The following is a 121,545-nucleotide window of genomic DNA, read 5'->3' as shown; positions in this document are numbered from 1 at the left end:
GGGAATAAATGCAGACGTGCTCTTCTGAGACTGTTTTGGATGGATGTTCACCAAGTAAGTCACCCTGTGCAGCTGAAGTAATAAGAGAGATTTTGTGGCATTGAGCAACACATGCATCACAATAAAAGGGCAAAGAGTTGTTTTGGAGCTTTTGGGCTCTTTTTCTTGGCTGTTTGTCTCTGCCCAGTTATAGCTCAAATACAAAATCCTTTTGTATTGCAGCACAATTTATGAGGTAAAACTGAGGAAATCCAACCATTTCCAGTTTCTTCAGCTGAAAATAACGAATTGTAAAGGATGCAGAAATTGGTGGAATATATATCTGTATATTTCCATTCATAAGTAATTGTTGCCCTTACCCTAAAATCCTTGCCAAAAAATTCTTCCTGTAAAACAAAATGAGTAATGGAATTCAGGCATTGCTTCTTTCACTAATGAAATAACTGTTTCTTTGGTTTTTTTCCCCAGTGCTACCTTGTCAAGACTAAGTCTTGGCTAGTGACATTTTTTGCTGGCAAGTTCTAAAAAACCTGTTGTTTTCTCATGGTGTTTTTCACCAAGGTTTCAGTTCTAGATACTACTCTGTCCTAGAAATCTTTTCCCAGCCTTATTCCTGGCTGGTTTTTGCACACGACTCTTTGTGCCAGTATTGTTTTCACTAGCAGCAGTGAAGGCCAAGCAATTCTCCAAGCAAAAAACATGAGCAATTTCATCAGTTTTCATCAGTGTTGTCTAGAATTAGAGAAAACCAAGATGTCACATTACACAACATAAATTTTCCCAACAGTTTTGTGCCTTAAATTATTATCTTTTAGTATAGCTGGTTTCATATAAGCCTTTGCTGTAAAGGAGCTCATGGAACCTCACTGGACAGTAGCTCAGCTTCTGAGAAGCCTCTGATCTCTGGTTTAGACACCTCTGATCTGTAGATTAGACCGTCCCTGTGGGCCAGCCTGCCGAGGTCACTTACCAGCTTGGGAGCTCAAAGTCCTGATTGCTCAAAGTCCTTGTAATTAATACACGTTGGATAAAGCAGTAACCTCTCTGCTTGCTTTTTAATTTCTTGTAGTGTTGGTCATTCCGGGTAATTACCGCGCTTCCATTCTCAACCCTCCCTGCACAGAGGTGTCTGTTGTAGTGACCTGAAATGTTTTTCCACTGGCAGTAAGGCCGTCACAAAACTCATTTTACCCACGAGTGAGACGCGATGGTTTTGTTCTCCCAGCCGCTAATGCACACCCCAGCAATGGCCATGGTGAATCCCAAAGGCCGGGCAGGCAGCGGGGCTGAGGTGGAGTAAGCGGGGCTGCGGCCGCCCGGGGCTGAGCCCGCCCCGCCGCGGCTCCGCTGCCGGGGCGGCTCCCGGGGCGGGGCAGGGCTGGCCCGGGCCCGGGGTGCGCTGGCAGAGGCGGTGCGGGGCAGCCATGCCGTTCGTGGAGCTGGAAACCAGCCTGCCGGCCGAGCGGCTGCCGCCGGGGCTGACGCTGAGCCTGTGCGCCACCGCCGCGGACATCCTGGACAAACCGGTGAAGGTGAGCGGGGCCGGGGCGGCGGGGCCGGGGCGGCGGGGCCGGGGCGGCGGGGCCGGGGCGGCGGGGCCGGGGCGGCGGGGGCTGACGGTGCCTGTCCCGGCAGCGGGTGAACGTGACGGTGCGGAGCGGACTGGCCATGGTGCTGTCGGGCTCGACCGAGCCCTGCGCCCAGCTGATCGTCTCCTCCATCGGCGTGGTGGGCACGGCGGAGCAGAACAAGGAGCACAGCGCCCGCTTCTTCGACTTCCTGACGGCGCAGCTGGGCCTCAGCCCCGAGCGGTGAGTGCGGGCTCAGCCCGGGGGCACCGTGATCACCCCAAGGGCAGCGAGGGCGTCCTCCCATCGGGCCTGCAGCTCCGTGCGGGCCGTGGATATGGAATACGACAAATACCGAGGGGATGTTCAGAGCAGTGGAGATAGTGGCAGTTCCCATGTTCGCCAGGAGACTAAGTTTTAATACAGGTTCAGGACGAGATTGTAGACACTAAGTGCTCGTGGATACTGAATTCCAGGCATGTGGTTTGGAACTAGATGAAACCACAGACTGTATGCATTTGTTGAACAGTCTGGGCATTACTGTTCTCTGAAGACCAGCAGGTACAGTCGGTGAAATTAGTGTGAAACCCAACCAGAATGGGTAGAGCTTCTCAGAGCTTCACCCTGGCAAATGCTGGAACAAGGCTGTTCCTGAAGGTCAGCCATGTCCATCTCTGCTTGTCCTACCCGTCTTCCCAAAGAAGAGTGATAGTAGTACTTCCCTGCCTCTTGGATACTGTCAGGATAAATCCCTGGCAAGATTATGCACTATGTGCTTCCTTCTCAAATGAACAAGTATCACATTTAAAGTGTTGAAATGCAGAGTGCTTTTGTTTGTGTGGGAGAAGTCTGTTTCTCCCTGACCATACACAGCTTATGCTTCCTTCTGTTAAATGAACCCCCTGAAGTGTAAGACAGTGAGACCCTAGTGTAGATTTTCTGTTACGTTGCAAACTGGGCAGCAATAATGTTTAATTGTAAAATAATGTTTCCTGACCACGTTTTTGCTCTTATACCCAAAAGGATTGTCATCCGCTTTTTCCCACTGGAGCCCTGGCAGATTGGTAAGAACAAGACAGTCATGACATTCCTGTGATCCTTTGAGCGGCTGGCCAGAACAAAGCAGCAATGAAGACAACCCGGAGATGATCAGCTCTATCTGCTTGTTTCCTCTTGTGATCAAATCTGTGTAACTTGATTCACTTTTGTCTTTGCATCCTGTACACACAAAGCTCAAGAGTGAGGCAATCAACTGTACTGATTTTACTGAAATAGTTCAAAGTCTTTGTCTCAAGCTCAGGCCTAGACAAAGCTACTTGTAGCAGTAAAAAGTTTAATTCTAGAACATTTGGCTTTACTGAGGACCAGAGAGGTTCTGAGGTTTATCTAGTTTTTCTCATAGTTTGCAAGGCAGAAAAATTCCTTGTTTTTCTGTTTCTCTATGTCAGCAAAATTGTCTCAGGCCAGCAAAGATGACCTGGAAGTCAAATTCTTTTTTTTTTCAGGCTCCTCTAAAGCCCTTTCTGGAAAGAGAGGTGATTGCTTGGAGAGAAGTTTAGGCATTGAAGGCTCATGTCAGATCTTGTGCTCTCTGCCCTGCCGCTGCCACCTCCTGTGACTGCTCCTACAAAGTGTTACTACTCACAAGGTTTTCAGGGCTCAATGTCTGTCTGCTGATGGCAGTGTCTGGAGGACAGGTCACTTCTGAAGACCTGCACTGTTCCACCAGAAAATATTTTGAAGTTTCTGCTACTGCCAGTTTTAATTCCTATTATTCACTGTTTGTTCAGAGTCCTTTTCCTCACTGTTATAGGGAGTTTTGGGATGATTCAGCATCTCACTGTGATCTGTGTCTGATGTTTCTGGCTCAGTGTCCCTGCAGAGAAGCGTTTTGGGTTTTTAGGACCCATGTACTCCCTCACTTTATAACTAGAATACAAAGGGCATTTTATTGAAACAAAAGCAGAGTACTTTTGTGTACAATGTTGCCTCTGCTTTCTCCTGCTAATAAAAACATTTATCAGTTCCCTTCCACTTTGTGACTTGGTCAGGTGGAGGTCAGGGAGCTCAGCAGAGCTGAGAGCACATCCCTGGGACATGGGGTCCATGAGAACACAAGGCTGTCCTCCACTCTAAATGGAGTTTTATTTGTTTATGGCTTGAGGTATCTTCTAATTACCATTTAAAATTTATAATTACCATTTAAAAGTTGTTTGTTCCCTATACACCATAAATAACTTCTGTTTGACAAATCTGACAGGAATATAATACCAAACACAAATTTGTGTATCAGGCTGTTCTGGTTAATAAACTGTAGCAAAGATTGTTTTGGTAAGTGTCAGTCTACTGGCTCACAGCATTGGGGCTTTGTAGGTCTTAGTGCTTGGAGACAGACATTGTGGCTGCCCAAGGTCTCTCCACTTTGTCAGGTCTTTTCAATCAAAAGTTTTTGAAACTCAGGCAGCTGACAGGTAGGTGAACTGAGTCTGAGAACACTGACTCAGCAGGACTGTGTTGCAGAGAAGGGGGTGGATGGCCCTGGCTTTGCACCAGCTTGAGGTGAATATTCTGAAATGCAGAAAATAATCTGACTTTAATGCTGATCTGCAGATGGTTCATTTCCTGGAGGTCTTTCTGCCTCCTGAAGTAACAACCACAAACTCTTGCCAAAGCCTTTGTTTCCTTCAGAGAAAACTTGCTCAGCCCTGGGCCCCAGCTCTCTTGGTTTTGGGCCATGTTGGCCACCTGGGGACTTGTGCAGGCTCTGTGCTTTCCTCACCCTTGGCTGCTTCCAGTGTGTGCTTGTGCCTTGGAACAACTTCCCCACTATTGCAGAGCTGAGCAAGAAGATGTAAGAAAGTTCATGTTGATCTGAAGAAATGGCCAATTTTTTACTTCACTGAGCTAAAGTTGGAGTAGGTTTGACAGTATTTTGGGACTTGAGAAGGATAACCTGCAAAGGGATTGTGCAGGTCCCTGGAACACTCTCCCAGAACACATCAACCAACAGAAGCAGGGAATGTTTTTCACACCTCAGGTTGGAAGAAATCAGGAAATCAGGTACACCACCCTTATCTATGGCTCAGCAATGACATTATAAAATCCCTTTCCCTTGAATGCTACATGCAGATGGTCCCTGTTCCATGGGCTGGAGCCTGCCTGACATCTGGAGTTTGTATCTCCCAGCTGTGGTTGATCTTTTTACTGTTGTAACTTCCCAGGCTCAACCTCCTCAGGTTAACAAATATTTCTGCTCCCCAAAGTGCTGCTGTTGTTTGAGAATGCTGTATAGGCATATGTTCAGATTGAGAGGCAACGCCCTGTTTTTGAACACTGAGTAACCATTTCCTAGCCTCAAACCTTTGGACTTTGGACAATCTTTCTGTGTATTTACTCCAGAGAGGAGCAGAGAGGCCCTCAGGATGATGCTGGGCACCACTGACAGAAAAGTACTGCAGGGTTTTGATAGCTTTGTAAGTTACCCTCCAAACACAGCAGAGTGTGATGCTGCTGCTCACAGCAGCCCTGTGCTTGGTGTGTCATGGTGGAAAGAAGGGCATTAACACAAATGGTAGATTTGAGATGAAGAGGGCTCTTCCTCACAGTGCCAAGTGGTGATTCAGTGCAGTGCTTGAGCACAAGCTTACCTTCATCAGTGTGACACGACGTGTTGTAGCAACAGGAGTATTTAAAGGTGAGGTTCTGTGCTAGTCCGGCACGTTCTTGGGCTGTGCTGAGGTCCCTGTGGGGCTGCAGAAGGCACATCTGCTCTCTGACATTCGCTGCTGTATGACCACCTTACACTTTAATAAAGTCATTTACACACAGAGCTGTCTCAGCAGTGCTGGGCTTCACTTCCCCCTGATCCCAGGGCACAGAAGTGTGTTCCCATCTCCAGCTAGCCCCATGGCAAGGTTGAGGGAAACTCAGTGGCCTTGGGCTGACTTCCAGAGATCCACACACATTCAGGGTTTTGCCCACACACCCCACACAAGCTGCATCTGAAGCTCCTGGGGCAGAACATCTGATCTTCACTCACCTGTTGAATATAAGCTGTCTTTAGACCTACTAATTTCTGACGCTGGAATCCAAATTTTGCGGATGGGCTGCAAAAAGAGGAAGACAGTGCCTTTACTTTGTGAAGGAGAACAGCTCTGCCCAGCACTGTTTGTGCAGGTGTTAGGGTGTTTGAGGGTTGAGAAGGCAAGGAACTGCTTTCTGCCCTTGCACCGTTTTTCTGTGAGAAATCCCCAGACATATTCAATTTGGAAGATGAGCTCCACATTTTGGAGCTGGGCTGATGGAAGATGACAGTACGTTTCCTTGGGAAGGAATGCTCATGTTCCCAGTGTCAATGGGTCAGACAAGACTGCCCAGAAGTGCAGGAAACACCTTTCTGTCCTGACAGCTTCTGAGCGGGATCAATCCTTGGATGTATTAATTCTTGGAGGTGGTACCCAAATTTCTGTGGTGGATCCCTGAAAGGGAACGGTGACGCTTTTCCATAGGAAGGAAAACACCTGGACCCAGTGTTTCAGGTGCAGATACCAGGCTGCCCAGGGGAGGTAAAGGCCAGCATGACTTTGCTGTCCTGGTACTTTTGTTGTTGGAGCAATCAGAGTCTTAAGCTGCGCCAGGGGAAGTTTAGACTGGATACTGGGAGGACTTTCCCCTCAGAAAAACTGATTAAGACATTAGACCGTCCTGCTCAGGGGAGTGGTGGAGTGGCCGCCCCTGGAAGCGTTTAAAGAAAGACTGGACGTGGTCAGGTCGATGCGGTGGTGCTGGGTCCCCGCTGTGCCGCTGCCCCCGGAGCTCCTTTCCCCCGATCCGCTCCCGGTGCTCCGTGACCTGCGAGCGCCCTCAGCGCCGCGCCCCCCACCTCCCAGTGCCCAGCGCTCCCATTGGCTGCCTGCGGGAGGGCGGCTCGGCCAATGAGGCGCGGCCTTGTTGGCGCCGTGGCTCCGGAGGCGGTTGCGGTGGAAACCGCCGGTGCGCGGCTCCCGGGGGAGCGGCGGGAGCCTGAGGGACCCGCGCCGGGAGCCCGTGGGACCGCCCCGGGAACCCTCCCGGGAACCTCCCCGGGAGCAGCGCCGGCATGCCGGGGGCGGCCCCGCGAGGTGAGTGTCCCGTCCGCCCGGCCCCGCGGAGGGGCAGCCGGCGTTTGGGCCCTGCCCGGTGAGGGGAGCGAGAGCCCGGCCTGGGCGGCCTCGGCCGCGCCCCTCCCTCCGCGGAGCCGCGGTCGGAGGCGAACGTGGACGCCTGCCTCCTCCCGGCCGTGTGTGCCGCCCTCCGGGCGAGCGGCGTGTGTCCCTGCCCCTCCGTGCAGAAAGGGATCGTGTTTCGGTAAAAACGGCTTGTGCTGAAGAGAGGCGGATCTTTGCAATGTTCAAAAAAAAAAAAAAATCCAAAACAAAAACCAAGTTGTTTTTTTTTTTTTAAACGTGTATCTGCAATGTATGGATCCCAACAAGAGCTGGGAAAGCCCAAGTCACTTCCTTTGTTTCTTACTTAGAAGTTGAGAACACAAGCTCTGGGACCAAGAACTGACATTGGGAATATTTACTTAAACTTTGAACTACTAAGGTAAAAAGAGAGAATGTTTTGAAGGCAGAAGGCTTGTTGCCTTTCAGGATGTGCACACCTGTTGTAGCTGCAGATTTATAACTGTGCCAGTCTTGTATCTGAAAGAATACAAACTGGTTTGTAATAGTTAATATGATAGAGTAATTATTTTTTGCCTGCTTATCTCATGTAGGTGTGTTCCTTTGGAAGTGCTTGTAGTGACATACTCAGTTCCTAAATGCTGTGGCACTGGTGTAACTCCCTCCACAGTCAGGGGAGTTTTCAGCCATGTACAGTGCCTGGTTTAAACAAAAATGGAATAACACCCGCGCAAAAGCTGTGTAGGGGCAGCACCCTGCCCTTCTTTTCTAGCAGCATCTCACAGTCCTGTTAACTTCTGTGCTTTCAACCTGTGAACAGCAGGCAGGAGAGATGCTAAATGGTTGTTATTAAGTTCCTGTGTGTTACAAGTTTCCAGTATAAATAATTAGTAGAACTGAAATTGATTTCCCACATTTTCTGTGGTTGCAGTTTCCCCAAGGGTCTAACCTCGGAAGTAAAGTCTTGACTTTAATCTCTGCTGTTGACTTCCTCTGCCACCTTGAGCAAGATTATTTGGATTCAGCAAAGGACTTGGGCATATTACTGCATTTTTGTAAGTGAACTTAAACCCCATCAACTTAAATGTGTAATTGATTTGGGACCATACAGACTGTCCTAAGCATCTACACCCTGTCCAAATGTGAAACATTCAGTCTATCTGAAAGAGGTAACCATTATTCTCCGTGCATGTATTTTCTTCATGTGAAAAGTAGACAAGGAATCTGTCCTGAAGGAGATTTGAGGTTTTATTAATGTTTATCTGGTGACTTTAAAGAGAAAAATGCTTTATTGCTGTGCAGTTGTCAGTTTGATTTAACTACAAGCGAGTAGAGCCAGTGGTGCACGGGCAAGCAAATGCTCATTGCTGAATGAGTGAAATTCCTGGCAAGGCATTATTTTCTCTACATGCAGAACTAATCATGATGATGTATGAGTTAATTCAGCTTATAGTTCAAAACTCCCACTGCTTCCTGCTGTGGTTAATTCTGGACTTACTCTTCTATTAATGTAGTCTCCCATATTAAAGACTGTTTTTAGCCTGTCTTGCATATGTCATCTTCTTGTTTGAGTTGATGGGAAGGTTTTATCATACAGCAGTGAAGGTTTTCTATAAAAGCAGCACAGAGCTCTTTCATATATTTTTGCCTTCACTAACACGGTGTTTCAAGCTGTTAATTGAATATAAATTATGGGCTTAGGAGGAAAAATTACTTACAGGTTATAAAGGTGTATTTACCCCTTCAAACTTTTCATCAGTGGTAAAAAGGACTGGAAATATGAGTATCCTTTTTCAGAATGAAGAAATGCTAGTTAATAAAAGTTCAATTTCTTCTATTTGGATTCATCTAGTAGATCTAAGTAGCTATAGCAGTAGCTATAACTTGTTTTTGCATGAAGGCTGTCTGTAGAGGTTGGTCAGTATACTCAGAACAATTGTGGTACAAACAGCGTTCTGTTCTAGCAGGGATGGCAGTAATGGGAATTATTCCCCAGTGGAACTATTGTTCCTCAGTGGTTGGGCTGTCTATCTCTTGGCATGGGGTGGTGGTTAATTGGTTATTAAAGTATGCTTGTAAAGTATTCCCAGCTTGTCTTTTTCTTCTGAATGTTTTCTTTGTGAACAGAATAAACATTCTAGTCCTGTTTGCTTTCCAGACCTGTTTGTGATAGACTCTTCCTTCTATTCCTGGAGAAAGACATTGTGAATTGTTGTAAACATGGTAAGGGCTTTTTGAGAAGGCTTTTGAGGTGTTTTGGTAGAAATAAAATTGAGAATTTTCTCTTTCCCTGGGACTAAGAAGAAATTGCCATAATGAGAACATTGTTTTTGGAGTGATTGTAGTAATTGGTAAATTTAAGAATTTGGAAAAATACCACTGTAATGCACATGTATATTCTAGGAAAGCTCTTGCTTGCAAGACACTTGAAATATGCTTTGTTCAGCTGATTTTAGGTGGGAAATGGTTTTGATAGTTGCTTATTTGCATTTAGGGATGATTAAATGAATTACAGCTCTTGTAACTTTATGTAGAGATCTCTCAGTATTGTTTGTGTACCCATTAATTTAAAAAAAGAGAAAAATCCAGTTTTCAAAGGAAACTGGGAGATCTGTGGATGTAGATTTCTTGTCACACCTCAATTGTCATTCCAGATTCGAATTGCAGCACTGAATGCGAGCTCCACAGTTGAGGATGACTATGAAGGTACCTTTAAAAGTCATAAGACACAGACCAAGGAAGCTCAGGTAGGTAATTCCACAATTTTCTTAATGAAGTTTTGTCTTGATGGGAGTTTTGTCCTCTAGTTGCAGGGATTTGTTCAACCACGATATTTTGTTTTTATGAAAGTTTAGTTACTCTATCTCTTGAACTCTCCTTTAGCAAACTAAAACTTCACCCCAATGAATTATTTAGGACAGTAATACAAATGTTCTCCTATATAGCAGAAAGTATTTAAAGTGTGAAACCACTGAAATGCATAACAAATATATTTAATTAAGTTGTCTTAATAAATACATTCTAATTATTTAAATCACAGGAAGCAGAAGCTTTTGCTTTGTACCATAAAGCTTTGGACCTTCAGAAACATGACAGATTTGAAGAGTCTGCTAAAGCTTATCATGAGCTACTTGAGATTCGTCTTCTGCGAGAGGTCAGTGACCTTGAGAGAATGACACTCTAGAAACTGTTTGCTATATTTTGTCTTACTTCCTTTCTAACTAGCTAACTAGAAATGTCAGTGTTATCTATTAGCAAGTTGTGTGCTCTTCTTGTTACTTGCCTGATTCCTAATGCCCACGTTGCATTTATTTTATAATTTCTAGGCAGTTCTTTCTGGTGATGAGAAGGAAGGGCTGAAACACCCGGGTTTGATGTTGAAATATTCCACCTATAAAAACCTGGCACAACTGGCAGCACAGCGGGATGACTTAGAGACAGCCATGGAATTCTATCTGGAGGTACAGTGCAGCTGAAATTAGACACTGGAGCCATAATTTTTGTAAAAGCTTTCTAGAATACAGACATACACATGCAACATACATCATGTCAGTGTATAGTTGAATACTGTATTCATTCTGATGCTATATGGGATAAAATTGGTCCACCATTCAGTCCCCAAAGCAGCTGTGATCCTGCTGAAAACTAAAGCAGTGTCAATCCCTGCAGCAAAGTGGGGTATGCATGTCTGAAATGTGGATAATATTGTTTGTTGTGCTTTCTAGGCTGTAATGCTGGACTCCACTGATGTCAATCTCTGGTATAAAATTGGTCGTGTGGCAATAAAACTGATCCGCCTACCCTTGGCTCGTCATGCTTTTGAAGAAGGGCTCAGGTGTAATCCTGATCACTGGCCTTGTTTAGATAACCTTATCACAATTTTATATACACTCAGTGACTACACAAGTGAGTACAATGCATGAAAAACATCTTAATATGTGTGTAATTTTACATACCAAGAAAAAATTGTAACAATGAAATCCTAGGTTGAAGTGTATCTTGCGTAAGCAGTGCAGCAGGGTTTGATAGAGGCTGCTACTTCATGATAGAGATTTTCCTCAATTTTAAAGCAGGATGGTTTAAATAAGTTTTGGTTACCCTGAAAAGAAATGTCTGTGGTCTCACAGATCAAGAGCCTCTGTGGGAAGTTTCCCTGAACACTGTTCCTTTGCCTTTCCATGTATGTGTGTTTTGGCATTCTAATAATTTCCTGCTGCATAGCTCTAGGATTTGGGTATAAGTCTAGAGTTTCATTTATAGCCTGGTAGGATTAATTGTAGTTACAGCAGTGGATACACTGCTTGCCTCACTAATGGAATCTGCAGTTAAGACATTTGATAACATAAAAGTGGTGAATAATTGTGTTTCTGTTTTATGGTTCTAATTTCGTCTGTGCTAGAACAGACTTGAAAGTAAGTGAATGATGTACTGCAAACATTGTTTAAACAAAATTAATTGCATTCTTCTTTCAGATATAATACCTAGGAAGACACAATAGGCTATTTTAACTGTATGCATGTAATTATTTGACACCTTACAAAGCAATTGGACTAATTCATGTAAATGTCACATTTGGGTGGAATTCAGTGGTGTATGTGAGGCCTGGAAGTGGGAGCTTTGAATGAACCAGAGCAGCCATTGACCATTCAATTTCTATTTCTCCGTCAGCATGTTTGTACTTTATCTGCAAAGCTCTGGAAAAAGACTGTCTGTATAGCAAAGGATTGGTTCTGAAGGAGAAGATCTTTGAGGAGCAGCCTAGCCTCCGGAAAGATTCCTTAAGGATGTTCCTCAAATGGTGAATGTTGTCTCAGAGTATATACTGCCTTTGGAGTGTAAATTCTGGGTTTGAGGTTGCTCAAAAAAACTGCTGAGATCTTGTGCTTTAAGTGATAGGAATACCTTGCCGACCTGCCTTCTGAATAATAATAATGTTACATGTTGCTGCTGCTGACAGAACCTTGTTCAGGAATTCCTTTCAGAGGGAGGTAGAAAGAGGAAAAGAATCCATTTGTTGCTGCTCATTTATTTTCATAGCTAATCTCTTGTAATCATTTGCCTTTGTTTTACTTATTAGTCCCTGATCCCTACAGCGTTCACTTCAGTTTTCCTAATTAAACAAACCAATAACATCCAAAACAAACCCTCCTCAAGAAAACCTCACCAAAAATTCTCCACAAGCTCCTGCTTTTCTTTCTGTATGGATTTTATAGTATCAGTGGGTAGAGGAAAGTGGGAAAATAGAGGCACATAAAATTTACAGGATCTGTCTAAGTTAACTGATCATTCAGAACAAAGATTTCTAATGGTTGACACTTCTATACGTATGCCATAAAGTTGGTAATGTAATATTATGTGAATGCTTCTTTTAACTCTGTTTTTGTTATGTTATATGAGGGTATTAAATGTATCCCCTCTAGGCTTTAATGAAAGAAAAAACCCAGAAAACAAAAACTTTAACTTATTTCCATTTTTCACTATTTCTTAGTGACATGTCTATCCATAATGTGAATGTGAGTGCAGCTGAAACAGGAAGAATCATAAATGAAGCACTGGAGCTACGTAAGAAAAGACAAGCGTTGCTGGTGCGTGAGAGAGAGCCAGACCTCAGACTGGTGCAGCCAATTCCCTTTTTCACGTACGTCTTTATATTTTCTCTTTTCAAAAAGATCCCCTCATGCATGTGTTTGACAGCTGTGTTGTGTTTCAGATTTCTTCAAAACACTTTTCTTTTTCCCTTGTAAAAACAAACCAACCTCTACCCCCCATTGTTTTCTTATTAGCCGATAGGTTGGTTTGGTGTGCTTATGGTCTTAGCATAAACCCCATAGCTATTAGTTTTCAACTTTCGATTTTAAACCAGTGATATAAAAAACAAACATGGTATCTGAGAACAATTTAGCAGCTATTCCAACGTAGTACTGGATTTTTCATACATGACTGGTTTGTATGTGAATTTCAAAGCAAGTTTAGCTTTTAAAAATTGCTTTTGCTATTGGGATAGTGAAAACTAGGGGAAAAAAATTGCAGTTCATTTGCAGGAAGATATAAGGATATTAATAAGTTGTTATATATGTCTTTATTAAGGCATAAAGGATTTGGTTTATTTTTTGTATTGCATATGTTTTTCTGGAATATTAATGGACTCTGCATGTAGTTCATATTGCAGAGAAGTTGTTTCTACTTGTGAATAGACATGAGTTCTTTTCATGTTGTTGATTGAATGCAGAACCTGAAAATTTTCTTTGACACTGACTTTTTTAGCTTTTGGCACAGAGTAATTTCCTCAACAGCTACTGCATTTTCTTTTGAGTGATGGGACAGGTTTTTGACACTCAGATGTGTATTGCTGTCCTACTGAGAAGCTGCTCTTGCTATCTCTAAGCTGTTGGAGAAAAACAATGTTGAATGCTGTTAGGTTTGTAAATATAGAAATATAGAGCTGAAGACGTTGTCATGCTGTTGTGTCTCCACTTGCAGGTGGAAGTGTTTGGGAGAAGCCTTACTTGCCATGTATCAGCACCTCACCACATGTGATCCTCCTCGACCCAGTCTGGGAAAGAGAATTGATCTCTCAGAGTACAGAGACCCAGTTCAACATCTGATGCTTTCTCCCACCTCTACTCCTGTCAGTGTTATTCAGCCTACTCCTGTCAGCACTAATCCAGTGGTGACAATGCCAGATCCTGTATTACCTTATACTCCAACCACACCCAACTTCCCAAGTCACAGTCAGAGTTCATTGGAACCAGGAGCTACTGTAGGTGAGCAAGGTACTTCAGTCTAAGATTCAAGATATCTTTCCTTCTTAGCTGGGTGTAAAAAAGACTTGTGAATTCTTTGGGACATGCTGTCTTTTAACTGCATGTTGGTGGAATCAGAACCTTTTCAGCAAATGTATAACATCTGATAAAGTGAAGGAGTATCTGACCTTTTCTCTGACCTTTTTTGTGCTGTTGCCTCATGCTTGAGATTTTCAGTCTTTAAGATGAAAAAAATTGTGACTCCATTCCAGCAGTGATGCATATCAAACTTCTAATGCTGGGAGGGTCCTTGAGCTCCTTAGAATGAATGAACCATTTTACAAAAACGTGACTGTGTTACTTTTCTGCTCATGTGTCACTCTAAGAAGCTGAGAAGACCAAGCTGCCAGCTATATTTATTTGAAATCTGTACAAGATTTTTTTGGCACTGTCTTCAGAAGGAAACCAATGATTCTCAAGTGTTGCTGTGTAATTATTTTTTTAAAAATAAAAAAGATTACTCACTTTTTATTTGTCAATTTAACCAGTCATATTTTGGGTTTTTTTGTTACGTTTTTAGGGGATATATCTGCAGGTGATAAATCTAAGAAAGGAGTGAAGCGAAGAAGAATTACAGAAGATAGTGGTGAAACAGCCAAAAGGAGATCTGCTAGAGTTCGGAACACCAAGTGTAAAAAAGAGGAGAAGGTTGATTTTCAAGAGCTGTTGGTGAAGTTCCTTCCTTCCAGGTACTGGACAGCAATAAATTTCATTATGAGATAATCCTAGAGAGGAAGCTGTTTGGGATTTTGTTTGATTGATATCCCTCCCCCCCAACCTTAAAAATACCAGTCCCATGTTATTTCTTGAAGCAGATGTGGTGCATTATCTCCTGATAAATTTAATAAGATTGCTTTTAGTAAAAATTGCTGAATAAAAATTGAAAAATAGAAAAGGCTTTGCTACGGTTGAAGTAAATTAGTGGACAATGCACATATCAAAATGGGTAAGCTAAAGTAATCTTGATTTGGATGAATGGAACTGGATACAAATATCTTGAATTTGTTTCAGTAATATATTTTCACTGTTAAAATTTGCACAATGTTTCATATTTAGGTTTCACCTAGTAGTGAAAGGAAGAATGAGGACTTTGTTAATATTGTGGATTTTACCCCCCTTTCACACAGGTTAAGGAAATTAGATCCTGAGGAGGAGGAGGACCCTTTCAATAACTATGAGGTGCAGTCAGAGATCAAAGAGGAGAATTTCCAGCATGTTGGACCACACAGAATGTCATTTGATTCTACAACATTTATGGAATCTGGTAAGGATTTCATTATAACCACTCTTCTTTCTTTGTTATTTACGCCATATTGTATGCTTTATTCTCTGTATTTTCCTGTCATGCCCAGAAGATACAGAAATATATGCTATTTTCAAAAGTATAATTTTGTGGTATAGAAGGATCTCAGTTGGTACCAGGTGCAATTTTTTAAGTCTTGGGGGATTAATCACTGTGTGCAAGAGCTCTCTTGGGTGGAATTTCCCATTTAAACAGATTGGAATGCAGTAACTGAACTCTGCACATGTGCAGCACAGAAGAACTGCTGTGAGATAAGTGCATGAAACACTGTTGAAACTTAATTGTTTCAAGTTATGATCCGCCTCAACCTTACACATGTAGGCCTTTGTGTTTATCTGCTCTCTAGAAAAACAGGATGTTCATGAATTCCTGCTGGATAACCTGAACAACGGTGGGATGTTGGAGCTGATGATGAGATATCTAAAAGTCATCAGCCAAAAGTTCCTGGTGAAGTGGCCTCCTGGCTTGTGTGAGGTGGTGCTCAGTATCTATAACAGCTGGAGAAAGCACAGCAGTAGCCTTCCCAACCCACTCCTGAGGGACTCAAGTAACCAACACATCAGGGTAATGCAGCACCTTTCCTTATTCTGTATTTGCTGTTGTTTCGTGTCAGTGTGCCAGAAGCACCCAGCTGAAATCCAGCAGGCACAGCTTTGGCTTAGCTCTGTCTGGAGCTGCTTGTCCCAGCTGTAGTAACTGTCCTAACCTTGGTGCACTGCAGCTCCTGGAGCTGTTCCTGAGCTGAACAGACCTGGCTGATGCTACATGCAGCTCTAACCTGTATATAAGGTGTGTTCATGCACACACACCCCCATACAGATGGAATAGACACAGATATATTTTACCCCTTTATTCTGTTGTTGCTCTTTCTTTTTTTTCCCCCCCTCCCTTTTCTTCTGATATGACACAGTTTTGTTTTGTTATCAGGTCAGTACAGAGGCTGCTCTGTTCTCACTGATTGAGGGTCAGCATTGCTGCTTTAAATAGAGTAAATACAGTGTAGTTTTAAGATAACCTGAATTTTACAGTAAAAAACCCAAACAACAAAACAAACCAAAACCACCTCATCAGCATCACCATTTTATTACTTTTTCTATTTACTTTCAGGAAATTCCAGATTTATAGACAATAGTAAGTTCTTTACATTAATGCTAAACCAGCTTAATGATAGAAGATGATATTTCTTGAATTACAAAACCAGTTCTGATACTTCCTGACCACTGAGCCAGCCTATGCTGTCTTTTTAATGTTAGCAGTCTGTATTCATTTGGAAAGTTACTTGCCTTTGGTATGACTTCAGTTTAAATATTTTTTCAGTTGAAGTGGTTTTACTTCTTTGCAAATTAAATATTAATTATGAAAATTGCTGTGTTCCATTGATGTCATTTACAAAACAAACAAAAGAGCCTCTATGTAAAGATGTTAAATTTTTATACGTCCTGTGACTTATTTATGTACATTTTTCACATATACATGCCCTTTTTAAAACAAATGTAAATATATTTATAAATGTATTCCCTTGGTTCTCATTATTACTGCATAACTGCTTACTTGTATGTAAATTTTGTCTTATTTTTCAAATGTCAGTGCTACTGCTATATTCTGGAATTGTGCTTTTAGCATGATTTGGTACTTTAGTTGTATTTCAGCTAGATAAAAAAGTAAGGGTGACAATTTTTTCTAACATCAGGCAATGCTGTTCTGAGCTTCTTTCATGAGCTGAGATTTTTTTTTTTTAATGCTTCTAAGTATTGTTTGGTTTTGTACCTGTTGATTTGTAAATGGTGTTATACACCTTTTAGGCAGAAGAAGTAGTTATAACTTGGGAACAGAAATCCCAAGAGCACAACATGAAGGCTTTCTTTGAAGTAAATTGCAAATTTAGTGATTTTTTAAATTTATGCTTCTTTTAATGTATTTCTTTCTGTGAATACTGTTTTGATATCTCCTTTCTTTTTCTGAAGGATATGATGTTAATGAGCCTTTCTTGCATGGAACTGCAATTAGATCAGTGGCTACTGACAAAAGGGAAGAGTTCTACAGGTGAGACCTTGGTGTCACTTTCTTCAGACTCTGAAAACACTGAACATATATATATGAACAAATGTTTCCAGGAATTCACTGGATTTTGGAGCTCTTTTTTCTTAATATCTTCCAGATTTATGTTTTATTGGTCGCTCAATTGTTTGCCTTTAGGTAGATCAATACCTTTGAAAATCTGGCAAGTGGGACTCTTTCCCTGGGGTGCCAGTAACTTCATGATAAAATGTAATTAATTGACTTGCAGTTTCTCCACGAAATTGTCCTGCTGCCTCTGTGAATGGAAAGTTTGGTCCTGACTTCCCAGGAACTCATTTTTTGGGAGACCTTTTGCAGCTGTCGTTTGCGTCTTCGCAGCGAGATTTGTTTGAGGAAGGCTGGATGGAGTTTGTCACTCGGGTGTATTGGCTGAAGGCTCGCTTTCTAGCACTGCAGGTTTGGTTTACTTTTGGTTTAACAAACACAGCTTTTCCCAAATTAAAGTCAGTATTGTTCAGATGCAGCTGATTTGGGAATCTGAACTCTTTTATGCATGTGGATAAAATCAGCTTAAAACATAGCAATTTCACTTTATTAACTTTCCCTGAGGCTTGAGGTGGAAATGAAGTAGGTCTTACATGCTCAGCAAATACCAAGATATGTTTAATATATGTCTTTGTTTAAATTAACTCATGCTCAGCTTAAAAAATAAATGATTTGTACTAAAGTTACTTGGAATACTGTTGTGGAGCTGCAGAACATAAGATTTTTGGGGGCCTGGACTCGTGGACACTGTCAAAGTCTCAGGAAGTCCAAAATGCAGATTTTAACTGAAGCAGACTGTTTTATTGCTCTTCCCTCTGCTTTTTCAAGGTGACATGGTTTTGCTTTTGAAGACTTTTAATTTAATATGGAAATTTTTGAAGCAGAGCATTTTAAACCTATCACTAAGGGAATAATTTGAAAGAAATGTTATTTGATCCCAGTCTTTTTTTTCCCCTCTAAGTGTTGCTTCCCCAGGACATCAAAGAGAGGTTTTTTAATGCTTAAATCAATTGTCAACTAGCTATGTGAGTCAGTTTCATAAGTGTGAAGTAACTTGTTCCTTCCCCTTTTTTTTTTTCCCCCCACATCTAAGGATTCCTTTCTAATAAAGTTATTTAGGAAAAATGAGAGTTCCTATACAACTACTGGCATTTTTATCCTTGTGGTAGGCAGAGTTGTATTTTGCTTGTGCATTCCTTCCTGACCTCTCTTCAATAACTATTTTGCACAGAGCAAGGAGAATTCATTCACTTTGCAGAATATATGAATGTTTCTTGGCTCAGTGTTTTAATTTGCACAAATGGAAGAGTTATTTCTGCTGGTTTACTCTTCTGCCTTTTTAAAGGAAAGGGGTTTTAGCACTCCAGACCAAGCTTAAAAATTTATGCAGGCTGAATTTCTGTTTTTTTCTGATTTGCTTTATCTGTTATTGAAATAATAAAAATATATTTTTGCTTTTATTTGAGCTATTGAGTTGAATTTGTTTTTCAATTTTTGAAGACGTGCAGTAATCACACTGACAGTGCCTGCATTAAATTTAAACATTTTCTACAAGTTTTGGAGGCCCTTTCTGCAGTGAGAACCATAGGATTTTTGGTTGATTGTTTTCCTCTGTACTGTTTCTATAGGGAGACATGGAACAGGCACTTGAAAACTATGATATCTGCACTGAAATGCTGCAGAACTCCACCAGCACACAAGCTAAAGCTGGCAATGAGTGTAGCATTGTGATACGGCTGCCTAATCTGCATGTTGATTCTGTGGTGTCTTTAGAAGAGGTAAGAATTCATTTGCAGGTGTGTGTTCCCTGCTCCATCCCTCACACTCCATCTCTCCCAGTTTCAAATGTCACCTATGAATTACTTCTTTTGTGATGGAAGTTTACTGTATCTCAGAGTGAGGGTTTTGTAGTTTGAAGATTATGTCAAGCTCTATTTTTTAAAAACTGCAGTTTTTGTATCTGTTGGTTCTGTACATCTTTAGATTGCTTTTATGCAAAATAAAAATATCAAAGCAGCTGCTTGTACAGCAGTAGATTATTGAATCAGTGTTTTTCTTTTCTGAAACATCAAGAGCTAAACAGCTGGGAGAAGTGTCAGTAGTCAAATATACGTGAAAACAAAAGTTAAGATTATATCATCTGTGATGTTTGCAGATTGAAAAGAACCTGAAATCTCTGGAGAGATGCCAGTCTTTGGAAGAGATCCAGCGACTGTACGAGGCAGGGGATTATAATGCAGTGGTGCATCTGCTCCGGCCAACCTTGTGCTTTAATGGTTATGGCAGAGCCAAACATCTGGAGTTTGTCACATCCATACCAGAGAGACCAGCACAGCTGCTGCTCCTCCAGGTTTGCTTGCTTTCTTAAAAAAGTCTGTTTTAGTAAGGAATTAAGACTTATTCCTGAAAACAGGATGGAAGGATTTCTGGAGTGGGTGTTAACAGCTATGAGTCCTATTTACAAAGCAAAACATGGAACCAAATCTGTAAATGCTCTGAAGAGCACAGCTTTATCGACTTCATTAGCAATGTGCCAACTTTTGCTGACTGGGAATGTGGCTAAAGATACAAGATGCTGAGGCCTCCATGAAATGAACAGAAATTTGAATCATTTCCTGAGTTATTTTATGGATAGTTTCATGCTGCTGTTGACTATATGGTGACTTGGAACCATTCTGAAACTTGGTTATCTAGCATTGGAATGATTTTTATGCTGTAAACACACTCTCCTGAGAAACTTGATACATGCAGTATTATTGCTGTAGAGTTAGTCCATTTGACACTGTAAAAATAAGTGTATAAATGAGCTCAGCTGGGAGTATATTAGGTTATTTGGGGGGGGAAAAAATTTACACTAAAAAAGACTGATGGTCTTTTAACTGGGCTGAACCAAATCCTACAGTTTGCATGCTATCTGGTGACCCAGTCTCTTCAGAGTACAAAGAATGAGGAGAATGTTGCTATTACATTTGCCTTAGAGATGCTACTTTGTTATTTATGAAGTAATAAAATGGTAGCGCAAAATCATAAAGATCCAAACCCTGTTTCTTGTAAGGGCTCTATTCAGCTATAGATCATTAGAATTACAGACCTATATCCATCCCTTTCCTTGCTGCTCTTATTAAAGCAGAAAGATGTGATGATTTTTTTGTATTTAGATCCTGCTTGTGTGTTTGTCATCCAGGATCCGTGCACCTCCTGTTGTCCTTTTAATGTTGTGTTTAAAGGTGTTCTGTTTCGTTTCATTGAAGTAATCACATTAACTGAGTATAGTGTTTGCTTTTCCCCGCTGTGCATTCATGTTTAAAATAAACTTTTCATTGTTATAATAGATCTTTTTCATATTTACATTCCCTAGGACTCCCTGCTCAAACTGAAAGACTACAAGCAATGCTTTGAATGCTCAGATGTTGCCTTGAATGAAGCAATTCAGCAGATGATTAATATGACAGCAGCCTCTGCTAAAGAGGAGTGGGTTGCTACGGTAACACAGCTGCTCACAGGAATAGATACTTCATTATCATCAGTTAACAGCATCTTAAAAGACTCCTCTGTCACACCCAGCCTCGTTCGCTTAACAAACAACCTGATCCAGGTAACCCATGCCCTGGCACCTGCAGACAAGTCTTGTGTGCTGCAGACCTCCAGGCATGATACAGTTGCTGTGTGAATTCCCACCCACTCCTAGTGATGGTTTTGGTTACATTTCTGTTACATTTTTGGGAAGATGGCTATTGCCACATTGTGTGAGCGTTGTCATAGTCTGCAGTGTGATAGACCTGCATGAGCACACACCTGTGCTGGAACCAGTACCAGCAGGTACCTTTAGACACCAAGCTGCCTAAAACAATCAAAATATGGAGGTATTAGACTATTTGACATGGTGATAATGTGAAGATTGATTGAGCTGCCTGGGTGTAGCTTGTAAGTTATGGCTCTGATCTTGCCTGTATGTGCTTGGGGCAAGGTCCCATAAGCCTTACAGACATGGTAGAATTGCTTGCAAGTGCTGGCCAAAGTGTTTTTCTAGTAAAAACAGAAGGTGATCTGAACAGAGTAACAGGGGAAAAGTGAAATGTGAACTGCTTCTAGAACAATGAATACAGCTAATTTTAGCTTTTTACAGAGGGTACTTTCAAACCTCAAAAATGAATGCGCATTTTCAGTCCAGGTAACAAATGGCAGACTTACAAATGGCAGTTTTATTAAGAAGTAGGTCTAGTTAATGTCAAAATTCAATGTGCTTGCAGTTCTCAAATCTCCATTTACTTCAGTAAAAGCCAAGGATCCTTCCCTACTTACAAAATTGTACTCTCATTGTGCAAAGTTGTGTATATTATGGAATGGAATTCTGGAGAACAGAGTGTTAGGTGTGTCATTTATCTAGCATCTTTGATGGTTCTAGTTGGTCTTTAACAGTTGTTGTAAGACCTGTTCTAGAATTCAGGATTTTTTTTTAAGTTTCTCTTCATCTGGGTTCTAGAGAAATTTCTTGTTCAGTAATGAGGCCTAGTAATGCAAAGAATTGATGCTGTGTATTTGCTTACTGTGAATTGCTTGTATAGCATATTAACAGAGACACATCTTGGTGGAAAAAGAGGGTGCAAGAGGAATGTCAGAGTAAGACAAATAATCTACTACCCTCCCCCTACTGAGTGATCTATCTCTAGCAGTTTTACAGCCTCTTGTGAGGAGCTGAGACTCAACTTTAGAATATTTCCTTGGGGTAAAATGTGTTACCAACTTTGGGTTGTTTGGAAAGGATTCACACCCAACCTTTGTCTTGCATCACTTTGTCTGTATAATTTTCTTTATTAGATCATAGACTGCAGCATGGCTGTCCAGGAAGAACCAAAAGAGCCATATGTGTCCTCGGTGCTTCCGTGGATTATCCTGCACAGGATCATCCAGCATGAGGAAGATGCTTTTCGATCCCTTTGCTGCCAGCAGCAGCAGAACCAGGGAGAAGAAGGTGGATTATTTCTTCACTTTTACATATTGGACCTGAGCTCTTTACTATCTAGCTCAGGAATATAAGTAATAAAATAGTTGTTTGTTGTCCTGCCTTACTGTCTGAAGGGAGTAGAGGGCTATGCAAGCATCACTTTCCACCAGAGAGGAACCTTTTGCCAGTTGAGGCATTGACTCAGATTTAACTCAGTTCTGTGCTACTTTAATATCTACCAATTTCTTTCTTCCAGCGAGTCCTGATACCCCTATGTTGCCTTCTTCACTTATGCTGCTGAACACAGCTCATGAGTATTTGGGAAGGAGATCCTGGTGTTGCAATTCTGACGGTGCTCTGCTCAAGTTTTATGTAAGTATTGGCATCGTGGAATAACTGAGATTGATTCTGATTGATCTCTGAAAGTCATCTAGCCCAGACACATCTTAAAGTTAGATTGTTTTTTGCCTTGTCTTCAGGTTCAATATACACTTTTAAATCCGCTTTCTATCTTCTCCCAGACAAACACATGGAAGTTTGTCAGTTTAATCTGAATAGCAAAGGTTTGTTATTCCAGACCCTTTTCTATTGGTCTACTTCCATCATACTTCCCTTTGTTCTCTGGACTTACCTCACAAGAGGTAATTATTCACAAGAATAGTTGTTTGCTTCTGTTTTTTCTCCTTTGTTTTGCTTCTTGGACTAGTATTTTATTTTGTTCATGGGATCTGAAAGGGAAGTATAACCAAGCAGCCTGATAGTACATCATTCAGAACCTAAAAAAACCTGCAGTGTTACATCTTTAAAATTGCTGCTAAAATAATGCAGTGGGATTTCATATTCATCTTGTCTCAGTGATTCTAAATAAGTTGCTCACTTCACAGAGCTGAGTTTGTCAAGTGTTAGGTAGGGTTTGCACATTTTCAGTGTTTGTAAATACTGTTTATCATGTAAAAAGAATGTATTTAAACTTTCAGCCAAGAAAATTCAGTTTTGAACAGCTTGGTTGTTTGTTTGTTCCAAAACATAAGAGTAAAAATTTGCAGGCCATCATCTGTCCTGTTACACAACTGGAATGTTCCTGATTGCTCCCACATCCTGTGGTGTTACCTGGATTTGCTCTGAAGCTGTGCTGCATTTAATTGTGCTGTGGTTGATAAATTTGTCTTGTTTGATTATGTCTACCTTGATTTTATACCACAGTCTGAAAAAAAAAAAATAGCAATTCTATTGTTTAATATTATTTAAAATATACATGCCAAGTTCATCTGTTGAACAGTGATGAGAATGAGGAATTACTTTAACTCTCCATTTTCTTGTGTCTTAAGGCTATTCTTTGCTCTGTTGTTCAGATGGGTGTGTTAGATCTCATAGACTCCAGGAATGGGTGTCTGGGCAGTGAATGCTGTAGCATTATTAGATGAAAGGACTTACCTATTGATGGTTGACCTTTTTAAGATTATTCCTTGAAGTCTCCTTGTTACACCAGAAAAGACATTTCCCATGGTTAAGTAGAATATTTTTATGTGCTTGCTCATTTTATCTTAATTCAGAAACCCAAGTGTTTCCCTGAGCAGAGCACTGGCAGCCTGGGACAGCCTGGCTGCTGGCAAATCCCAGATAATGTGGTGCCCTGGGCTCTGCTCTACAGGGACATTTCAGTGGCACTTCACAGATTCAGCTTGACTTCACTGAGGTTTATTACCTTCAGCCAGGAGGAAAGCATGATTAGTTCTGCATAGAGCTACTCAGGAATCTCTTAATTTCCCTTCTCAGCACTCCCTGGAGCTTATTAGCCACAGCTCAGTGCCAGACCCCATCTACCTCTGCATTTGAGCAGTGGCATGTCCAGGACAGTAATTTAGACAGCTGGGAAGGAGGGCACAGAGAGCCTGAGGGGTTCTTCAGGAGTCAGCTCACCCTGGTAGGGATGGAGTGAATGAGCAGTGTTTGAACTGAGGCTGATGCAGGGTAGAACTATCAGATTATCTCTATGTCCTGCTCTCCTCAGCCTCCCTGGTGTTAGGAGCATAATTCTGATACACCAGAGCTGCCCCTGCAGGGACTCCAGAGGGCTTATTAGCTCAGGCCCTGTGCTTCATGAAAATAGATGGGCTGTTGCCAGGCTCCAGCTTGCCCACGGTGCTCCCAAGTGATGAGTCTGAATTGTGCCTGTACCCAGAGCCTGGGAACTCACAGAGTATGGGCTGTGAACCTGGGGAAAGTACAGATGACTGAGAGCTGGCTGTGTATTTGCAGTGAGATCTTTGCAAATGTCATCAGGTACTTTAAACAAAAATGTTCCATTTTCACTTATAGAATTGCCCGCTTCTTAAACTAAAATATAAGATAGTATTGTTAAACACAAGAATTTAGTTTTCAGATATGAGAGGGTGTTGGAAGGATAGGGAAAGACAAAGATAAAATGGGATGAATTATTTGAAGAGAAAGGCAGCTTCAAGAATGTGAAAAGTGTGTTTCACAGATTAGTATTAAATGATCAGTTCTGTAGGTGAACTGTCTGCTCAAGGACCATATATTGCTTATGGATGAATGTGCTGTGCAATAGAAGGTGTTCATATTAATTAAGGCCATTAGCAATAGCCTGAATTATTAGGAACAATTCTGGATTTCTGCCAAGAACTTAAAAATTGAATAAGAACAGAGGAGATTGTTCTGAACCTGTTCAAATGAGAATTCTGCTGTTAGATGTGCTTTTGTTTGTAGCAGTAGGAATATAAGGCTGTTGTTACAGTATCCTCTGATGCTCACTGTTTTTCTTCAGCTTATTTAGCTACACTTTCTATAAATTTCAAATGTTCACAAATTCATATAGGGAAAGTGCTGGAAATAAGGTGTCTGCTGGGACTCAGTGTGAATTAATCTGCTGTGGCTCCAGATGTCATTGAAATGCTTTCTAAGAATTGTCTTTGATTTTATTTTTCAGGAGTTTGGCTCTTAATAAAACAGTACCTTGATCTTAGCACAGATATTTTAATCAGAAGAGAATCAGCATCTCATATTTAATTCCAGCTCTTGCAAATGAGCTTCTTACATGTAGAATGTCAGACTTTTGCCTTGTAATGCTGTGTTTGTATTGACAGGAAAGCCCATCATGACGAGAAGCTTCTTGTAGGGTCAAGCATAAATAACTGAGTTTGCAATCCTAGATGTTGAAAAATGCTAAATGGTCACAAATAAATATTTCATTTTAAAATTTGAAATTCCATAGTTGAACACATTGAAATTGAATCTTAAACCTCAGTGGCTGTGTGGGTTTTGTTTTGGTTACAAAATAAATATCCAGAATCCCCCTACACAGATTATTCTTGGTGAGCATATTTTTATTGACCTTGAAATGTCTTCTTGGAATGTGTTCCTTTTTGGTTTGTTTTTTATGGAAGCTTAGTGAGAATTTTCAAAGAGTTACCTTTCTTCTTTTGGCATTCAGCTGCAGTTTTTATAATGAATGTCTTAAAGTATCAGCATCTTCCAAAATATTCTAGTGATGGGGACTTTCTCTTGTAGTGCTGAAGGTAAAGATAGCAACTTGCTGCAGTGTTTAGTAATTTGGGATCAATCCAGCCACTTTCCTTGGTGTGTAGCCATCTGTGTAATACTGTTCATACTGTTCAATTCTATAGTCCTTTTAGCCAGATTTTCATTAACTCTCTCTCTTCTTTTGCTGCAAAGTCTCCTCCATCCTGCTTTTTTCATGCAGAGGAAATTGCTAGTTGTGAGTTAGGGCAGAAATTCTTCTGTACCTTTTCTTTATTCACAGCATTGATGAACTGTAGTGTTTATATTCACAGAAGCAGCTTGGTGTGTAGGGGAGAACTTTGAATGATTTCTGAAACATGAAGCTGATGTATAATAACCTCATTGATTAAAGATAAGTGTTTGTGAATTAACACAGGAAGAGAAATAAAAGCACTTCAGTGCTGCTGCAGTGCCATTGGAATGACTTGTGTGAGGCCAGTTTGCAGAAGTACACCAGTAATATTTGGTGATGTTTGGGGAAAAAAATCCATGTAGTTCCTAAAAGTTGTTTTTAATCATCTGCCTTCAGACAGCTCATTGTGATCTGCAGGTGACCTTGTCCTTGATGCTTGGTTTGTAGGTTCAGGTTCTACAGAAAGAACTTGCAGCTTCCACTTCTGAAGATACTCATCCATACAAAGAAGAGCTGGAAACAGCCTTGGAACAATGTTTTTATTGCTTATATGGTTTCCCTAGCAAAAAAAGCAAAGCAAGGTACTTAGAAGAACATTCAGTACAGCAGGTAAGATGTGTGTTATCCAATGTCAGTGGAATATCCTCAAGTGATACAAGATGCACTCTTGTTTTGTTCTAATGCACTTTGATATATTTTGGAGAAAGATTACTTTTATTTCCTTGTAAATGTATTTTACACATTGTAGAGAATAAACTAAAAGTTTTCATAATGTATTTTACGCATTGTAGAGAATAAACTAAAAGTTTTCATATTTTTTTAAATTATAATGAGTTGAATATTTTAAATTAAATGCTAGTCTTATCCACAGTAGTCTGCCATCCTGAAAGTATTGAGAAGTTGATTTTATTAAGCTATCACTTTCCTGTTTTCAGCTGAGAAGAAGTTCAAGGTTGAGGAAAATTTAGAGAGGAAAAGTCAGCTTGAGAGAAGAAAACTTTAGCAGCCAGCCTTGCAGTTTATGAAAGTGAAAAATGTCACTGTTAAAAGTTTGCAAGTACATTATATTATCACTTATTTTGACATCTTTGATGGTAAATACCTGGTAGCTGTCTATGAGAAATGTGAAATTCAGTTGAATTTGGGAGGAGGGCAACTACAATGTTACCCCTCTGGAAGAGGGTTGTAATATTAAGGGAGGAAGAGAAAAACACAGGGCAGCAATACAATTCCCTGCCTTGAGAAACACCACTGGTTTTATTCAAAAACCCCAGACTATTTTGCACTTACCAAATGTAAGCGATCATATAATTATCAATCAAAACTGTTTTCATACAAGTAAAATAATTGTCTGGCTCTGTTGAACAAACCTTTTAAAATGCACAAATACTCTTATACTGTTCATTGAATATTTGGAAATTTTGTATGTTATATGTACATCTTAGAGAGTGAAGATAATGTGAGAAAGGGGATAAGAAAAAGGGAAATATAAGGAGATTACCCTCTGCAACTGTTTTTCAATGCAGAGCAAAATTTACTGTAATGGTAAAGTGAACAATAGAAGGAGAAAAACTTAGTCAAGCAGAAGAGAACTGTAAATTATTTTGAGTACTTTTATTGCTTTCAAGAAAGAAAAGTAAAGAGAAAATGAGGAGTAAATTCTGGAAGTAACTTTCTACAGAGTGTTTGGAGATTTTTGAGGCTCAGAATTTTGTCTGATTCCCATTTCATTAACTCTTCTTACTTGGCTCTGAAATGGAAGGGGCAGAGTTCTTCTCCATCTCTTACCCCTGATCTTAATGTCACTCAGAATGTTTACAATTGATCCTTGCTTATAAACAACTTTTCTGAGCAAGTCTTGTACACAAGTAGAATGAATTTATTTTTATTTTGACTTTAGTGACATACACTAAGTTACAGCAATATCTTTGTCTGTTAAATGAGTGAGAAGTATATTGTATTTGTGAGCAGCATAAATGAATAGCACCTTTAACTCTATTCTTGGGAGGTTACATTTGGCTTCTGCTAGAGTAATATGTACACTCTTATGAACTAGAAAGGATATAGAAAACCATCATTAATAGACTTGAATTTTGAAATTTGAAGTATTTTTTTCCCCTCTCATCTACCTCCCTCTTCAGGTTGATCTGACATGGGAAGATGCTTTGTTCATGTTTGAGTATTTTAAGCCTAAAACTCTCCCAGAATTTGATAGTTACAAAACCAGTACTGTGTCTGCTGATTTGGCCAACCTTCTGAAGAAAACTGCCACAATTGTTCCTCGAACTGACAAGCCTATGCTGAGCCTGGAGACTGTATCTGCCTATATTGAAGGAACATCCAGCAAGGTATGATTAATTGGTTTTTTTAAAAATTACATTGAAGGGAGTAAAAATTGGTGTTGCTGTTTTTATGTAGACTTTTTGATTATTAGTGGAATGATTTATTCCATGATGTTTGGCTTCATTGGGTAATTGCATTTAAATAAAATAAGAATGATCCCATCAAAGCTTGTAGTCTTTGAATGGTAAAATATAGTCAGCATGAGATGTTCATTAATGTTTGTAAGTGCTCTGTGTATCTGTGAAATGCATTCAATGTCTTCTTATTCAAAACCTTCATATTGTGTGATGAAAAGGCTACTTCCTCTACAAGGAAGAAGCAAATGTGCAGCTCATTTAATGTGAACCTTTGCCTTTTGGGTGTGCAGGCACCATCTCTCCCCGAGGGTGCAGACTATTCTCCACCAGTGGTGACTGAGCTGTATTATCTCCTGGCAGACTATCATTTCAAGAACAAAGAACAGTCCAAGGCCATTAAATTTTACATGCACGACATTTGTATTTGTCCAAACAGGTCAGTATTTTTGATTCCTGCTGCACATCCTTCATTCTTCTCACTTCTTTCAGAACTGAAAAGAAGAGAACTGGTTTCAGGAATGAAAAAAACCAACCCCAAACAACCAAAACCCCCACCTGAAATCCATTATCACAGGTCCATTGTATAATTAAGGGCATCTCTTAAACAACCCAACAGAGAAAACAAAGCCAAAATGTAGGGTTAAATATTTAATTGCTTTGAAATTAAAACCAAAAAATGAAAGAAAGGGGGAAGCTAATTTGAAATAAAGAATAACTGAAGAATGAGCTGTTTGCACCTTTTGTTCTTTGCTTTGGCATGTTCATGCATGATAAGGAGTGAAAAATGTCATCATTTGAGAGTGTAGCTATAGCACAAATGGCATCCTTTAGTGGATTAATTGTTTAGGCTGACCTCTTCCTAAAAGTGTTGATTCTGCTGCTAGAGAATTACACAGAGAATACAAGTAAAGTATTTAAGTGATATTTAAACAAAACCACCTTGTTTCTTGATAATTTACAACTCACTGAAATACCATCAAGATTAAGCTCTCTCATCTTAAAAATAAAGCATGTTCTGAATATCAGTCCTCTAAATTAAATTAAATAACCTTTAAATTTACTGATTGAATATAGAGTTTGCATATTAGGTGTTATCATTTTAATTCTCCTTGAAGTTGATAGATCAGGGTCAGTGACAAAAACCCTAATTTGATAGATTTGAGACAAGGAAATTGTTTCTAAATCCAGTCACGTAACGGAGACAAAAGGGAAGGTGAAGGCACAGAGCAATTTTAGATGTGAAATCTTCAGAGGAAATAGCTGTAGTTTAATGTTATTGCATTTTCTAGTCTGGGACTTGTGACTAGCAAATGGCTAAAACTTTTGTTTAAAGGCACATAAAGAAATTACCAATACCACCCCCACCCATTTTTCTGTAGTTTTGGTGTTGTGAATCTTAAATTAAAAAAAAAAATGAATGGAATTAATTTTTACTTAAATGTGTGGCATTTTTTTGCTCAGAAGATGCCTTATGAGGTAGCATAGTATTTTTGCCCCAGTCAAAATAGTCAGTACTTGTCTGTCCTGCAGTTCCTGTTCCATTCCCCTCAGGAATCTGACTATTGAGGTCACTTGACCTAGAAATGAGTTTTTAGTTGGAATCAGAAGAAATTGCAGGCAAAAATATGAGAACCTTATGGTTATTGCCTTGATGTTAAAGTCGTGGTAAAATTGAAAAGCCCCAGAGCAGCTGAACCCAGGTGTTCAAGTGAGGATTTGGCCTATGGAAAGCACCCTTCAGGTTGTATTGTCAATAAACACAGGGCTGGACCCTCAGCAGTCCCTCAGGCAGAAATTGCACTTCTGGTTCATCAGAATTTTCCTACTTGAATACAATTTTGGCTTTATGATTTTTATGCTGGGAAGTGATTATGATTATTCACAGTTGAGTCCAACAGTAGAAGGTGTCTGCTGGCCTGCAGGGTGACAACATTTTGACAGGGCTGTGTGGTTACTGAGAAAAAAACAAACAGTGGGAGTGCTGCCATTAGAAATACAGATATACTGGCTTTCTATGGCAAATAAACCTGTTTTTTTCATGTTTTCCAAGTGTGACAGTTCCTGGGGGCAGTGCTTTGTTAGGAAACTACTTTAAGAAAATGATTTAGGCTGTACAGCTTGTGTTTCAGTCTGAGGAGAGGAGGAAGTGCAGAAATCTGTTTTGTGTGATGAAAGGAGGAAAAGGTTGCAGATACAAGGAGACAAAGCTTGTCTGTGCCCTGAGTGTGATGTTCAGGGGGCAGTTTGCTCATGGGCTGTGTTCTTGCCTGCCCAGGTTTGACTCCTGGGCTGGGATGGCTCTGGCTCGGGCGAGCCGGATTCAGGACAAGTTGAACTCCAACGAGTTGAAGAGCGATGGCCCCATCTGGAAGCACTCAACCCCTGTCCTGAACTGCTTCAAGAGAGCCCTGGAGATCGACAGCTCCAACCTCTCCTTGTGGATCGAGTACGGCACCATTTCCTATGCCCTGCATTCCTTTGCATCCCGGCAGCTTAAGCAGTGGAAAATGGAACTTCCCCCTGAAGTTGTGCAGCAGGTGGGATCTAACAGAGAGAGTATAAAATTTTAAATGTTTAAAATTGGGTTTTCTAACGTAGTAATTTTTTTAATTCAGTATTTACATGCTATATTTCACATATGAGACCGTATGGTTACTTAGTAACGTAGGAAATTCCAATATTCATGTAATCTGGTGGTGTCAAGCAGCATTTGAAGGTGGGTTTTTCTTTTCCTTTTTTCTGTGTAAAATCAATTTGAGCCTAATCTTTGAATTATCTTTTGAAGGTGACACAAAATTACTGTAACCTTCTGGAAAGGGGAATTTTATTTATCTCTCCTTTCTTTAAATGTCAGGTAATGTTTCCAGGAAAAGGTGAAATATATACATATTGAAATAGTGAAGAGATCAGAAATTACTCTGATATCTGTGTCCACATGTCATCTCTTATATCAAAAGAATTCTCCCCTTTTTCTATGGTTTTGGACAATTAACCTAAACAAAAGATCAAAGTGAGAAGATTGGTAGAATTTCCACTGAAAACATTGTTATAAATTCATTATCTCTTTCTGCATAAGGCAGGTGAAAAAAATTATTAAGAGGTTTATTGCTAAACGAAAATGAGCAATTCTAAATACATTCTGACAGTGATAACAGTTGCTTGGGAAAATGTTGTGTCTTTTTGGACCAGTGAACTCTGTTTCTGATTTAGCTTTTCTGACTTCCAAATGTTACGTAGTCTGCAGCTGGAACACACTGAAAAAAAGGAAGTGCTGCTCCTCTGCTGTGATTTGTAAAACTCTCAGTGTTTGAACTACAGAGATCAGTGCTGGGAACACCCTTTGCTTCTGGAGAAGTGTTTAGAGGAGGTGGTGGGTCTCACATCTGAGCTGCCTCCAGCACTGGGTTAACACTGCGCTTCCCACAGGCGCTTTCTTGCCTGAGAACAAAGATGATGTCAGCCTGCGTGTTAAAAGGGAACAAATTGTTTATTAAAGAGTATGTTTGAAATGACAATAGAGTTTTCTTCTGGAGGGTTATTGCATCCAACAGCCCTAAAACTAACTCCTCAGAAAGTGAAGCTAGTACATTTTATGTCTTTGCCCTATCAGAAGTTTGGTCTTACAGTCTTGCAGGCTCTTGGTCATGGGGGATTTGTTGAAGAATTCCAGGGACAGTGCTGGAGATATTTTATATTATCAGCTAAAATGAGCAATACAGAGCAGTCATCTGAAGATGAGGATTAAATGAGAATGTTTATTTAGGACTACTTAAGTCTTCAGTTTTTGCAAGTGAATATATTAAAAATGCATAATTTAGTAAGAAAAGCTCTATTACAATAAAAGATAAATTGAAACAATTTCATCTCACTTCCACAGATATATCTCTTCAGGAATGTGTTTCTCATACATAAAAATCTTACAATTCTCTTCTTCTTACAAAATGTTTAGGAAAGGAAATGTTATGTTTCAGTTCTTGGTTATAGCCACACAGCTTAAATTTATAAACTTCATTTTCAAAGAGAGAAAATTACATTAATGCATCTTTTGACCTAGTTTTTTTTAACGTGATTTTATTGGCATTTAACTTTAATTTATGCTGCTGGTTTAAATTTTCTTTTGACGGGGTGGGGTGGGGAGAATATTCATCTCAAAATTAGATACATTGCAAGCAAGATGAAATACTTTTCTTCACAAATGAGAGTGGTCCATAGTGGCTTTAGCAGACTTCAGTTGCAGAACAAAGCAAATAATCTTTTTCTTTGAAGAGTTAAGATAATTACAGCTGCAAAAAAGTGGTAGAATTTCTGTAGACATGAATACTGGGTTATTGTTATTTTTCAGATTTATATTCATATAAACATAATTATTTCTTCTGTCTTACTGTTTTGTTCTGGTTGTTTGTGCCAGCAGTTACTAGAGTGAACAAAATCCTATCTATAATCACATTTTGTGAGCTGTTGGGGTGTGTTTGACCACTTGGAATATATTTGATCACTTCTATGTCTTTGTTACGGTTTAGGGCAAATTTGGGAGGAAACTTCCAAAGGGCTCCCTCTAGAAAGCAGATTCAAGCAGGCCCTCTCCCTTCTGGTTCAGGAAAAGATTTCCTTGGAGAAAAATGGAAAAAAAATGTTTATTTAACAAGCAAAGTATTCACTAGGATAAAAAAATAATAACATTTAACAATAAACTTCTCCCTGTTTGATGAGATGGCAAATACAGCAAGTCCTTGTCATGGGGTGTAGCTGGGCTCACTCAGTCTCTTATTGCCTCTGGCACTGAAAAATGCCGTGTCCACGGCTCCAGTGAGCCACAGGTGTGAAATCCTGGTGTTCTTCTGGATTTTCAGTCCCCAGAGCAGGCTGACCAGTCCCAGGAAAAAGAAAAGCCACAGTCTGGGGAACTTCTCTGCCTCAGCTAGCTAAAACAACTAAAATTACTAAATTAATAATTATTAAAATAAAAGCAAAGGAGAGCTCTTTCCCATTGTCCATCCAGTGAGCAACACGGTCCGTGAGAGAGAAAAGCTGAAAGCCCTTTGTGTTCTGAATACAGCCACCTCACAAATTCCACTGCTTCTCCTTCTCCCCCCTTCACTCTCAGATCTGGTTTTAAAGGTGCAAAACTTAATTCTGGGCTAAACAGACGAATGGGGATACAATTCAGCATGACAAAGTCACCCCAGGAGAGTCCTTGAGGTTGAAAGTGTTTAAGAATTGGTGTGTCCTGTTGTCCCCTTGGCTGGTGGCAGATGGAGGAGCGCAGGGACAGCATGCTGGAGACAGCCAAGCTGTGCTTCACGTCGGCGGCGCGCTGCGAGGGCGACGGCGACGAGGAGGAGTGGCTCATCCACTACATGCTGGGCAAGATCGCCGAGAAGCAGAAGCAGCCTCCTGTCGTGTACCTGCTGCACTACAAACAGGCAGGGCACTACCTGCACGAGGAGGCTGCTCGCTACCCAAAGAAGATTCACTACCACAACCCACCAGAGCTTGCCATGGAAGCGTTGGAGGTAAAAGGAAATTAGATGTGTAGGCTCGAAGCCTCGTTCTCTGCAGATGTTAGGGGTGTGGAGATGGTGCTCTGCATTGGGGAATAGATTCCAGAAAGACTTGGAGAGTAAAATGGAGCCTGGTGTTCAGGCTGATTTCATTTCAAAGGCAGTTTGGACAGGTGGGGAGCAATTCCACTTGTGAATTTTGCTGCACACAGTTCATTAGTTTTTATAAAAATCAAATATTTATAGGATTCACAAGCATCCTGTACCTATGGAAGCACAAACTGATGCATGAGGTGGGACCTTTGCTTTCTCTGTGTTGTCTGGTAAAAGCAGTGGCTCTAGAAGGTACCCAGTGGTGACTTGCTTGCAACGAGGCCAGTTCTGCTGCCTTTTTTGTGTTCCATAGGTTGTGTTATAAAATTTGTACAGTATTCCCATTCTGTAATTTAAAAACAGCTTTCAAAGGCAGGGAAAGTTCAATTCTGGTAAGTTTAGGTGACAGGTAGCTGTCTTAACTCCTGCAGATTCCATAGAGAAAAGACTATTTGTAATAGATTACAGAGCTACAAATTCTTTACTGACCAAATGGACTTTGGTGTTTTTTAGGTATATTTTCGACTTCATGCTTCTATTTTGAAACTTGTGGGGAAACCAGACTCTGGAGTAGATGCAGAGGTACTGGTTAGTTTCATGAAAGAGGCTTCTGAGGGACCCTTTGCCAGGGGTGAGGAGAAGAACACCCCAAAAGTTGCAGAAAAGTGAGTGCATTAGTTCCCAGCAGTATCCTCTGAATGAATGCTAATAAACTGCTGTACAATAAACTATTAAAATGAAGCTGACTAAAATATAAACAAAGTGAATAAAATTTATGCTAATGTTTGCAGTTTTCAGGTACCATGAATAAGATTACATGCTACTCTGAGATCTCAATAATTGGCACAGGGGAAAAGGGAAGAAAATAGAACAATTCTGATCTTGTGATCCATTTTGAAGCCACTGTTTCTATTTCTTCATAAATTTGATTTTTAAAATCAACTGTTAGAATATGCAAACACAGATTGCCTTCACTTACAGGATGAGAGATTTTAGTCCTTACAATTTCTCATTAAGAACTCCAAAATAAAGAAGAGTTTACTACTGACCAGTGACAAAGAAGGAAAATAACTTGTACTAAAAGTCCTTTGTTTAGAGTTTGTTAGTGAGATTTAATTGCTCTGTTGGAAATGCTGTAAGAACACACAGTCTCCTTTTGTTCTTTGTATATAAACACTTCACCTTTCTTCTCGCCCTCCCAGAGAAAAACCTTGCATGATAGATGAAGACTCTCACTCCTCAGCTGGAACAGTGCCAGGCCCTGGGACTTCCCTCCCCTCCTCCTCGGGTCCAGGTCTGACATCCCCACCTTACACAGCCACTCCAGTTGACCACGATTACGTCAAATGTAAAAAACCCCGTCAGCAGGCAACGCCGGACGGTACAGTCCCTGTTCTCAATACTGCCATGGGGGGTTTGGCCAGCACTGGTCAAACTGCTCAAGGAGGGTGAGGGGTCTGTGGTAACACGGGCAATATTGAAGCTCATTATCTTTTTCTATAGAATCAATGTACAGTCAGAGCTTTAAATACGAATCTCAGAGTTGTCACCTGCCACCGCTGGTACCTGTCAGTCAAAACAGTTGTGTTGGTAGGTGGAGTATGAGCTCACTGAAATTTTCAGTGGGTTCTTTTCTTCAGAGCTCGTTGGGAAAGATGTGCATTCAATCTTTAGAAGACTGGACACTGTTTGGACCTATGTGAAAGGACCAGGTGAAAATTTCAACTGGTTCAAACAAGACAAATTGGTAAAAAGACAACACAAGCCAGTATTACAATTTTTTGAAGGAGGCAGGTGGCAACTATTTTGAATATATTGTGATTCAGCACGAAGTGATTTGCATGACAGTCCAGTAGATTTCATCTTTTAATTTTTCTTTATCATTTACAATGACTGGTTAGCAGCTCATCTTTTTAGAATATAAAGTGATAGAATAAATAATTGGCTTATAAATGTAAGAAGAAGGGGGGTGGTGTCATAGAGTTAATGAAGAGTCTGCAATCGCATATATAGTAGAAATTAAGTTACAATTTAAGTAACCTGAATTTAATATTTGGCTAGGAATTTGATTCTGATTCTACTCTTCCAGCCATTTGTTTATCCATCTGGATCTATGAGTATCAGCACTCAAGGAGGAAAATATCCACAGTGTTTAGCTTGGTGTTGGTAGAATGTGCCAGGCCCCACAGAAATGCTCTGCTTGATATGAATTTATTTCTGGAGGGTGGGCTGCTTCCTATTGTCATTTTCTGAAGAATGGAAATTCGTAAATAACTTTGTTGACACAGTTTTGAAACAAATGTTCCTATGCCTGAAATTTTTGCAGGGTGCATTTATTCCTTTTCCTCAACAATTCTTGGTGCAACTGACAGAAGCTCTTTTATTTCTTTCATTTTATTGAACAGAGAAATGTTCATTTTGTTATTGCTTGCATTTCACTTGGGAGTAATTCATCAGACTGTTTTGAGATCATTTGTAGTGCGGAGGTGTTAATGGGCTATGTAGGCTGTGGGCTATGATCAGGCTTTTTTATTGGCTTTTTGATGTCTTTTGACACAACAGCATAGAAGGGAGCAAATATTTAAATATTTCCTAAGTAATATTCCCTGTGAGAAGCATTTCTTCCATCTGCTTAGGTCCTGAAGACTGTCCCAGTGCTCCCAGGAGAGCCATAAGCTAGATAAATATTCCAGTGTGTGTGGTTAGTAGCTCCTCTCCAAGTGAGACACGACGGGCTGTGGCAGCCGATGGCCCGCTGGGAGCGGAGGCGGCTGCTGAGCCAAGGCTGAAGGTGCGAGTGCAGGAACATCTGCCTCTGCCAGGGCTGCAGGAGCAGTTCCTGGATCTGCAGGCTGAGCCTAGCTGGGACTGAGCTTTGTGCTGTCAAAGCAATTCCAAATGTCAGCTGCTAGAAGAAGCAGAGTTTGGGTGATCTTCAGGAAGGCTGTGTGTAACCATGACAAGGAGAATTGCAGAGTACTGCATCATTCATAATGTTTTGTAAGTTGCTGGCACAACTAAACCCTGGATACAGCATATTGAAGAACCCCAGGAAACTGAAACATTTGCCTTGGGGCTGTTACAGATGGAAGAGCTAACAGGCTGAGCTAACAGGCTCAGAAGTCTTCCACTTTTATATTATTACATATACTGTGCTCTTCTGCATGCATTTGCATTTTACTTGTATTAAAATACATACTTTTGAAGTAAAATGCTCTTGACATCTTACACATAATCACATCACTGAAGAAAGCCGGTGCCAGCATTTCTATTGTACAATTCCTAAAAATAGCAAGAAAATAGTCATCATTTGACTACTTTTTAGATTATTTTTTAACCATTCTGAAAGAAATGAAGCAGTCTGTATTGTTGTTCAGAAACAAGTAAGTTGACCTAAATTCAGCCTAGGTATTTATTTTTTCTGAGGCTTGACAATACTCTTATTTACTCTTGTATTGATAGTGTTGATCATACATGGCATAAATAAAGTAAGGGTATTGTGCAGTTTTTACACACTTCTTTTCATGTATTATTACCAGGAGCAAGATGCTATTTGGGGTCATTACTGACCTTTGAGACCTTTTTTGATCATGTTTGTGTTCTGTGCTTTGAGCAAACATGACCTGTGAGGAAAGAGAGAAGGAACTGGGATGGTTTGTGTGCAGAGGAGAAGACTCAGGGGAGACATGACAGCAGAGTAACCTAAATAATGCTGAAAGCTGTACAAAGAGTTAAAGGCAAAACCCTAAAATGTCCATGTTCATGGAAGACAGAACAGATGATATTGCACTTAAATTCATTTTCATTCTGAACATTAGAAAACAGTGTTAGAATAGTCCTAGGAAATACCATTTTTGTATAACCCTGCAATATTTTAGCACTGGAAGTCATTAAAAAGTGGCGATGCAGATGTCTGCCAGGCATGATGGAGACGTAATTTATCCTCATGGAAAAATGAATGAACTTAGATGAATACTTGCAGTTCCTTCTGAGCTCTATTTATTCTATTAATTTTGTGGGTATTGTGGGTTTGGGTTTTGGTGGGGTTGTTAGTTCGGTGTCTCCTAGAGCAGCAGATGACCTCATTACAAGCTGGAGAGAATTGCTGTACAGCCAAACATCTTTTCTTGAAAATACTGAGGTTCTGATCTTCAAGCATTTATCTCTAAATAGGTGAAGCTGTGAGGGCAGACTTACTTTGAATACATTATATTTAAATGTGTTGTTATAGTTCTGTAGCTCTCTGGCACGTTTTGCTGGTGGAAGATGATGACTGGGATATGCAGAAATCACTGTTAAAGCTGAAAGCATTGAAAGGCTACAGATCCAGTGAATGCTGGTGATACTAGTTCTAAGTCATGTATTTAATGAAAATGGGAGAAAGGAACCACTAAACTTCTTTTTCCTCGTGGCAGCTGCTAGCACATATCTCCTTCAAGGAGACAAAAGTATTGCTGAGTGGCAGCTGCTATTTGCTGGCTGACTTGCTGCTGTCATGTGTGTAAAATGGGCAGCTTCCTTTCTCTTTCTTGTCCTTCCATTCAGCAACATCTTTTCTTTCCTTCTGTTAATCCTGTCTTTCCTGTCATCACCCCCTGCCTATTGCTATTTTATAGCCCTCCAAAGTGAAAACTTGCATTTGAAGTCTGAAGCATAGGTGCAGATTCTTATTTTCTAAGAGCGAAACAGGAAACAGGAAAACTCAAGAACTTGCCAGGCACTCAGACTTCCATTACCTGTGCTGTCACTGTATTTACACAGCTAAATGGGCAGTGTTACATAGCAAAACAGATATGCTCTCTGTCCTCCTCTGTGCAGGCTGGATGTATGTAGTCAGTAAAGACCAATTGCAGTAAAAGCAATAGAGTTAGTTCAGAAAGCAGGAAAAGTAGTAAAAAAAAAAAAATAAAATCTGAATAAGGTATCTGTTTCCCAAAAAGCAGATTTGGATATTGTTTAGGAGGTCTTTTTTGCTGTAATATGCCTTTGTTGTGTTGATACTCAATTCCATATTCCTGTGGTGGTATGCAGATGATGTATCCATGGCTATTGCAGTGTTAAAATGTTGTATTGTTTAAGTCTTCATCCATGTCATGTAGTATGTCGTGTGTAGTTAGACTAATTGTCCTTTTTTGTGTTTGTCTTTGCCTGATTGCTTTTGCACCAATATTGCCCGTGCTGCCTCTAACCTTTACACAAATCTCTGTTCCCCAGGCATTCTCTTCCTGCTTTTACCTGTCACGGCTTGCTTTTAATAATTGGCAGAACCTGCATGATAAACTCACTGGGAAAGGCTCCTTGCTTCGTGCTGTGGGAGAAGTCTCACTTCATAGTTTGTCGGTCTGTAATTCTGCAAATGTTAAAAAGATGCACAGTTTTTGTAAATGGGGGTTCTCAGCATCCTGATGAGACAAAGGTGATCTCTGAGCAACTTCTTGCACCAGGTTGTCACTCGTGCAGAACTAAATCAGCTTCTGGGATGGAGTGGATGTTTCTGTGCATAAAAAGAACATCCGCATTGCATTTTGGATGCTCTTAAAATTCTCTCTCTTCAGCGGTTAAAATGAAATCTCTGGGTCTGCAGTGCATGTCCTGCTCTGGCACGTGGTGCTGGATGTTCATGGGGACTGCACACTGGACCACATGAATAATGAATCACACCCAGTTTATTGCAGTGTGCTCCATTTTTACCTTTCCCCAATTTAACCTCTCTCTGATTAGTACAAGTGTCACACTGAGATGTAGTGTGAGATTATGTAAAAAGCATTTGTCCAAATAAGTGGGACATTGGTGAAATACTCTGGTGCCCTGCTCTTGAAGACAGAACAGCAGAACAGGACTGTAAGTTATGGAAACACATTCTGTGTTCAGTGCAGCCAGACAAAACATAGGCTCTCATCTTTGACTCATGTTAAAAGAGAACTCCCTTTAAATTGCTGTCCTCAAATTAACCTACTCCCATGCAAATCTTTGCAATTCTTTTGTTTTTTAATAATGTGCAAGTGCCTTTTGATGCAGAGCTAAATGTTGTCTTCCGTTCTGGGTGGAATCTGTTTGCAGAATGAGAATTCTGTGATACATCATGTTTCTGACTGCAGACCAGTAAAGAAAAAATGCTCATATATTCAAGTGCAAAGGGGAGAGATGGTGCCAGGAAGGACAAAGAGAGTCTGTACCTTCACAGCCTGTGAACAACCCACCTTTATAGCATGAGACAAGTTTTTTTTTTGTTTAGTTATATATAGTTGCTTATTCATAAGCTCTGAACTGTGCAGCAGGATTTTTCTTTTCTGCAAATTGAGTTAGCATATGTATAGAGCTCTGTAGAAAAGCTTTCTCTGCCACTCATTTCTGATTTTTCGACCTGTAACTGATAGTTTATAATGATTCAGATACCTACTTATAATAACTGGATGCACATTTTCCTTCAGATGTTTAAGACAGACAAAGATGCCATTCAGAAGTGAGTTGTACCCTCTTGGCTTTCTGACCCTTTTACTTACTCCTTCATGCAGATGTTTCAGAGGTCTTCTCCATCTTCCTTTTAACTTCCAGAAAGTTTCAAAAGAGGATTACTGAGCTGCATAACAAATATTCGTCACAGGCAGAACACCTCATTCCCATTGGCACCACGAAGCTGTGCTTCAGCTCCCCTGGGAATAAATTCTGTTCAAGTCTGTACCACAGCTTTACCTGGTCATCACAGTTAGCAGTGAGAGCCATGTCATTAGGATTGTCTGAGCTGTTCAGGTCACTCACACTGTGACACATCACTCTCCTTGTCCCTTCTCAGTGCTGGAGGGACTCAGTTTTAGCCCTGTTTTACTGTTAATTATAAAATTAAACAGATATTTAGGCTCTCCAGAGTACTGAGCCCTGTTTTGCTGTTAATTTTAAAATTAAACAGATATTTAGGCTCTCCAGAGTTGAGCACAGCTTTGTGCTGGTGATGGGTGGCCTGCAGGTGCTGTGCCCAAATGCTGAGGGAGCAGTGACAGTGACATGGCATCGCTGTCTGCTATGGAGGAACAGGGATTTTTGAAGCCAACCCAGTAAACATATTTCATTCAGGGTAAGATTAATGTTAAAATGCTCTTAAGCATGGAATTAAGGCAAATGGGCTGCAGATATTTTTTCTAACATCTGTGACAGATGTGTTTCAGTAATGATAGTGATTTAATCATCCATGTGACTGACAGGACCTCCATGTGATGCAATAAAGGTCTTGGCAGTACAGATGAATATACAAGTTCTTTCTTCCCAATGACATCTTTCTGATAATAATTACTATTTTTTTACTAATGTCTTGGAAAGTTAACAAGATTCTTCTTTTGACCTTTTCAAATCTCCTGTCCAAAGCTGCTCTTTTTCACCCATTGACAGAGTAGGGGATGTAATCTGACATAGATTTGAAATGAAATGTCACAAGTTGAGGACATTATGGAAAATGAGGTAAATAAAATTTTGCTTTCATGTGCCATTTTCTGAAATTTTTAGAGATAAGCATAAAATATTTAACTTTACATCAATAGAGATTTCAGTTCGTCAGGTTGTTTGAAATCTTCCTAAAACTTAGGAATGATGCAATGAAGTAATGAAACAAAACATAATAATACCAGGGAGAAACATCTACTATCAGATAATAATTTTCATAGGAACATTGTTACAGTTACTTATGCACAATTTAGTCAAACTTTCTCCCCAGTCTCTTCATTTCCACTACAGATAATAATTTTGGGACATTAATACCCAGCTGTATTTTTATCTTAGCTTTTGAAGTGATAGGAAACTTTACAGGGAGGGATCTCAAAAGAATATTTAGTCCTTGATTTACCAATCTCTTACAACAAGGGACCACCCCAGAGTTTTGGAAAAGCTTGCCTTACTGCTATTGCTGGGTGGAAAAAAACTAAGAAAATAGATAAACAAAACACAAAAACCAGTAACTTTTTAACCCTTAAATTACACTGGTTTGCATTAAATTATCTCTAATTATAGCAGAAATGATTAAAAAGCAGTGATGTTCTCCATGGATTTGTGCCATTCAAAAGGGCAGGTGTTGCTAGCAGTTGGGAATTTGGAATTCATTCTGGTGCCTCACGCACTGCAGTCTTTGGCACATAGGTTGAGTAACAGTAATGACTGCCTCAACTGCAGTCAGCTCTTCCCAGATAAAGGAAAAGCTTCATAGCACAACAAATATGTGCTATGTGTCCATCTAGCATATATATATTTATAAAAAAGAGCTGTATTTGCTAGAAGAGAATAGTAATTTCATATATACAAAATATGCCAATTTTTTTCTTTTTAGAAAACCAGAGTTAGGATGTGAATTGGTGCAGTTGCCAGAAGTTCTGCATTGCATACTGCAGTATTTAGGTATTGTTAAAACCTTTTATTATATGAAGGAACATTTTGGGTAACCTAACAAATGATGGCTGTTTGTCTGCCTCTCTTCGAAAGCCTACAGTGATTCTATAGGTTCACTGTGCTATTTTCTAACTGTATGTAGCAGTTAAGATAGAGATGAGGGGGGGAAAAAAGTCAATTTTCCTCCTGCAATTAAAACTTATTGCCTTTTGCACTGTACCTAATGAATATGAACAGCAATTATTGTATTTTTATTTTGGTTAATCATATGTATTTGGAAATTCTCCCTCATCTTTTTTAAGATAAGTCCAATTCTCCTGGTAATTTTCATATGTCACCTCATTAATCTCTCACTTTTTATCCTCTCCTCCGAATTAATTTTCCTTATTTCAGTGTCTTTTTTAAAATGTGGGTCCCAAATACAGACACCATAATTAAGTTTAATTTTCATCAGTGCTCAGTAGAACAGGAAGACTCTCACATATTTTTTCTGTGAAGTTGCTGATTACACATTCAAGAGCACTGCTTTGCTGAGGTGTGTTTAGAGTAGCCTGACTTTTTGGCCAGTTCTGGTTTGAGAATCACAAATTCTTCCCAGGCACGTGGGAATTTGTGTGCTGGGATCCACTCACACATTTTCTGCTCCTGATCACATTACCTTGTAGGTGCTTGGAGAAAGATTGATTTATTTATGCTCAAATAATTCTGTGGAAAGTGAAGGCTGGCTGGCTCACAGCTTTGACCTTTCATCCTTTGTAAAGATAAGTACTACACTTTGTTTTACATTCCCTGGGACTTTACCCATCCTCTGTGATTTCTGAGAAATTAATACTAATAACTGGTGGCTGATGCTAATTTCTGGAATACTCCAGGGTTTTCCATGTGGCTCACTTAGTTTGAAAGCATCTGCTGCATTCAAGGAATATCTAATTTAATAGAAAGTTGTCTCATCTTCCTCTGGTTTCCAGTGATTAGAGAGCCCAATGTTAATACCATTATTTTTTAAATAGAGTTAATGTATTGAAAGAAAAGGAGAATAAACATCCCTACCTAGACCCACCCTCATTTAAGCAGAAATTTCAAATTAAAACAGCTAGCTAATTGTAGGGAGGTATTTACATTTGTTCCCATAAGGAAAAGCTCATGCATACATTTGAAATTTAATGTGTTGAATCATTGTCTATCTTTGCATGATGAAAAATTATTGTAATTTCCCAGTGATCTGATCTCACCCAGGCACTTGGTCTGGCACTTCTTGATTTACATTCTAATGCTTCATCTGTCATAACCCACACATCAGAACTGACCTGCAGGCTTGTGGCAACATCTGGAAATTTGCAATTTTTTTTTCCCCCTAGATGAGTAATTCAGCCTCTTTGCCACAGATACAGAAACTTATTTTAAAAAAATATCAAGGGAGCTACTGTAAATGGTTTTCCTGATGTCAACTGGGAGTTCAATAGTATCGATTTGTACCACAGAAAGTTATTAAAGCTTTATAAATGAGTCATTTAAAGCTTGACTGACCTCTCTTCAGAATCTTTCTCTTCCCATTCTTTATAATTACATTCTTTCTGTATAAAACTTGTCATCATTAACCAACTTATATAGCTTCCAATTAGGAAGCAAATACTGTCCCCCCGTTCTTTTTCAAGATATAGTTTTATTAAGATCTGCTCACTGAAAGGGAAGGTTTTCTTTGTGTGGTAGTGAAAAGGCTACAAAGTGCATCAAATTTGGTTTAAATTCATTGGAATCCTAATAAGCAGAACCTGATCTGCAAGCTGAAGGTTTGCAGAGGGATTTATCTTGATAAAATAAATTGATAGGAGCCCCTTAGCTCTCTCCCGAACAAGTGCAATTCAGACGGAACAGAAGAAATTCAATTAAATTATCCGCTCATCTCAAAGCAAGGGCTTTTGCTTTGTTAATTTTCTTTCTTGATCTTATCAATAGAATTAATGAATCAGAATGCAGTGGAACTACCTAGACAATGGATGTAACCCCCTCTTGGTTATGCTATTTCTGTATAGAATCATGGAATGGTTTGGGTTGGGATGGACCTTTAAAGATCATCTAGTCCCACATCCCTGCAATGAGCAGGGACACTTAACTAGATCACAGAATCAAGAATCAGTATCTTAAGAAGAAATTGGAAATAATTCTTGTGGACTCCAGATTTAAAGGGAATTGCCTGTATTGGAATTTTATATTCAACACTGAATTATGTCGGCACAATATGGAAAAATGCCAGTTTCCCATCTCAGTGGGAATGTGCAGGCCTCTTTCTGTCAGAGAGGCTAAGCTGTGTTCTTTAGTCATGCAGGGTTGCCTCTGATAACCCTCGATGTAAAGAACTTGGGTTATATCTGGCAGGTTTCAGACATGAGTGGGAGGTTTTCACTTGCCTGTTCTGAGGTGTGTTTTATCCCCCGTGATAAAGTCACGATGCCTGTTCCTGTGCAGATTAACAGCTCGGTTGTGACTGTACTGTAGTCAGCAGCCACTGCTCCACTCTGTCAAGGTAAAGTCACTTCTTCTCTTCTTCTGTCTGCTGCCTTGAAGTCCAGTTTCCCTGTCTGTGTTAGGCCTAGTTCTTTGATGTGTTGTTTATTTGCCATATCAAATTGCCTTTCAGAAGGTTTGTTGAGTAGCATCTTACACCTGCAGAATAGTTGGCATCAGAGATCACTCCTGTAAGTCTTTGCCCTCTAATTGTGCCTCTATCTTTTACCAGTGTTGTTCTTCATGGTTTTTTCTTGTCAATTGAACTTTGCTTGTGTCAGGTTCAAAATTACACTGGGTGCTTTTCAAGATAAATGGTACAGTAAACCTGGGAAATTTTACAGGGCCATACTGGCTGAAATTTTGTGTCCCCAGTCTAACTGCTCTTGAAAGTTGAGCTTTATCACTTTTGAATCAAATTCCAGGATTATATTCTAGGAAGAAATGTGAGAATGAAATACCTTTTCTTGGTGGTGGCTAAGGATCCTATATGGCAGTTGTAAGAGTTTGCAGAGTGGCTACAGTTCTGTGTTGCTGTTAGCAAGAGACAAGTAACAGCTTGAAAAGTATGAAGTGGTGCATTCCTTCTTTATCTCTTTTTGCAGAGAGGAGTCAGGATAGCACTGGAGCAGTGCTGTCTGACTCCAGTTCCACACAGGATATGTTTAATGAGCCTGCCAGCTCTCAAGACAGCCTGAAGAAAACTTACACAGAGAAGAGGATTTCTGCTACCTGTGCTGATACACTGATGCTCAGCAAAGAGACCCTGGGATCTGCAGAGGAAAAGGGTATGCCTGATTTAATAGATAATGTCAGCTGCAATAGTCTCATTAAAATGTTTCTCCTGCCTTGCAGATGCACTGAAATATGCTGCACTGTGACTAAGAATTTTAGCAAGGTATCATTGTTGCCTGTATGTGTGTAGCTTAAATTTGGAACTGTGCCTCACTTATGTGGCCACCAATCCCATCTGTCCTCTCTGTTAAATCTTAAAAAGAAAGAATAAAGAGAAACAGCTGTCTTTGGTGGCCCTTTGACTGACTTGCCTTCTTTTAGGTTATTATTTGCTTTTTCTTCATTGTTTCTTACTTTTAAATAATTTAAAGAGTAGCTATTTGACTATAGTCTCAAACAAGACTTTTTTTCTTTTCCCAGGAATAGATGCCCTTTTTGTTCTGTCCCAGTAGCAGCTTAATATTCAGTACAGAGAAGAGCAGAGGTAGTAGAATTTAGATGCTTTATTCCACTGTATACTTGATTCCAGTGGAGAATTGCTCTCTACCAGATTTTTCCATATATAATAGTACTAAGTGTTCTGTATTCCACTGGAAAAATGGTTTCGAAATCCATTAGCTGGAATTTCCCTTTGTCTGATGTTTGTACAGTTGGATGTGGCAGTAGATAAAGAGGCTGGACTTCAACAGGGAAAGACAAACAAAACCAATGTGTAAATTTTGTCCACCTTTCCAGGCTGTGGCTTTTTGTGGGATGTTAAATCTTCTTTGCCAGTTGACACTTTCCTTGTTTCGGAGATCCAGAGATGGTGCTGTGTGGATAGTCCTGAATCACTTCCCTGATCTCACTAGGAACAAGTGCCAAGCAGTTATCTCTTTGTTTGCACACTTGGGTTACCTTGGTTTCTTGTTTTTGAAAATATTTTGCTTCAGTCTTGCCTAAGCGAGGGAAGCCTGTGGTGGTGCTTACATTAACATGCTGAAATAGATTCAGCCAGTTCCTAGTTTTGTGAAATAGTACTTCCATAATCACTAAGTCCAGTAGTCTTTTGGTTACTAGACTAAAAACATGGCTCTTTTTCAGGCTTGCAGTGAGTTGTGTTATTGTCATCATTTGTCTGTCAGAAAAACCATCAAATGCATTCTAAAATTACTGGTGTTTATTAGAACAGATGTTGTTCCATAAAGCTACCTGTATGGTAAAATTATAATGGATATAGACATCAGGCAAGCACATTTTGAAATATGTGAGTTCTTAGGACCTATTTGACTCAAAAGTTCAGCCTTTTCAGAGAAAAAGTTATGGAGCAGCTTTTTATTTGAGGATGAAGTACATTTTAATGTATCTCTCTCTGCTGGGAGATAAGATCTAATGTAAGAAGCTCTTTATCCTAGCAAAGACAAAGGCATGCTAAACTTGCATGACTAAAAATCAAAGTTAAAGAAATTAATCTGCATGTAGCATGTGTTTTTCCAGCAATAATTGTTAGCTAACAGGAAATGTGGAAGCTGCCACTGTAACAAATTGCCTCCTGAGGTAAGATTTGGTGTCCTCCAACAAAAGATGGGTCAATTGAATTATAAGTTACTGAGTTAATCACAAAAATATTTACATGGAACTGTAGGTCCTACATCGTGCAGGCAACCAGGTGAGCTGCTGCTGATCATTCTGCCTGAACCCATTTTGTGTTCTGGGATTGTGTTCTGCTAGGCAGATTATTAATAATAATACATTTCACTTGGGAGGGTGGCTTTAATTTTCTGTTTTTTCTTTTCTTTGCAATAAAATGTTACTGAATTTACTCTTTTATTTTGGCTTTCTTCTCTCCTTCTCCTCAATCTTCCAAGAGTACATAAAACCCTGCATTGTGTAAGGTGTACTGAATTCATAATATTGTTCAGGATAAAACCCAAATGAAGACAATGGAGGTAGCACTGTGTGGCTCTGTCAGTGAGTTGCAGATTACTTATTCAACAAACATAATGAATAGTCATAAATTTTTTTTCAATATTTCTGTCTATGCTTTAATGAAGAAAAGGATTATCTTTTGTCATATTGAATTTTTATCATTTTCTATATGTCATGTGCCATTTGGAAATGGCAATTTCGCTGTCACGTTTCTCTTGCTGTTCCAGCTGCAGGGAAGTCAGAAGAGCTTCTGGAGAGCTCAGAATCTTACGATCCTGCTGAGCCTACTGGCCAAAAGCTGGTAGTGGATCCTCAGTGTGCTTCTGGCAATCCCCTCAAAGCTGCCATCCCCCCAGCCTCACAGTGGGACTGCAAGAGGAAAGCTGAGCCTTGTGGAGAGGATGCATCTGAATTTCCTCACGGCCTCCCCGCAGACCTGGAGGAGCAGCGCAAGTTCCTGACGGAGCAGTGCATCTCCTCCTTCTGCCTGTGCCTCAGCCGCTTCCCCCAGCACTACAAGAGCCTCTACAGGCTGGCCTACCTGTACACCTACAGCAAAACCCACAAGGTGAGCTCTGAGCACAGGCAAAGCAGCTCTGCTGCCACTGCCACTGCTGCAGAAGCCTCAGAGTTAAAAGGCAGCTTGTTCATGCAGTTTGGAATGAGGGTACACTTTGGGAAGTCTTCAGCTCCTGGATTGTCTGACTCGTGTGTGAGGTCAGTTAAGGAGAAAATTTCTTTTTTTATTACTGAACTAAGTAATTTTCTGTCATTCAGCAGAGAATTACATTTTAGATATGTCACATAAATTAAGATGTTCTCATAAAAATGACAGCAATTATTTATTTTACTGAATAAGCGGACTGAAAAGTGATTTGAAGCAGAAATTAATCAGTATTGTGTAAACACATCACGTGACACAGATAAACTTTCTGGGTATCCTGGGTCTCTGTTGGTAAAATGTGTAGCAGTAGTACATTGAAATGATCAGAGATATTTTAGTGATTGTCATAATCAAGGTTTGAACTCACAGATTTTATATTTGGAAATCTTGTATTAGATCATATGCTGCTCTGCATGGCTTCCTGAATTTTCTTCCTCCCCAGTACTGAAGCTTATGTGAACAACAGGGAAACAAATTGTATCCCTGGCTTCAAAGTAGAAAACATCACCAGTGTCACTGCAAAGTGAGCACAAGCAAATCTTACCAACCTACTGGAAGGTGATGAATATTCCATTTGTCTGTAGAGTGATTATCCAGAAAAATATCACTCTGTTTTACAGAGAGCCTGTTTTGAAAACATTCTTACGCTGTTTGTATGTAACAGTTGTTAATTTTTCCATGGAGCTAATCATGAATAGGAGCCATAGATTCCTGCAATCTGTCATTACTGTTGCTGACATGATTTTGTATCAACATTCAACAAAAAAAGCTGCCTGTTTTCAATTTATTGGTTCAAATAGCATGTCCTTGCCTGAGGAACTTTTGCAAAATATTTTCTTCTATTATTTTTCCCTGATGAAGCTTTCTCTTTTGCTTTTTATATCTCCCTCCTTATATAAATATCAACTCAGTGATGGATTTCTATGTGAAATACACATTGTTGTCTAAATCTGTTTCCTCTTGGAACTCAGAAAAATGGAATCCTGCCTGTTTGAGCCTAGTAGTTACCAGGCTGACTTCAGTGGGCATTTTTGGGTTTTAATGTCCTTTTTTATTACTTTTCTGCATAATGAACTGCCACTTGACACGGCAAAACCCAAAAAATCCTCTTTTTGATATATGTGCACTACATATTTTCACATGGATTTTACATTTTCTTTCTTTAATGACTCATTCAGGTTCTTTTGTAGAGCACTGTCCAATGTCTGTGTTTTAATGGCACATTACTGTGTCTTTAGTGGAAGTTATACTCCTGCACAAACTTAAAACACAAAATGGATCTAAGCATTGTCAGCAATAACTGGAGTAAGAATTATGCTTATATTTACTCATGATAAGTCTGATTTTAAAAATGAGATGATTGTGTTGTTGGGGGGCAGAGTGGTAAATTTTAGAAAACTGAGATTAATTTTTAAATGCTTATAACCATCTTGGAAAATTTAGCATTTATGTTCCTACGCCAGGAATTTGCATGAAGAATTTAGACTGATGGCCAAAATTCATGGTTGGCTGGGAAAGGAGAGGATTGGCAGGTCTCCACAGTGCATAGAAAAACAAGTTTTCCATATGCAATCTGTTTTCTCCCATTTCACAGTTTTCCTGGTTTTGCTGTTGTGAAATTAGCAAAGATAGTTGTTGAGTGCTTTTTAAATGTCTTTTCAAACTCTTTGAACATTTTGTTTGGTTACATTTTCTGTTGGGTTTTTTTTTTCCCTGCAAAATCCAGCTTAATATTTGGAATCTATTTTTCTTTGTTTTAGTCTGTTATGAGAACAAATTTATACATAGCTGGTTTTAGTTGGAGTAAATGCAGGGAAGTATGGATGAATTTTCAGAAGATACTTCATTGCCAGTTCAGACAGTAGTTTTAGTTTCCCATTAACATTGTCTTAAAGTAAAGTCTTCATCCTTTGTGATTTTTACCTCCACAATGAATGTTGGCACAGTTTGGAAGGAGAAGTTAGGACTTGGCAAGACACTGTCAGTGTAACTTTTTGGAAAGTATTTGCCTTATGGTCCTTAAGGACCATGTGGAACTGGTCTGATAAACCAGCAGGTGGTCAGGAAATAAAAATATTTACTTACATGCTTTTTGTAACCTCAAAATAAAAAGTGCTTTGTAAATCCTGGAAGAACCTGCTCACAAAGACTCTGTGAGTTAAGTTTGTATGTTCTATGTCTGTTATTAGCAGAGCACTTAATGGGGAAATGAATGTTGGGTGTGACATGAGGTCAGTGGCGTGACAAGTTAGTCAAACCAGACATAATACATGCATGTAAAAATTCCAAGATTATATGGATGTAGGCTTAATATATACTTAGATACAGACACAATCTAGGAGCATAATAGATGTAACCACTTCAAGCAGAAACAGTTTGATAATAACAGTTCATCTAAAAGGCCACCCTTTAAATCGGTAGTCTTTTTATTTTGCTTTTATTTGATGCAGGAGTAGGAGGAGGTTTTTGAGACAGAGTCTTCTAATGGACTGTAAATGAAGTCAGAGGGAAGGATTAAATTATACTGGAGTGTTCTGTTCACCTCTCAGAAACACTTGGTGGAGTTTCCAATTTAGGTAAAGGTGCTTCTGACACCATTGAGTTCAGGGGTATCCATCCCAGGTGACTCAGAGTTCCACTTGGTTGACCCTAAGAGATTTTCTTTTTCTACTTCAGCTTTTTTTGCAAGTTGCTGTACCCTGTCAGTCATCTTGTCTTTGAATCTTGGGGTGATAAAGATGTGGGAGGCAACAACTGAACTGGAAAGAGTATTTCATAATGGCCCTGAGTCAGACAGCCAAATCCAGCATTTCAGACTGGCAAGCAGTGTGCCAAGAGGAATAAATCCTTTTTGCTGTGTCCTGGATCCCTTCACCCACTCCTAATAACTTCATCAGCTGAAAATCAAGCAGAGCAGACTCTGTGAAATCTAATGAGTTGAGACCTGCTCAGGCATATTTACTGGGAATAAGTGATCATGCTGATTTAAGGAGAAGGGTAGTGGAAAATCTGTAACTATGTCTTTTATTCCTATTAGCTTTGATTGTGTGAAGTTACCGTGTAATTGCCCCATTTGTCTGAATGATCTTTTCTCCTCCTAGCTGGGTTACTGCCATCATCTTGTTCAATAAAAGCCTGTGAATTATGTGTACCAAACTCATGCCTGTGGATGGTCAGTGTAATGTGCACAGCACATCCCAGCACCAGAGCATGACACTACAATTAATGATACAATTAATGATCTCTTCACCTTTTCCTTGTAAAACTTCCATTCGGGAATACATCCCCAGCTAACGTTTCTTTAGACTGGGATTTTCGATTTAAGCTTTGTGGTGGGATTGAAACTTTCTTAGGGGTTTTGTTTTCCTTGAATTTTTATGTGATAATTTTAACTGTAAGATTCAGATTACCACACTTCAGGCAACTTTTACTTCATTTTCACACTTGGAATTAACTTACATTTCTGATGACTGTGATTAGCACAAAATAAAGCATTTTATGTGCCTGGATCTTGGATGTTCCAATAGGCTTATTTTTGTTGGATTCTGATTTTGTTCAAAACAAGACAACTTTCATGGAAGACCAGATTTTTGTAGGTTCTCTTGTGTTGTATTTTCTTCTGTATGTATTTCCAAGTATTTTTCAGGATTAGGTTAACAGGATTACAGAAATACATATTACAAAAGAAGTTATGTAGAAAAAAGTTAGTATGCAGCTGAGTTTACACCCTCTGCTTTCTTCAGTCTTAATTAAATTTGACACTCAGTGATAATAATTAAATTTACTGATTCCCATGACCAGCCAGAAAGTACCTTGTGATATTTATAAGTGAATATGTATTTGTTCCATACCAAAACAAAGCAGTCCAAATCCCCTTGATTATGCTGCACTATAATCATGAAGGTCCTCTGTAAGTACCTCTATCAGCTCTCAGAATGAGGGAATTTTGACACCCATAAATATCTGGTTATTATTGCCAGCATTCAGCTCTCTTGCACATGAATCCATAATCAGCATTTTGCTGGAGGGGATGCTCCAGTTCTGGTAAGACACTGAAGATTTTTGCATTATTATTGTCATTAGCACAAAGGCAGTGATGATTGAGCAGAGCTTTTACTGTTTCACCAGGGTCTCAAAAACAAAAATAATCTGGAGCACGGGATAAGAACTTTGCTAATAACCTCCCACCCCAACACACACACACATACACAAAAAAAGGATATTACAACTGGAATATGCCTCTTGGATGGACATGACTTAATCACATTTATGACTCACAGAAGTGTATTTCCAGTCCACAGAACAAAAGCCAGAGTGCAACATTCTCATTTGTCTTTATAAACCAAACATCTCCCTCTTTCTTTCACGTCCTCTGTTGTGAAGTTTTTTGTACAAAAGCTGGTCAAATGCGACTCAAATGCCACTTTTGAACCCTGAAATAAAAAATGAAATAAAGCAAAGCTTCCATCAGTGAAATCTCACAATTAATAATTGTCCCATCTGTTGGTAACATTCTGCCTGGAGCCAACAGCTGTCCCTAGTTCTCAGCTACACAAGAGAGGCTCATTGAACTCTTAGAGGGATAGTGCTTTTATCAATTTTTGGTTGTCATCTATCGTTTAGTCCCCTGCTGATACTTTCTTGTTAATTCACTGAGCGCTATTAACCGAGTTTGATGACAGACATGGAATTTCCAGGGAGGTTAAGTGAACTTAAATGGAGGGCAATGGCTGGGTAGGGCTAAAAGGTGTAAATTCAGCACCCCATTAAAAGAAGGCTGAGGGCTGAGGCCTCAGCTCTGGCAGGTATTCCCTGCAGGTGGGTGGCCAGAGGGAAGAGCTGGGAGTGCTTCCAGACAGCGTGAGGGGAGAACAAACACTGTTGCAACAGCAAGTTTGTGGAGAAGAAGAAAAGACACTGCAGGTTAATAACTAAAAGTGTGCTTTGTTTTGTATTTTTTTCATCCTCTGCCTACAACTCACCTGGCTGTTGTTGTCCACAGAACCTGCAGTGGGCACGGGACGTGCTGCTGGGCAGCGGGGTGCCCTGGCAGCAGCTGAAGCACATGCCTGCACAGGGCCTCTTCTGCGAGAGGAACAAGACCAATTTCTTCAACGTAAGTTTACACAGCTGATAAACACAGCACGCCTTCTCAGCCAGCCCTGCAACACCTGCTTCTCATTCCAAAGGCTCTGCAAAGGGATGGGGAGGTGAAATGCCACACAGGCACGTTAAACGAGCCATGAGCAGCTAAAGGAAAGGAGAATTGCAGAGATATTTACTCGGTGAACGGTTCTCTCTTGAAGGGAGCCACACTAGAAGGATTATTTCTGGTGAGCTTGAAAACATGGGGAGAGAAGCACCAACATTTTTTTCAGTTATGCATCATTTATCCTATGCTTGATGGCTGAGCCCTCTTAAAAAATTCTAATTTGGTTCATCTTAATTATCCTCTTGTTTGTTGTTTCTCAGCTCCACCTGCATTTCTCATGATGGAAAAATAGTGCTATTTGCTCTAAGAGATCTCCTGAGTTGGAAGGAGCTTTCTTGTGCTCTGCTCTCTGTAGCATGGCTCAGCAGAAAGAGGCTCCAAGTCTCACAGCAAGGCAGCAGCACTGTCACAGAGACTGTCCCTGTGTCTGTGCCTCTCACTGATGTGGGACACAGAAAGCTTCTGAGACTCACATGGGCATTTATTTGTCAAATTCCCTGCTGTGATTGCCACTTACACATTGCTTCTGTCTTTGGTATCTTTGGCTTTTCTGTGGTATGTCCCAGGATTTTTGCCTTTTGTTCTGTGATAGGGTTCTTTAGCAGGTCTGATTTACAGTGTGTGGTGAGAGCCTGGAGATGCTGTGCTTGTCATTCTGGGCTGAGCACAGTCCAGATCTGCTATGTGGTTGCCTGTGATGGAAGTGACAAAATTTTGTGTCTCTGCTTTCCCATCCAGTACTTCTGTTTTAATATTGGAATTGTGAAATTTATTTCAGCTTTGTATCTGTTAACATCTGCCTTCATTTTTGCCGTATGTTGTGTTAATTAGCACCTCTGCAAACCTCTTTTAAGAGGTAAATGCTCTTTTCTGATTATAATCCCTCAGATGGATTGAACAATTAAGGAATACTGCCAATGGTTCAAAATTGATTCATGGATCAGTCTGCAAAAAGGGTTTCTATATCATTACATCTTTCTGGAGAGAAGTTTTGATTAACAAGTACTGTCAGCCAGCAACTAAATACCATGCACCCATCTGATCACTCCCCTCCCATACCCTCCATGGGATGGGGAGGAGAATCAGAAAAAAGGTAAAGCCCATCGACTAAGATCAGTTAAAAAATTGAAATAAAAAATAATAATAGTAATAAAAAGGGAGATAAGAAATAGAGAGGAATAGAACCCAGGAAAAACCAGTGATGCACAGTCCATCTGCTCAGTAGCTGCTGACTGGTGTAGCAGTTCCCCAGCAGCTCCCAACCAGCTCCCCCCAGTTTCTGTACTGGTTTATATACACACCTCTGTTCCACAGTCCGGCCAGTCCCAGTCAGCTCTCCTGGCCCTGCTCCCTCCCAGCTTCCTCCTCACTGGCAGAGCCTGGGAAACTGATTTAGAGTAAGCACTGCTTAGCAACAACTACAACATCAGTGTGTTATCAACATTATTCTCACACTGAATCCAAAACACAGCGCTGTACCAGCTACTGGGAATAGAATTAACTCTGTCCCAGCTGAAACCAGGGCACACTAAACAGTGCTCACCTGATGGCTGCGTGGGTTTCTGCTCATTTCCCTGCACTGTCTGCCAGTTTTCCCTACAAAAGTCCTGCTGTGATTAGCCCCTCACACTGCTGAATGCTTGGACTCAGATTCACATAGTGCAAGTATTCTTGTGGAAATTAAAGGAATTATTCAACGTGCTTCAAGCCAAGTGTGAACTTTGCATGATCAAGGCTGACTTGTTCATCACTGCAGGGTTAAGTGTCAAAAGCATTCTGTTTTAATGTATGAGGAAGATGAGCAGTAGGGAACTGAGAGGTATGTATAAGGGAGTGTTTCTACTTGAAAATGTGAATTACCACATTAAGAGAGATCAGTGGTTGACCTAAATTGTGTCTAGTTTTTGAATGCTAATGCTAGCTAATTTAATTTAAAGAGATTCCACTATATTCCTAGGTGGAATTTTCTAGCATTATTTCAGAAAGTAATTATTTCTTACTCTGCATACTGATATTTTTATACTCTGAAGGATGAAATGTGCTAGTATGGGTAGTAGACAGCAGTGTAATAATGTTATTTTGTACATCAACAAAAACTTAATTCCCATATTTGATTTCTGTAATCAGAAGTTAGATACACTTTGAAAGAAATAAACAGCCTTCAATTAAAGGTATTTGCTGGCCCAGTGCAAGATATTGGGAATACTGGTAGAAAAGACAGAAGGTATTTGTAAATTATATTCTCAGTTTGAACTTGGGTCTGTCAACATACAAAGGCAGTGTTAGTCTGGAGTCCTCCATGTAGACCACTGTCTCCAGGCTTCAGAAATTTTTGTTTGGGGATGAACTTCAGTGTCTCAGCTGTGGGGACATCTTGACTTATCCTGCATGCATGTAGGTTAGTCTTCCTGGTAACAGGCACGAGTTTAGCATGATAAAATATTTTGGTGGTCTCATTTTCTACCCAGCTATATTTTCAAAATCCTCTTCAAGTAACATTGTGTGAAGCATGTGGCATTAATCCAGAACAGATGACACAGACATAGCACAGTGAGAAAATCCAGATCTAAGCGGGAAAGGGCTACAAGTGCCCATGACAAAAAGCTGGTGGTGTCAGCTGACATTCCAGAATTGGACAAACCTAAATCTGTGAACAACTTGGAAAACAACCTCCCAGCTCTGCATTGACCTTGCCTGGGTTAAAGCACAACTCTTCTGTTCTCATGCAGAGCTCCCAGGCAGGCAGTGGGGAAGAGACTGAGCTGCACCATCTGGGTCAGAGCTCTGGTGTGTCATCCCCTGTGCAGATGGTGCTGCAGCCCACTGTCCCAGCTCCTGTCTTCACATACAGACTCGGGTGATAAAACACAAATTCTAGCACTCTACAAAAGTAGTCTCATCTAATCTTAGAAATAATATGGCCAGCCTTAAGATTTTCTAAGCCTATTAATGTCCCCCAGGGTTATTTCCAAAAGAGACCTTTTACCCAAAGGGTTTATTTGCTTCCATAAAGCAAATAAACACTTTGGGTTTTCTGTTTTGAGAACTCTTCAGCCTTCCTCATACAAAAGAGTTAAATGAGTGTCTCAGTGGTTTTCTGTAGATACTTTACTCCTGGACTGCCTTTTTCTTCCACAGCAAGTAGCACTGGTGTTTTTTATCTCTTGTAGAGAAGATTTAGGGTTGTTGAAATTACAGCTGACTCAATTTTACAAGTACAAACAACAGAGTGCAAGAGAGAAAGCTAGCAGCTCCTCCCAGACATTTTATAAATCATGCATACTCCTAGTAGAATTATTTATGAAATGTTTATGACAGCACTGTATGAAAAGAAATAAACCTGGGTAAAGCTGTCTCTTGGTAAATTTTACTGCAGAACTGCTGGTCTGGATCTGCGTGTCATGGGCTGTTGTATAATTTGTTAGCTGTCACTCATCTGCAACTTTAATGAGCAAAAAAAAGGCATGTTCAGTTAGCCCTGACTTCTTCTCATTTGACATATTAGAATAGTGTCAGGATGCTCAGAACTTCCCGTTTTCAGTTCCAAGAAAAAATAGTGTTGCTGCATTATTGTACCTGTTTGTTTCCTGAGCAGTAAAGAAAGGCCCTGATTTTCTGTAAGCAGAGGTTTTTGCATGTTCATGGCTTTGTTAGTGATGGCAATTATATGAATGAATATTGCTGTTAGATTTTAAGGGGTTTTAGCTGTGTTCCTATAAATTACTGTCAAATCTGTTTTGTTTGGCCATTTCTCTCTTGCATGTACAGGTACATTCCAGCTTTTCTCCTCTTCTTTTTCTCAGTGTGAGTGTAAATATATACAGAGATTTTTATTTTTTTTTTTAGGATGGCTGCAGGATGGTTTCTATAGTAACTAAATTAGAAATTATTTCAGCAGGAGAGAAAAAAATCCCAATATATGGCTTTATATAGTAGAGCACTTTCTTATATATCCAGATTTCATGGTACTATTAATAAAACAGAGTTAAACTTTGTGCACAGATGATGGGCATTGATCAGGCTGTGGGTGAGTGGGGATTGTGGAAGAGGAACTTTGGTGGTTGAGTTTCAGCAAGTTCTCCATATGGTTTAATATATACTTTTCGTATTTTCCTGGCACATCTTCTGTGGTAATAATAATCTGTTGTAATAAAGATCTTCATGTCCATCTTTGGTAACTGTTCCCCACAGACAAAAGATGTGCATGCACACCATATACTATAGTGCTGTGCATGAAGTCTTGCTGCAGACTGTTATGGATAATTGTTATATTTTTAATTCCAAAAGCAATGCAGTGTGTTTATTCTCTTCTGTATGTGTAAAGCCCTTCATTCTGTGGTCTGGGCAAGCAGGGTCAAATTAACGTGGGGGCATCCACCCCCATAATACAATTTTATCCCAGCTGCTGGAGCCAGCAGTGAGTTCCCTTTGTTTTGTCTTTGTTCATGCCAGGTGTGACTGGGCACTGGCAGGAGCCTCTGCTGAGCAGAAGGGCAGGTTCTGGACACTGAGTAGTTGAAGTCTAAAGTTGGTGCTGCAGGTTCCTAAAGGTAGTTCTTGTTACACAGCATGGAGTGTAATACCATTACCCAGTGGGAGCTTTTCTCCACCTAGCAGGTTCTTCCCTTGGCTGTGTTCCAGACCTGGAGTTACGTCTGCCTGTCTTAAGAGGAAAGTTGGGTCTGAAAGAAAAGCAGGGTGCTGCTGTTTTGGGATTCTCTGTGACCAGAGCCGTACAGGTGAATTTGAGATGTAGAGAAGAAGGCTCTTATGAAGTCCCCAATATTAGGGACAAGCAGGCAACATGCCTCAGCTTTCCTGGAAGTTGGGCAGTTCTATCAAGGAAATTTAATTTTGTGCCTCAATTGTTTTTATACATTCCCATAGATACACATTACTGGTCACTGTCAAAAATACGGCATTGAATGAATAAATGGGATTTTCTTTTGATCCAGTCCAGCCATTGTTTGTTTCTCTCCCATTTCCTGAAGTTTAACCTCAGCATTAATGATTTTCATGCCTCTGATTAAATGAAAGATTTGTTACAGAATTGAATGTCTGTGTTAGAGACAGCTGGTATATATCATCCAAGGGAAGAGGGAAATCCATTAGCAGTGCTCTGAACCTATTTTAGATGTCTGTTCTGCCCAGTCTGAATTTGCTACTGCTGGCTTGAAGAACCCCCAAACTGCACTCAGTGCCAAGGGCCAGCTCTTCAAGGTTGCTTGAGACAACCTGACTGAAACCCAAGGTTCAGTATTTCCTGCCATGTACTCAAAAACTTGAAACTGGAGGCAACAGGAGACTAAAACTGCTTTTGTAGAAATCTTACCACTCTGCTTTCCTTCCTGTCCTTGGCTGGTGACAGATCTGAGCTACTCTCCTCCTGCTCATAGTTGATGTGTCTCTTTTTGGTTGGCAAATGTGCTTCCAGCTCCTAGACATCTGCTGTGTGGAACATGAGCCTTGCAACCAAACTAGTGCCATTTAAATCAGACTGGGGGGAAATGGAAAAAACTTGAAGAAACTTACTGTGCATCCATTGAGTTGAGATTGTGCCCTCAGCATGTGGTGAGAGGTGGAGTTTAATCGTGTATGGAGGCTCTAAGAAAATGAATGATTAGGTTTTAGTTTGATCATGATTGGTTCTGAAAAAAATGTTGTTTTTTTAGTGCTTTCTAACGCTTTATGTGGAAATGAGTGCGAGGGGTTGCCAACTCAAATTAGAAAAAAAAAAAATTCACAAGGGACATCCCAGAAATCACAAGGGTTTAGTTATTCCATTTTGCTGTTCTTTCTTCTGAGTGCTTTGGATGACATTTTTATGCGACCACAAGGGAACAGAAACCATAAAGGAATCATTAAAAAAAACAAAAAACACTTTGATTCCAGCAGCTAGATAATGCTTGAAGCAAGTTATTAGACTTAGTACCATTTAATACATAGAAACAAGTGACCTCCACCATTGACACTCCATGGTTGCACTAAACAAAATAGTAATGATACCATAATGACAACATATAATAGTCTAATTTTTTTTCCCTACTGCTTATTTTTCTTTTCTGTGCTTAGTCTAGGTAGATAGGGACATCTGGTTAGGAGGTGGTGAAATTCTTACCTACTTTAGAAGATAGAATTGTCTTTAATCTCTTCAGGAGATGGCCATATGATAGCCATGAAATGTCAGTGTTTTCCCTGGGCAGGAGCAGGCCCAGCACGAGGCAGTGCTCTGCTTTGTGGAAGGGCTGTTCAGTAAAGCAGCTCCTCCTGCCAGCTCTCCACTGACTGGGAGGCGTTCAGATGTTAAGTAAAAGACATCTTTCTGCTACATATTTTCTCCTTGTGCTGGGTGAAATGCTGTGCCAGTTTGGGAGCTGGGAGCAGAGCTGGGCTGTGCTCAGGCAGTGGGGCACACAGAGCTCTGCCTCTCCTGGGCTGCAGCTGCCACACTGCCTGCCTGCCCCAGGAATTTTAACAAGGCTTTCAGAGCTTTTCCTACGTTCCCAAATAATGACATTATAGAGCTATTGTTCTTCATCTGTGTGAGGAAACCATTTCTGGTGTGGTGAAGACGTATTTGTGTGGAAAACTGCTGGGAATAAATGAAAAACCCTCCAGGAGTCCCTTCTGAGCCAAATAATTCTGTGATCATATGCCTTAATTTGTAAATACAGTCAGCTGTAGAAATGGCAGATATTTTATGGCTACAATACAAGCTAAAGTTTGGAAGACTGAAAAATGAAAACAGATCCGTGATTTCCCATTCTCTTTTTTCTTGTTTTTCTTCCTTTTTGGTCTTTGCTAATTTTCTCCATTTCCCTTAATGCATCTTCTGCAGAGCAAAATAATGTTACAGGTGTGATCCTTCCAGCACTCATCATTGAATGTTCCTTGAGCCACAGGATAGAGGAAGTCCTGCTGAAAATAATCATTGTCATACCTGCCTGCAGATTCAGGAAAGCATATTTGCATTGGTTAAATATTATTTTTATTTGCAGGATTGTTTTTGCATTGAATATACAAATAGAGGGTGTTTTTTTTTGGTTTTTAATGAACACTTAAATTTTGGACAAGCTGATTCATTAAAATGTGTAATAAGGTGATAGCCTGGTCCTTTTCTCAAACCATGACTGAAAGTCAAATTTATGAAACTGAATGTATGAAAGATTAGTGAGTCTGACCCTATGGAATTAATGTCCATTGTTTTTCTTGTCTAGCATGGTAAATGGCCTCCACTGGGGAAAGGGGAAGCAGGAAAGTGTGATACAAGTTGTCCCTACAGTAGAGTTAAAATTAAATTATTTCTTTTCTGACTTTACCTTTAATAGTTGTTATTTTGTCAGTAACAAGCCATTTTCCATCTTTGCCCCTTGTTTTTCCATTTGTAAAGTAAGTGTAATTCTACTCATCCATCCAGTCCAGTGATCCTCTAACATTTTAGTTGAAAGAATGTTTTTAGTATGTCCAGAGGAGTTTGTTCTCTCATTCTCTCTCACTTGCTCTCATGTGTGCTCACTCTCTTGGGCAACCTCAGGCAGCTCTGGGACCAAAGGTAAGCGAGGAGTTAACTGTGCAAGTGAAACTTTCATAGTGATTGGCTTGAGACCAGAAACCCAGCAAGCAATGAAGCCTTAAAGTTGCCTATAAAAAGCTAGATAACTTTTTCAACCTCTGCCCAACATGTTATTTACAGTTCTTCACTCCATCCTCTTGGAAAAACAGAACTCATCAGTGAAAAATGTCCGTCGTTCACAGAGTTTTCTGTCTCAATATATACACGCTGTTCTTCCTGGCCAACTTTGCAGGCTTCCAAGACCCAGCTAGTAAAGATGCCAATAAATTTAAATCCCTGGAGATACAAGCATGGGGTTTGGAACTGTCGTTTGTGCCAGTGGATATTAAACAGCTATTTTTTTCCATTCTGTTTCCCTAGGAAAAGTTTCTTCTTTGTTGAGTAGATGAATTTCTAGGTGAAGGTAAGCAAGGGTGCAAATAACCCCGAAATAAATGAAATATTGCTTTGTGGAAGGGAGATTGTCGTGGAGACTGTGGTGTGTTACAGGACATAAAGCAATTTGTTTTAAACCTGGATCTTAAAAGTCTAACAGCAGCCATTCCACCCACTCTAAACACTATTTGAAAGGTGGAGGCTTGCTGGAATACTGTGTGATGAGTGTCCTTTTACAAATGTGTAATGAATAAATCCATAATTTGATTTTTCCATCTGCTAGCTGTGTATCAGATACGGGTGGGAGAGCTACCTTTAGGCACCTAATGGGATTACTTTTACACTTGGATTGGCTTCTTTCCTCTTTAAAAAAAAATTAAATAGGATTTTTTGACTAATTTAAGATTTTTAAATACAGCAGGAGAGTTTTAAAAGTGATCCATGAAAGATCTTTAAAATACATTTTTTATATTATATGTGTATTATATGTCTATTATCTACTTATCAGACTAGTTTTTGCAGGTTCCTGCTATGAGTTATTTCTCCTAGTTTTATCATGGAAATACATGGCAAGAACAGTTGCATCAGTGTAGACTGCTGCATAAACAAAACAAAGCAAACAAACCCAGAAAAGACTACATCTGGAATCTTCGAAGCAAATCTAAGACATTAAATTGAATCTTTAATTAGCTGTCATTAGCTTTCCTTTCTCCTGCAAATTCCTACAGTCTCTCTCTGAAAGCTTTGACACAGAATTCCTATTAATATCCATGTGTGGAGTTCACACAAGAGTGTTGAGCAGGCCAATAATGTGCATGTGTCTGAAGTAGTTAAGTTGTACCTTTTGTCTTTAAATACCCCCTTCTTTTGTTCTAAAATCATTTCTGTAATGGATGTAGAGCCAGAATTGAGACATACTCAGGGGACTTTTCTTCAATGCTTCCTTCTTTAGGTGAAGGATAAAGCCAAGATGAAGGGTGCTTTTTGATGAGCTGTTTCCACCAGTTGTATGTTCAGAGGATTCTGTGATGTTAACCAAGGCAGTTTCCTCTTCTATACATTCAATTTTGTAGGTATTTCCATGACTGCTTTTGGGGAGATATCAGCCTTGCTCAGTACAGCACTTGTCTGTCCCATATTCCAGGTATGGCAGATCTTTTTCATTCCTGTATCTTGTCTGTGTGAAAACACCAATCTCTGAAGGTGAAAGACCCCAAACAGCAGTAAGGGAACACAAAACCACTTCCATCAGACAAAATGCTCATCCTGCCTTTCTGGAACCCCGTGAGAATTCCCTTCTGCATCAGATGAATTTAATTTACCTGGAATTATGGTAATTTATTATAACTTTCATCCTTATAGAAAGAAGAGAATTAATAGTGAAATTATTTTATTAAAGAAGTATATTTCATGAGAAATATTCCAGGAATTTCAATTCTCTGGAAAAGGATATGTTTCATGGATGTACACTGCCTTAATGCAAAAATGAAAACACAAGAATGTGGGATGAGAGCAGCCTGATGCAAGTCCGTGTGTACCTTTGCAGGCAGGTAGCATTTATAGATAAATATTTTTAACTTAATGGCTACAGCAAGATATAATTGGCCAAGTTGAAAAGGTTAAGATGGAGCAGATAAGAGGGCAGATGATGAAAGGTAAGAGCATGTTTGTTGCTGTGTAGGCTGACCAGTTTGCTGGCTGACTGCGATGTCACTGCGCCGAGCTGAAATGTGGACATTGGAGTGGGAGTTCTCTGAGTAATAGTACTCCATCTTTTGGCAAAATTCCTAAATTTAGAGGAGTAAAAATGTTGAATATTGTATAGTGTGTTATTGTTCCAGACTCTTTGGCTCCTGTGGAGGAGGTAGGATTTCCTGGCATAATACGAGCACTTCTGGAGTTTGCGTGGTAGCTGCTGTGGGAAGCAGCAGGGGTTGAGTACTTAGACAAGGTGACTTTCTCATTCTCCTGAAAGGAATTAAAACAAAGTGGGACTGAGTGGGTGAGTGAAAGTAATGAAGCCCACAGTGGTCAGTATTTCAGCGTGATCCTCTGAGTGCTCAGGTGGATTACTCTGATCCAACAAGGGAATTTCTGTAAGAGCCTGAGTCACAAATGGCTTTTTCCCAGGAGCTTTATGGCCTTTGGTCATTTCAGTTGCCTCCACTTCATCTTTTCCAGTTTGCTTACTCACCTCATATCAGTAAAGTTTCACAAATTCAGCTTTTATGAAGTTGTTTAATTTTTCTATAGGTTAGAGGAAGGAAAATCAGTAAAAAAGCTGCCACAAGCTTTTCACTTGAAGGACTTCCTAACAGTTACTCAGAATGAATTATGAATTTTGCTGGCTATTTGGTTTGCTGACACAGTAAAAATCAGAGCTGAAAACTCCTACCAGGTCATTTTCTATTTAAATCTTTTCTCTCTTCAGCTGCTCCCTGTGTGTATATTCAAAGTGAATTAGCACTTACACTATGATCTCCTGTTTAGCAGACTGAAACTAGTGGGAGTCATTAATACAATGGCATTTTCTTAAGTATTCAGATGTTTGAGATAATTTAATGAGCTTGGTATAACAGCTAAAATGATTTCTGTTTACACATACCAGATTTATTCCTCCTCACAGACTACACTAAGGGTTTAGAAGAATGTGTTGGGGTTTGTTGCTCCTTTTTTTCTTAATTAATAGTATAATTGTCAACTACAGCATTTCAGAATCACTGGGCTCTGGTTATTTCAGTGACACTGAAGTGACAAAAGTTTTTCCAAGTGGGAAAAATCTGGACAAAGCTGAAGATAGGCCAGGCTTTTATGTCCATGTAGCTCATCCATGGAGAAGTGTGTGCAGCCATCCCAAACTCTGGGACTCTTCAGCACTGCCTTCTGTCTTGGCTGATCTGCTTCATATAGAGCACATATTTTATGTTTGTAATCCATGTGTGGCACAACTCATGGCAGATTCAGTGTTAAAAAAGCTGCAATAGAATCATAAATCAGATTTTAAAGAGAGGTAGGGCTTGCAGGCCCCTGTGGTTGTATAATGAAGATGGGATTTCTGAGGTGCAGTGAATTCAAAGGTATTTTCTTGGTGGCATAAGGGAAAATACTCAAAGGGAATGTAAGGGTTGAAACGAAATGCACATTCCATATACTTTATGAGCTGAAATACTGACAATGGGATAAACTTAATCCTTAAAAATTGTATTTAGTGACATAAAAAGGTGCTGTTTTCATGCCTGGAACACAGTAGGTTTTTTTCAATAGGCTTGAAAGAAAAACATATGGCTTTGTTTGCCCTTAGACTGACAGCTCTGTACTAAAGGTCTAACTGAAAATTACTTACTTCCCAGCAGGTTTCAGGTCAGGGTATTTCCATTGTAATTTTTTTCCAATTAATAAGAAAGCAAAAGTATTTTTCTGAATTATTTATACTAGAGAGAACATTACTTTCAGGACCAACAAAAATAATACTTCACATTTTCTAATGTTTCAAATAAAACATGCAGCTAGCTATATACACAGAAATTTTCTGAAATTTAAGGTTATTTCAAACAAAGAGATTTTGGAAGCTTGGGCTTTTACTAAATGTTTTTTTTAGAAACCTTCTTTTCAATATTTAAAGTGCAGGAGCAAATAAGCAATATTCTATATAGTTTGTAAACAGAACACCAGGCTATAAAAGTATTAGAAACTGACTGAAATGTAAATTAACAGCAGTGAGTGTGTTCCAGCTGGAGGGAGTCTTGGTCAGGAAACAGACTTGGGTTCTCAGCATTGCTATAGGTTGTGTTACAGAATTTCAGGTGAAGAATTTTACAAAAAAACCCAGTGTTGATTTCTTTGGAGATCATAAGTATCTTGATGTGAAATTTCAGAACAGTCAGTTGCCCTTGCTGACATTCAGAAATACCAACTCCTGTGCCATAAAAGTTACTATTCTGAGTTGTGCCCCTTGTCACCCAGGCACTTAGAAAGCAAAAGGGTTTGAATTAGGGAGGAAAAGAGGAGACAAACAGACAGGATTTAACTGCCTTACACATTTCCTGCCCAGGGAGTTCTGTGCTCAGGATTTAGACAATCAGTCAATGTGACCCTGCTAACAAAATAGGAGAGTGGGAGAAAATAGGAGTGGGAGAAATAATTTTGAGCAGAAGGGTTTCTGCTTTGTAAATTAGTAGTCAGTGAGTACTGCTCCCTTTCTGAAACCCTTGCTGGAAGGCACAGGTGCTGTTTTCTGGGCTGAGCATCACGGTGACAGGGTAGGCAGGTAAGCCATTCCCATGCAGGCCTTTTTTCTGGGTTATTTTGTCACTGACTTCTCAGTATGTCACTTCCCTCCAAAATCTGACAAGTCTCTGCATGCTTTTTGTAAATAATTGAGCCAGAATAAGATTTGCTGCCTCTGTATGTCCTCAAATCGATAAGGTAAAGCAAAGCAAAGTGTCTTTCTCCCTGAAAACTTGTGTCTGAGAGCTGTCTCCAGCAGCAGACTGGAGCTGACAAAATGAAAGGCCCACCAGGAGATGAATCTGAAGTCTTTTAAGTATGTGGGCAGCAAGGTGAAGACAGCAAGATGATGAACTGCAAATTTCTGTTCCAAGTCTCCTTTCAGCTTCATTTATTCCCATTGCTACCTTTTGACATCCTCCTCTCCCATTTTTCCATTTGCACTTGTTCTTTCTTCTTCCATTTGCCCTTTTGAGAGCAATGATTCAAATGTCATGTGTAGACAAATCATTTGATATGATTTTACATTTGTATTTGATATGATTTTACATTTGTCTGCCTGTAGACAAACAGCATATGGTCCATCTGAAATTCCCAAAATAATAGCTTTATCTGTAAAAATTGCTGTTCTTGAGGAAGTTTTTCAGATATAAAATTACATCAAGTACAGTTCCAGCACTGATGGAAAAGAGAAATTTTCCTGGAAAATACTTATATAAGACCACAAAATTTGCCACTCTGGATTAGACAGGGGTTTCTAGGCAGATATTTCAATCTGGTAGCTCTTGTTAGCTGACTATTTGCACGATTGAAAATACCTGAGTTAAAGGAGGCAAATACTGCTGCTGGAGGAATGATACTTCTAGTTCCTGTAGGACTTGCACTGAACTGGAAACTTCAGATTACTCTTATCTCTACAAGATAAAAAAAAAATAAATAAAAAAGGTCATCTATAAGTGAAAACAATGTCCTACTTCCTTAAAAACAAGAGGTGAAATCTACCTTTGCTAAGTGGAAATAGAGTTCATGCTAGGATTTACAGTGCATATCAAAAAAAACACATTTGAAAATGGAACAGAATTTCAAATGACCTTAACAAACTCATATGCTGTGTTTGCAAGGAAAGCTGGCACCCTTATCTCAACAGTGCAGAGAGGCCTGCAATCTTTCTGAACATTCATTATTCACCCTAGAACATGTCATGGAGAAATCCCAGGGTGCAGAAGTGTAAAATCATTTCCATCTGGCTCCTGGTATTGTGGCCCTGGAGAGCACATGCTAGAGCTCACACACTGATTCTGGCTGAGGTCTTCATCAGACTTTTTCTGGTTGTTATTGATTTGAAGATCTGAAGGTTTTTAAACAACAACAAAAAAATTAAATGAGGCTCAAAGTAGGAAACAGAGTGCAATAGAAACTTGAGTTTTAATGGTCTGGAGTAGTGATTTGCACCCCTCCTTTCCCATGACTGAAGGACAAGTATAGGACATGGTCTTTGAGGATTACCAGTTGCACCTAGGACAATTGTTTTCCTTTCTCAGAGATGGTTTGCTGAGCTGCAACTATTCATTCTGAGTATTTATTTTTAAAAGGACAAATGTTAGGTCATCTTGTTGACTCTGGGCATGTTTCAAGTTCCCTGCAATTGCTCTGTCAGTCTTTTTCCCATCCATCCTTCCATACCAAAATGCATAAAGCCATGTTGTTTTTGTTCATATATCACCTAAATTAACATTAAAATCCAGTAGAAGTTAGTTGTTTCTACAGCCCTCACTTGTACAGTGTCTCCAGCTAATAAAATAAGGAAATAGTGTACCATCTTTTACCTTTAATCAGCCAGAAGACTTTAGTATTATGTCCCAAATAGTGTTCTGTATAAAAGTAATGAGTGAAAAGGCCTTTGATTTTAGGTGGTGTTGAGTCTGAAGCAAAAAGGCTGGTGGGATGGTGCCAGCCACCCTCTGCAGGAGCCTGGAGCAGCAGTGCCTGAACAGAGCTGCAGCTTCCAGGGATGTGTCTGGGTGCCTTGAATAACTCAAGGACATTTCTGACACGAGCACCAAAGGTTTAGTCCCTTTCTACGAGCACCAGGTAGTTTTATCCTCTTGTTTTTCACAACCCTCCTGAATTTGGAGCGTCTCTGTAACATCCCTGATCAGGAATGACACCAGTCCTGTGCTGTGTTGTTGGTTCCCACAGGTACAGGTGATGCCACTTACCCTTCATCAAGCAGATGGATTTTTTTCCCTTAGGTAACTAATTTGGAATTGTTTTGCACAGCAGCACCGCTAAGTTATATACGCCTGCAAATATTGCAAAATTCCTTCTGCTTGTGATGCTTCAGACAGCTGACTAATGTATGCTGTGGGAATCTGCAATGTAAATACCATGGTGATTACTGAAAATGCCAGTCAGAGAGACAAAAAGTTGATAGGAAACCTTTGGAATTGGACAGAATCAAAGATAATAGATGGTGAAAAACATCCTTTTAAACTTTAAAGATAAAGAGACAATTTCAAATTAGTGAACACCAACAGTGTATTTAATTCCAGGTACAGCAGCTACTTAATTTGCATTAAAAATGACAATACATGGGAAAAAAGCCCCAGTGTAACAGGGGAGATAGGAGCTCTACTGTGACTAAAGGAGCAGAGGAAAAAGGGCAGGTCAGAAAGAAACCTATTTGCATGAATACATAGAAAGTAAGTATTCATTTCAGTTCTGTATTTAAAATGTAAATCTGTGTTACGCAGTCAAAAGAGTAAAGGTTAATGGATTTTTGAAGTGGTAATGTCAAAACTATGTTGTTAATCAATATGGAATTTGTTTTTGCCTTTGGTGGAAAGATGTGAGAGGCAATGAAGACATGGGTTATTTTAGAGGGTGGTGATGCTCATAGTGAAATCTTAGCTTTAAAACACTCTGTCTTACAGTTTAGGTAGAGACATAGACACAGGATACTGTTGATTAATTTAATTTCATAAAAGCTAAATAGGATAGCTGAATTATTCTTCAGCTATTTTTTCAAGATGCTGTTAAGCATGGAAATATGTGCATGATGTATACACAAATAAGTAGGAAGTGGCAAGGTGTAGAGGGCTTTCAGTGTGAGAACCCTTGGAACTGCTCTGCTAAGAAAATAGGAAGATGAAGAAATGAAAAGATGGATAAAAAGTGACTAAAATGATCAGAAAGGAAGATGATGTTTGCACCTGATTTCTACCTACAGTGGGGTTGAGAAGCAAGGTATTAAACCTGAGGTGTTAGTAAACAGGATGGATTTTGAGCACTTCAGAATAATCCTAGTAAGCGGGAGAGGCAAAAAAAGAAACCAAATCAAGTCCCTGCAATGCCTGGAAAGGAAGGAGGTCAAAGCAATTGCCCTGCCTGCAAAAGTGAGAGAAAGGAGCAAGTAAAGATAAAATGTTTAAACTTCTGAGATGAAGGTAACCTGGAGCAGAGCCTGGATCGGTGGCTGGGAAAAGATGAGTTATGAGTTTAGCTGTGCTGAGCTGAGATTGAGAAAGATGTACCAGTGAGTTTGTGAGGCTGGATTACATGGATTTGAGGTTGGCAGCGGACTGGCACGCGTTTAGGTCTCTCAATGGGGGATTGACCGAAATCATCAAAAGTAGGGAGAGGGAATTCCGGGGGAAAGGACAAGGGGAGATCTTTTGTTTTTCCCCTCCAATAGTTTGAGAAAGGCAGAAGGCTGTACGGAAAGAAGCGGCAAAGGGCTGGTGCGAGAGCGGTGCGAGCGGCACCCCCGGTCCCGCAGGAGCCGGGGAGGGGAGGGTGCTCCATGGCGGGGCCGCTGTCCGAGGCGTGCCGGTGCCGTGCGGGGGAGCCGGGGGCGGCCCGCGGGGGCGAGCGCTCGGGGCCGTGCGGCGGCGGGGGCGGCCCCGCGCCCGGCCATGGCGGCAGCTGCGGCGGGGAGGCGGCCGGTGGCGGGCTCGGCTCCGCTCCGAGCATCCCGGCGGGCCCCGCCGCCTCGGCGCTGCGGGCACAGCAGCGAGCCGGCCGCGCCGGGGGAAAATAGGTCACGGACGGGCCTTCGGTGGCGGCGAGGTGAAGGGCGGTGAAGCGGCACCCGCGGGGTTAAACTGGGTCAGGGAATATTTCGGGGAGGTTCGGCGGACAGGTGGGAGCAGATAACTGGTTTTTATTAATGCTCGCGAGCCGACAGCGGCAGCTGTCGGCTCCGCTGCCCTGAGCGGGATGGCTGCGAGCCGGGCTCGGCGGTAACCGGCACCGACATCCTCCGGTCGGGCACGGCCGGCCCCGGCCCGCAGCCTCCCGGCGGCGCAGACGGAGGGAGAAATGAAATAAACGCCTATCCGCGGCGGCAGGAAATCCGAGGTATGCGGCTTCCAGGGCTCGGGCAACTCCGGTGCGAGAGGAAGCGTGAGGCGGGCGGGGGCGGTCAGGTGGGGGCGCGGGGGCGGCGCGGGGCCCGGCGGGGGCGGGCGCGCTCCGGCTCCGCGGCCGCCGGGGAACTCCGGCGGAGCCAGCCCGCGCTCGGTGATGGTGAGTGCGGGGCGCGGCTCGGGGAACTTCCCCCGCACACACGCGGGGAGAGCCCGGGGCGGGCGGGCAGCTCGCCGGGCTGCGGGCGATGCCCCGCGGGGAGGCCGGGGGCTCCGGCGGGGACAGATGCGGTGCTGGAGGAAGTTCGGTCCCTCCGCCCGCAGCGGCACCAACAGCTGGCGGCTCCCGTGCGCTGTAGGGCGTTCCTCGGTGCGCCGTGCCTTTGCCCTTTGGCGTTCCGCTTGCCCGCGGGTGCCCGGAGCCTCCCGAGCAGCTGGCCGTGACCTGCGGGGAATCCCTTCTCCGGTGCTGGGCGGGCTGCGGGATCATCCCAGCTTCGAGCTGGAGGGAGGGAGATGAGATCTGATGACATTTGCCGTCGCGGTTGGGAAATACTTATTTCATTAGTTCGGTTCGCCTGCGGTTAGAGGCTGAACAGAGCTGCTTTGCTGCACAGGAAAATCCTGAGGGCGATGGGAAACGGAGGAGTCGAGAGAAGTTTGGAAGGGGGGACGAAAGGGTGAGGGATTTTTGTTCGATTCCGTCCGTATTGTTTGGGATTTCTCCTTCCTCCACCCCCTGGGTGGGATGAATTACTTAGCACCCTCGTTTTCAATCCAGCCCTAAAGCTTGCGAGGGGCGGCTTTCATGTGTGGAAGAGCCGGCAGGTCTGTGAGAATGCACAGTGGCACCGAGCAGCCCAGCTGTGCTCTCTGCTGAGCGCTCCCTGCTCCGCTGCCACAGCCAGGCGCACTCGGGAGATTCCCCCGCTTAAGGGTGACCTAACAGGAAAGCCTGTTGTTGTTCAGTGTCTGTTTTGCATGAGCTACTATGCTGTAACAGTTGCTGCTTCATTCAGCTAAAGAGAGAGAGAGGATAAGAGGATTCCAGTTTAATTAGCAGTTTGTTAAAACCAGTCAGCTTTGTCTGGTCACATGTTTATAATTTTAGAACGTATGTCTTAATTGCAGTAAATTCTGGTGTTGTGCATAAAGCAAGTGCCACATGCTGTTTGCGGCATTGGCTGTGGCAGCTCCACGTTTCTATTTTTTTAATTTACTGCAGCCTCTGTTTATTTGTGCAGTGGCAGATTTTTGAGTGTGCAGGGGGCATTTTGCATGAAGCAGATCTAGGAATTAAAGCATATGCTGTAGAGGTTTTTATTATCCCGGGAGCTGCAAGTTGTGTCCTTTCTATTGGAGCATATTCAGGTTGACATCTTGAATACCCAGATACTGTTTTCAGTAATAGGACTGTTGTGTGTTTTTAGCATCTTTATTGGAGTCTGAAATACTCTAAATGTTGAGGCTTTCCTAACTCCTCCTCCCCCTCAATAATTACTCTGGTTGTTCTCAAATAATTTGTATCTCACAGTATCACTGAAATCAAACACTGTACCCTGTCTTCTGAGCTGAGACACTGCTGTGCCTTGTGTTAGACTGAGCTGTTGTAGTATTGCTGCTGGTTGAACACTGAAGCTCCCCTGTGTATACTGTGATTTATGTTACTGTAAATAGGGTAATTAAATTATTGCTTCCCTGCCATGTCTTGTTCCTCTGGTGTTATCAAAGATCAGCCAACTTTAGTTGGGGTGCTAGGCAGGCTGCTGCCTAAATGTTTACTTGAAATTAGGCATTTCTACTAACTCTTAGAACTGGATAAAGAACTCCTTTTATTTTTCTGAGGAAGTCGTGGCAGTGTCTGAAAGCAAGACAGCATAAGGTGTTAACACTCATATATGTCCTCCCCCACAAAAAAAAGGTAAAATACATGAGAAGGAGAGTTACTGAAATTCTTTTTTGTTACATGAATTCCTGTATCAGAGGAGAAAAGATAACTTGAGATTAGCTGTGGGGTGCATAACAGAAAGAGATTTTTTTACCTTTTATAGCCGTCAGGATTCCTTCAGGGCCTCCACTTGCTGGACAGAGGAGGGAAGTGTTCTGTGGATGCTGCTGTAGTGGGGGGAAAGAGATAATGAAATTAATTACTTGTCAACTCCTAATGGCTTAATTTGAGGCTCTAAATTGTTGAGGATGAAATGTGCAAACTCATGTAGAGCTTTAGTTTTTTGGAGAGGAGTATGTCTTCTCCAGGGCTTTACCCACTGCATATGTCTTTTTCTGGTTCATAGCCTGTATTATGGCATATTTGTTTCTTCCTACCTATTTCAAATAAGCTGCTTCCTGCCTTCAGCTTCAGCTGACAAATCGTTTGAAATCCAGGATGTGTATTTCTGTCATTCCTAAGCCAGTATGAAACCTCAGAGAGAGCTGGGACCTTCGAGTATGAACTAAGTCATGTGTTTACAAACACATGTCTTTCTAGAAGCGGCATTAGAAAAAGGAGCAGGGAGCCCTAGTCAGATCTTACAGGATTCTGATTTTCCTGCTGGCTCTTGCTGTCACTTTACCTCTGTCAGAATACTAGAGGAGTTTAAATTTTTGTTCCCTTCAGCTTTCTGTTGCTTTTTTTTTTTTCTTCTCAACATTGACAAAAGATTCAAGTATTTCTCTGTGCTTCCAGATTGTGTGCACATACCAAAATACCAGCCTGTCATGGAACATGCCATTCTTGTCACTTTCCAAAAGTGTTTTTCAATAGTGAACAGTTGAGTATATTTTTTCAGTACTATTCCTGGTATGTATTGCATTTTATATTTCACCCTGCTTGTTTATATTTGTGCTGCTAAAAGTACTGACAGTTCTTCGTTAAGTTCCAATATGCAGCTCTCTTAATTTTTATAAATAACTTCACAATCTATTCAGTGAGGTTTACTAGATTTTTTTCATAATCCTGATTTGTTCCTAAATAAGCTGCAAAACCCCCTATCTATGTGTGTTTTGAGGTCTGTGGCTTATAAACTGCTGAGCATGAATGTAAAGGTCATAGTAGCTGTAAAGAAAATTGCCAGTACCCAACCAGAGTAGTTATTACATATAGATTTGTCACTTCCCAGTAATGATGTGGCCCTTTCCTGACCAAGTTTCATTATGTTCAGTACACAAATCTGATTTTGTGCAGTGTCACCTAGAACCTACTTTTCTTTTTCTTACTTACCAGGGTCACTTGGGACAAGCTATCCAACAGGTCACTGAGGAAAAATGTACTCTTGAAAAGTCCCAAAGTGACCCCCAAAGCGAGGTGATGTGGCTGGGTGGTCACTCATAGTGCTCTGAAGAAAAAGTGTCTGGAAGATGCGTCTTAGCCAGCAGGCATTTGGAGGAGAGAGAATGTTTCTGGGTAATTTTGATGAAGATGTAATTTTGTATCAAGATAAAATTAAAGTGAAGTCTCTTCTCTGCCAGTTTTAAAGATCATCATTTGATTGTGTTTTATGAACTGCCATCTGATGCTGCTATAGAGGGTTTTCTGTTTTCAAAAATTGTGATGGAAGTTAGTAGCAAGCGTTCTCTGGACCTTATGATTTATGTTTCTTCAGCTCAAAGATGTCTTTCAGCAGGATCTCCTAATGCCATGTATTCTAGTGATTTGGTACTGACAAGAAGGAACACTGAGTGCTTGATAAGTATTGTTTGCTGAAATGAGAGCATTTTCCTCTGTGCTTCTGATCTAACCCTCTAGCTTCTGATATTTTCTGAGACTTTGAGTCTAATGTGGTGATATAGATGTAAAATGTAGAGGTGGATATGTCACTTCTTCTAAGCATTTTATGAACATGCTAAAATATTTTGCAAACACTGGGATTTTATAGATTCTCATCTTGATATTTTACTCTTTGTGTCATTATGTAGAGGAGAGTAAAAGCTAAAAGACAGTCTGTGCTGTCAGTGCAGGGATGCTGGGTGTCAGCTGTTGGGTGGGAGTGGGCAGTTAAGCATTTTGTTTGTTGAAAAGCAAGCGATGTAGGATTGAAGACCAGTTTGTGTTGGCATAAAAACTGGAGTATCTTGGTAAAATAACTTTTTAGCACTCTGACAGCCTACTTTAAAATACGCAAAACCAGTGGGTCTTTATGTACTGGATAATCAGTATTTTACATCTAAAACTTGGTATTTAAGTAGGTGAAAATCTGTTTCTTCAAATCCTTCAAGCCTGAAGGATTTCAGGCTGAAATAGTAGAAAGTGACATCCTGTACAAGGAGGAGACCCTTACTGCAGTGTTACAGCATGAAGGATCTCTGAACAACTCTTCATATTAATTCAGAATGTTAATTCTACATTAACAGGGTGCTGAATCAAAACAATTAGCATAGCACTTAAAGTTATGAAGTTCTTGTCCTCCTTTCCTTTCTAGAGCTGTATATTCTGCACCAGATGATGGAGGCTTTGTTATGCTCTGCTGCCCATGCTGTCTTGTGAGGCAGGAGTGTTGTCAGAATTACCTCAGCTGTGCTCTGTGCCAGGTTCACTATTTTTGGGTGCTACAAGATGTAGTCAGAAATGATAGCTGATAGTTCTGTGTTCTGAAGTAATTTTCAATTTTCTTAAAATTAGGCTGAGGTAGAATCATTGAATTGTAGCATCACAGAATAGTTTGGGTTGTAAGAGACCTTTAAAGGTCAACCAGTCCAAATCTCCTGCAAAGAACAGGGACATCTTCAACCAGATGAGGATGTTCCAAGCCCTGTACAATCTGACCATGAATGTTCCAGAGATGGGGCATCCACCTCTGCTCTGGGCAGCCTGGGCCAGTGTTTTGCCACCCTCATTGTGAATCAAGTTTTTCATTATATCTCATCTGGATCAATCCTTATTTAATTTAAAACCATCACCCCTTGTCCTGTTGTGACAGGCCCTGCTAAAATCTGTGTCCCCATTTTTCCTGTAGGCTCCCTTTGAGTATGGAAAGGCCACTATGAGACCTTCCCAGAGCCTGTGTTCTCCAGGCTGAATAACCCCAGCTCTCTCAGCCTTTTCTTAGAGCAGAGGTGCTCCAGCCCTCTGATCATCTTTGTGGCCTCCTCTGGACCCTCTGCAGTGGGTCTGTGTCTTTGCTGTGCTCAGGACCTCGGGGCTGGGATCCCCAGGTAACCTTCCTTCCACCAAATAATACCAGGTGCAGTGCCTGTGCACTGCTGGCTGTTTTCTTTGTAACCTCTGGGCACATTGGGACAGTCACTGTACAGACAGAAGTGTTGGGGTCTGGATGGGAAAAAATAAATCTCATAATCCTTAAACTTGCCCTTATCTGGGAACCAGCAGCTTCTCCCAGCTCTGTGTTAACCCCAGTTCTCTGGTTCTGCAGCACCTCCTTTAGGAGTAACACTGAGTGGGGGGGCTCAGCCTTGGTTTGCCACTGACAGAGACCAGAACCACCTTGCAGAGTTCCTGGTTGTCATTTATGTCCCCTAACACTTGTCATCATTTGTGATTTATCATCCTTTGCATTGGAAGGAAATAGTAATTTCTAGCTTGTAATTCATCTCATCCTGCCGTGGAGCCTGTGATAGCTCAGGTAAGCTACATGCCCTCGATGCCTTTTTCTTTTTCCCTCTGTAGAATGTTCCTGGGTAGTACCACTAAATGTGTGTGTCTGTATCAGAGACGTGTGGTGTTACATTAAATTAATGCCACATGTTGTCAGAAACATGAGAGTTTGCTTATGTCTTCAGGGGGCTGATGCAGAAGCCTGCCCACTTCCAGGCTGCTGGATGGACTGAACCAAGCTTGTTTCATTAGCTCTGAGTACCATTTGCATCTGATGCAGGCACTTTGGTTGTAGCAGAAACACAGAAAAGTTCTCAGCAGGAAAATCCTAAGCCAGAACCCCTGTCACTGTCTAGATGTGCCCTGCTAACTATTTATTTTGGTGGTATAGAAGTTTTCCTACATCTGGCCCCAGAAAATGACTAAAGAAATTCAAAATTCCGATACAGGATTTCCATCAAAGTTTTCATATTCTTTCATTAGATTTCTGCATCAAGTTATTTGTGTGTTAGAAGATTTAGAAGCAGTCTGTGTTCTCTGGAATTCTGTGCTTTATATCCTCCCAAAGAAAAAGAATTCCAAACTCTTTCATGACATAAAACCAAAATGTACCTGAAAAAAGGGTACTGAAGTAACAAAGGCAGAATCTGAAATTCCAGCATGGGTGAGGAGCCACTCCTCAGTGTTTTCTGTTGAGTAGAAGGAAGTTCCTGACTAAATCTCTGGATGACTTCTGCTCTTCTGCATCCCTTTGGCAACCTTGAATTGTCTGCAGGACACAGTGAATGGAACTTGGTAATTGAATTCCTAACCAATCCCTTTTTTCTCTCTCCTCAAATACAGTTGGTAAAAGGGAGCAACTTATAGAGGAGAGATGATCAATGTACTTAAGTAATTTGTTCCAAAGTCTTTTTATCAGTAACTTACCTTCCAGCTTGAGAACTTGTCCAGGTGTCCTAAAGGGAACCTTTGTTAATGTTGGCAACAGAAAAAAAAAGGGAAAAAAAACCCAAACAACTCAATGTTCCACAGCTTTATCTTCAAACCCACCTTTGCTTTAGCACCCCAGATTTGCAGGTTAGAGGAATGAGAGACTGAACAAGAGGAAATCCTTAGAGAAAGATACTGCCCTGGCAGTGCTGGTGTTAACCTGGAAAAGCAGTGCAGGGAGCAGCCACCTTCATCCAGAGGATGATGCATTATGCACACACCTCCTGTGTTTCCTGGATTTTCGTGTGGGTGATGTCTGTGTGAGGCACACTGGTGCACAGCTCCAGAGGGAATGCAGCTGTGTTATTGTTTGAGCAGGACTGCACCTTCAAAACAGATTTTAAGAGACCAGTCTGTTGCTTCTCCCTGCTTTCTTTGTCTTTCTTTCCATCATAACCATGCAGTGGAATGGTTTCTTTATTCTTACAGTCTAGTTAGCTGTTTCTCTTTAAAAAAAAAACAACAAAAATGATGTGACTTTCTGTTGACATGGTTGTGAAATCACATGGTGCATGGGAACCATCTGAGTGAAAACTCCTCAAGCCTCCTGACCGGGTGAACATAAACCTCTAGATGCTCCCTGGCAAATGGCCAAACCCAAAGCTCTGCAAAGGCCATCTGTAGGCCTCAGTTTCTGTTTCATTAATTCCACCTGTAATTGTAACTCATCTTCTTAACAAGCCATTTCTGGTTTTATGTAATTGCTTGTGCAGCAAGGAAATCATTCCCTTTCCCTGCCTCCTGTGTGGATGGATGTCCCTGGCTCATGCTCAGTCCCCCAAAATGGCTGTGGCACCACTTTGGATGCTCTTTCCATAGGGTTACAACCAATTTAAAGTCAAGTCAGCTGTAAAATGATGGTTCTGGGAATTCAAAAGTCTGAAATTTAAGACCCTGCAAATACATTGCATTTTGAAGAGAGAAATAAAAGGTGAAAATTGTCCATTATGTTTCTTTATCAGCATATGATGATTGGAACATGTGGAGCACTTCCATTTGTCAATATTTTTTCCTGCTGCTGTCTTGCTGAAATAAAGTTACAGAATTCCACAGTTCTTCCAAAATGCATGCATGCTGTTTATTCATTTCCAAGTGTGTGTGTATTTAAAAGATAAGAAAATAAGGAATTGACAATATTTGCCTTATAGACTAGGAGCTGTAATCCTGCTTGTTCTTGACTTACTGAAAGGAGGTCTTGCCTTTATTTCAGTTTCCTTTTCAAGGCTGATAAAATGTAATTTATGTATTATCATACTTTTTAAAATATATTCTGTTATTGTACTATGTAATAACCATAGTCTGAAAAAGTTGCTAAGATTTTCCTGAAATCAGCCAAGTTACAGTAAGCAGGGGTTGCTCGATGACACAGATCCCTGCAGATAAGTTTTAATACTCTGAATATAGCTGCTTTCCTTTCTTAATACTTTTGTGCTCACTCACATTCCTGTTCAGAGGCAGAATTGTTCCATTACAGGCTGAACAGCAGTGTGGATGAAATGAGGAATTGAGGAAGAAGAAGAAAAGAATCATCTGTAGAAAAGAAGAAAAGTCAGAATCGGGTGGCAGAGTAAAATCAGAAGAGATCCTGGAGCGTGTTAAGATTGGATGAGGAAAGGTGGTTTAGTAATTTGCTAAATGGGGGAGGGGGCAGAGGTTTTAGTGGTTGTGCTCAGAGGTGGCAGGAAGCTGTGAGTCAGGCAAAGACACACTCCTGAGCTGAGCACTAAATAAAGCAGTGCTTACAGAGGAGAGTGGGGATATTCACAGATATCTGTGCTGGACCTTCCTCACTTCAAATTGACAGGTCTCAAACCCTGTGTGTTGAATCTCTTCAGCTTGAACCATATTCCTTTCCTCTGCAGGCACCCAGAGCAAGACATTAAAATTATATAAGAAACTAAGAAGACAGGACATGAGTAAAACTCAGAATATTGCAGTATGTTGTGCTTAACCCTATATAAAACCAGAGACTTTAGAAAGTTTAGGAAAGTGGGAGCTTTCCAGGGATTATACAGCTGTGCTTAGTTCAACTTCATGATTTTGAAATACCATGTTGCATTATTAATTGATGCTTTCCCTGAACCACTTAATTAGTTTACTAGTTTTGTCATACTTTCTAGCAATCTTAAAACAATATTTAAATTATATTTATTTTTCCTAAAGGCTCTTAGCAGGACATTACTGGGACTGACAAATGAAGAAATGTTTGGGTTTAGTTTGGTCACTTGGAATCCAGTTTGTTGTATGTAGTGCAACTTGAACTTCAGGACCTCTCGATAAAACAAAAAGGGATGAAAAAAAAGAGAGTTAAGTAATGGGAATGTTTATTTGTATGAGTGTGGGTTTTATGTGAATTGGATCATCTGAAGCATGACTTGCATTTCTCCATTTCGTTGAGAAGCGAAGCCATGGAGCGCTGGGAGAGTAAAGTTTGATGTGTGCTTAGAAAATGGCTTACCCTGGAGCTGTGCAGTGCAGTGCATCCCCAGGGAGCTTTGGGGTTTGCTGGCATCTGTCAGCCTCTCCTCCTCAGAGAGGCATTCCTAAACCCCAGGGAATCCCCTCCCCTAAACTTCTGGAGTAAGCAGCGTGGAGGAATAATAAGCACTTCCTTCCTTTCTATTTTCAGTGACTGAAGCAGAAAGTACCACAGTGCTGCAGCTCTGCTCACCCTCCTCCGAGCCTGCGTTCTGCAGGGGCAGGCAGAGCAGCAGTTCCAAGCTGAAAAAGAATTGTAAAAGTGTCACCAGGATTATGGTAGACTAGCTTCATTATTTAGTTTTATATTTGATGTAATGTTCAGTATTAAGTTCTCTGCAGGGTTTTCACTACTCCCAGATTTTTTTTTTCCTAGCAGCGTGTGTCAGGCGTCCCCCGCCCCCACTCTTGCAGCGTGTTTGTTTTGCCAGGAAGGCATGGAGAGCAGCCTGATGTTTTGGATCTTGAGAGGCATTTTGGAGTTGTTGGAGGTGTCTCACTCCTTCCTGTGGTTTGGTGTAAACAGCTCTGCTGGCTGTGGCAGCAGGGAGGAGAACCTTTCAGCAGTGGGAATGGTGGCCAGCAAACACGAGCGGGCGTTGGATGTAAAATCCTTTCGGTGGCCAGAGCTGGAGACGTTTTTTGAGGTACCCTGTGTGGTATAACCAGCAAAAAAACCTTTCAAAGAACTGGGAATTGTTGTCACAAATATCTGCACTCATCTGTGAGTATACTTTCAAGAGAGGTACTTGGCTAACAAATCTCAATTTTCAAGTCATGATATAAAAACTTTAATTTTAGTCAAACTGAATAATATTTCCTGGTCTTCTCCGCAGTTATATCTTTACAAACTTTGCATTTGTATATTTCTTAAGCTTTGTTAAAAATAATAAAAGCCTAACATTGAGCTTCTTAAAAAAAGTTGCAGTGTGTGATCTGAATTTAGAAGTATTCTTCCTGAAGTTTGTTGATATTTAGGAAAAAAAAAATTAATACCTGATGGGCTTTGTTAAACTCCTCTTTGGGAGACATTTAAACAAAACATTCTTTAGATCCTGACTGAAATCACAGTCTTAAAAGCTCCATATGACTCATGAAATAAACTCTGATAAACTCACTTTAACATGGGTGTTTAGCATATTGCTTAATCAAGTGGCAGTGATGAAATGAGGATTGCTCTGATGGCAGGTTTGCTTCTGCTTTTGGCTCGAGGCTGCCTGTGCAGCAGGCAGGTATGGAACATGGAACCCCTCTCTCTTGCTATTTTGCATTTACAAAGCTGCAAGTCAACACATGAAAAGTTAATGACTTTCCTCTTAAAATCTGTCCTGCTTTTGTAATTTCAGTGTTAAACCTGGACACTCCTAATGTGAGTTTTCATTTAACCTCCTCTGATGTGTCCTGTTGAAGAAGACAGCAGCATTCTCCAAAATACACAACTTTGTTTCTATGTCAGGGACTTTTTCCTGGCTTTCTGGATGCAGTTTGTATATTCTGCCATCGAAAATGGTTCAAATACATTGTTGTAATTTCCAGGGTAGCATTAAAATGTATACATGGGATATGTGAAAAGGAGCTGCAAAATTATTTCCAACTAATTCCAGATCCGGTATTTGATCCAAGTGATCCTCCTGATTCAAATGAAGGATGAGATAATGCTGAAAAAGACCAGGAACCTACCTACACATTGGCAGTGTTCCACTCCTACAGCGCGCTGTAGTTGACCATAAATTGTTTTGTGTAGTTAAATTGGCTAAGTAGGTTGTTGCAATGTGGTGCCATTATGAGGCATTCACTTGTTTTGGGATTTGGCAGAAACCCAGTTTACATACGTGCAGAGAAGCAAAAAATAGCAGCTCCAGAATGTGTGTTTCATCTGTAGGCTGAAAGGAGAGCCACTGTATGGTTTGGGGGAAGAAAAAGCATCTCTATTTAAATAGAAGTATGTGCTGGTTTACAGAGCTGTCACCTGCAGGATCTGTGAGCTGAGGAGCTCCCTGAGCTGAGGAGCTCTTGGCCCCCAGGCCACGGGAGGTGTTGGTGGACATTGGCTGTGCCTGGGGCTTGGCCATGCTACAGCTTTAGGTACATTCTGGAAAAGGGGAGCTACAAGAAAGAGTTTGAAATGAAGCTTCAGGGAGCAAAGAGGAAAAACAGCTCTATTGTGATCATTACCAGTCAGAGTAGAGAGCATGAGGAAAAGGCAAGAGCAAGAAAATTTGGCAGATTAGTCTGTACATTATATCTAGTTGAAGTCACTGTTTTCCATGTAAAAACACCGATATTAAGCCACTGATATTTCTGTGTTGTTTTTTCCTAAGTTGCTATACAGAGTGGAACTAGAGATTTTCTGCAGACATGAAAGGGAAGGATCCATTTTACACAGAGGGTTATGGATCTGCTTTTCTGGTCAAATGTCATTTATGATTGCAGTAATCATTTTCTTTGCTTCCACTTTGTATTAAGTTCTGAAGAGTTTTGATCAGACTGAAGGTAAAGCTAAACAAATCGAAGCAAGACCTTTAAACAAAGATAAAGGAGTAAATATTTGTATATCCTGCTCTCTGAACAGGTTTGGAAAGCCAAACTCTTTCTCAGTCAGGTACTCCTATCAATGAGGCTGTTGTTTCCTGCCTTGTCACAAAATCGTTTTACATGATCAGAGGATTTTCAGCTTAGAAAGCTACTGCAGGAAAAGCTTCAGAACCAAGTAAAGCATGAGGGAAGAGTTTCCACTGATGCAGCAGCAGTTTTTTTGAATGATCATAATATATAAGTCCTAACATGCAAGCATGGTAATGTGTGCAGTTCATTTTTTCAGGTGTGGTTGACTAGGGTGCTGACAGCATCCACAATAAACACCTAAAAACAATCTCGTTAGATGTATTAGACATGGCAAAATCTGAGCTGACTAACACTAATTAAATTAGATTTGCTATCAGTCTCCAGCCTTGCTCCCTGAAGATTCCCATGTCCCAGAAATTTAATTAGAAGGATTGGGATGTATGGCCAAGTATTTGAATCTGCCACTGGAAAATGGATTCTGCTGAGGAATCTGATTCTTCCTATTGAACTGGTTAGTCCATAGTGAACACTGATGATATCAAGGCACTAACCAAGTTCCTAAGGTGTTTAGTAACAGATGATTTGAAGATAGAAACTTGCTGTGACTATGTGTTAACAACTTTCAGGCTGGGAAAACTTACTTTAAATTACTCCTTATTTTTTATGGTAGTTGAGCTTTGACTTAAGGCATGTTCATTGGCATTGAAGGAAAATGCACAGTATAATTCAGGCTTTGCTTGCTTTTTCTTGGAACAGTTCAGAAGCACATTTCAAAGGTGTTCTGTGGCTTCTGTGAGCCTTCCTCTTTTGCTACTGGCAGGAATCAGTTGACTTCAAATCCAGGTCTAAATCCATCCCTCACTGTCTGGGGGACCACAGCTTTTGTCTGTCCATTATCCCCCTGACCCTCAGTGAAATCTGCAGAATCTGACCCATATTTTCACAATTCTGTCCTTTTCAGCTGGATCCCTCTCTAAAGGTTTCCCCTTTTCCTTTCTCTGCAGGGAATCTGGCGCATCCCCGTGGATGAGATCGACCGCCCGGGCAGTTTTGCGTCTCATATGAACCGCTCCATCGTGCTGCTGCTGAACGTGCTGGCACAGCTGAAGGATTACAACACCTTGCTCAAAGTCTCATCTATGCTGCAGAGGACCCCTGATCAGGGAAAGTACGACAGATTGATTTGAAGCCATTACTTTGTAAAGCTTTGAGTGTATTTTGTTCACTGTATGACTGTTTTATTTAAAGCTGTTCTTTGTTTAGGAAAAAAAGTCTTTAGACAGATTCCCCTGGGAGTATAGTGGAATGATGGTTAATTTTTCTCATGATTACGATTCTATAATGTAGCCTAGAGTTTCTCTGCATTTCTGCTGAAACTCAGAGCAGCCAGAGAGGTGCTTTCAGAGGTGGTGTGTCACGTGGAGGGATTCTCTGGAGGAACAGAGCTCCGTGGCTTGGGCACCCTCTGCTCGCTCTTGCGTAAGAGCCGAGTGCGGCGCGGGAGGTCATGGCCCAGCATCCTGCCTTCCTGTAATCCTTGATGGCCTGAACAATGCTTATGTGCCTCTTGGCAGCTGATGCTATTTAAAAAGCTTATCCTGTTCAGGGGTGATCTAATTTTAATTGCATTAACCTTATTTAAGAAAAAAAAGACGCTATTAGTGTGAGCTATATATGGACCCGTATCAATGGGAAGACCAAAATAGGCATCCAAGGAAAACATTGAAGCAACTGAGGTAAAATTTTAGTAGGTTGTCCTGTGGGATATATTGAAATTGGTCTCTGGCAAATGCTTAAGAAATGAAACTTGAATGATTGATGGCAATAGGTTGGAGGCATTGAAGGTTTCTTGGTGTGTTTTTGAGTATGAGTGCATGTGAATTTGCATGGATTGTAGTGTGTCTGGGAATATGTCACCACTTGTTCAGCAAACTCAAAGCCAAAAATACTTTGACTTTTAACATATCAGGAGGACTGGACCATAGAAGGTTTCAATTCTGTCCTAAGCAAACCCATAGCTGTACTAAAAATATTATGCTATTTGTAAGTCTAGACTGAATTCCAAAAAACGAGTAATTTGACATGTTGGTTCAGCCAGTGCCAGCCATGGTACATGGAGCTGCAATTGTTAGAGGAACTTGGAAATGCACATTTTCTGGGTGTGTCTGGTATATGCTTGGAACAATCCTATTTTTAAAAATAGGGATGTTTGAACTGTTACTGAACTAATGAGGAGTCAAATGTTTATGGTTTGCTTTTCAGACAAAAGATAACAGAATTACCAATTTAACCTAAAATCATAGAGAGGAGATACGTGTATTTAAAATGTTGGCCTTTTGACTGAAATAGTACCCTTCAGAGTTGATTTCTAGGCCTCTCCAGCTAATTCTGAAATAGAAATTAAGTTTTCCAGTAAACTTGATTAGGTGGGATTGACAGCTGGAAGTGTTTTGCTTGAAAGCAGACTAAAACATTGTGTCCAAATAACCTGAAATTACAGTGCTCTGGTAGATTAAATGAAGCCATAGAGTGAATGTTTTACACATACAAAATTATTTTTTTGTACTACTAACTAGGAAAAAAGGTAGTAGCACACCCATGTTTTAGCTCTAAAAATCCTGTGTTCAAAGGCAATTGATATGATCAAAGAGAGAGGATTTGCTGATGTCCTTAATCTCACATGCACACTTTATCCAGAACATGAAAATCACCTGAGAGTTCAACATAGCATTGTGTAACTATAATACCCTTTTTCAAAAAAGATTGAATAAAAAGCTGGTATTTGAGGGGCACAGAAGGCTTGATACAAAAAAAGTGTAAATCTGGTTGCCTGCTTTGCTCTGGGTTTGGTTGCTTGGTGTCTTCCCATTTCTCCCCTTCCCTCTGTTTGTAGACAGAGCTTTGAGTCTGTCTCTGCCTCATTTGTGTCATCTCTGATGCTTGTGCAGAGAAGTGGAGGGAAACAGCTCAAGTGTTATATCCCAATATTGTTTTATTTCAGTATGCACCTGTAGATATTTTGTTCGTTTCTTATGTTTGAATGTTATTGTGTTGGCTTTGCTTGTTTTTCTCTCAATGTTCTGGCTCTGGCTTTTAGAGTGCTGTAAGCTTTTGGCAGCTAACTTCATTTCTGCTCTCTTGCTGTGGCACAGGAAGTACCTGCGTGATGCAGATCGCCAGGTTCTGGCCCAGCAAGCCTTTGTGCTCACAGTGAAGGTGCTGGAGGACACTCTCAACGATCTCACACAGGTGAGGCAGCAGTGCACTTCATGCCTGGAACTTAGTAATTAGGTTTTCCAATGTTCTGTTCACTCATTTAGAGCTCCTGAGACTGAAGGGCTGCATTTATAAGCACTTATTTCAAATACTTTTTGTTTATATGCCACTACACAGAAAAATTCCTTCCAGCATTGTTGTTTTGGTTTTTTTAGTTTGAAATTTAGTAACAAGTACTGTTTTTGAAAATGAGTAAGTTTGGCTTGACTGTCCCTGAAACTTCAAATAATGGTAGATACATGTTGTGTACAAGAGCTCCATTTTCATGTGGGTTCCATAGGAAATTTCCTTTTAAAATGAGCTAAGATTCCTCTTGCTAAACAAGCCCAGCTTGGTGTTACATGCCTGGACACTTGCCACTGCTAGTCCTTGACAGCACCACACTTACTATTACATATAATTGTAATCTAGATTCAGTTTGTAAAAGCCATACAGGAACTAATCAGTTTCCAGGTTAAGGGATCTGGATATTGGGGCTTTACTTGGTTAATACATTCAAGGAAGAACTCGTTCCTGAGGATTTTCTAAGTTAACAGACTATAGGTTTAACAAATTAAATGAAAACTTTGTCAAGAACATTGGAACTCTGTATATGAAATAGTTTGTTCATTGGATGTAAGACTTGTATCATGATCAATTTTTAAAAGAAGAGATGATGTATTGTGATTTTCTACCTTTGGAACATCACCACAGTACAGAAAGTAAAATACTGTAGCAGGGTTTTGCCTACTTCTTGATCTATTAGCAAGAAGGTTACGTAAGAACAATGAAAGGAAAGATTCTTAAACTTGAGCTTGATCTGCAGCTGCCAAAAGAAACAGGTTGGGTTTTGATTTCAATATGTTAGAAGAAAAATTTGTGCAATTAAACCTTGGATTTCATTTAGTTGGATTCCTTAAGTGTGGACTGAAGCAGTGAGGGAAAATAAACATTGTGGCTTCAGGTCAGCCTGAGCTGTTGACACTTCCCTGCGGTGTTTTCACTTACTAAAATACTCCCAATTGTAAGATTTGTGGCCTGGATTAATTAATATTGAGGAACAAAAAAGAATGAACATAAAATAAATGCATTTTCTTCAGCAGAAGCAGTAATGAAAGATACTTGTCAGTATTCATGATAGTCACAGCTGTGCTCCAATGCTTTCTGATTTCAATGATTACAGAGAAGAATGATTTCTTTTATTAAGGTTTCAGAAGATCAGGGTTCCAAGTCTTCTAGCCTTGCTTCAGGAAGGATGACAACAGACGTCTCCAATAAAACTGGTGCTGAAGAGGGGAAGGATGTCCTTCCCAAAAAGCCAGTTTTATCAGATGGAGCAGTACACAGTGCTGAAAATGGAGTGAAGGAAGTGACCCAGGGACAAATTCCCAATGCTATGGACATATTAGAACCAGAGGACAGGAATGACAAGGAGATTAAAGAGCTTCCTGGCCCTGGTTCAGTTGAACCTATGGATCTTGATGGCTATTCCAATGACCCTGAAAAAATTGATTCTTCCTGTAAACGCAGCGAGCCAGAGCGTCTGCAGTCTGGCAGGAACGCGAGAGCTCCAGAGAGCCGGACTCCAGAGCTTTCCTTGGAAGAGCTCAGCATCAGCTCAAAACACCAGCAGCAGGCAGCCAAAGGAGCAGTTCAAGCAGTACCTACAGAAGAACCTGTCCAGAGGTCAAGCAGGAAGAGGAAATTACTTGAGGATGTGGAATCTGGAAAAACACTTCTGCTCGATGCTTATCGAGTCTGGCAGCAAGGTCAGAAGGTTATGGCCTATGACCTGGGCAAAATTGAGAAGATCATGTCTGAAACATACATGCTGATTAAACAGGTATTGTGTGTTTAGTTGTCATTGCTCTATGTGGCCTCAGATGTGGTTTTAGGATCTAACAGGAATTGCTAAACCAGGCAGTATGAAATTAACCCTATATCTGTTTAAAGCCTGGGGAGATAAACACCTCCCAAGGAACCATTCTCTTGATGAGGCCATTGCTGGGGATAGGGAGTAGGACCCTCCAGGTTTTGAAACTAAATTTCTGAAATGAGTTAAGAGCTGTAGTACCACTTAAGTGGTGTTTGTTCAGCTAAATGTTAGTTTGAATTGAGACAGCTGAGTATTTATCTGTGGATATGTGCTCCTGAATAACTTGGGGTCAGCATTTTGCTGTAGAACAGCTGCTTCTCCCCCTTGCTTCCATGCTCTACATCCCCATTTCGTCTCAATTTAATTAGATTTATAGATGACCTAAGTAATTATGGCTTCATTAGTTGTGATTCTGTGTTCAGGTGGATGAAGAAGCAGCACTTGAACAGGCAGTCAAGTTTTGCCAGGTGCATATGGGAGCATCAGCACAGAAACAGGTAAGCTCTGGAGCCTTTGAGTGCTGCTAACAAGCTTTTATGAGTCTGTACAGGCAAATCTGCTGCTCAGTGTCTGCAGCACCTAGAAATACCTACTTTTCCTTGGATTGGTGTCATCTAAGATAACTTCTGCTACATTAGTAGGAAGATCATCCCCTTTATTAGGGTCAGTGCTGTTTATGTCAGGCTTGCAGGACACTTTTCATGCCCAAAAGCTGTTGGGGAAACCCCAGACGATCTTCAAATTGAAATATTTATGGCATACTACAGTTTTCCTAATGTCCACATCTTAGCCCAGCATTTCATGGATGGTAATTACTTCTCTCTGCTCCCTAAGGGCTCCAGCCTCATCAGCTCTTGCCTTGCTGGCATTGCACTCTGCTGCAGAGATACCAGATAGCTTTTCTTTAATTCTATTAAATATAAACTGTTACTCAGTTTGTTTTTAGCTCGTAGTTTCTGGGTTTACCCAGCAAACAATTGCAAGAGCTTTAAAGGGATCATTATTTATCAGTCCTTAAAGCCAAGGAGAAAACTGGATGAATGACTAGGTTTATATTTTCCATAATTCTTGTTCAGTTAAAATGGGATTTTGTATAGTGCATCTCTTAGCAGAGTAATAGGAGAGGATGTAAGAGGAAAGGTAGGTGTTTTTTTCCTTTATTAGGTTTTCCTGGAAATAACTTTCTCCAATTTGTGCCCCTCAGGAAGTCAGTAACATTGTTCCATTGAACTACAGAAATGAGCAAAAATGTCAAGGGAGGTATTTAGTAGAAGTGTTGACTTGCCTGTAGTCTGGTATTTCAGGTTTTAAATTTTTTTAATAAATAAATGTTAGCTCAGCATGGTAAGTACTTTTCAGTTTATTTTGGGGGAAAAATAGACGTCATCACACTGTGATTTATGTCTTTAAAATAAAAAGAATTTGCTAGAAAGTGTCTTTAAAAAGTAATATTACTGTTCTTTTTTTGGCTGCGTTCACCTTTTTAAAAACCACTCACCAAATTCTCTTGTATCAACCCAATTCCTTGCTGGGCTTTCTTGAAGGTTCTGGGAATGTCATTGCTATTCCAGTTCTTCCAGCACAGTCACCAGTTACTCAAACATGTGACAAAACATGAGAATGGTGAAAAACCTGCACAGAAACTAATCTTGAGAGCAGACACAATAGGTGAGCTAGTATTTAACAGCACTGGAAGCAATAAGATTTCCTGTTAAATCACTTGAAATTAAACATACCCCTTAACATGCTGCACTTGGAAGCTTTCCCTTTTAGGAAGCAGTCCCAGCTAACGAGGTTATTACATCCTGCAGTCTCATTTTCATCTGCTTCTAGCAGGATCTTGCAAGCTGTGTGAAGCTGCTCGTACAGCACTGTGAATTAGTGTGGAGACACAGGAATAGCCACTCTTGTAGACATCTGTCTGTTTTCAGCAGACTGAATCCTGTTTTATTTAAAATTGGCAAGTATTTGCCTTCTGTAAGCAAATGATGTCATCTATAGAGCTGCCGCAGCCGGGGGAAAATGCTTTGTTCCTGGATAGTTTGAGTGGGTTTGCAGGGCCTGTGGTTCTTCAGTCACTTAACCCAAGAAATTGACAGTAAAAAACAAAAAAAAAAAGCACAAAATCCACCTTGATCTATGTCTTTCTCAGCTGGCTGTTGTATTTTTAAGTTCCAGGCATTATGTGGCTTTTTTATGAAAGTTTTCATTTGCTACTAAAATTAGGCATTACTTAAATTCTGGCTTTTCAACTTTCTCCCAGACCAGTCAGAGTTTCTAACCTAAATATTTAACAACAATGTTAAAATCTCCTTCTCTGCCTCTCCAGGCACAAGCAGGAAACAATAGAGCAGTCAGTAAGTGGAACTGGACCAAGTGGATGCTTACATTTCTGTGAGGAGATCTAATCTTTCTAATAGCTTGGCAATGCTGTGACCCTTTGACTTGGTTTCAGAAGTCCTATTTATGAGTGATGCTAACTTGTTTCGAGCCAATGAGAGGCACATCACTTATAAAGTCAGCTAAAAACATGGGAAGTGGCTGAGAAAGGTTGGCTTCCAGCTTTGAAGAAGGCAGAAAAGTGGTACAAAGCCTTGCCATGATAAGTTCCAGTGGAGAAATTGGAGTGTTTTCCATTGGGAGGTTCCAGTAATTGATAAAAAGTTCTGTTCTGTGTAAGTTTCTGGGATGTTTCTTTCAGTATTCAGTGCTAATACTTTTTTTTAGTGATATATTCATCAACTTCACATTTTGACTCACAATTTACAGAGTGGTGATGTTACATTTTTTAAGTGCTGATATTAATGCTGTTGTGGAGAAAGGTGTGGCCAAAAGTAATTCCTCCACTTTTTGTCCTTTTCTCTTTCAATTCTTAAGTGTGAATAAGACTTCTGATATACACCTATGAAATGGGCTGGAATCCAGTGGTGGCTGCTGGGTCATTAGCAGTCAAGTAACTCAAGTTATACTGGAGATTAATTGACTTTCTGATCAAGCAACATTTTGAAGGTTTCTTGTTCTTTGATTTTTCTGTCTGAGACTGTTATCTAAAAGATTTGCAGAGATCCTGAAAGCAGCCATCTATTGCTCTGAGTTATATTTTTAGTCTTGCCAACTGTGATTTTCATATGAAATTAATGGTCCCTGGAAATGGAATATGAAGGAGGCCTTGTTGAGGGAGAATGAAAGATTGAGGCAGACTAGTTTGATTTTGTAGTAGCATTGTACTTAAATATGTGGACCTGAGGACCAAGGAGGGGAGATGTTGGCAGAAAGCAGTTACAAGTATTCAAGATAATTAGAGAATTCCTAATAAGCTTTTCCATTGACTGCCTAAAATTGCTCTTAAATTCTTCATTTTATGCTGCTAAGGACATACTGACATGGGAAAGTTACTGCAGTACAAGCTAAGATGAAGCATTGTATTGCACAGAATATTCTGTAAATGCATGTGGAGATACTTCTGTTTAAGAACCCATCTGTCTTCTTTTTTCCTGCAATCTGAAAAGGTATTTTTATTACTGTGGACTTAATATTAAATTCCTTAATACTAAAAGTACACCTTTCACCAGTGTTAAAAGTCATGGCAGTTAAAACTCTGTGGTTGTGTGTTGGGATCTAATGTATCACTAATCCTGAGAACTGAATTTATATAAAACAGATAGCTAAAAAAAATTGTAAAAATCAACATTGTACTCAGGGCTGGCTTTAACATCTCTAAAAATACGAGAGTGTTCAGAGGCAAAGTTCCAAAATGCCACTGAGTCTCTGGTCCTGTGTTTTGACCCCTGAGAATGTGGGACTCTGTGTAGAAAGCCCTGGTAAGGGGTAGTGTTGTAGGAGCTGAAATTTCTATTGGCTCTTCAAGATATAGTATATCATCCAAATGTCATGAGAAGGGGCTATTTCAACATTGCTGAGTTATTTAAGACTCACTGCTGCTTTAGCCAAAAAATCCTTGCTCTGGGACCAACTCCATCCCTGAAGTGTCAGGGAGAGAAAGGAAATTTTCAGCTGCTCTTTCCTGCTCCATCTGCCAGGTCTCGAGCTCTCCCTGCTTGGTTCTGACTGCCCAAATCTTCCCCTTCACCTTCTGCACAGGAACACACCATGGCCACCTTCTCCCCTGGCTGATGCCAAACTCCAGGTGCTTTCCCCATTTCCCTGTCTGAACCTACAGTCAAAACACATCAGCAGATTTCAGTGTCAGCTCTGATTAAAACTGCTGCTTCAATGAAGCTACCACCAGAATCAAAACAATGAATTTTATTATAAACACAATCAGGTTATGCAAATGTGCCTTTCAGGCTCCTGGCAGGCTGCCAGGGTGATCCCCAGTTTTATGAAGTTTTGCTGCTGCTGTAATATGAAAGTTGTAGTTCCTGATGGAAGGTGCTGGTTTAGTGCTTTTCCTGCCCTTCTGTAGCTCCAGAACAGGTAAATGGGCTCCTGTTTTCTCCTTCCACCGGTGTTTGCCTCTTCCCAGGACTGGTGATGAGTGATCTGAATCCACAACCTCGTCCTGAAGAATTTTAGGGGATCATTGGTGGGTTTGATCTCTGAGGGCTGTGCTGAAACCACACACAAGAAGCTGAGATTGACTCTGGAGCGTGGGTCTGGTGATGGTCCAGCCCCTGTGGTGGACCTTAAGTGAATGTGATACTTCACTTGGAATGGGAAAACATTTTCTGCTGTGAGTGAAGCTAGAGGGCACTCCCATGGATCTTTTCCCTTCTGCTGTGGAATGCAGTCAGCACTGCAGTGACATGGGCTCTCAGGCATTTTTCTTCAAGTAGAAAACTTGAGAGTGACTTGTTTGAACTGCCTTGGGTGTCTAGAGCGTTTTCTTCTCGAATTCTCACATTAAAAAACCCCCACAAAGCAACAAACCACCAAGCTGTTCTCTTCAGGAAACAGCTAAAAGCCTTCTGTAAAGGCACTTTGCTGGGAATGGGAGGAGATTAGGAGAATATTAAATAATTAGAAAATAATCATCTTCTACCTCATGTGTTTTCTCCCCCTTTTTGTTCCACCCACATGCTGCTAATTTTCATCTTTTCTTCCTGCACATCAAGACGTCAGAGACTGCTTACAGAAAAAGTTGTTTTTCCTGAGTTGTCTGTATGCTTTATTAATGCAGCAAAGATGACAAGAAAGGAGGGGGAAGGAGGAGGTGGGGATGGGGAGGGGGGGGACAAAAGGACGAGCTCTTTCATGGTCTCCTACCAAAGGGTGACCATTTTGTTCACTGTTGCATTTGCCAGTTGCCATGGCATCCCCCTCTCACTCTATCCTGGAGGTGTATTCTTGATATAATTAACAGCTCTCCTCCTTCTGTCTCCTGCAGAAAGCAATCATTAAGTGAACATGAAGGAAAGAAAAGACACTTTTTATCTTTTACTTTGTATATTAATGTTTTTCATCCTGCTACCTGGTCCCTCTTGGTCCAGTAATGATGTTTTTGTGTATGGAAGCGTTGCTGCAATGTGGTTGCTTGTGTAGAGCAGGACATTAAGCCCCTGCATGTATTTGTGTTAATGGGGGATTTAGTTAGGCTAGAGTTCAATCTTCTGTGTGTAAACCTTTGTTATTTTCAATATATAAAGTGGTCTTGGTGAAATACAAGGTTCTTCAGAATCTTGATCATGGATATTGCTGGTATTTCTGAAGCACCTAGAGGAAAACTTCCAAATGAGATTTCTTTCAAATGCTGCTGTAGAGAGTTTGAGGGTGAGGGGGGAAAAAAAGAAAGGCTAGGCATTATTTATTTAAAGCACAATATTGAGCTGGAATTGGAGTGGTGATACTGTGGAGCATAGTGTTCAGCAGTTTGTGTGACAGCTTCCAGGCTGTGTGAGGATGTGCTGGTGTCCTGAAAAAATGCACCTTTGTGAGAGGTTGGCTCTGACTTCAGTCCCACTAGAGTGCTAAACTCAGGCATGGGAGTAATTGGGGAAAAAAATAAAAAAATACCACAAGAAAATGTTATGTAACAGTTGCAGTTCCAGCATCTTTCATTAGGAAACTTTTGTTGGGAAAACTCTCACTTTCCCTTTCTTTGGAACATTTGCTTGTTAATTTTTCCCAGAGCCACAGAGCACTGAGCCCTCCCAAAAGCAGGAGAGGAAAAGTTGCTGTAGGATTTCTCTGTTTTACAAAATGTGTTTTGAAAAAACAGTATGGTAAAAATAAACCCTTGGTCAGGTTCTCTGGTTTATGACTTCACAGGCTACAAAGTAAAAAATTTTCTCATGTTTTATCTTAATGATGGATTTCTTTTAGCTGCTGCTGAAGTGCCTCACTGGGAACTGTAGGGAGCTATTTTTTCCAGTAACATCTGTGAAAAAATTCTGCACTTTTGCTGTTAATTTTATTGGTGGAAGGCTGTCCCAGTGCTGGATTTCCAGCATTTTCCTTACTTGTTTTTACATCAGCTTTCAACATGGGAAGGGTTTGTCCATCACTCTGAATGAACTCTTTGAGGAATATGCTGAAATAGTCAAGGCTATAACAAATAGAGACTGTTTTTGTAACCTAAGTCAGAAACAGCCACAATTCACACAGACATCCATCCTAATTATTCATTTAAATTTCAGCTTTATACATTCTTCAAAATGAAAAGCAGTTTTTGCTAAGTCTTTTAAAGGAGAGAAATAAGTCAGTGGGCTCTTTATTGAGCCAGTGGATCATCCATGACACCTCATTTGGATATTAATAATAAGCCTTAAATATTCTTTCTATCCACTTTGATACACTAATCAATGCAAAAGTAGTACTGCATACCCTTCAGTACCTCATGGTTTTTTAAAAAAATCTAGAAAGAAGTCCAGTCTTGACCAGAGGAACCTGTAATTAAAATGAAAGACAGGAAGAAGTCAGATAAAAGAGTTTTTATCTTAATTCAGTTATATTCACATGTTCTGTAAGTAACATTAAATGTAAGAAAATATTAGTTTCTTCTTGATGACTAAAACCACTTTGTAATAGTGGTGGTAACAGAGACACTGAGCCTGCTGAGGTGGATTGGAGAGGGAAAAAGGAAAAGTTCTGACTGAGTCAGAACTGAGTTTTGGCTTAGTACCACAGCAAAGTAAAAACTAAAAAATAATCTTCTGATGAGAAACCACATAAAACAGTGCTACAGGTTTGTCACTGCCTCTCAGTTTCTACTGTCTGCCTATGGAAAACAAGCTTTCTTATCCCTTCCTGTTGGTTTAGCAGTAGAGCTAGATGGACATAAAAGGCTTCTGGTAAATCCAGGACTTGCTGTAGTGGGTTTTTCTGGGTTTATTTCTCAGCTGGGTGTTATGAGGTGCTGTTTTCCTGGAGATCTGCAGGATGATGAAATGTGGCCCCATCAGTCCTGAGCAGTGCAGTTCATGGCACTCCCTGAGCTGCCTTTTGGGAATAGCATCACTTAACAGATCAGAGGTGCTGGAATTCTTGCCCCTGCATTAAACCCAAAATCTTTTCAAGAACGTGTGCCTCGCTGTGGTGCTCATTTTAGCTTTGTGCTTCTGGATGGTCTTCAGTTTGTGAGTGCAGTAAAAACACACAAAGCAGGTTTAGATCCCTTTTCTTAATGCTCTGTGAGGTGGTGAGCACACAGTAGCCAACAATGGTTTTTTTAATGCTTGGCTCTGATTTTAAAGAAAGCTTTCTCCTTTTTCTTCCACCCCCACCCCCTCTTTTGAGAAAACAAAGTCAGTGTGATTTTTTTTTTATTTTTCCTCCCAAAGCCTCTGTTTCATTGGGTTGAAAAGAACCTGTCTGTTTACAGCAGCCTGAGACAACTCTTCCCCAGGTCACATCTGGAAAGTTCCCTTTAAGTATAAACACAATAATCTTTGTGTTGCTTTCTTTTGTGTAAGGCTGCACTTTTTGATTACACATTAGAATTTTTGGTCATGGTTTTCCTGAGTCAGAAACATCATGTTAGTTTCAGCTTTATTCTTTTTTGTAAATAAAATGTTTCAATTCTCTGGAAAAAGAGCTGGGATGCTTCATCCTGGTGAGGAGAAGAATAATGGAGGATAAGGTTATGGGATTGTGGTCTTGAGCAGAAAGGAAGGAACTGGACAAGAGGCAGCATCTAAAGTTGCAGCAAGAGAAATTTGGATGAAGTGATTGGAAACAAATGTTCACTGGGAAGGTGGTAAAACACTAGAAAGGGGCCTGGAGGGGCTGTTGAATCTCCTTCCTTGGCAGTGTTTGGACTGGCCCTGGGCCCCAGTGAGCTGATGGAACTGGGAATTCAGCTCTGCTTCGAGCTGGAGACCTCCAGAGGTCCCTTCCAGCAGCAATTATTCCATGGGGTTGCACTCTCTCTAATAATTTTTGTCTGAATACCATCCAAATACTGCTGAGTTACTTTCCAAATGTCCTCTTTCTGGCTCTGCAAAGAGCTGTGCATTTTTGTAGAAATGCAGTTTGAGGTGCAGATCCTTTTTTAACTTAGAGCTACCTCAGTAGTACCTTCATGTGTTTCTCTGGGAGAAAAAAATTTGGATACAACAGAAGCACAGAAATGTCAGGTTCTACATCATCTATTATGCAAGTTAATGAAGTGCATGGGTGTGAAGGGCTTTCCCTTTAAATCACAGCTGAAAACATTTCCTCAAGTGATCTCACTTGTGGTTTTATCTCCCTCAGGTTTGTGTGATCCCATTTGTGTGTTCAGACCTTTAGTTTTGGATCTGCTTTCAGAGGCAGAATAGAACTGTTTTTTGATCCAATGTGGTAATTGTTGTGAATATAGCTGCTGTATTTATTTATTTTATTTTTTTTTTTGTGTACACATAGAATCTGGCAGGTTTTAATTGTATGCTTTTTAGAGATTGATTAATCAAGTTCAGGAACTTCAAAAATACATTCTGCCAATTATTTTTTTTAAAATGTACTTGTGTGCTCTCTACCTTTGAATTTTAAGTATGCATTCTCTCCCCCTGAAAGTTCCTCTGTTCTCTCAGTGAAATTCTACTGACTTGTCTGGCTTTGTAATGAATCTTTGGTCATCTAGGACATTAGGGTCCAATTTGATTTTGCATTTGACAGCTGAACCCTGTTTCTGTTTCAGACCTTCATACTCTTATCACCATGGTTAAAATGAGGGTTTTTTTTTCTTGGTAGAGGTATAAGACAAACAATTAAACATCTGAGAATTCTATCTAACTGAATCTTTTACAGTCCAATAAATCTTCATTAAATGAAGACTGTAAAGAGTGTAAAATAAATGCTTTCTGTGGCCTCACAAGCAAGAACACTTTATTTGATTACTGATAAGAATTATAGAGAAGATACTTGTTTTATGGGTACTTTTATTCCCTTCTTTGGTGAATTTATGTCCCACTTCTACCTTCTGTCTATATAACAAATGGCAGTGCATTAAATTTTTAGCACTGGCTTTGGAGAAGAGCATTGCTCTTGTGCCTCTCTCACTTGTGCACAGGCAGCAGATCCTCCTGAGCCTCTTTCAACTGGACCTCAGTGTTACCCAGTCCTGCAGTTGTCAGGAATTTATGATTTGGAGTTGTGCTGATCTCTTATTTCACAAGTGAATACATTTTTCTATTTTCTCCATTTCTTCTCTCATCATTCACTAAGAATTATTTCTTGTGATAATTGGCAAAGTCTCTTAAAGCGCTGCAGATCTGTTTGTTCAGGTCAAGCACTTGTCAACGTATTTTTAAATGAAAGAAATATGTTTCTGTTTCCAGGAGATTGTAACTCATGCTTAATTACAGAGTTCAGGAAAGCATGTTATGTTGTGAGGGATGTGTTAAATTAAACTTTGTAAATGTGAATAAGTGTTCAAGTGCTAGTTTGGGAAATAGACCATAAAGAACAGAAAAATAATCCATAAAGGAGAAAAGATTTCTTTGGAATAGTGATTGGGTCACTGTTATATTATATTCACTTTAAAGAGAGTGTTTGCTGTCTATAAAATGTGCTGTTTGCAGTACTCACTGAAGCAGGTAGCACAGAGTTAGTGACATTTTCTCACTGCTGCCCCTTTTTCTGTGCAGTCAACAGGGGAAGCACCCACAACCCCAAAGCACACGAAGGACAACAGAGAGAGCTTCTTCCCAGTAGCACCAGCCATGCTGCATCCCACCCCAGTGAATCCAGACACTGTGACTCCTGAAAACCTCCTGAGACTGAATGATCTGCATTCCAAATCCAAACCAGCCTCTTCTTCTTCATCCTCCTCCTCCTCGGCATCCTCAGTGCCGCCGTCCCAGGAGTCCCAGCGGGACACGGAGCAGCCCCGGAGCCAGAGCACAGAGGCTGCCCCCGGCATGGGGGATGTTGCTCGTGGTAAGTCCCAGCCAGGGAGAACATTCTGGCCTCCTCTAAGCAGTTTCCATGTGATGAGTTAATGCCTGAGTTCTGATTCTGGCCTGTTTTCTGGTCACTTCACCACGCTCAAAAGGCTACACAGATTTTTGTCTTGGTCCTGAAGCAGGTGCACCTGCATAATCAATACAAACTTTAATTTATAGGATAGACTAAAAGAGTGACCACTCTATGTAACCTGTATGTGAAATCATGAAACAGCAGCCTGAAAATAGTCATCCCTTTTAGAGAATTGAAGTCTCTAGCAGCATTAAAATTATTTTTTTCTTCAGTGAGTTGAGGATCCAGTTCTTTTAACATTTTAAAAGATTTAAGGTATCTTGAAGTGATTACAATTAAAATAAACTGGTGAGCAGCCTACATCTGTCTTAGAAGTGCTTGATTAATATAATTAGCTGCACAGCTCTCACTGGCCAGCATATGTGAGTGTGGAGATACATAATACTGATGAGCAATATTCTACACGGTCTAGAAAGTTAGCTTATCATCACTGTTATATTTCACATTTCAGAAAAGAAGCATCTAATGGGACCTGTGTGTTGGAATGTGTTATTTATAGCCCTGGTGTGGTTATGTGCCAGGTTAGAGCACAGGAAAGGACTGAAGAAACCAAACAAATGTTATTTATTCTCTAGCATGATTGTGTGATACGTTTATGAATGTATTATGTAATTGGTCCTATGCAGTTTTCTAGATGAGGAAAGACTAAATGAGAATGCTGTCATTTGCTTTACTGCTGTCATGGCAGGCTGGCTCATTAGCAGCCCAAAAATCTCTGTGCCAGGCAATACTGATCCACTTTGGGGAGTGAAGGAAGGTTAGACCCAATTTCAGCCTTGCCTTGGGTGCCCAAAGAGGTGGTTGGGAATATTTGTGGGACACTGTGCATGTTAAGGAGGCAGATCACCTGCCATAGCCTGTACTTTGCTGCAACTTTAGCAGAAACACTGTCTGAAAAAGCATCTGCTGCTGCCTGTGCTCACTCCATCTGTTCACAAGCCTGGGCCCAGCACTACTCACAAAATGCCTCAGACAAGTCATGGGAGCCCAGATAAAGTTATGAATGAAGCACGTACAGAACAGGTATTGTGGAACATGGTGCATGAAGATACAGTGGAAACAGTGTCCAGGTTTGTGAGACAGGATGTTTTCTTAGTTTGGAATTGTGACTTGATAACGTTTTTGTCTTTATGCCTTTGGTATGTCATTTCTTTCCTTATGTAATCAGCCTTGGTATTTGAATGCACATGGTCTGAATTCATCAGCAGTGAAGAGCAAGTTAGGGAGAAATTGGCAAATTTCTCAAGTTTTCCCAATTTGCTAATCTCTGAGTACAGAACAAAATTGAAATGTAACATCTAGTATCAGCAGTTGTATTGTCTAATTTTCCTTTTTCACAATTCCAGGGACAGATTGTCTTAGGAAGGGAAAAGAGAAAAGTGGAGTGATGAGGAAGGGATGGCTTAGTCTGTGTGTAAATTACATTTGTTACTGTCCTTGGGAAGCAAAAGAATGGAGTTGCCTGGTGTCATAAGATGTCTTGTCTGGCTTGTTCAGCAGGGAGTAATTTGGGTTTGTGCCTAGACAACAGGGGAGGAAAAAATGAATCCTGTGTGAAGCTGTTATGTGCTTCCTAAGGAGGCTGGTGTAGGGATGACAATGCTGGGAAGAACTCACACATTCTTCTGGTTTTCAGGCAGAACTCAGGAGCATTTCTGATGTGCTTTCCCCTCTGCAATTCCCCAGGCCACGTCGCAGTGATTGGAACATTTATTTTAATCTTTTGACTTTCTGGGCTTTGTTAAGGTTGTAGAGTTAGATATTGTTCATTCTTCTTTGATGTTTTCTATGCATCATCTTGGTTGAGGGAGATGGAAGGGTTAGCTGCCAGAATTACACCCCTGAAGCTGAAGATCAAGAGGCTCTCTCCAAAGCTCAGTGCTGAATGCATGTGTTGTACCTGGCTCTCAGCCCTACCTGACAGGTCATTTTTCTAGCTGAGAGAGACACCAATTACTGCTGGGTCCTTTCTTCTTTTCTTTTTAATTCTCCTACCTTTGCATCCACCTCCTCTAAAAAGAATTATTTATAATTCTGTTACAACCCTTTTTCATTTGCCTTCCATTAGTTCTGTTTGGGTAAAAACTCCTCCCATTTTTAGAGTAAACTGTTTTCAAGTTTTTTGTCTCATCACCTCTACCTGTACCTACATATTCATGTGGAAGTATTACACATCAGAGAGGATTAACTGCTCTTGTTTTCTCTGATTTCACCCAGGAAAAAGATTTTTTTCTTCCCCAAGCATTGTTGATGCTATGCCACTCATTTCTGATGTAAATATTTTCCTGAGATTGTGTCTAGTGCATGACCAACTGGCACAGAATGCAGCGTGGTGGAGTCCAGCAGCACAGGGATGATGGTGGCAGTTTCAGCAAGACATCTTCCTACTTTTTGGGTATAAATGTACTTGGGACTCTTAGACTTCCTAACTCTGCCTAACGTTTCTCTGGGGAAGCTAAAATAGGACAATTAGGGTAAACTCCCTCCAGCCTGTCACTGTTCCAGTATTACATGGCTCTAAATTGCTGGAAAATCTTGACATTTTCTTCTTCACTGTCCTTATTGCAATAATGATTTTTATGAGGAATGAACAGGAAAATATTCACATTTGAGTTCTGATACTAAGAGGAGGTTTTTATACCTGGAATTATTTAAAGTTCTGTGTTTTGCTTAAAAGCAGCTATTTACCAAGTTGGAATATAAAATTCAAGTAGAAGACTCTCCACTATTAATTTTTTGTCCATTTAAGGCCTAAGCAGTTTAATATGAAAGCAAGGTCATGATAAAGCTGTCCAAACTTAGAAATTTAAAGCTAGGGAAGACATTTCTTTGTGTTGTGCAGGGAAGTGGTGTTCCATAAGCCATGGGAATCTCCTGCTGTAATTTCTGATGTTTGTGAAATGGGCAAAAGAAGGGAAGGAGAGGTGTAAATACAATTCAATCTGTAGGACTTTGAGAGTTTTAGAAGCATAAGAAATAAATACAAGTGAGGACAGTTTCATGGAAAGATGAGCAATGAAGTTAAATTGTTTAAGTGTGTAAAGGCAACTGCAGAATCCTTGAAAGGCAATTAAAGAGGGTTTTGAAGTGGGAAGTCTTAAGAATTCAGTAACATTCAGTAGTGTTGGAATGTGACATTTCACCCTGTAGGATAACTGGGTGCTGGAGTCATAGGAGAACATTTAAGGTGTAAGGAGCATCTTTTTGCAGAAATCTGCAACTTAGTTCATTTTAGCAGCTGATCCATGACTTTAGGTAGATGGGGGATTCTCAGAAGACTGAGGAGACTGAATGTTTTCCTAAGGCATCACTCCAGAGAATGTAAACCTTGTGCATGGCACAAGGGCCCACCTGGATTCCTTGTAGTTTCTAGATACCCAGGCATCAGTGGACATCCACAATTCCTGTTTCTGAGTGAAATAATGGAGATTGTACTTTGCCATCGTGAAGTTGAGCTTAACCTCATTACTGATCTCAGTGGCTCCTGAGTTTGCTTGTCATGAATTTCCAAAGACAAACACAGATTTTAAGAGCCTGTAGTTCAGTGTTTTGACAATTTTCTTATTACACAAAGGTATCTGTTCCTGTTGGCCATGCCTTATTTTAACTATGCATTTCAATTCCAATTTTCATGTACTTTTTAAGTGACTGTAAGTAGTAACATTCAACCCTCTTAATTGCAGTCAGTGTCTCACCTTGTTTACTCTGTAGAATTAAAATTATGCTGTAGAGCACAGAGTTGTTCTCAACAGATGACTCAAAAAAAAAAGAAATAGAAAAAGGCAGGCAGGCCAAGGACCTGTGGCTTCATTTGAGCTACCTTCATATTGCAGTTGCCTGGCATGGAGCTTCCCATTAAATGCATGTGTTCTTCTACTCTGTTTTCCTGTGCCATGTGTGTGCATCTCCCTTTCACTACTTTCTGCTCAGTTTCCAGTGTTGTTCTGCTTTTTGACAGCTGTCTTCCTCTCTTCCCAAGGCTGGATTTCTCCTAGGCTTTAAAACCTCTTCTTTAAGTGCTTTTAAGTTTCTTTAAGCACTTTGTGCTGTCCATTGGTGCTGTCCTGGGCTGGAAGCTCCTGCCCACGTGTTGGTGACTGAGGAATCATCAGTGGGGAGCAGCCAGGCTTCCTCCAGTGAGCTCTGCATGGGCTCTCTCTGATCTCTCTCTGCTTCAGCCTCCTTGGCAGTGGTGTTCTCACTTCCCCTTGTCTGATCCGTGCTTTTCCTGAAGCTTTTTATTTTTCACAATGGGTGCACTCCGACAACAACTTGACTGCTGAATGTCAGCAGGGGTTTCCTGTTTGTGAATGACTCCTTAATTCCTTTTTGCAGTGCTCAGACAGTACCAGTCAGCCATGGCTCTTCCTCTTCCCTTTGTACAAATATGCTGATTTTCCTCCTGTCGAAACAAGCTCATTCCAGAAGAATTTTTCACTACACTTCATGGCTATTTCTGATATCTACATTTCAGATTCCTTAAGTTTTATTTACTCAATCCAGCATAGTGCAGAAAATCCTTTGACATTAAAACTGTCAGAATTTTTATGTCCCTGTGTTGGATCAGTAAGAGCAAATAGGGCAGGGGCAGAGTCTGGTGAGGTAGGTGATGGTTTGGAGCCAGGGTTTGGTGCACTCAGGGCAGCTCTGGGCTCCAGGAGGCTCTGCAGCCCTGTGCACTCTTGGATCTCCCTGAAAATCCTGGAGAGTCATTGCCCTGTGGATGTCTTGCACTACTGAAACACCTTTTTTTTTGAGAGTTTTGTAAAAGAACATGGTAGCAATGCTGTATGGTTACAATATGGTTCAGTTTCACTAGTTTTAGATTGCTGTCAGCAGCATAAAATTTGCATATATTCCTGCACAAAAGCAGACTGAAGAGAGATGTCGTTATAAGTCCTCTGCACAGGTATTGTGTTGCTTACAAAGTACTTAGAAAATTGTGGGGTGTCATTACATTCACTTAAGAGATTTTTCTGCCAGCTGCTTTTGCTAATTTCCTTGTGCTTAGCTGGCTGTCAGGGCAAAGGAGGGTGAAATATTGATGGCAAAGGAAAGAAAGGTGGTGCTGTGATGCTCTCTAGATGATGTGTCCTTGCTGAATCAGATATTAAACAAATATCAATTAGCTGTGTTTTGATAATGCCATTTGACAGTTCATGTAGTTGAGTATCAAACTGTTGTCTTTTTGATCTAGAACCACTGTTTGCTTTTTTAAATTGAAGTTTTGTTTAAAAAAAAAAAAAAAAAAAGAGAAAGTTAGGATTGAACTTCAGGGTTTTTCTTTAGCTGAGTGCATTCCAGTTTTCTGCACCTCTAGGGCAGCTGGTGGTGGCAGGGAATGTTTTTGGACACAGGAATTCCACTGTCTCTGCTGTTAGGCTGGCCCCAGCATGGCTGTTAGAGGGATCTGGGAGTTAATATGGGCCAGGGACTATTTCCAGGAAGCACTTTGAAAGCAGCCACCCCAGTTTTAAATTTTAGTCCCATTAATGTTCTGTGACAGCTGACCTCAGCATTAGGAAGAGTTTTGGGGTATGTCTCATTGGATTGTACAGTACACTCTCCCTGCTCAGGACCTAGTGCTAAATATAGCACTGTGCTGTGCTATTGCACTGCAAACTTCTGTTCACCAGACTGCTTGAATTTCTTTTATTTCAGGGGGCAATAGAACTTGTGTTCTGCAGCTTTTCGCCTCCAGAATTACTCTGATGCTTAATTTTTAGCATACAACTTTGTGTGTCAGCTTTGAATGTAATTTCCTGCATTTGGCATTTCAAGTCAAATACTTCTTTCTACAGCTATGTGCACTAAAAGCACTTGGCAGTGCTTTTGAGAAGTAAATTTCACGGCAGGATATTTGGAATGAATTTAGAGAAAGCAAGGCCACCAAGTGTACCTGCCACATCCTGTGATGAGCTAGGTAACCTCACTGCCTGCTGTGCTGTGGTACCTCGTGGCTAAAGGCTCTGTTGTTTCTGTGTTTCAGCATCCTTAACTCTCTTCAGCTGAGCCAGCCTGTGCTCCAGTGCAGTCTTTCTGCTGACTTAGTAGCACAGCTCATAAGGAAACTCTGAGCTCCTTCAAATTCAGGCTTTCCATGGCCTTTGCAACTGCTGTGTGGGGAAAAAAGCTGTATTAATTCCCAATACACTGGCAGATGGAATAGAGAAAATTAATTGTTTTCACATTAGTATTATTCCTTGGAAATGAGGTAAGATACTTCCTCCACTATGTCAGGGAGCAAAGGATCAGACTGTTTCCATTGGCTGGAAAAAAATATTCTGTGCCTTGTACAGTAAATGAGTTGTGTGAACAATTGTGTGTGCTGTGGGTGGCCACTAGTGCAGAGTAAACCAGTTGTTCCTGGGACTAGGAAGAGAAGTGTTCCTACAGTCTGGAGGCACACAGAATTCAATCCTTACTCTTTTGAAGTGCTTGGAAGGCAAGGTAGTACAAATCAGCTAAATCCTACTGATGTATTTTTTCAGGTAAATCCTACTGATGTATTTTTTCAGGTAAATCCTACTGATGTATTATCAGGGTTTTTTTGTCTTGACACAGGGAACTGCTGGGGAAGGTATTTTTCAGAGGGATGAAGACAAGTGGTGCAAGTGCTTTATTTAAGAACTTGAGGTTGTCTGTTCACTTCTCCTTGTATTTTCTTTTGAAATGATGTTAATATTTTGTCCTGGAGTTCAAAGCTCGGCTCCCTCTTCTTTCCTATAATGAAATGTTGCTTTGTGCATGCACTCTGTCTTGCCTATATTCTTTAACATATCTGTGCTGTAATACTTGAAACTGCTTCTGTTAGATACTGGAAAATGTTTTTTTCCAGGTGCTAGTCACATTTTCTGGGCTTGTCTTTCAGTTGTAATGTAAGAGGTTTGGTGCATGACTAAAGAATTTTTTGAAACTCCTTACAAAATGTTTTATAACACTAATGTTAATGCCTCATACCTGACAGCATGATGAAATCAAATTATTAAGCATTCAGTGCAGAGAGACCAGAGCAGCTGCTTGCTGGTTACAGTAGTACTGCTTTTAAACTTTCTCCACATCTACAAATTGCCAAGTGCTTATTTTTGCCAGTGTTATTTTTGATTTTTATGCACATCAGAATAGCAAAGTGAACGGTCTCAGTATAAAAACGGTTGCAGGGTTGTATAATCCGTGTGTTTATAGTGTGTGGCTGAATGTATGGAGTGCATTCTGTGTATGAAGAGCTGGGGAGAGGATAGAGGATATTAACTGTGATGAAGTCATGAACCCAGGCGCCCGCTATAGGCATCTGCAAACACTGGTTACCCTGGCAACAAGTGGGAAGAGGTTGGAGAGGAAAGCTGGAGTAGGTTGTTGCATTGAATTGTTGTCAGCTTGTTTCTTCCTCACTAAAGCAGGGAGATGTTGAAAGGTATGATGTCCCTCTTTCTATGTCGTGTACTATTTTATGTGGATTTAAGCAGTCGTTGGGAAAGGGAAGGCTAAAAAAAAAAATCCTTGTAATTGAGCTCGATTGGAGAGGAACTTTTCAGTATCAATAGTGACGTGCATTGCAAATCTGTGCTTTTCTCTGTGTGCTTAATTTGTGTGTGTTGTGTTGTGAGAGTGCTAAATGGGTCTCCAGAGCACAGTACCTGCCCCATCCTCAGCCTGGGGACAAGTGGCTCTTGCATATTATATCTTCAGAATCTGGTTTGATTTTAAACTGGGTTTGTAGAGCTAATGTTCGAAAAGCTGTCAAGCCAGTGCAAGTACTGGGTAATACCAAAAGATTTATTAACTGATATTAAAGCTGAGCTTCTGAGCACCTTCAGAATGTGCTGCACTTAGATTCTGGTGTTCTTGCACTTGTGCAGAATATTGTGGCTCACGAGTTAGTGGAGTCTTCACCTCCCTGGGGAAAGTTTTTATTAGAAGAACTAGGACATTATGTTCAGGGCTTTAGCAGCATCTTCCTCAAAACAAATATTAAAATATTCTCTTCAGAAATCCGTTTTAGACAAATAATGAGGAGATCCAACTGTCTATCTCTTCTTGATTGTCCTTCCTTGTTTTGACCTTTTTGTCTGTAATGAAAAAAGAACAAATATCTATGCAATATATTAAAGTCTAAATTATGATATGTACATCGAAACAACCAATTCTTATTGTTTGCAAGAAGTCTAAAAAATATTTTGTGTATTAACTTTATTTTTAACTTGGTCACTTGAGTGGCATTGTTTCTATTTAAATTTTTAAAAAAATTAAAATTGCACAGTCCTGAAAGAATGAAGTGTATGACCCAGTCAGGGAATAGAATTCTGTGACTGTATTGAACATCTCTGACAGCAAGGAATTGATTAACAGACAGTGGTTCTTGATTTCTATTGTACTGAAATGCACATTCTAATAGAATATTAACAAATATTGTTTCCAGAAGTGCAGTGATAGAAATACACAGCGTGCCAGACTCCTGCCCTTTCATTTCCATTCACTTCTACATTAAAAAATTGTTGTCAGATATTTTATTCAAATTTAAATCTAATTTGACTGCACTGTAAAACTGCATCTTCAGAACTTGAAAAAATACATTCTGGAAGATGGAGATGTATATGAGGATGCTGATTGCTCTTGAGAACATAGACTGATACCAGTTTTGTAGCATCTTCCTAGAATTAGGCTGCTCAAAAGAGCTTTTGTCAGTGGGCCATAATTTAGTTAAAATAAAGTACAGCAAATCAGTTTAAGCAATGATATTTTGTATAATTAAACAAATATTATAATCAGCATAAGAAGTAGAGTTTTGTCATTAAATAATAATGCAAATCAGAGCTCTTATTCTGTATTGTGAACTAACAAGTCCCTAATATAGTTAAGGAGTAGAGTAGATACAAAACTGCTCTCAGTTAGCAGTATAGTTGAGGCTGCAGGATTTGCAGTTTATTTGTATATGGTTTTGTACCTGCTAAGTTAATTACTGGTTTGTATTCTGGGATAATAAGTGAATAAGAAAGATTGTGTTAGTACTTACCCTGGCTGCTTTAGAGGGTGATTCTGGAGAGCTGGAGTTAACAATGAGTTGACTTCTCTGTCTTGTGGAGTAATCTGAAATCATCATCATCATCATTTTCACATTGCTTTTCTTCAGATGCAGTTGCAGTCTTGGCTGGTGTTGTTGCTCAGGGGTCTTGTAGCTGTGTCAGTGGCATGGGATGGGATGGGATAGGAACTGAAATGTCAGTGGCATGGGATGGGAACTGGGATGTCAGTGACATGGGATGGGATGGGAACTGGGATGTCAGTGGCATGGGATGGGATGGGATGTCAGTGGCATGGGATGGGAACTGGGATGTCAGTGGCATGGGATGGGATGTCAGTGGCATGTGATGGGAACTGGGATGTCAGAGGCATGGGATGGGATGGGAACTGGGATGTCAGTGGCATGGGATGGGATGGGATGTCAGTGACATGGGAACTGAGATGTCAGTGGCATGGGAACTGGGATGTCAGTGGCATGGGATGGGAACTGGGATGTCAATGGCATGGGATGGGTGTGCTGGCCTGGAGCTCCTTTGGCAGCATGGGGTTAAATCCCCTGGGAGCTGCTGGCATCCTTCAGCTGTCCTCTGCTTCTTCACAAGGGAAACAATGCTTTGGGATTTTCCTACTCAAGATTCTTACACTTAAGCACTTCCTTCTGCGGTGTTTCTCAGCTGATTTGGTCTATTAATACATGTACAGATGCAAGAATTATTTTCCTATTCCAGTGCTGTATTTTGAAGTATCCAGAGAGAAATATGCAAGAAAGTGCTAAGAATGAGGACTACATTCATCTGCATTAGACTGTTCCATTTTGTGCTTGATAGTGAGTGGAACATCTCAGAACAGGAGCTGCCTGTGAACTGTGCTGTAGTGGATGACCTTTCCTTTTTGGGAGCTATTGGACACTTTCCTACGAGCAATCTCATTTATCCTAAGGCTTATATGAGATTTTAGCTACAAGTCTAGATGATGGGGTTTTTTTTTTACCTATGAAAATTAGTGGATGAAAGAACAGCCTGCTTTCCTGAGCTTTTTTCATACAAGAACCATAGAAATTGTAACTGTATAAAAGTTGCATCTTTCAAACTGCGTAGATCAGACTGTTAAGCTGTGATGTTTTCTGAAACAGTTTCTGCAAGGGGAACTCTTGTACAGGAGAATATTACCATGGTAAATTCCAAGATCTTCTCTATATTGGTGGAGATGGAGAAGTGTTTTCAACACTTGAGGGGGTGGGAGCAGTTTTCCAATGAGGAAAAGTTAAAATATGTATTCCTTTTTAAGACATTGCATGGTCAAAATCCCAAATTAATTTAGAGCATTGACATACAAAGAATTTTAGAGCAAGTGAGACTCTGAATATCCACTGCATGTGCTGGTCCATGATAGATGCCTGTGGAAATATGAGGTGACTCAAATTAGACTAGGCAGCCCTTTGTTTTTAAAGAATCTCTTCATTTTTAAGAGTAAGAGCTTGTTTGTGTGTCCATAGCCTTGAAAGGGCCCTGACAGCTCTCAGTAGTTGACTGAAAATGACTCCTGTTATGTACAACATGCAGCTCAGGGTGGAAGAAAGCTGGTTTAACGTTGCATTAATTGAAAGGCAGGTACAGCTGCTGTGTGATAACAAGACTGTACACACACATGGATGCTGAGTTATAAACATCCAGGTTCTGGACTAGCAAAAGGTGGGAATTTCAGGCTAAGATGTCTAGAGGGGTACAGTGGACATGTCAGTGAAGAGTGGGCATTGGGTGTCACTTGATACTGGTTTCACAAGAAATGGATTTGGCCCTGTTATTCAACATTCACAGTGATGAGTCTCCCTTAGCAGTGAGCTGTGCTCAGTGCAGCAGGTACCTGTGCCTGGGGATCAGAGAGGGACCCATGGATCACAGCTGGCCCTTTGTTAAAGGTGATGGATTTTGCTCTGCATGTGGCAGCTTTTCCTCCCAGCCCTCCCAGCTCCAAAGGAAATGCTCAGCTCTTGTGTTTTTGCAGATATGCAGAGATGACAAAATGCCAGATTCAAATTTTTTTTCCTTGGCTTTTTAAATGACATTTACCTTTTTTTAAGAGTTTGAATTGATGGCACCAAGTATGAAAAAGTTGCTTTTGCCATCTTGACTTGCCAATATTTAATTTCACTCACTCATGTTACGGTTTAGACATAGAGCAAGGGTTAAAAGGATTTTTCTACCTGTTGGTTAGACAGCAAAAGGATTGAGGCTTAGGAGAGAGATCAGGATGTCTCTTAATCTGTGAATTATATTTCATTACTAAAGAGGAAGAAGAGCTTGAAGTGCCTTTGGAGGGGCTTGGATTTCAGCAGCAGGAGTCACGGCTTTGTCAGCAGATGAAAATGGCTACTGTCGCACCATCGCCAGAGCCTGTTTGCTGGCAAGTGGAGCCCGTGCCCAGCACAAATTCGGGACATGTTTGTACCCCAGGTAGGAGCTTCCTGTGCTTCAGAGAATTCTGAAATGGGGTGAGCTGGGAGTCTGTAGGCACTGGTTGGTTGGACAGTTGGGATTGATATTCCTCACTTTCTCTGCCTGCCTTCCAGTCAAGTATTCCCGAGTTTAGTTGTGTTCCTGCAGTGCCTGAGCTTCCTGGGCAGGAGCCCTGTCATCCCTTAGTGGTGATTCTGTTTGCTGCATGTCTGGCATGCTAAATACCATGGCAGCAAAGTCAAATAAAAAACCTCCAGTACCAGCTTTCATGCAATATAGTTTGTGCATCCTTTAAAGCAGAATTTTTCTTTTAATTGAAGTCTTGCATGGGGCAGTATGATAACACTTTGGATTACACTATTGCGATATTTAGCAGAAGGAAATGGTTTTTCACAAAACTGACTCAGTCTGAGTAAACATAAAAACCAGAATTACAGCAGTTTATGTGTTCTATCCCTCCTCTGCCCTCTTCCCAAGAGAAGTAGTTGGTGTTTTAATTGAAAAAAAATGTAAAACCTGGTATTGCAGGCAAGCATAGTCTAGATATTCATGTTTGGGGTATCTTGTTTTTCCTTCTTTGTGAGAGGCAGATTATCCTGTGTCTGATTACTGTCTGGAAGGATTGGCTGCCCATGGAGATGGGTCACTGACCTTGATGGAAAGCCATGCCTCATCTGTTGTGGCAGCTCTTACATTCCTGTGTGCTGTTGAAAACATGCAATTCAATTTTACATCCCTTAGTAGTTTGCTGTACTGCTGCCTGTTTCTCAGGATAGCTTTAGGAAATTGGCATTTTATTTTGCTGTGTGTAAGTGGCCATGTTGGTTCCCAATATCTGCCAGGGACAGATTTGACAATGCTGAATCTGAAAAAATGTATGTGAGCTCCTGTCATTATTACCAGAGTGAGAAAGGCTCTGGTGTTCCCATTTATGTAGCTTCTAAAAAACAATTTTGGCTCCATGTGAAGCAGCATTATTAGTAAGAAATCTCTTTTAACAAATATTCAGCTTTTAACATCAGAGCATTGTCACCTACTGGTTATTGTTGTTTATACATAATTTTGTAATGTGAGGGTGCCTAGGGAAGGGCTGGATCCTTCTTATGAGATGTAATCAATAATCACTCTGAGAAAGTTTGCACTGTAGAGACCCCAAGCTGAGACACTTGGGAAGGATGTGGAAATGCTGCTAACAAGTGTGGGAGCCATGAGCACACCAAGGAGGGGTTTATGGCAGGATTTGAACAGAGTCAGGGGGAAATTCTGACAAGTGTTACCATCATTTTCTCTTAATTGTTGGGGAGTTGCTCTCTCAGTAATTAAAGAGACAATGCTGTGGTGGAAGAAATGAAGACTCCTAAGTAAAGCTGAAGAGGTTTGTTTGTTGCAGAATGGAGAGACAGAGAATGTAAAGATGATTGCATCTGGCACAAGTGGGAAGATGGTGTTTGTAGTAGATGTAGATGGCCAGTGCTACACTACCACTTGTGCTTGGTCAGGTTGAGTTTCTGCCATCCAGTAAGATATTTTTGAATTACTGCTGGTTTCCTGTTGTCATTATACAATGGTTTTTTCTGGTTCTAAGCTTTGGTTATTGCAAGGCTTAAAGAAAGAGCCAGCCTTACGTCTAACAATGAGCTCTTCCCTCTTCTTTGACATCTGAAATCCTAGATAACTTCCTAACATATTTTTTCCTTGCTGTTTCTGTTTAGCCTCCAGTTCCAAGCCTGAACTCAGCTCCAGTTCACAGACTTTGGGAAGTCAGCAGAACAAGACAGATGGCACCCGAGTAAAAACTCGCATTCTGCCCAACATGCCAAAGCTTTTCATACCTTCATCTGTCACCAAATTTCCACCTGAGATCACTGTCACTCCACCCACTCCCACCCTCCTTTCTCCAAAGGGCAGCATTTCAGAAGAGACCAAGCAAAAATTAAAGGTAATAAAAGGGAAACAGTAATTTTTTAGATTATTGTTTTTTATCTTAATTCTCCCCTCAATAAAATACTTGTATGAAAGAAGCAACAGTTCATGTCCCCAGTTCATAACTGGAGGTAGAGAAGTAGTGGCAGGAGGTGCGAGCTGTTACCAGCAGGAGCCAGTTCTTAAGGGACTGGTGAAGTCCTGGCTGTGGGTGAAATCAGAGCTATTCTAGTTCCCATCCCTTTTCTGAGGGATTTGGAAAAAATGACAAAAATGGCTGAGTGACCTAGTGCTGCAGCCATTGCAGTTCTTAGATTAGTGGAAGCTACCAGAACATTAACTGTGGGGAAGCCTACTAGTAAATGTTATGTTGTTTTACATTAGGATGATGACATCTTTTATCAGCACAAGGCAGTTACTGAATGTGAAGGAATAGCAACCAATGGGCTTTTGTCCCTGTGATCATGGGTTTATCCTGACTATTTAGCAATATATTCTCTCTCTCTCTTTTTGGGATCAGTCTGCTATTTTGTCTGCTCAGTCTGCAGCGAATGTAAAGAAGGAGAGCCTTTGTCAGCCAGCTTTGGAAATCTTAGAGACCTCAAGCCAGGAGTCCTCACTGGAAAGTGATACTGATGAAGATGATGACTACATGGACATATGAATGAATTCTGGCCATCATCAACACCAACCACATAACCATTCTTCTTGTTGCCAGCATCTCTGGAAGTTGAAACATCTTCATTGGCATTACTCCATTTAATTGGCATCATTGTGTTCTTCACTTTCATTACCTTTGTTATCACCACAGCCACTTGTATTGCCTTCAGACTCTTCGCCATTCTCCCCACCGTGGTGCTTGACAGAAGGAATGAAATGATTGATTGTTTACCAGGCAGTTGGTTAATCTGGATCACGCTGTCACCAGGAACTTCAGTAAACACAAGGATGTTTTGAGCTGCAATTCATTTCTCTCTACTGTTCCTGCTTCTCCAAACCAGAGCCTTGGGAGTTACTCCTTTCTGTAGTGTTTTCTTCCTTTTAGTTGTCTTGTATTTTCCCTCTCTAGCTAAGTTTTTCTCCCAGTAATTCAGCGACCTGATGTCTGTCTAACCATGCCATGATTAATCCAACAGCTCCTTTTAAGGTGAATGGAGTAGGAAAAATTTGCTGAGCTGGTAGAGATTTTAATTGCATCGAGAAAGTCTGTGGCTTTGTCATAGGGCAAGGAGGGTGAGCTGAGAGTCTGTCAGCTCCTTCACACTGCTGGGTGCTTTGCTGGAATTTGACTCTTTCAAACAGACAAAAGAACCAGCTTTTCCAGGCAGACAGAGAGGGTGGTCTCCTGTTTGTGCTCATTTCACCAATGTATGAGGTCCAGCCAAATTTATCTACCTGAATGTTGGCTTAAAGAACTGATCTTTCCAGAATTGTCTTACAGTCCTTTCTCTTCTAATGCCTTGGACAAGCATTTTGAATTGGGGGCTAGATGATATTTTTATGGTGGTATTGAAAAAAAATCTTGAAAGATTTCAGTACCATTTCAGTAATGTCTGTTTTTTACAGAATGACACGAAAAGGTGTTTTTTATCTATCTGCAGAGGGACTGCTCACAGTTATTTATATGAGAAAATAATGGTAACAAAAATCCTTTTTTTTTTTTTCTACTGAATGTTAACTTTGTAAAATAATGAATGCAAACCATGCAAAAAAAAAAATACGTCACACACTATATATACACCCGCGTGCGCCCACACACATATATATATGTGTATGTACATATATATATATGTCTGTATATGAAAACAGAAAATGCATACAGCTTGCAATGTTGGATTTCTTTGTGTTTGGGGGGTTGGTTTTCTGTAAAATGCAGAGCTTTGTATAAACTTTTGGGTTTCTTTTCTAATAAAGTTGAAATGCAGTGTTGTCTCTGTTTGTTTGAGAGGGCACAAGGTGCTGTGGTTCTGGAAAGAGCACTGCTCCTCTTTCCTTTTATTTTCCTGGTCATAAAAAAGGGGTTGGGGGGACTTGATGGGAGCCCCTTTATTTTCTGAGGACTGCCAGAGCTCTTGGGGTGGGTTTGGTGTGTGTAACCCAGAACCCAGTGTTGCCAAAGTTGCCTGCAGTGGGTTCAGTTCCCCACTGAGAATTCTTTTTCACCCAACTTGGTGTCTTTGAAAGCTGATGAGCAACATAAGGGAGGAGACACCACATGGGGAACAGGATTACACAGAATATTTGTTTGTACAGATTTGCACTTGGTCCATTATTACAGTGATTGATCTCATTGCTAAGAATCATAAATGGACTGGGGATAAAAAGAAACTGCAGCAAACTTTGTATTGCAAGGTTGTTCTCAAGTTCTGGGAGTTTTGTTTTGAAGAAAATGTGTTTTACAAGGAAGTGAGCATATCCATTTTGGTTGTGTTAGCAGCTGTTTGTGTAACTTGTTCACTTACTACAAGTGATAGGTGAGGTGGGTGCAGTTGATGTAGAAAGGATGAGGCAGCTGATGGTAAAAGCAAAGAAGTGTTTTCAATAGTAAAATGTTTTCAGTGTTTCCTCTGATCTGCTGTAGGTTATTGTGAATGCAGTGTGCAGCATACTGTGTGGTCACTGACAGGTAAAAGGCTGAGGAAGGTGCAGGTAAGCAGGGTAGGCTGATGTTCAGCTTTTTTAGAAGAAAGCACAGAATGAAATAAATCATTTCATTTGTGAGAAATTGAGAGGGGAGGGTGTAGTTCTGAAAGGGGCTTTTTCACCCAAATGGAACACACAGACTGTTTGGCTAATGTGTATTCTTATAAAGATCACATTTAAATTTTTAGATACACACTTTAGATTGGGTTTGATGTATAAAGCATTTGATTTTCTCATTGAATGTGATCACTGGATATTGTTGGTTTTCCTTTATTATTCTTAAGGATTCCTTGGCATTAGGATTTCTGGATTTTTTTTCCAGACTTCCTAAAATGCTGGTCTTGAGCTGTCTTTTGAATTCTAGTCCTGCTTTTTGAGAAGGATTTAAAATTTTGCTGGTTTAGAAAAGCTAGAACAGTAAGGTAACTGTTCCTGCCAGCAACAAGAGCTGCATTTGCTGATCTGCTCTAAACTCATTTAAACCTTCAAACTACTCAACTGTACAACTTATTTAGTCCAGTACTGAATTCTCTTACCTGGTTTCTCTTTTTTTTTTTTTTTAAATCTATGATATTTTTTTATTCCCTTTATGCTCTTGAGTAGCTCAAGGACTTTTTCTCAAGCTCAAGAAATTACTGAGACTGAACTATACAGGCCACCTCCCTCCAGTCCTGCCCTTCTGCTGTTGACTAAATACCATGGGTTCTCAGCTGTGAGCCTTCTTCCACCAGGGTGTTACTGCTGCACTGAAGGAGCCTTTCTTCATCCCCATGTGTGAAATCTCCTCTCTGTAAGTACAGCTGATGTAGTTCTTCAGTTGAAGGAGCCACATTCTGCAGTGAGGAGGGTGCCAAGGTCCCTGGATGCTCAGAGATAAGGATTTTTATCTGAAGAACCATCCCTAAAGGTACTCGGAGCAAGAACTTCAAATCCTGACAAACAGAGGTATTCACTTAGTAACACATCTCGTGAAGCTTGGCCATGTCATCCTGTGGAATTATCCAGAAAAAGTGTTGTAGCAAAACTGCAGTTAGCCATGACTTGAAGTTGATTCTTTTGTTTTGGTCTAATCCTTGTGGTAAGAGCTTGAAATTCAAACTTAGGCAAGATCCAGCTCACCAAGCTGCAGATGAAATGTAAACACTACATCTGCATTCAGGGTTTGCTGGGTAACCACTGCTTCTGGAATCTCTGCTCCCAGGTGTCTCTGCTGTGCCACACAAATAAATGGCAGCTGCTGGAGCATGTTGGTTTTGGTTTAAAAAAAAGGTGAGGTCTGTGACCAAGTGGGGTGAGACTTTCTCCCTTTTTTTTTTTTCTTTTCCCTTGACAGTAATTGATTAAGAACCAAATCCTTTTTGGCTACTGAAAAGCCAGACTGTTAAGACTTTCAGGCAAATAGAAAAACCATTTTTGTTCCAAAGGAGATGGAAAAAGGAATTATTTTGAATTGGCTGTGGAGGATAATCTGTGGAGAGTTGATATCCTTTCTGTGCTGTTACTGGGCACTGTCTTTGCACACAGATGTTTTTCACTATTAAGGTGGAAGTATTTTTAAGATATATAGTACTGGGGTTTGGCTGTTTGCAATTTCATTTCCTGGCACAGGGATTATATAATCCGTGTGTAGTTAAGACCATTGAGAATTCATCTCTCTCAGGCAAGAGCTAGTGTTTTACTAAGAATTAATTTTGTTGAGCACAGCTGTCATTAGTGGCTTCTGCCCACTGTCTGACAAATGCTGTAGCATTTTTTTCAAAAGCTAATAATGTTTCCTTCCACAACCAAAATAGCAGATCAAGGAAGATACCAAGTACCTCCTTAATTTTATTACATGCTAGGGTTTGTCAGTTGTTGTCTCTTGTTTTTTTTTTTTTTTCTTAATTGGAGTGAGATTTCTCATGAATAATGAAATTAATGTCTTTTGCAGCCAAAATAAACACCATATGGTCAGGGAGAAAGGGACCAGGAAAAGATGAGGAAGGCACAACAGCAACTGAAGCTGATAGGAGACAAAATGGTCTGAAGGAAACAGAGAGGCCAGGTGAGAACAGACAAAGTCTTACCACTGAGGGTGGGATGGCAGCACTGCAAAAAGCACAGCATTGAACTGGGAATTCCAGCGAGGGTGAAGCATCTGTGGTGTAGCCTGTGTGTACAGTTACACACTGAGTACAGCTCAGTTCTGCTCCTGCAGGTGCTTCCATTTTAGGGCCCTGGGTGACAGGTAAATGAGTTGAGATGCACATGAAAAAAAAAAAGCAAAGGAAAAGCACAGCAGACATAAATTCTGTGGCCTCTTAGTCATGGAAAGCTGGGAGGAGGAGGCTTTGCTCTTGCATTTGAAGATGATGGTAAGAGGTTGAATGTAGGCTGAGTGTTAATTGCCATGTTTCCCTTCCAGTTAATGACCAGGGATCCACTCATGCTAAATTGTGATGTTGTTTATGGGTTTTAGAGTAACCTCAGGGTTAGGTAACCACAGGCTGAAGTAGCCCAAGTTATGCCTTTGTGGGACTCAGCTGTCCTTGCAGGGCATGGTGGAACAGGTAGGATTGCAGAGGGCAAACATCTGGGTTTGTTGGCTCCTGGAGGATGATTTACCTTCACTCAAATGGCTCTTTCACATTAATGCCTGTGGAATCCCAGGTAATCAGCAGAGATAAAAGGTGCATCTCCCTGGGTAGACATATTCTTCCTGCTGCTGTTGGTTTAATGCATCTGTGATGATGACACCCATCAGCAAGTGCTTGTTCAGCCAACTCCAGAGCCTCTGCTCCAGCTCTCAGAGCTGCCTTTGGGCTCAGTGGCCTCAGCAGGAGCTTTGTGCCGGTGTCTGCTGGCTGGGGGTGCCCGGGGCTGTCCCACTCCCCTGGCAGCCACACTGCCTGCTCCAGGAGCACTAGAGGGGGCCCTAGGACAGAGGAGGGAAGGGAGGGGAAAAAGGGGAGGGAGAGCAACCCCCACCCTAAATGGATGTCCAGGATTTATCTTGAAACTGCTGAGACTTGCAGTGCATTGCTGGTTTTGAGTTCTAAGGGCTTTCTGCTACTGTACCATATGTCCTTTGCATAATGTATGGTCTGACTGGAGGCAGAGGGAATGAGAATCCTCATGGGCTGTTACAGGATTGTGTCTCTGGCCATGGTAACAAAAACAAGAGCTTGCTTTGTCACCATTAATATTGATACTTGGTTGGAAAACAGATCCACTATATACTTGCTTTACACACAAAATCTGCCCCATGACTGTTTTTCCCTTTTTTTTCTCCTTAATTCCCCCATAGGAAGCCCCCTGGGTGTTTCCATTTTCATGATGTGCAGCACTGGGGTGTCTTGGGTATCTCCTGACAGTCAGTCTTGTGTGAAAGGGCTCAAATTGTGTTCAGCTTCATCAGTGTGAACCCCAATTAATGCCCTGGCTCATGGCAGTGGCATGGGACTCGTGCTGGCATAACTGAGCCAGTGACAAACACACAACTCAAGGTAGTTCTGTTCAAGTCAAGTTCTAATCAGGGATAAAAATGTGCATGAGAGGGAAAGAAAAACACAGTGTTCAAGCCTGGATAAAATCTTGTAAGCCAGTCTCTGTTATCTGGAGCAGCCCCGAGGTGAGATCAGGTCCTGCAGCCATCTGGCAGCTCGGGAAGGGGAGCAGGGATGTGGAGCTGAGGCCATGCACTGACTGCAGAATCAGAAAAACCAAATCACTTCTCCCAAGGGGAAAAGTAAAATCACACTTCTGCCTGCGTGTAAGATTTATCTGCGCAATTAAATGGTTGTGTCTGTAGCTGGTAGAAAAACATTCCTTTATATAATCCCAGTGGGAGGAGCACTCTGCAATGTCTCTCTAAGTGCATTGTCTTACTGAAGGAAACTGCCTATGTAAAGCCAAGTCAACATATATGGTAAAAAGTAGTCTTTGCTCTCAGATTAGACATAGATATCCCCCTCTCAAGTTTTATTTCTCAGCCTATTTTTTTCTCCCCCATCTCTTTCAGAGGCCTTGCAGACAACAGTGAATTCCAGTATAAATGGAATATAAACCAAGTTCATATATGGTATAAGCATATGAGAACCACATTGGAATGGTATTAATTTAATTTTAGCTGAGAGATAGAATAACTATAATACCAGGGCAAAGGTATTTCAGGAACAGTGCTTCCTGTGAGAATGCTGAATTATTACATATATCCACAGTTAGCCTAAGAACCTGCCTCTATATTCACATTCCTTTCATTTTTGTTCCTCTGAGGTGTCTGACAGATACAGAGGGCTGTGCACAAGGAATAATCTGCAACTCAGTTTTTTATTTGCAATATACATTGCATGAACTATGATCTAATATAGCACTGAACACATACTGTTCAGTAATAATTAGTAAAGAATGTTATATGAGCAGAAAAGCTTCATACTCAGAAGAGTTCTTTGATTCCTTGTAATTTAAGTCACACCAGAGATTTCATTTCCTTAAATTACACCCTAATGTGTATGAAGAGTTACATTAAATTACACCCTAATGTGTATGAAGAGTTACATTTTCTCTTCTAAATGCATGGATATATATAAAATGCAGCTCTTTCAGTAAGATTGCAGTGATAATTTTCTCCTTAAAAGATGGCACTAGATGCTCAAAGAATTGCTTAACTTGTTAATTGAGCCAGCGTACTCACCAAGAAACTCACCATGCTGTGTGGATGTCAGAAAGCAGTTTGAATTTAGAAATTCCTCACTTAGGAATGTCTTGGCTATAATTTAGATCTCCATTAGGTTTGAGTGGGTTAGGGAAAATAAAATCAACTTTAGAAATTCATAGTGGAAGTTCTGAGCTTACAACATCAATTTGCAATGCTGTGCCCTCCAGTAAGCAGCACAAGTTCAAACAAATAACTTCTGTCATGGCTCTCCCCATAGACACCCTGCTGGAAATGCTTCCTACACTTAATAAGTAAATGGGCTTTCCTGGGAGCCAAACAAAGAGCCTGACGTGTTTCCTCACAGCAAGCAGCAGTGGTACAAGGTGATTTTTCACTTTGGCTCACTTGGAACTTAATAACAGCTTGGGATTGCACATTGTAAAGGATTTCAGCAGAGAGAAATGCAGAGGATGTTGGTAACCTGGTCTGTGATCCCATTGCTCTGCAAGCTGAGGGAGCCTTTGGATTGTGGCAGAAGCAGCTGCTGGTGTCCAGGCAGGGCTCACCTTTTCATGGGGCAGGGCAGGTGTGGGTGCTTCTGCTGCAGCCAGAGGAGCCAGAGTCCTGTCCAGGAGGCACCAGGACACCTTCACTGCCTCGGAAATGCATTTTCCAGTGACCTGCACAAGGATTCTCCTACACTGGCACATTTTACCAGGCCTGGAGTTGTTAGTAGAGCTGTTTTCCTCAGTGGAAGAAGGATGAGGAAGCAGTGCAGGATTGCTAGAAAGCCTGGGGGCTGTTTTAATCCCTCCATGTCTTGCACTGCCTCCCCCTTGCCACAGGAGATGTCCCAGTGCAGCTGCCTGGCCTGGCTGAGCCTCTGGACGTGTATTGGCAGCTGTTGAGAGCCAGACACAAGGGCCTTAACAACTCTGCATTCATTCAGCTGCTGCTCTGCAGGTGTCACCCTCCAAACTGGGGCCTTCACCTTTAGATAACTGAGAATGTGATTAAAGTGGGAGAGTAAAAGTCCGTGCTTAAATTAAAAACTCCTGCTGCATTTTAGTTTTTAATAAGGTGAAGGTGTTGCAATGTCAGTGAAACTCAGAAATACCCAGGATGTGGAAATGTCCAGGCTGGGGGTGTGGTGGTGTTTCAGGCACAGACACAGCAGTGTCTGTTACCTGGTACCATCAACACCTCTGGAAAAGTACCTGGAAAGAATATGAAAATGTGGAAATGTTATTTCCAAGTGAAGAGGGAAAGAGGAGGAGAACAATCTTTCTTCTTAAAGATGTGCCTGATTCAGCAAGGTACCAAAACATAAATTAGCTCCTCTTGATTTCAGTGAAGACAGCAAAGAGCAGCCTCAGGTTGTGTGTCACCCTAGGCCTATGATGTGTAGAGTTTCTTCAGTGACATAAAGTATTTCTACAACTAAAGTTTCCATGGAAATCAGCTGCTTTAAAATAAACAGACTTGACTTCCTTACTGTGTGCAAACTCAAAAGTTCACAGTTAACCACAGAAAAATGCAAAAGGCCAAGGAAAGGTGGAAATATCTCTGCTGGTAAAAAATTCAGCCCCAATTACTTCTCCCTGAAATGACGGTGGCTATGGCATACAGAGGAACTCTGCAGAACAACTGGTGTAAGTTGTGTTTAGCAACACCTTCTTCCTGTGATCCCTGAGGCAGTGTTTATTAGGAATATCATTTTCTTTAGCAGCTTTTCTCCCCCAGTGGCTGGTATTGCTCCAGCAAGGAAATCCTGGTGGCTCTGAGAACAGTAGCAGCAGAACTGGTGATAGGTTTGGAATAAGATGGACTTGAAGCTGGCTCATTCTTCCTGGGTTCTGTATCTATTTCATTATAACACCATTGATTTATTGGTTAAATCATAAGTCAAAAGAACTCAGTTTTGCCTCAGAGCTTTCCCATTAGCTGGTGAGATTTTCAGTTTGTCTTCCATTTTCTGTCTCTGTTAAATAGAAACTACTCGTACAAAACTGTCCCCCCTCCCCTTAATGGCCACTGAATTTGCAGCTAGGACATTTTTATAGGTCATAAATTGTTTATAATTTTATCTTCTAGCCAATTTAGGGTAAAACTACAGGGTTTTTCATCTTCAGTGACTGATTGAATATGAGTATCCACTAGGAACCACTCCCATAATTAAGTTAAATGAGAGCAACACAAAAAGTTACCTGGGTTTTTGTGATGGTGAATAACTCCAAGTAACTCAGAGCTTCCCATGAGCAGAGTTCTGGAGAGGACTAAAAACTGTCTGCTCATGTAAGAGTAGAACATGCTCAGTGTTTTTGGAGAATCCTTAAGTCTGAATGCTGAGAAATTGGCACAGTGAGTGCAGCAAAAACAAGTCTCTGTTCTAATTAAGACTTACTTGGATTTTTCAGTTTTTCCCTTTCCCCAGCTGAAATTTCCTGTGTCCTGTAACCATTTAACAATATGTTACTAACCATCCATTATGTCCTGCTTTATTCTCTTTTAGATGAAAGAGCCATGTAAAAAAAAGAATTCGCCAGCCCCTGTGACTGAATTTGAGCGATAATGTCAATGGAATTAACACATTGCCATTGTTGAATGGTCTCCTGTGGCTATATAAACATCAAGGTAACACATTTCCAGAGCAGAAGACATTACTGCTGTGATACTGTTGTTTTGGGAATATTTCCTCACTGCCAAAGCACTGGTGTGGATTTAGCATTTTGCCTGCTGGAGAATGATGTTGGAACTGGGGAGGGTTGATTCTGCTGCTTTTATTTTTCCTGAAGAAAAACTCTAACACTGTTTGGCTAAACATGGAATGAGAGCATAAGTACATTGAGGTTTAAGATGTCCTCTGTTGGGTAAATGCATTTAAATGACAGCTTTCTTAAGGGCCTAATTCCATTTCTGAAGGCAACCTTCTGGAAAAGCTGGGGCAGAACTGCTGTCAGGAAACCCAGGATTGGCTTGGGCAGAGTTTGCTCAAGAATAAGTGTCTCATGTATTATCTTCATCCATTAATGCAACTTTTATCTCTGCAAACAGGAACAGACTGAGGCTTGAATGCCCTTGGTGTGTTGCTGAATAAGATGCAGGCTTCAGTTTTAACTTTGGGGATGGCAAACAAGTTGTGAGGCCAGGCTTGTCAGAAAACCTTTTAATGATAGTGATAATCCCACTGCAGATTTGTTGGCACTGTCTCACCTAATGCCAGACAGAACTGACTGATGAGGATGTGGCACAGAAGCAGTTTGGAACTCCTTGGGTCACAAAATCAGTGAAGATGGCTGCACTGCAGAAGCCAAAGCTGGTCAGGAGGACATGCAGGTAACAGTGATGATTTCCTTTATTCTGTCTGATCCTGGTGCAAATTGAACAAGATCTGTATTTCTGCAGGAATACTTTCATTTGTCTTCAGGCAAGAAAACACTCAGGCAGTGAGTGCTAAACCAGAACCTGACAAGTTCTGTTCCTAAATAACTGTTGCTATGTGAGTTTTACTTCTCTGCAAAGTTGCAGCCATCTTTAAACAATGGCTTGATGGGTTTGCTGCATTTCTGCTAATCAGAGACCTTAACCCAGGTTTTGAAGGGTGGGAAGTCAGTCTCGAGGTTGACCTTATTGGACAAAGATGGACACACTCCTCTCCAGAATCCATGAGAAATACCCACTGCCTCAATCAGAGCTATGTCAGTTCTGGTAAAAAGGACTTCAGAGCTGAATCTGGCACTTCTGTGAACATCAGGGGCTGAAACAGAAGAGAGGGAGGTATTGTCCATCCCAGTTTGTTGCATGAACAGCCCTAGGTTGGATTCCTCAAAGGAAAGGACTTGTCAGCACAGGGAATGTTCTGTTTCTGGCCTGCTCTTGGTTATCAAGGGATAGAAAAGAAAGTTGTGATGGAAAAAGGGAGGAGCTGCCTGTGGCAGGAGTTTGTTAGAACACAGAAAATGACTTGGTGAGCCAAGAACACTGTGCAGGAGTTAAAGGAACAGAGTGGGTATGGTTGTGTAACCTGAAGTTCTTTTCTTTCCCTTGAGGGCTGTTTGAAGCCCTCTGAAGGCCCAGAGAGCAGCTCATAAACTTTGTGCTTCTGAATTGCAGAGAAAATGCTTCTCTCATCCCTGGATCAATCTTTTGTCAGCTCTCACACAATGGCTGGTGGCTTTTGTGTATCTCCACTGTCACCCAAAGGCCCTTTGTGGGAAATGTAAGCCAGTGGCTCCATAACTTGTCACCTGTCCCCTCGTTGTGA

General features: G+C 40.7%; 2 protein-coding genes across 5 annotated transcripts; both read left to right on the top strand.

Annotated features, from left to right (window-relative positions):
• The first annotated feature begins 1,369 nt into the window (after positions 1-1,369).
• Positions 1,370-3,894, top strand: LOC131585609 (D-dopachrome decarboxylase-like). Its single transcript, XM_058851916.1, has 3 exons — positions 1,370-1,532; positions 1,636-1,811; positions 2,592-3,894. The coding sequence occupies exons 1-3, from the start codon at positions 1,425-1,427 to the stop codon at positions 2,662-2,664; spliced, it is 357 nt and encodes a 118-aa protein (XP_058707899.1). The 5' UTR covers positions 1,370-1,424; the 3' UTR covers positions 2,665-3,894.
• A 2,650-nt stretch (positions 3,895-6,544) lies between these two features.
• Positions 6,545-111,934, top strand: CABIN1 (calcineurin binding protein 1). Of its 4 annotated transcripts, none has more exons than XM_058851593.1 (38): positions 6,545-6,688; positions 7,665-7,788; positions 8,892-8,956; positions 9,388-9,480; positions 9,774-9,887; positions 10,060-10,194; positions 10,459-10,639; positions 11,402-11,531; positions 12,222-12,371; positions 13,214-13,497; positions 14,057-14,225; positions 14,664-14,800; positions 15,186-15,403; positions 16,804-16,882; positions 17,127-17,314; positions 18,532-18,681; positions 19,059-19,253; positions 20,262-20,498; positions 21,722-21,875; positions 22,105-22,220; positions 25,969-26,130; positions 27,663-27,869; positions 28,232-28,377; positions 30,217-30,478; positions 33,194-33,454; positions 34,049-34,200; positions 34,738-34,916; positions 45,016-45,198; positions 47,281-47,621; positions 52,720-52,833; positions 82,060-82,223; positions 84,208-84,304; positions 85,518-86,153; positions 86,609-86,683; positions 96,212-96,503; positions 107,912-108,076; positions 109,792-110,018; positions 110,523-111,934. In XM_058851593.1, the coding sequence occupies exons 3-38, from the start codon at positions 8,954-8,956 to the stop codon at positions 110,664-110,666; spliced, it is 6,540 nt and encodes a 2,179-aa protein (XP_058707576.1). In that variant the 5' UTR covers positions 6,545-6,688; positions 7,665-7,788; positions 8,892-8,953; the 3' UTR covers positions 110,667-111,934. The 4 variants fall into 4 exon arrangements, with proteins under 4 accessions (XP_058707576.1, XP_058707573.1, XP_058707577.1 ...); XM_058851590.1 differs by having other exon boundaries at positions 13,214-13,506; XM_058851592.1 differs by lacking the exon at positions 6,545-6,688 and adding an exon at positions 7,109-7,154 and having other exon boundaries at positions 13,214-13,506.
• Positions 111,935-121,545: the final 9,611 nt, after the last annotated feature.

This window comes from Poecile atricapillus, chromosome 16 (genome assembly GCF_030490865.1).
Source record: "Poecile atricapillus isolate bPoeAtr1 chromosome 16, bPoeAtr1.hap1, whole genome shotgun sequence".
Lineage (NCBI taxonomy): Eukaryota > Metazoa > Chordata > Aves > Passeriformes > Paridae > Poecile > Poecile atricapillus.
The sequence above is the reverse complement of the archived record's forward strand: the minus strand, read 5'-3'. Positions and strand labels throughout refer to the sequence as shown.

Excerpts from the sequence above, each read along its gene's own strand:
- LOC131585609 (XM_058851916.1), top strand. The coding sequence starts at position 1,425 with ATGCCGTTCGTGGAGCTGGAAACCAGCCTGCCGGCCGAGCGGCTGCCG. Across the intron at positions 1,533-1,635 it reads TCCTGGACAAACCGGTGAAG|CGGGTGAACGTGACGGTGCG; the intron begins GTGAGCGGGGCC and ends CTGTCCCGGCAG. Across the intron at positions 1,812-2,591 it reads CTGGGCCTCAGCCCCGAGCG|GATTGTCATCCGCTTTTTCC; the intron begins GTGAGTGCGGGC and ends TATACCCAAAAG.
- CABIN1 (XM_058851590.1), top strand. Across the intron at positions 26,131-27,662 it reads AAGAACATTCAGTACAGCAG|GTTGATCTGACATGGGAAGA; the intron begins GTAAGATGTGTG and ends CTCCCTCTTCAG. Across the intron at positions 52,834-82,059 it reads ACAAGACCAATTTCTTCAAC|GGAATCTGGCGCATCCCCGT; the intron begins GTAAGTTTACAC and ends CTTTCTCTGCAG.